The following is a 136863-nucleotide window of genomic DNA, read 5'->3' on the forward strand; positions in this document are numbered from 1 at the left end:
TGATTAGGAAGTCTGTAGACAACATAAGAATAGGTGAGCTGTTGATAGGAAGAAGTTTGTCTCAGGATACAGCGGGGGATTGACCAGCTGGGATAAGTACAGTGGGATAGAATTTGAGTTTGTTGATACCTGTTCTCAAGAGGGATGAAGGGAGAATCACCAGGGTGGAAGGAGTGCTTTTCAGCTCTTATAATGGATTGGGAAGCGTAGACAAATGAATTTCCCTACATTCTTTATTACTGCTCTTACATAGTGTAGTCTTCCCTATGAGAGAGTATATCTGCAAGGCAGCAGAGGTTTGAGATCAGAATTTCCCTTCTCCTAGATGAGCTGCCAACCACGGCTGACAAGCCCCATCTGCCCAAGGCAACTAATTTTAAGAAGCCATTAACCCGCCTTTGCCCCTCTCACTGTCAGTAGAAACGGTTGCGCCAGTTTAGTATCTGAGCCACAGGTGAAGGCCAGGAGCTGGACTTGGTTGCCAGAGGCTATTTGAGAAGCACGGTATTGGGAGCTTATCCCCATTACAAGTAACGCAGACCCCGCACCCTACCCCCGCACACTGTTCCCACAGCCTCTCAGCTTTGACAACCATAAGGATCCAAATCCAGAGCTGGAGCTCCTAAGGCTGAACGCAGACCAGCAACCCTGCAACACCGCTGGTGCCGAACTGCCGCTCCTTTGGATTCATCAGCTGCGTGGCCGGGGCGGGGGTGGAGCCGGCTGCACGGACAACAGCTTGCACTCCAAATTGTACAGTCCTGACCTGTGCACGTTTCCGTATGCACCGTAGGCAGCTAGGACGCAACATCCATGATCAATCCCGACCAATATAGTGTAAATCTGAGAGGGCAACATTCTGAATTCACATCAATGAACAACAGGGCACCAAGCCCTTATAACAGAGTTTCAAGCCATGGATGGGCAGTGTAAAACCATTATCCCCTGAGACTGACTGGGGTGGCCCTTGTAAACAGGTGGTCCATTGATACAGATCTGAGACTAATTGTTTGGTGTGTCATTAAACTGACAGCACGGCGAGTGATCTTTTAAACCAGTAAATCCTGTATGACCCAATAGGGTCTGGTAGGGAAGGTTCAACTCCCTTTTCGTTTTATATTCTCTTGCAAAACTTGGGATTCTCTCATTTGAGTGCGGGACCGGCGGAGAAGTGGCACCCTCCGATATCTAACCAAGGAAGCCATTAGTCATCGACGTCTGAGGCCGCACAAAGGACGCCGGCAGGCGGAGTGACTGTAGAGGACGTCGGGTCTGACCCTCAAACCTCTCCTCATCAAACATCTATTGACCCAGGCTTCCAACAGGGGTCAATATATAGAACGGGAAACTCAAGCTAATTTTTCTATTCTTTGAACTGAGAGCAACAAGACCAGTTGTGGGAGTCCCCGCTGTCCGAATTGAAATTTGCTAATTTAGCACAAACTGGGGGCCAAATCTGGAATCCCTTTCCCAAGCATGCACTCATATTTGTTCTAACCTCGCAGCTATCTGACCAGGAAGCTTTAAATCTTGCAGGGTTTTATTAAATTTTATGTACCTTCGTCTAACCAATTTTATTTCCCGCACCTTCTACGTTTCTCTGGTTAATATAATCCTGCAGGACAGTTTAAAGTCCTTGGGGAAATGTTGTTACCATATCAGACAACACATTAATAATTAATTGTGATTATTAATTATGTTTACAGCTCTCAAAATTCATGTGAGGTTATTTAATATGCAACTCTTAAAAATGATTTTTTAAGCACTGGTAATAAGAAGCGCAAATGTGTTTGCTGAAAGACTTAGCGAAAGTGCAAAAAGATACGTGGGTTCAAGACGTGTTGGATGTGAGGCAAATACGATGTAACACATTGCGTACAAGCAAGGGCTGGAGAAATCTCTAATTCGCAACGCTGCCGGAAATACAGTATTTTTAAGTACACATTTTGCAATTTTGGGAATCTCTCCCAGCAGCCTTTATGTGGTACACAAGGACTATTTTTCTCAGGCGTACTTGTATGGTTTGTGTGTGCGTGTGTGTGTATGTGCGCGCGCGTGTGTGTGTGTGTGTGTGTGTGTGTGTGTGTGTGTGTGTGTTTGTGTGTGTGTGTGTGTGTGTGTGTGTGTGTGTGTGTGTGTGTGTGTGCGCGCAACCCACAGACTGTTCAGTTGTAATTTGATGTGTGTCTCTGGAGACATTTGATGGATTAAAGTTAAGCAGCTCCATTTCCGCGTACCACCTGATTTCGGACGCTGCGCTCCATATAAATGCTCTTTGCTTGCTGATCTCAGCTTCTCTTGACAATCCCTCCTCCTCCTCCCTCCCTCCCTCCTCCCCCTCATACAGGCTGAGCAACATCACACAGGAGCTGTCCCGGTGCTGAATCTAGAACAAGGACTAACACTTGCGGAGGCTTCGAACATTATTTTGGATTTCTTTTTTTTAATTTTCTATTTTTTTAAAAAAATGCCTCGATCCTTCCTCGTTAAGAAGGTGAAATTGGATGATTTCCACTCTTCTTCTGCAGTCTCAGCTACAGAACATCACCTTGATAACGCGTATGCAATAACCAAGTCTATTACAGACTCTGTAGGGAGCTTAGGGCTCCGGGTCACGGAGAACGGTGAGTTCACAGATCAATTTGATTTATTTATACATTAAAATATTCTACACTAAATGCATGGATAGAGTGCTTCTCTTTAATTCTCTGGTTTAACCTTGTGTTTATGTAAAATTTAAAAATCTCTTTATCCTCTGCCGCTGTACTCTGCATCTTACATAACACGAATGTACACGCTTTCAGGACAGCGCTCATAACAGAGAATAATTCTTCCTTGTCCAAAAATAAAACTCCTGCCTGGGCACGGAAACTTGTGTAGCAAAGAGTTGCAATGGTGGAGAGAGGGACGAGGGTATGGGGTCGAGGGTTCAGCGGGCTGTTGTGCCTGTGCGTCTGTGTGTGTGAGAGAGAGATTTGTCAGGCACGGGACAAGGGTTGGGTTGCGGCCGGAGCACCGTCTACGGCCGATTGTTCAGATCAATCAACAAACTTGTGGATCCGTCAATGTGAGATTGTCAACAATGGCCCCACATGAGTCAGTTCTCCCGCTCCGGCGGCGGCTAGACAAAGGGGGAGCCGTTCCCTTTAAATTTAGGTGAGGCACCATCGTGTTTGCTGACTCGTAACATTTTTATACATGCTCTTAGAATTGAACATATCCTTGATAGAGACAATACTGCGCGAAATGACATTCCACAAATAGCAACTGCCTTTGCAGCCTTTTTAGAAAAGCATTTTTTAAAAATCTTTAGATAGCAACGATGGTGGATTTACAAGAGATCGTTTCTCTGCAATGTGAATAACGATTTGTATAAATATTACATTTGAGCCGCGCAATTCCCCCTCTTCCCATCTGATCTGCTTTAAACTCCCAATGCATTTGTCGCGTACAGGAGTCAGGATACTTTCAAAGGAATTTTAGCACCGTGGTTTTGTTAGATTGGAGCGTGTATTGGGTCTCTGAATCTGCTTTTGCGAACAAGTTCTTGGCTTAAGCAGCTTAAATAATCTTCAGTATTTACTTATTTTTTTCTTACTCTCTTCTATATTCTGCCGGGTCTTTAACCAGAGCTACAGCCAATTCCTATTATTGTCACTGAACCGGTACAAGATTCAATATTCAAGATTGTTTAATGTCATTTACAATACACAAGTGTAAAGGAGAACCAAATAATTGTTATTTCGGATGCAGCACAAAAAAATGCAATAAGATGAAGAACAAAATAATAAAAACACAATAAATATAAATACATAAGATAGCTTATATACATAGATAGATTGCATATCCAAAAGTGACGCTAGGCACTGGAGTGTCTAAGGTGACTCTGACAGGAAATGATAAAGTAGTGGTGTTTGGGGGTGCGGAGGGGTGGATTAGTGGGTGGAGATGTTGATTAGCCTTACTGCTTGGGGAAAGTAACTGTTTTCCAGTCTGGTGGTCCTGGGAGTGGGACAAACATTCCATGAGCAGGGTGGGTGGGACCATTCATGATGTTGCTTGCCTATTTCTGTACATATGTCTTTGATGGCGGACAGGCTGGATCTGGTTAGGGGTGGTGCTGGTGCTGATGCTTTTTGGGGTGGGTGACTTACATTTGTACGTTTTCCCCATCTTCCCATTCTTCTGACCCTCACTTCCAGAAGGAAGCAATGATTATTTCCTTAGACACTTCAGTAAAATTTCTTTGTTGCATGACAGTCTAAGCATTGAGTCCATGGAAATTCTCAGAGTTCTCCCAAAAACCCCATACTCCCAACTTGTCTCACCAGAGCTTGTTCACTTGTCAATGACATGCAGCCCAAGTTGCTCTTAAGTGTGTTAGAGAGTGGCGGAATCCAGGGGGATATTGATAGGAATGTTGACAGTTCAAGGTAGATTTATTATCAAAGCTGATATGTGTCACCATAGGGAGACTGTGCACAAGCAACATCCAAGGTCAGAATCAAACCCAGGTTGCTGGTGGTGCTTGTTCACAGCACCAGCTGCCCATCTAACACCCTAGTCACTCCTTAACAAAACAATATGCATCTTGTTAGCCCAGGAAATAGAGCAGTTGAGATGCGCTGGCATGGTAATTTGACAATGTACTACCCCGAACTCCACAGGTTTCTCTGCTCTGTCCATTTCACAATGATTCTTAGTTTTCACCCTCTTGACTGAGCCACTTGTCCTTGTATTCCATGGTGTGAATCAGCATTAAACATGGTTGAGCAAATCTCGGGGTGAAGCATTTGGGCCTCTTCACTAGATAGAAGGTGCTATATCAATAACACAAGAGATCCACAGCAACATAGGCAAAATGCTGGAGGATTTCAGCAGGCCAGGCAGTATCTATGGAGAGGAATAGACAGTCAACTTTTTCAGGCCAAGGCCCTTCACCAGTCCCGATGAAGAGTCTCAACTTGAAACAGCAACTGGTTTTTTTTCCCTTTCCATAGTTGCTGCCCCTTAGATCACCCAGCATTTTGAGTGTGGTGTTCTATCAATGCAAGATTGCATTGTTGGCTTTGTTACTGCTCCAGAAGGTCTCAGGGTTAAACCTCAATCAGTGTAGAAGCAGCTGCAACAGTTGGCTTCCACTTACCTAATGGATTCAGGATTCTGGCTGCTGACTCGCTGCCACGCGATGAGAAATGTGTCAATGTGTGAGTGTGTGAGTGTGTGTGTGTTTGTGTGTGGGTGTATGTGAGAGTGTCTGCGTGTGTGTGTGTGAGAGAGAGTGTGTGTGTGTGTGTGTGTGTGTATTGTGTGAGAGAGTGTGTGTGTGTGTTTGTGTGTGAGTGTGTGTGTGTGTGTTTGTGTGTGAGAGAGTGTGTGTGTGTATGTGAGTGTGTGTGTGTATGTGTGTGAGAGTGTGTGTGAGAGTGTGAGTGTGTGTATGTGTGTGTGAGAGTGTGTGTGAGAGTGTGAGTGTGTGTGTGTGTGAGAGTGTGTCTGTGAGAGTGTTAGTGTGTGTGTGTGTGAGTGTGAGTGTGTGTGTGTGTGAGAGTGTGTGTGTGTGAGTGTGTGTGTGTACGTGAGTGTGTGTGTATGTGTGTGAGTGTGTGTGTGTGTACATGAGTGTGTGTATGTGTGTGAGAGTGTGTGTGTGAGAGTGAGTGTGTGTGTGTGTATGTGTGTGTGTGTGTGTGTGTGTATGTGTGTGTGTGTGTTTGTGGATAAGTTAGGTGACAAAAATAGTGATTTTATTGCATTTGCACAGTTTGTCTTCTTGTGCACATTGACTGTTTGTCAGTCTTTGTGTGTAGTCTTTCATTGATGCTCTTGTATTTCTTTGTTCTACTGTGAATGCCTGCAAGAAAATGAATCTCAAATTAGGATATGGTGACATACATGTCCTTTGATCATGAATTTACTTTGAACTTTGACTCTGCCAGTGGCTGCTGATACAAAGGCTGTATAACTGGCCTTTGGGCATCATACAAAATGGCTCATCACCATCCCCTGTTCCTTTTCAACATTTATTCCCGTACACAGCTGAGCCTTGCCCATGCAGGGGCGGCACAATATTAAACCCTTGCTCTCAATACACACCTATTGCGGCTCCTTCCCTTAGAACATAGAACACTACAGCACAGTGCAGACACTTTGATGTTATGCTGATCTTATAACCTGCTCTAGGATCAATCTAACCTTACAGAGGCCACCGTTTTTCTATCATCCTTGTGCTTACTTTTCTCAAATGTCCCTAATGTATCTGCCTTTACCACCACCCCTTGCATGAGTTCCACGCACCCAGCAGTCTCCGTGTAAAGTAACTTACCTCTCACATCCTCCCTATACTTTCCTCCAATCACCTCAATGTTATATCCTATTGTTTAGCCATTTCCACCCTGGGAAACATCTCTGACTAGCAACTTGATTTATACCTCTTATCATTTTTACTTAAGATGTGCTCCCATGAACATAAGACCTTACTCACATCTGTTAAACAAAACCAACATAACCTTTTTATCATTTTCAAAGAAAGGTTTTGGCACATTGGCCTTCATAAATCAAAGTATTGAGTTCAGGAGATGGGGTGTTATGTTAAAGTTGTATAAGAAATTGGCAAAGCCTAATTTGGAGTATTGTGTACAGTTTTGGTCACCTACCTACAGGAAAGATGTAAATAAGGTTGAAAGAGTACAGAGGAAATTTACAAGGATGTTGTCAGGTCTGGAGGACCTGAGTTATATTGAATAGGTTCAGACTTTATTCCTAGCAATGTAGAAGATTGAGAGGAGATTTGATAGAGGTGTACAAAATTATGAGGGGTATAGATAGGGTAAGTGAAAACAGGCTTTTTTCACTGAAGTTGGGTGGGACTACAACTAAAAGTCATGGGTTAAGGGTGAAAGGTGAAAAGTTTAAGGGGAGCACGAGGGGAACTTCTTTACTCAGAGGGCCATGAGAGTGTGGAGCAAGCTGCCATTGCAAGTTGTGCATGAGAGCTCATTTTCAACGTCTAAGAGAAATTTGGATAGGTACATGGATGGTAGGGGTATGGAGGGCTAAGGTCAGGGTGCAGGTCGATGGGTCTAAGTTCAAAATTCAAAGTAAATTTTACTATCAGAGTACATATATGCCACCATACACAACCCTGAGATTCATTTTCTTGTGGGCATAGTCAAGAAATCTATAGAATAGTAACTACAACAGAATCAATTAAAAGCCATCAAAGATGGTCAACCAGAGTGCAGAAGACAACAAAACTGCGTAAATGAAAATATAAATAAATAACCAATAAATATTGAGAACACGTGATGAAGAGTCCTTTAAAGAGTCCTTAGGTTGTGGGAATATTTCAATAATGGGGCAAGTGAAGTTATCCCCTTTTGTTCAAGAGCCTGATGGTTGTTGGGAAATAACTGCTCCTGAGCCTGGTGGTGTGAGTCCTGAGGCTCCTGTACCTTCTTCCTGATGGTAGCAATGAGAAGAGAGCTTGTCCTAGGTGGTGGAGGTGGTAGTTTAAATGGTTCAGCATGGACAAGATGGGCCAAAGAGCCTCCTTCTGTGCTATAGTTTTCTGTGACTATGACCCCGTGCAATATGAGAATTAATGATTCTAAATGACGCTGTTGCAGACCCTTAGTGAATTTGGCAGCTCTCAGCACCCCACCAGTCTCTGAACAGGACACATAACAATCCTGGCTGTACCGATGCAATCCATATATCTGGGGGAGGGGTGGAGAGAGGATGGGGCTGGTGGTGGGGGGAGAGAGCAGAACAAAAGAGAGGAATAAAATAGCAGAGCTTTCAACTTTGATTTGTTCCCATTGATCTGGCAACAAAAAGGCAGAATGGTTCTATACAGACTGCTTGAGGTAACCTGTAGCCTAGTGGAAGCCGAGCATAGTGACAAAGCAGGATACTATAGATAGTTTCTTTATATGACGGTGTATAATTACTCTGATAGAGGGTGTGAGGATGTGGTTTCTGCTCTGCAATGTAAAGTTTATGAAGCAGCAGGGTGGGTGAGGTATTTTCCTGTTATAGCTGCTGTTTGTCATACCTTTTGTGATGATCTGATTCAGGTCCCAGCCTTCAGCTTTTATTTTTGTTCCATTGTTGTGCATGGCTGTACATCCATTCAGTAAGGTCCCCATTCCCACTGTAAGGATTATCAAAATACCCTTCCTCCCCCATCACTTCATTTTGAACGTTCAATGCTTTACAGAGCTGAGCTCAATGATAACAAAACCTACATAAGAACAGCATTAATCCCCTAATTCTCAGCTCACACACACCCATAACAGCCCCCTCCATTACTTGATCTTTTAAACAGCATGATGGGCATTGTAAATTTTCTGCGATAATTTGGTAGCTCATTATTCAATACATAACAGCCTAGGTGGAGCTCACCAACATCCACTCAGTGGCTACTTTATTAGGCACAAGAGGCATCTAAAAAAGTGGCCACTGAGTCTTCTGCCGCTCTAGTCCATCCACTTCAAGGTTCGTCGAGTTGTGTGTTCACAGATGCTCTACTGCACACCACCATTGTAACGCATGGTTATCTGAGTTATTGTCACCTTCCTGTCAGCTTGAACCGGTCTGGCCATTATCCTCTCACCCTCTCATTAGCAAAGCATTTTCGCCCACAGAACTGCCACTCGCCGGATGTTTTATTTTGTCTTTGCATCTTTCTGTGTAAATCTTGCATGAATATCTTAAGAGATCAGCAATTTCTGAGATACTCAAACCACCCCATCTGGCACTACAATCATTCCACGGTCGAAGTCATTTAGGTCACATTTTTCCCCCATTCTGATGATTGGTCTGAACAACAACTGAACTTCTTGACCATGTCTGTATGCTTTTATGCATTGAGTTGCTGCCACATGATTGGCTGATTAGATATTTGCATTAACGAGCAGGTGTTCAGGTGTACCTAATGAAGTGCCTACTGACTGAACTTTGCAACAGGACTCTCCTATTAATGTAAATATGTGCACAGCATTTTTGGAATTTGGTCTGCATTTGTGAAAATGTATTTATCGTACAGATGGGCTCAGGTACATGTGCAAGGGTTCGAGAGAGGCAAGGGGGGATGCGTTTTCCAATAATCAACAAAGTGGTTTTGATCTAAGTTCCTGCACACACCCCTTTCTGAGAATTATGCCAGGAATGAAAGGGTTAACATATGAGGAGCATTTGATGGCCCTGTACTCGATGGAGTTTACAAGAATGAAGGGGGATCTCATTGAATATTATTGAACCTATTGAATATTAAAAGGCCCAAACAGAGTGGATGTGGAGAGGATGTTTCCTATTGTGAGGGAGTCTAGGACCAGAGAGCACAGCCTCAGCTTAGAAGGATGCCCCTTTAAAACAGAAATGAGGAGCAATATCTTTAGCCAGAGGGTAGTGAATCTGTGGAATTCATTGGCACAGATGGCTGTGGAGACTAAGTCACTGGGTATTTTTAAAGCAGAGGTTAATATGATCTTGATGAGTAAGGGGGTCAAGGTTACGGGGAGAAAGCAGGAGAATGGGGTTAAGAGGGCCAATAAATCAGCCATGAATGGAACGGTGGAGCAGATTCGATGGGCCAAATGATCTAATTCTGCTCCTATGTCTTACGGTTTTATTGTCTTCCAAGATTTCATTGAAGGAATTCACTCCTCTGTGGTCTGTAAAAGCCATACATCCTTGGTCCTCCAATTAAAAAGAGGAGGATGTGTCTGCCCTCTCAGGTAGATGTCAAAGATGCCGTGTTGCTGTTGTCAAAAAGGAGGGAGCTGTGCATTATTATATGCAGCTTAATGTTATATGGGATAACACAAAGTAGAAGTGCCTTGAACATGTGTGCCAGCAACTGGGAAATCAAGCCAAAGTCAGCACAAATTGGGAGTGCGATGCCAGTGATTTTATAACACCTCAGCAGTCACTAACATGCAGACAGAGAAAATGAATCCATGGTGAAGAGTCCACCCCGTAATATGCTTTAAAACTCTTGTTAAATTCTCAGTAATTCTTGTGGTCTGCGGTTTAGCCAGGGGTGAATACAATTGGGTTCATTTAACAATGGATTCAGAATTAGAATCAGGTTTATTACCACCAACCTGTGTCATGAAATTTGTTTTGTGGCAGGAGTACAGTGCAATACATAAAAATATGTAAATGACATGAAGAAATATATATTAAAAATTAAATAAATAGTGTAAAAAGAGAGCTAAAATAGTGGTGTAGTGTTCATGGGTTCATTGTCCATTCAGAAATCTGATGGCAGAGGGGATGAAGCTGTTCCTAGAACGTTGAGTGGTGCCTCCTCCCTGATGGTAGCAATGAGAAGAGGACATGTCCTGGGTGATGGGGGTCCTCAGTGATGGATGCCGCCTTTTTGAAGCATTGCCTTTTGAAGATGTCCTCGATGCTGGGCTGGATCGTGCCCATGATGGAGCCGACTGAGTCTGCGACACGCTGAAGCTCTTTCCGATCCTGTGCTGTGGCCCCTGCGTACCAGACAGTGAGCAACCAGTTACAATGCTCTCTGCCGTACATCTGCAGAAATTTGCTAGAGTCTTTGGTGACATAGCAAATCTCCTCAAACTCCTAATGAAGTACAGCCATTGATGTGACCTCGTAATTGCATCAATATGTTGGGCCCAGGATTGATCTTCAGAGATGTTAACACGCAGGAACTTGGATTTGCTCACCCCTTCCACTGCTAATCCCTCAAAGAGGACTTCCTCTCCCTTCCAAATTCATTTGCTGTACAATGTATGAAAAGTCTATGGTACATTAACAAAGACTTATATCTATTTTATTATTATTTATGACTTGTGGACTTTCCAAGGTAGTTTATAGGTCATGAAGTAGTTTTGAAGTACAATCCTGTTAAAAATGGGCCAGTCATTTTGGGCACAGCAAGACTCAGTGATGATAAGCTGTTTTTTAGTGGTGTTGGTTGTGGGTAGGGATGTACACAGAGGACTGAATAGATAAAGGGCCCTCTAATCAAAGTCAAGTTTATTGTCATGTGCATGTTTTAACAGACAAAATTAACAACTTACTTGCAGCATTACAGGTACTATTCACAGAACAAATTAAGTTATAAATCATAGAAAGAGCACAATTAGAACAAAAAGACGTCCATTTTAGTCCAAAGTGGTCATAGTGTTTGCTAAACAGTAGTAATTAGGGTGATCTGATTGGCTCAAGAACCGAATGGTGGAAGGGTAGTAGTGTTTATTTATTTATTGAGATACAGCAGGGAACTGAGCTGTGCTGCCCAGCAAATTCCTAAGCTCGTCACAGGACAATTTATAATGACCAACTAACCTACTAACCGGTATGTCTTTGGACTGTGGGATGAAACTGGAGCACCTGGAGGAAACCCATGTGGTCACAGGGAGAACATACAAACTCCTTACAGGCAGTGGCGGGAATTGAACCCAGGTCACCTGTACTGTAAAGCGTTGTACTAACCACTATAACACCGTGTTCTTGAACCTCTAATCACACCAAAGACATAGGAGCAGAATTAGGCCAATCAGCCCATTGTTTGCTCTGCTATTCAATCCTGGCTGATTTAATATCCCATTCATCCATTCTAAAATTCACTAATCATTAAACATGCTAATACATGCAAATGTGTTTATGTGTATAGTAAGTTGGGTTTTAACTCCAAAAGAGATCAGATTTGAGTAGCTATGCCTTTTCCTCAGCAGGGTAAATATTATTTACTGCCCCGTGGAGACTTAAGAGACATAGAGTCATAGAAAAGTACTTAACAGAAGCAGGCCCTTCAGCTCATCTAATCCATGCCAAAACCATTTAAACTGCCTACTCCCTCAACCTTCACTGGGACCATAGCCTTCCATACCCCTACCATCCATATACCTACCAAAACTTTGCTTAAACTTCGAAATTGAGCTCGCATGCACCACCTGTCCTGGCAATTTGTTCCACACGACCCTCTGAGTGAATAAGTTTCCCTTAAACTTTTCACTATTCACCCTTAACCCATGACCTCCAGCTGTAGTCCCACTCAATGTCAGTTGTTGCACTTACCCTATCTATAGTCCTCATTTCTTGTGTTCCTATTTGCAATGGTGATAGAGGATACTTCTATATATTTTATTTTACTTTTACTTGAAATAATAGAGGGGGCCTCCATTAGATATCCGTACTAAAAGATATAGCTTTGACACTGCAGCACTCCAGCAGCATGTAGCAGACTGTGAGTCTCTGTGGCGGCAGCTCCTAAGGAGATGGTATTGGTGTATTACTGTCACATGTACTCAGGTATTGGTTTATGATTGTCACAAGTACCAGGATACAGTGGAAAGCTTGTCATGTACTAATTACACAGATCAAATCATTACACAGTGCATTGAGGTAGAATAAGATAAAACTCAATTCAACACTTCACGATTCAGGAACAGCTTCGTCCACTCTGCCATCAGATTTCTGAATGGACATTGAACCTGTGAACTCTACTTCACTACCTTCCCTTCTCTCTTTTTGTATTACTTCTTTAATTTATATTTTTTAAAAGTCTTTACTGTAATCTACAGTTTAATTATTTTGTACTGCAATGCACTGCTCCGGCATAACAACAAAATTTCATGGCTTATGCCAGTGATATTAAACCTGATTCTGATCCTGAAACAAGAACAATGCAGAACAGAGTGTAAAAGCTACCAGAAAAGTGCAGCGCAGGTAAATGATAAAGAGCAAGATCATAACGTGGTAGATTCTGTGGCCAAGAGTCCATCTTATCATATAGGAACTCCATTCAATCATTTGGTAACAGTGGGATAGAAGCTGCCCTTGAACCTGGAGGAACTTGCTTTCAGGCCCGGTGGGAGAGGGTAGAGAGAGAGAATGTCCGAGTTGGGTGGGGTCTTTGATAACGCTGGCTGCTTTACTGAGGCAGTGAGAAATGAAGGAAGAGTCCACAGAGGAGAGGCTGGTTCCTGTTCCTGTTCATCACCCTCCCCTCCCCACCCAGCCCAGTCATGTGCAGACACTATTGGTAACTCTTTTCTGCACTTGTTATAAAAAAAACATTTTGATTGGTTTACCATGAGTGATGTCAACTGATGTATGACTTTCTACCAACTGCTGATAAAGTCGTCAACACCTCAGGACATGCATCTTGAAATGTGAATTTGGTCAGCGCCTCCACACCTTCCCATGTTGTCCCATCAGTTTCTCTGAACAATTCCCGAGGAGTTGTGCATCATCGTAGAAGAACTACACCAGAATTGTTCTGAATTTATGTCTGTCCTTCATGGTGAAACTTTAGACCTAACCCTGTTTTGGCCATTTCTCCATTCTCCTGGCCAATATTTACCACTCAACTAACAGCTGATTATCATTAGTTTGTGTGTGTGTATGTGTGTGAGTGCGTGCATGTGTGTGTGTCTATGCATAAGTGTGATTGTGTCTGTGTGTGTGCATGAGCATATGTGATATATGTGCGTGTGTGTATGTACATGCATGAGAGTATGTGAGTGTGTGTGTGTATGTGTGTGAGTGTGTCTGTGTGGGAATGTGTATCTGTGTGTGTGTGTGGGTATGTGTGTGTATTTGAGTATATGTGTGTGTATGTGTGTGAGTGTCTGTGTGTATATATGTGCGTGTGTGTCGGTATGTGTGTATGTGTGTATGTGTGTGAGTGTGTGTATGTGTATGTGTGTATATGTGTGTGTATGTGTGTGAGTGTGTGTGTGTGTGTGTGTGTGTGTGTGTGTGTGTGGGCATGTGTGTATATGTGTGTGTATGTCATAGTCATAATCATAGTCATACTTTATCGATCCTGGGGGAAATTGGTTTTCGTTACAGTTGTGCCATATATAATAAATAGTAATAGAACCATAAATAGTTAAATAGTAATATGTAAATTATGAAATAAGTCCAGGACCAGCCTATTGGCTCAGGTGTCTGACCCTCCAAGGGAGGAGTTGTAAAGTTTGATGGCCACAGGCAGGAATGACTTCCTATGACGCTCTGTGCTGCATCTCGGTGGAATGAGTCTCTGGCTGAACGTACTCCTGTGCCCAACTAGTACATTATGTGGTGGATGGGAGACATTGTCCAAGACGGCATACAACTTAGACAGCATCCTCTTTTCAGACCCCACCGTGAGAGAGTCCAGTTCCATCCCCACGACATCACTGGCCTTACGAATGAGTTTGTTGATTCTGTTGGTGTCTGCTACCCTCAGCCTGCTGCCCCAGCACACAACAGCAAACATGATAGCACTGGCCCCCTCAGACTCGTAGAACATCCTCAGCATCGTCCGGCAGATGTTAAAGGACCTCAGTCTCCTCAGGAAATAGAGACGGCTCTGACCTTTCTTGTAGGCAGCCTCAGTGTTCTTTGACCAGTCCAGTTTATTGTCAATTTGTATCCCCAGGTATTTGTAATCCTCCACCATGTCCACACTGACCCCTTGGATGGAAACAGAGGTCACCAGTACCTTAGCTCTCCTCAGGTCTACCACCAGCTCCTTAGTCTTTTTCACATTAAGCTGCAGATAATTCTGCTCACACCATGTGACAAAGTTTCCTACCGTAGCCCTGTACTCAGCCTCACATGTGTGTGTGCATGTGTGTGTGAGTGTGTGTGTGTGTGTGTGTGTGTATATATGTGTGTATGTGTGTGTGCATGTGTGTGTGTGTTCTTCAATTGGATGTTATGATGCAAATGTTCCACCAGTGACTGCAGTTCACAACCAGCTGTCAGATTCACCACACTGTCTAAAGAAATTCCTCCTCACCTCTGTTCTAAAGGGACATCCTTGTATTCTGAGTCTGTGCCCTCTGCTCCTAGACTCCACCACTATAGGAAACACCCTCTCCATGTCCACTCTGTCTAGGCCTTTCAATATTTGATGGGCTTAAAAGAGAACCCCCTTTCATCCTGCTCAAGACTCAACACTGAATTTAACAAGTACAGATGCAGTAGCTATCCTTTTAAGCTGGCCTGTACTGGCAAACGGTCACTCATTTGAAATGTTCAATCTGTTTCTCTCTCTGCAGATGCTGAGAAATCTTGAGCAACACACACACACACACACACACTGCTGGACCAGTGAAAGGTCTCCACCTGGACCACACCATCGATTGTTTATTCCTCTCCGTAGATGCTTGCTGACTTGCTGAGTTCCTCCAGCAGTCTGTGTCTTAATAAACTGCATCCGAGTGAGAATGGAATTTAGGCAGCAGATATTGTGGTTCCACTCCAGATTAATTCTCCCTGAGCTCAGCAGCAGTAGAAGATGGAGCATTAATCAGAATCAGGTTTAATATCACTGGCATATGTCATGAAATATGTTGTTTTGCGGCAGCAGTACTTTGCAATACATAATAATAAAAAAACTATAAATTACAATAAGAAATATATATATTACAAATTTTTATATATATATATATATTTCAATCGGACAAAAAGGGTGCAAAGAAGAAAAATGGAGAAAATGATTGAGGTAGTGTATATGGGTTCGTTGTCCATTCAGAAATCTGATGGTGGAGGGGAAGAAGCTGTTCCTAAAGCGTTATTTTAGCTCTTGCTAAAATGCTAGCCCAATTACATCCATGTTGACACAGCAATTGTGAACATCCACTGGATTCAGTTACATTCTCTATATAACTTTGGCAAAGCGCCCATCTATACTTGGAAAGGCATGTGGCATTACAGTGGTTTATTGATCTCCCAACTACGAATTGCCATTACCAAATAATCAATGTTCAACCCGTTTCTTCACTGCAGTTGCCTGTCACTGGAAAACATTTCTTTTGGCCCCCTGACATGAAGCTGAAGGAAAGCTCTCCTCATTCCTCCCCTCATCTTGATAAACCTAATTGCACCCCCACACCAAAAATTGTAAAGGTTGAACACAATAGAACTTTACTCCCTGGAGAGGAGGAGAATGAGGGGAGATTTGATAGAGGTATACAGAATCATGAGGGGTATAGATAGGGTAAATGCAAGCAGACTTTCTCCTCTGAGGTTGGGTAAGACTGCAACTAGAGGACACGAGTTAAGGGTGGAAGGTGAAGTGCTTAAGAGGAACATGAGGAGGAACTTCTTCATTCCGAGGGTGGTGAAAGTGTGGAACAAGCGGCCAGCATAAGAGGTGGATGTGGGTTCAATTTCAACATTTAAGAGAAATTTGGATCAGTACCTTGAGGATGCTGTGGTGTGGGTGCAAGTCAATGGGACTAGGCAGATTAATGGTTCTGCACAGTCTAGATGGGCTGAATGGCTTATTTCTGTGCTGTAGTGCTCTATGACTCTATGATGCTTTCCAATCTGGGTGAATGCAGAGAATCTAAAAGCACAGAAAATGCTGGAGACACTCAGCAGGTCACACTGGAACGGAAAACAGAGTTAATGGTTCAGATGGATGAACTTGCACTGGGATTGAAGACAGCTCAACGGATTTCACTTACTATCTATAGGGATTTCCTTCACTGAAAACCATTAACCCCACTGTGTTTGTATTGAATCCTTGAATACAGCAGTGGGTTACTAGTGGATACTGCCCAGATCATCACAGGAAAAGCCCTCGCCACCATTGAACACATCTACAAGGAGCACTACCATAAGAAAGCAGCATCCATCATCACGGACGCCCACCATCCAGGCCTTGCTCTCTTCTCACCGCTGCCATTGGGTAGGAGGTACAGGAGCCTCAGGTTCCACACCAAAAGGTTCAGGAACAGTTATTACCCTTCAACCATCAGGCTTCTGAACCAACATCAATACCCACTCAACTCAACACTTAACTTATTCCACAACTAATACACTCACTTTCAAGGACTCTACAACTCATTTTCTCAATATTATTTATTACTTCTTTATTAATTATTATTAATATTAATATTATTTGTATTTGCACAGTTTGCACTCTAAGCTGAGCAGGTGCATGACCGTGCAGTAACTGGAATATGCCCACGCACATAGCCTTTGTTGCTGCACAGCTGGAATTTTTTAAGATTTAAACATTTAAAGTGCTGCACAGTTTTCAGACCACGTAAAAATTCCCTGCTCAGAGCAATGGCTGGTCTGTGCAGCTGGAAAAAAACATTAGAGGGAACGTTAACAGATTGTCTCATTTTGCACATTGGTTGTTGTCCATCTTTATTGTGTGTAGTTTTTTATTGATTCTGTTGTGTTTCTCTGTATCCACTGTGAATGCTTGCAAGGAAATGAATCTCAGGATAATATATAGTGGCATATACAGTACTGTGCTAAAGTCTTAGGTACATGTATATAGCCAGGGTGCCTACGACTCTTGCACAGAACTGTAGTAATTTTATGTATTATACTGTACTGCTGCCACAAAAAATGATAACATAGGTGAGTGATGATAAACCTGATTCTGATAGGGGTCTCTATTTTGGACTGAGAGTGGGAAGGGGGCAGGAAGAGGGGAATCCTGGTTAGGAAAAGGGGAAGGGAGAGGGAGGGAGCAGGAAGCAATAGAGAGACACCCAGTAATGATCAATAAACCAGTTGTTTGGAATCAAATGACCTTGCCTGGTGTCTCAGGGCTACATGCGTCTGCACTTACGCCACCCTCGTCTCTGGCACTTCTCCTCTGCCGCATGTTCCACACTCCTCCCACAGTGCGCCACCCTTACCATTCCCAACATCCTTTGCTCCCAACAGGATTACAACTCACTCTCCACTCCACATTGTCCAATACAGTACTGTGCAAAAGTCTTAGGCAACCTAACTGTATACGTGCAGAAGAATTTTGCACAGTATTGTATGTACTTTGATACTATATTTACTTTGAACTTTGAAACAGCATTCTTGCTTGGTGCCACATCCCAGCATTTTTCAGTAACCCAATAAGTTCCAGCTCAGTTTCCGTATAAGATTATTTATGTAATACCTTTCCACTAATTCCATATCCTGCATGAGTCAGAACATGTCTCCTCGTTTTCTTCTACATCTTTTATCAATATTTTTAAATCCCTGATCTCAAAATATCACAGGCACATTCAGCAGAGGCAGAGATTTCTTTTGCTGTTAAAATGTCTCATCTTTGCCAGTTCCTTGACTGGATCAACGAGCAATCCCTTCTTGCCCAGCCTCATGCTCTGTGAAGATCTCTCATCCTGAGTAGCATCCTGCCATACGTGTGTCCTATCCTTCTGTCAGTCATAGGGGTCTCCCTACCATCCACCAGGGAGCATTTATTAGGAACCATCCATCCAGTATCCTCTTTGACTTTCTACCAACAGGTAGGAGGCTCCAATGCATAAAAACAAGAACAGACAGGATGGAAAACAACTTCTTCCCTCAGGCCATTAGGCTTCTGAACTCCCTGCCACATCGCATTCGAGGTGTCACCGGAAAATTTGTACTGTACCCTACAATAGTTCATTTTTGCACATTACTTTGTTTATGGAAGTAACTGGGAAAATGTTTAGCTCGGATGACTGTGAAGCAGCATGACCAACTCTCCCTAGTCGCTACCCATGAAGACTGAGGAGAGTACAGATTCGACTGGGTGTCAGTGAAAGGAATGTCGCAAGCAAACAAGAGGGTTTCTAGAGGTGTGGTTTTCCGCAAGCAATTCTATAAGCAGACATATCGACCTCGATCCCATTTATAAGCCAATGCAGGCAAAATTCCAGACAGCACACAGAATTCGCCGTGCAACCAATCAGCGACAAGAACCCCTCCCTACATCACAAGGGAGTTTCCATAATGACGACCAATCAACTGATTGATAAGTTTATAAAAGCCGAGCATTCGGAGGACGCACCACAAGAGAATAATGCACTGATGATGTCTCCTCGTATGGTGACGAAACGTTTGCAAACGTTGCCAAGATCGGAGAACAACTCAACCCAACTTAGTTTATCTATGTACAATTCACTTGTAGATTTAATTCTTACTTTCCTAAATCATTGAATGTGTACTACCATGCTTTACACCCTGGTCCGGAGAAATATCCTCTTGTTTGGCAGTATACGTGTATATAGTTAAATGACAATAAATTTGATTTGACCTTCTCACAATCAACGAGTAACCTCTGCTTTTCCATCCTCAAGCCCTGTGAAGATTTCTCATCCTGAGTAACATCCTGGCACACGTGTTCCCTATCCTTCCGCCAATCCTTTCACCTTCTCGCAATCAACAAGCTTTCAAAACCCAATCTATGTAATAGGCTCCCCAGGGAGATGGTGGAAGCTAATAGCATTGCTTCATTCAAATGCAAATTAGTTGGATTTCTGTAATATTTTGAGACGCAATAGCTGAGTAATTTGAAGTGGAATATCTGATGAATTTTGTGTAGCTGGAAGTAATTTCCAAAGCTCCTCATCACCTGCAAATTCCTTATGTTAGTCTGAATGTTGAACATTGAGCAATACTGTATAGGAACAGGCAGTTTGGCCCAGAATGTCAAATGTGTCGTTTGCATCATGAATGTGCTGGGGCAGACCGCAAGTGTTCCCCACAACTTACTGTTTGGTAGTTATTAACCCTCACCATTCGTTCCCCCCAAAGCAAAAATATACAGTGAAGTGTGTTGCTTTTGTCAATGACCAACACAGTCCAAGATGTGCTGGAGCAGCCCACAAGTGTTCCACGCTTCGGGCACCAACAAATGACTCACCCTAACCCATACTTATCTTTTGGGAATGTGGGAGAAATTGGATTGCAGAGGGGAAGAACCTGCTCCTGAATTGTTGAGTGTGTGCCTTCAGGCTCCTGTACCTCCTCCCTGATGGTAGCAATGAGAACTAGGCATAACCTGGGTGATGGGAGTCCTTAATGATGATATACACCACCTTTTTGAGACATTGCTCCTTGACAGTGTCCTGGAGACTATGGAGGTGGGTGCCTATGATGTAGCTGACTAAGTTCCCCCATACCAGATGGGGATGCAGGCAGTTAGAACAGATTAGAGGAAACCCATACGGTCACAGGGAGAACGTACCAACTCCTCACAGATAATTGCCATGGTAACATGTGCCACTAGCTGCACCGCCCAATAGATTAGATTAGATTATGAGGACACACAGTCCTCTTTTATTGTCATTTAGTAATGCATGCATTAAGAAATGATACAATATTCCTCCGGTGTGATATCACAGAAACACAGGACAGACCAAGACTGAAAAAATAACAAAAACCACATAATTATAACATATAGTTACAACAGTGCAACAATACCATATCTTGATGAAGAACAGGCCATGGTCACAGTAAAAAAGTTCAAAGTCTCTCGAAAGCCCCACATCTCACGCAGGCGGGAGAAGGAAGGAAAACTCTCCCTGCCATGCCCGACCACAGTCCGACTCTGGGTCGTCCGAAAACTTCGAGCCTCCAACCAGCCCCCTGACACCGAGCACCGAGCACCATCTCTGTCGAACACTTTGACCCCAGCCTCGGTCGCCAGCAGCAGGCAAAGCCGGGGATTTTGGGGCCTTCCCTCCGGAGATTCTCGATCGCACAGTAGCAGTGGCAATGAACCGGGCATTTCAGAAGTTTTCTCCAGATGTTCCTCTGTGCTTCTTACGTCTGTCTCCATCAAATCAGAATTGTGCACGGCGTCCCACTTACAAATACGATATCATTTCACTGGAGAGCTGCACGCTCTGCGTCGTGCCGCCATCTTCTCCTTCCGCCTCTCCTTTCAATATTACTATTAGTTACAACAGCAAAAAAGTGAAAAATGGTGAATGTGTGGAAGGTCCTGCCAGGGTAGCAGTAAAGACAAATACATTAGGTGCATTTAAGAAACTCATAGATAGGCACATGGATGATAGTAAAATGGAGGGCAATGTAGGAGGAAAAGGTTAAAGTGATCTTGGAGTAGGTTGAAGTGTTAGTACATCATCATGGGCTGAATGGCCTGTACTGTGCTGCACTGTTGGATGTCCTATGCATAAATAGTAAGGTAGTCTTCATGGGTTTATGAATAATTCAGAAATAGGACGGCAGAGGGGCAGAAGCTGTTCCTAAAACACTAAGTGTGTGCCTTCAGGCTCCTGTACCTCCCCTCTGATGGTAGCAATGAGTAGAGGGCATGCCTCCTACCCCACAACCTTCCCACACTTCACTTTTTATGGATACTGTTGTGTATTTCAGTCATGTTTGAGTAATCTTGTGTGTATATATATTGGTTGATTAAGCACTCTTGTTTGTTTAAGTAATTCATTACGGGTTATATGATAAATATATGAATTGCATATGTCATTACGCTACCACGTGATTTGTGCGCACCTCACTTAAAGTAAATACGAAGCTAGATCCACATTTCTGGACTTCTGTATCTTCCTTTGAATGAATTTAATGTTTTGAAATTACAAAAGATAACAGATACAAATATTACAGCACCAACCTCATGCAAATTCTCAGCATTTACATTGTTGAATCTGTTCGTTGAGCCTGCGCAGATTCGGGTCTAGCGAAGTTTGTGGGATTGGTGTGTACAATTGTTACTTTTCTTGTAGTTTAGCGTTCATATGCTTGCTTGTATTTTTGGATAAATAATGTTCAAAAAGTTCAAAGTACATTTATTGTCAAACTCTGTATACTTTATACAACTTTGAGATCTGACTCCTTACAGGCAGGCTACAAAGAAACCCAATAGACCCCATCAAAAAAGACATCAAATACCCAATGTGTAGAAAAAAAACAAATCATGCAAACAATAAAAGTAAGCAAATAACATTCAGAGCTGAAGTTCATGGAAGATGGTGGGAGATGATCACCTATATTCATGTAGTTGTCCAGTGAATTTTCCAGTAATTATGCTACAGTCAGAACATTGAAGAGAACAGCACACGAACAGGCCATTCAGCCCACAATGTTGTTCCAAAACAGATAAAAAGCAAATCAAAAACACAAGCGCTAATCCCTCCTACGTGCACTATGTCCATATCCTTGCATCTTCTTCACATTCACGTGACTATCCAAACGTCTCTTAAAAGCCTCTAATGTATTTGCCTCTACCACCATTCCAGGCATCCACCACTCCCTGAGTAAAAAACTTACCCCTCACATCCCCCCTTGAGCCTAACCCCTCTCACCTTCAATGCAATGCCCTCTGGTATTAGACATTTCTAACCTGAGCTCCTCCAGCATTTTGTGTGTGTTGCTCTGGATTTCCAGCATCTGTAGACTTTCCCGTCTTTACTATTTTTAGTCTGCTCTTTTCTTTGCGACACTTTTTCTTCTTCTTTGCTTTTGTAACACTCAAAACAAGAACAGCCATAAGCAACAAGATTTATGTCTCATTCTTGACTTGCAAAGAACTTTTGGATCGCAGAAGCATTAGGATCCAGCAAGGGTCACTAACTTCATGCATCACTTCCGATCTCAATAACATAACTTCCCACTCCAATCTCTCTCCTGTGTTTACATAGCTTCCCCATAAATCATCCCATTTATTTTTGGGGAAGAGTCTGGCAGATCTAGACCATTTTGGTGCTGACACATTCGTAAAAGTAAACCTCCATCAGGAAAGGGTCAAGGATCACTGAGGCCAAATTGCACTTGCTCATCCCTGGGGCAATCTGCTATCTCAACCTTGGCTATTTGGAAAGCATTTATCAGTCCATCTGTCCTCCCTGATCGATTCAGCCTCAGCCTCTTCACTGCATCTGGTCCCCCGTGACCTGGTGAAACTCTTCACCTCGATACACCAGCCAGGTTAGCATTTAATCATGGGTTTATCTGAAGGTGAAGTATTGGTTCACTCTCTGCATTCACTGTCTCAGAGACAGATGCTTTCTGAGGCTTCTCTCTTAGTCACATTCTGTAATGATATGGAATGAAAGGGTTAACATACGAGGAGTGTTCCTCTGGGCCTGTACTTGCTGGAGTTTAGAAGAATGAGAGTGGACCTCATTGAAACCTATCGAGTATTGAAGGGCCTACATAGTGTTCATGTAAAGAGGAGAGGATGTACCTTACAGTGGGGGAGTCTAGGACCAGAGGGCAAAACCTCAGAATAAGACATCCTTTTAGAACACCTCTCACCTGCCAGCTTGTGTTCCTTTCCCTCTCCCCACCTTCTTATTTTGACTTCTTCCCCCTTCTTTCCCAGTCCTAAAGAAGGATCTTGGCCCAAAATGTCGACTTTGTTTATTCTCATCTGTAGATGCTGCCTGACCTGCTGAGTTCCTCCAGCATTTCGTGTGTCGCTCTATGGGGCACTGGTGAGACCTCATTTGGAATACTGTGTGCAGTTTTGGGCTCCCTATCTTAGAAGGGATGTTCTGATGTTGGAGAGAGTTCAGAGAAGATTTACGAGGATGATTCCTGGAATGCAGGGGCTAACATATGAGGAGCATTTGTCGGCTCTTGGACTATATTCAGAGTATAGAAGGATGAGAGGGGATCTCATAGAAACATTTCGAATGTTGAAAGGGTTGGACAGAGTAGATGTGGAAAGGCTGTTTCCCTTGGTGGGTGAGCCCAGGACAAGAAGCCACAGTCTTAGAATTAGAGGGTACCCATTTAAAACAGAGATGAGGAGAATTTTTTTAGCCAAAGGGTCGTGGATTTATGGAATTTGTTGCCACATACAGCTGTGGAGGCCTGATCATTGAGGGTGTTTAAGGAAGCGATTGATAGGTATCTAATTAGTCAGGGTATCAAAGGATATGGGGAAAAAGCTGGAAATTGGAACTAGATGGGAGAATAGTTTAGCTCATGGTGGAGTGGCAGAGCAGACTCGACGGGCGAATGGCCTACTTCTGCTCCTTTGTCTTGTGATCTTGTGATATCACTTCTATCTAGGCAATAATGTTGCAGAAGGAGGTGATACTTGCATGTTTCCCAATCCTTCTCATTTTTTAATCAAAAGAAAAGCTGCAGATGCTGGAAATCTGAGCAACACACACAAAATGCTGGAGGAACTCAGCAGGCCAGGCACCATCTTGGAAAAAAGTATAGCGACGTTTTGGGCCAAAACCCTTTGGCGGGACTAGAGAAAAAAAGCTGAGGAGCAGATTTAAAAGGTGGGGGGAGGGGAGAGAGAACCACCAGGTGATAGGTGAAACCTGGAGGGGGAGGGATGAAGTAAAGAGCTGGGAAGTTGATTGATGAAAGGAACAGAAGGCCGTGGAAGAAAGAAAAAGGGGGGGGGTGGAGCACCAGAGGGAAGCGATGGGTGGGCAAGGAGATAAGGTGAGAGAGGGAAAAGGGGATGGGAAATGGTGAAGGGGGGAGGTAGGGAATATTACTGGAAGTTTGAGAAATCGATGTTCATGCCATCAGGTTGGAGGCTACCCAAAAGGAAGATAATGTATTATTCCTCCAACCTAAGTGTGCCTCATCATGACAATGGAGGAGGCCATGGATGGACATATCCGAATGGGAATGGGAAGTGGAATTAAAATGGGTGGCCACTGGAAGATCCCACTTACTCTGGCAGACAGAGCATAGATGCTCGGCAAAGTGGTCTCCCAATCTATGTCAAGTCTCACCGAAATGCAGGAGGCCACGCTGGGTGCACTGAACACAGTAAATGACCCCAACAGGCTCACAGGTGAAGTGTCGCCTCAGGTGCAGGGGCAGGTGTAGCACTAGTTCCACTTGCAAGGATCAGTGCCAGGAGGGAGATCAGTGGGAAATGGACAAGGGAGTCACATAGGGAGTGATCCCTGCAGAAAGCAGAGTGGTGAGGGGAGAGAAAGATGTGTTTGGTGGGGGGATCCCGTCGGAGGTGGCGGAAATTTTGGAGAATTATGTGCTGGACATGGAGGCTGGATTTCTTGATCAGTGTGGGAACATGCATAATATGAAAAAGAGGTCAGGATCTTTTTCTCACTTTTCCATTTACCTCTCCCCTCTCTCTCTCCATTCCACAAATATCTGCTCCTGATTTGAATCTGTCAGCCGGGGAACATTGATGCATCCAGGACTCTGAGAAGGTGGGAAACAGACAGATTAAAACATTGATAGAGACACAAGAGACGGCAGATGCTGGAATAGGGAGCTACAGTTTGCTGGAGGAAACCAGCAGGTTGAGCTGCATCTGTGGCCAGAAAGGAAATGCTGACATTTCAGATTGAAACCCTGAGAGTAAAGCAGGGAAATACCCGGAATAAAGAAGAGTGGAGAGTAGAGGGGTGGGGGAGTTGAGACTAAGACAGAGGTCCTGAGGTGATTGGGGGACTGAAGAGGGTGAACGATGATGGACAGTTCAAGCCAGATAGGAAAGGAGGAGGAGTGTGGAACTGGAAAATGGAAGCAGATGGATGATAGATTCAAGATTCAAGGTAGCATAACTGTTACTACAGCTCGGGGCGGAGTTCAGAGTTCAAGTCCAGTGTCCTCTGTAAGCAGGTTTGAATGTTCTCCCTGTGTTCATGTGCATTTGCTGCGGGTGATTTGGTTTCCTATCACAGTCCAAAGACGTACCGGTTAGTAGGCTAACTGGTCATTGTAAATTGTCCTGTGATTAGGCTCGGGTTAAATTAGGGGATTGCTGGGCCACGCAGCTTGGTGGGCCAGACAGGGTTTTTTTTGCGCTGTATCACTGAAGAAATAAATAAAAGTATATTCAAGATTCAAGATTGTTTATTGTCACCCATCAGTACACAACTGTGAAGAACAACAAAATGTTTGTTAATCCAGATCTGATGCAGCATAAAAAAACACAATAACCATAAAGAACACAATAAAAACACAATAAATATTGTAATAAACACCAGATTAGCTTTTATACATTGACTGACTGTCTGTACATAAAGTGACACTAGATACAGGAGCACTTCGATGGAAGCTTTATAACTAAAAAAGACTTGGAATATTTTAAATTTATTTACGGGACACGGGCAATGCTGGAGAAACCATTTACAGTTTTTGAGATGGAGATGGCAATTATCCTGAACAGCTGCAATCCTTCTGCTGAAGGTTATTGGGTAGGGAGTTCCAAGAATTAGATCCAACACTTATGAAGAAAGGATGATATATTTCCAAGACAGGATACCCTTGGTAGAAAATTTGTGTGTGCCGGCTTCTCCATATGCCTGCTGCCCTTGTGCTTCTGTTAGAGGTCACGGGCTTGGGAGCTGTTGTCAAAGTGGCCTTGGCAAGTGGTAGCAGAGCATTTTGTAAATCGTATATGCTACAGCTGTCGTGCGCCGATGGTGAAGGCAGTGGATGTTTAGGACAGTAGATATGGTGCTAATGAAATGTACTGCTTTGTCTCGATGCAGCTGGGCTCCCTGTCTGAACTATGCTCATCCGGGCAAGCAGAGAGTATCTTAAAAGACTGCTGGTTATCCAGAGACAAAGAGCGCCACAGCACAGAAACAGGCCCTTCATCCCATCTAGTCTGTGCTGAACTATTATTCTGCCTAGTCCCATCGACCCGCACCTAAACTATAGCCCTCACTACCCCTCCCATCCATGTATCTATCCAAATTCCTCATAATTATTGAAATCAAACCCACATCCATCACTTCCGCTGGCAGCCCGTTCCACCCTCTCACCACCCTCTGAGTGAAAAGGTTCGCACTCTGTTTCCCCTTTGGGGTGGCACCATAACACATCACTTTACAGTACCAGTGACCCGGGTTCATTTCCCGCCACTGTCTGTATGGAGTTTGCACCAGCTTTCTCCCACAGTTCAAAGCCATGCTGGTTGGTAGGTTAACTGGTCATTATCAATTGCCCTGTGATTAGGCTGGGGTTACATCGGGAGTTGCTGGGTAGCACAGCTCCAAGGGCTGGAAGGGCCTATTCCGCAGTGTATCTCAGTAAGTTAAAAAAAATCACCTTAATATGGCCACAGTCTTCATGCTGTCATATTTCTGATCAGTGGTGTCCCACAGGGTACTCTGGATCTGTTATACTGCTGTTGATGACAGAAAACACATTTAGGATCTCTCTTGCTACTGATGTTCATATAAGATTATGAAAGGTCTGTGACAGAAATCAAGAAGAAGGTAAAAGAAGATTAACTTCATCTGTCACGTTGACATCGAAACATACAACAGAATATGTTGTTTGCGTCATCGTTTATGATGTGCTGGGGGCAGCCCACAAGTATCACCACCCTTTCAACACCAATGTCGCATACCCACAACTTACTAACCCTAACTGTACGTCTTTAGAATGTGGGGTGTCACATCGCGTCTGAATCACACCCTTGGTGTGTAGATCCTGCGAACCGTTTAGAACATAGAATAGTACAGCACCGTACAGGCCCTTCGGCCCACAATGTTGTGCTGACCCTCAAGCACTGCCTCCTATATAACCCCCCCCACCTTAAATTCCTCCATATACCTGTTGAGTAGTCTCTTAAACTTCACTAGTGTATCTGCCTCCACCACTGACTCAGGCAGTGCATTCCACGCACCAACCACTCTCTGAGTAAAAAACCTTCCTCTAATATCCCCCTTGAACTTCCCACCCCTTACCTTAAAGCCATGGCCTCTTGTATTGAGCAGTTTATCACTTCATAAGAATGAAGGCTACATTACTCTATACTAGGACGTGCCTCTCTTCTCATTACAGTCAATGGGGAGGAGGTACAGGAGCCTGAAGACCCACACACAATGTTTTAGAAACAGATTCTTCACATCCGTCATCAGATGTCGGAACAGTCCATGAACCCATGAGCACTACCTCACTGCTCCTCTTTTGTACGATTTATTCATTGTAACTTATAGTAATTTTTGTGTGTTCCGCTGCACCACTGCCACAAAACATTTCATGACAGATTTCTGTGATAATGAACTAGTTTCTTGATCCTGAATGTATTTTAAATGCATTTCATTGACTGTGAACCTCCTTACAGCACCTTTTCTTTGTTTGGGACGTGTACATGCCATAGAGGACAGTCCCGATTGTGTCTCCCTAACTAGCCCTCAGGTACTAATGGGAATATACCCCTGAACTGCTCTGGGCAGTTGTTCAGCTGCTGAGGTCAATGCTGCGAGATTAATTTCATTACGTTTGTGTTTTGACATGGTTTGATGCAACTGAGTGGCTTGCTAGGTCTCTTCAGAGGAATGTTTGAGGGCAGGCTTCACCTCCATGAAGGCCATTCATAAGCCAAGTGGGTTTTACTGACAATCTGGTAGTTTCATGATCACCTCTCTCCAGCTCAATATTCCAGATTTTGTTACTAATTGAATGACCCAGCTGCCATGGTGGGATTTCAACTCACGAGAACTTAAAAGATGATGCACAATTGTACATTTTCATCATCTCCTGTACCTAATAAAGTGGTCACTGAGTCTATGTTCCTGGTCGTCTGCTGCTGTAGCCCATCCACTTCAAGGCTCGACATGTTGTGCATTCAGAGATGATCAGCAGCACACCACTGTTGTAACATGACAACTGTGAGTTGAATTACTATTGCCTTCCTGTCAGCTTGAACCAGTCAGACCATTCCCCTCTAACTTCTCTCATTAACAAGATGTTTTTTGCCCTCAGAACTACTACTCACTGGATGCTTTTTTGCTTTTCGCACCATTCTCTGTTAGCTCTAGAGGCTGTTTTGCGTGAAAATCCAGGGAGATCAGCAGTTTCTGAGATACTCAAACCTCCCCATCTGGCACCAACAATCATTCCCTTAGATCATTTATATCACATTTCACAGTCAAAATCACTGAGATCACATTTCTCCCCCATTCTGATGTTTGGTCTGAACAACAACTGAACCTCTTGACCATGTCTGCATGCTTTTAAGCACTGAGTTGCTGCCACATGATTGGCTGATTAGATATTTGTATTAATAAGTGTAACTAGTAGAGTGGACACTGAGTGTAGGAGACACAGAACAACACAGCCCAGTAACAGACCTTCAGCCCATTACCTTGGGCAGACCTTTGATCCTTCTCTATGATCAATCTAACCCTTCCCTCCTCCATAGACATTAGCCTCCATTTTTCTTCCATCCATGTGCTTATCTAACAGTCTCTTAAATATCCCTAAAGTATCTGCCTCTAGTACCCCTGGCAGTGATTCCAGGAACCTGCCATTCTTGGTATAAAGAAGAAACTATCTTTGACATGAGTCTTAACCTGTTGTCCGTTCATCTTTAGAACAATGACCTCTGGTTTTGGCCATTGCCTTCCTCCTCCCAATCCCCCCTCCCCCCACAGGGAAAGAAGCATAGGCTTTCCACTCTATCCATTCCATTTATAATCTTATACACATCCATCAAGTCACTTCTCACCTTCCTTTGCACCAAAGAGAAAAGCCCTAGATCGCTAAGCGTTTCCTCATAAGACATGCTTTCTAATCCAGGCAGCAACCTAGAAAATATCCTTTGTACCTTCTCTAAAACTTCCACAACCTTCCTATAATTTCTAAAATAGATTCGTCATTAAACTACATATCTGTCGCCATATAGCACCTTGAGATTAATTTTCCTGCGAGCATTCACAGTAGAAGAAAGAAATGCAATAGAATCAATGAAAAACTACAAAGGCTGACAAACAATACGTAAAAGAAGACAAATGATCAAATATAAAACAAACAAATAAATAAATAATGTTGAGGACATGAGTTGTAGATTCCTTGACAGTGAGTCCATAGGTTGTGAATCAGTTTGGTGTTGAGGTGAGTGAAATTATATATGCTGGTTCAGGAGTCTGATGATTAAGGCTAATAATTTCCTGTACCTCATGTTGTGGGACCAAAGGCTCCTGTATCTCCTACCCAACAGCAGCAGCTAGTAGAAAGCATGGCCTGGATGTTGCTCTCTTGTGGCACTGTTCCTTGTAGAAGTCTCAATAGATGTACTCCAAGTGTGGTATAACCAGAGTTTTATTACCTCGCAGTTTTTGAACCCAGCCCCGCAACTAATGAAGGCCAACATACAGTACCACACACCAATTTAACCACCCTATCAACCTGGATTGTGAAAATCTATGTTCAATGAGAGCTTTGGTAGCTCTGCCTTTCTCTAATACTTGTAGCCATTTTTTATTAAGTAAACGTGCATCCTCCTGCAGCATACTGCAGTACATTAGTGTCCTGAATATACACTGCACATTTCTGACTGCAAAACAAGCAGTTTAGCACTTAGTACCTGTCAAGCAGTAAGGATTTGTTATTCTGTAAAGCAAAACAAAATCAAGAACCATACTGGGAAATAATCCATGGGAACAGTGGTCCCACTCCGCTCAGGAATATTTCTTCCCACATCTTGAACAGTGATTTATGTAAATTGTTTAATAAATCTTATAGCAAACATAACGTTCCATGTTGAAACACAGTATAGCTCGTGTTATGACAGTGTTGTATTTATGAAATACTGTCTGTATCATAATTTTCTCTAACGTGAACACTTGACAAAAATAGACAAAATTTGTTGTTCCTCATGCATTTTGAGTTTACTTAGTTTTTCCTTCACATTAATTCTGTAAGAGTAATTTTTTATGAACACAAGTCATTCTGCAGATGCTGGAAAGTCAGAGCAACACATGCTAAATGCTGGAGGAACTCAGCAGATCAGGCAGTATCTATGGAAATGAATAGATAGTCCATGTTTCAGGCTGAGACCCTTCTTCAGGACTGGAAGGGGGGAAGACACCAAAATGAAAAGGTGGGGGAGTGAAAGAGGATTCGCTAAAAGGCGATAGGTGAAGCCAGGTGAGTGGGAATGTTCTAGAAGGAGGGGCACTAGGGGCAGGTGATAAGCAGGAGAGGAGAAGAGGTCAGAAGTCAGAGTGGGGAATAAAAAAAGAGAGAAAGGGGAGGAAAAAAAATTACCAGAAGGAAAAATCGGTGCCACTCCATCCTGAGAGTGGCCTCATCATGGCAAAAGAGGAGGCCATGGACTGACGACAGTACGGGAATGGGGTTAGGAATTAAAATGGTTGGCCACCGGGAAATTCTGCTTTTGGTGGATGGAGCAAAGGTGCTCGATAAAACGGCCTCCCCAATTTACATCGGGTCTCAAATTGTAGAGGAGGCCACATTAGGAGCAGCTGATACAATAGACAACCCCAACAGATTTGCAGGTGAAGTATTGCCTCACCTAGAAGGACTGCTTCATGGTCCCAAGCAATTTTTCCAGATGAGACAACACCTCATGCATTACAAACATGTCAGGCATAAATTAACATAACATTGTACATAATTTACATGACAAAATAAACATAATGACATTAGTGCAAGTTGAGAGGAAGAGAAAAAGAGATATACTTCAAGTTAGTCATAAACACAAGCGATTCTGCAGATGCTGAAAATCCAGAGCAAATCACACAAAATGATGGAGGTAGTTAGGTCAGGCAGCACCTATAGAAATCAATAAACAGTCGGCGATTCAGGCAGAGACTCTTCATCAAATCCTGATGCTGCCTAACCTCCTGAGTTCCTCCAGCATTTTGTGTGTGTCAGTCCGAGGGAGTGTTGGGTTTTTCCAGGTTGGTTCAAGAACCCAGTGGAGGAGAGAAGAGGAGAAAACAAAGGTTAGAAAGAGAGAGTGAGAGAAATAGAATGAAGACACAGAGGAAGAGACAGACAGATAGAGTAATAAATGCACAGAGAAAAGGAACCATTTTACAGTACAATAACTTTAGCCAGTTTTACAGATACATGAATCTTTTCAAAGTTCAAAGTCCAGGTCATGCTCTCTTCTCACTGCTGCTATCAAGAAGAAGGTACAAGAACCTCAGGACTCGAACTACCAAGTTCAGGAACAGTTATTACCCCTCAGTCGTCAGGCTCTTGAACCAAAGGGTATAATTTCATTCAACTTCACTTGCCCCATCATCGAAATGTTCCCACAACCTATGGACTCACTTTCAAAGCCTTTTTGTCTCATGTTCTCGATATTTGTTGCTTATTTATTTATGAAAGAACATAAACATAGAAATCTACAGCACATTACAGGCCCTTCGGCCCACAATGTTGTGCCGACCATGTAACCTACTCTAGAGACTGCCTAGAATTTCCCTAGCGCATAGCCCTCTATTTTTCTAAGCTCCATGTACCTAAGAGGCTCTTAAAATACCCTATTGTATCTGCTTCCACCACCATCGCTGGCAGCCCATTCCATACACCCACCACTCTCTGTGTGAAAAACTTACCTCAGTACCTATTTCTAAGCACCTTAAAACTATGCCCCCTCGTGTTAGCCATTTCAGCCCTGGGAAAAAGTCTCTGGCTATCCACACGATCAATGCCCCTCATCATCTTATACACCTCAGTCAGGCAATTATTATCATTATTTCTTTAATTTTTGTACTTGCATAGATTGTTGTCTTCTGTGCTCTGGTTGAACACCCTAGTTGGGTTGGGTGGCCTTTCATTGATTCTGTTATAGTTATTACTCTAGATTAGTTGAATATACCCTCAAGAAAATGAAACTGGGAGTTGTTTATGGTGACCTATAGGTACTTTGATAATAAAATTTACTTTGAACTTTGAAGTTATATATATAATAAATAATAAATAACAGAAGAGAGGGAAGGAAAGCTGTGACAGTGACTACCCAGCCACAGCCATCAGCCTTCGTGTGCAGCAGCCGTGCCAAGGACTGCCGCTCAAGAATCGGCTTATTCAGCCACAGCCGACGCTGTTCCACACCCAATTGAGTCCTAAACCGGGTGCATCCATCGTCTACTTAGACAGACGGAGCCATTATTATTATTATATCATTATTATTAATAAATAAACAAACAATTCAATAAATAATACTGAGAACATTGTCCTTGAAAGTGAGTCCATTGGTTGTGGAACCAGTTCAGAGTTGAGGTGAGTGATGTTATCCATGCTGGTTCAGGAACCTGATGATTGAGGGGTAATAACTGTTTCTGAATCGGTGATGTGGGACCTAAGACTCCTGTACCTCCTTCTGATAGCAGCAGCAAGAAGAGAGCATGGCCTTGATGATGGATGCTGCTTTCTTGTGGCAGTGCTCCTTGTAGATGCACTCAATGGTGAAGAGGGCTTTGTCTGTGATGGTCTTTAAAATGATTTAACTTCTTTAACCACAGTGGTGGGATTAGAACTCTCAATTGCTGGACTGATTTGTAGCACAAGCACTAGATCACAGCATTCCCCATCAGATGCCTGATCAGCAGTGCTGCAGGAGAGGAATAGAGGGAGTGCACAGCTTGACATAGCATGTGAGCTAAAAATAAAAAGAATTAATCCTGATGCCAGAAGTATTGCAGGTTTTGCATTAATAGTTTGCTAAATCGAGTCTAAGGACTTGAAATCACACTGTGAGATATTAATAACAAGGTTGTGAGATGTGTTTGTCTGCTGCTTTCACAGATTACTCTACCTCATAGCATTCACTGAAGGCAATTCACTGCAGACCAAGTACTGTGATATATTATTTATTTATTTAGAGATACAGTGCCGAACAGACCCTTCCAGCCCAACGAGCCGCACCACACAGCAGCTCACCATTTTACCCCAGCCTAGTCACAAGATAATTTACAATGACCAGTTAACCTGCTAACCAGTATGCCTTTGGACTGTGGGAGGAAACCAGAGCTCCGGGAGAAAACACACATGCTTCACGGGGAGAGGGTACAACCTCCTTACAGATGGCGCCAGAACTGAACTCTGAACTCCAGAAAGCCCTGAACTGTAAAACATCGCCTTAACCGCTACACTACCATGGCACCCCCATATCGGGGAACACGATATTGTGCTGCATGAATCAAACCCTCTTGTTTATAAAACACATTAACACCTTGCAAAGATTTGGACAGTGCAGCGCAAATGCATTCTCATAGAAACATAGAAAACCTACAACATAATACAGGCCCTTCGGCCCACAATGCTATGCCGAACAGGTCCTTACCTTAGAAATTACCTAGGGTTACCCATAGCCCTCTATTTTTCTAAGCTCCATGTACTTGTCCAGGAGTCTCTTAAAGGACCCTATTGTATCTGCCTCCACCACCGTCGCCGGCAGCCCATTCCACACACTCACCACTCTCTGCATAAAAAACTTACCCCTGACATCCCCTCTGTACCTAGTTCCAAGCACCTTAAAACTGTGTCCTCTCATGTTAGCCATTTCAGTCCTGGGAAAAAGCCTCTGACTATCCACACGATCATTGCCTCTCATCATCTTATACACCTCTATCAGGTCACCTCTCATCCTTCATCCATTCTCTTCAGGCACTAAGCTAATAATTTGGACTTGATGTTTTTTTAGACTTTATTTTCAACTCACTTTGTGGACAGATGTTTATACGGCCGTTATTTAGTTATTTAAAAGAAAAGTGCTCCAAAATTTGATGAAGGGTCTTGACCCGAAACATCGACAGTTTATCCCTCTCCGTAGATACTGCCTGGCCCGCTGAGTATCACACATGTTGTGTGTGTTGTTCTGGATTTCCAGCATCTGAAGATTCTCGTGTTTATGATTTGCTGCTCCACCATTTTAGAGTGTAATCAAATAATTTGTGCACATTTAAAGACACATTACCTTTTTAAATATTATCACCAATTACCAGATCACCGACATCAAAATCAGAATCAGAATCAGTTTTATTATCACCGGCAGGCGCCAGGAAATTTGTTGTCTTCACAGCAGCAACAGTACAATGAAAACCATGAATTACAGTAAGTATATATATATAAATATATATATATATAAAATAGTTAAATAAGTAGTGCAAAAATAATAAGTATAAAAGTACTGAGGTAGTGTTTATGGGCTCAATACCCATGCAGAAGTTGAATGGCAGAGGGGAAGAAGCTGTTCCTGAATCACTGAGTGCATGTCTTGAGGCTTCTGTACCTCCTCCCTGATGGTAGCAATGAGAAGAGGGCATGTCCTGGGTGATGGGGGTCCTTAATGATAGATGAGGCTTTTTTGAGGCATTGCTCCTTGCAATATAGATAGATGAGCGTCATAGGAAGTCATTCCTGCCTGTGGCCATCAAACTTTACAACTCCTCCCTTGGAGGGTCAGACACCCTGAGCCAATAGGCTGGTCCTGGACTTATTTCCTGGCATAATTTACATATTACTATTTAATTATTTATGGTTTTATATTGCTATATTTATACTCTATTCTTGGTTGGGGCAACTGTAATGAAAATCAATTTCCCTCGGGATCAATAAAGTATGACTACGACTATAACTAAAATGCCCTGGATACTACAGAGGCTAGTACCCATGATGGAGATGACTAAGTTCACAATTGCCTGCAGTTTCTTTTGATCCTGTGCAGGAGCACCCCTAGGCCCACATACCAGTTGATGATTCAGCCAGTAAGAATGCTCTCCAAAGTACTTCTGTAGAAAATTGTGAGTGTCCTTGGTGACATACCAAATCTCCTCAAACTCCTAATGAAATATAGCCACTGTTGTGACGTCTTTGTAACTGCATTGATATCAAATGCCTCTCATCAGTATTTGCCACAAAGACATAATGTTTTGAAAGCAAGATAAATAAAAGAATAAATTCCAAATTGCTGGTATTTATTGCCAACATGACATTTTACTTGCACAGAGAAAAAAGATATTCTTTTAACTAAGCCTTTGGGAATTATTTTGTTGGGTTTCTAACAGCTAGAACCCAAAAAAAAATCAAACCTTGCATTTAATGGTGTGCAGGTGCAACAGGTTATCAAGAAGGCAAATGGAACGTTGGCCTTCATTGTTAGAGGGATTGAATTTAAGAGCAGGGAGGTTATGCTGCAACTGTACAGGGTACTGATGAGGAGTACCTGGAGTACTACATGCAGTTCTGGTCTCCATACTTGAGGAAATATATACTGTCCTTGGAGGTGGTGCAGAGGAGATTCACAGGTTGATTCCAGATAAGAGGAGGTGTCAGCATTTGAGGAAAACTGAGTCACTTGGGATTTTTTACTCACTGGAATTCAGAAAAATGGAATGGATTCCAATAGAAACATATAAAATTATGAAGAAAATATATTAGATAGAAACAGTAATGTTGTTTCTACTGCTAAATGAGATGAGGTCTGGGAGACATAGCCTCAAGATTCATGGAAATAGATTTAATGTGAAGGTGAGGAGAAACTGCTTTTCCCAGAGAGTAGTGAATCTGTAGAGAAGTAGTAGAGGCTGCCCGATTAAATGTTACAGTAAACTTGAGAAAGTCTGCAGATGCTCAAAATCCACACACAAGATGCTGGATGAATTCGGCAGGTCAGGCAGCATCTATGGAAATGAATAAACAGTTGATGTCTCAGCCTACGACATTACTTCAGGACTAAAAATGAAGGGGGAAGACTTCAGAATAAAAAGGTGGAGGAAGGGGAAGGAGGCTAGTTGGAAGGTGGAAGGGGAAAGAGGCTAGCTGGAAGATGAAAGGTGAAGCCAAGTGGGTGGGTAAGGTAAAGGGCTGGAGAAGAAAGAATCTGATAGGAAAGGAGAGTGGACCACAAGAGAAAGGGAAGGAGGGCAGGACACAGGGGGAAGTGATAGGCAGGTGAGAAGAGGTAAGAGGCCAGAGTGGGGAATAGAGGAAGAGGAGTGGGAAAGAAGTATTTTTACTGGAAGGAGAAATCGATGTTCATGCCATCAGGTTGGAGGCTAACCAGTCAGAAGTTAAACTGTTGCTCCTCCACCCAGAGGGTGGCCTTATCTTGACACAAGAGCAGGCAATGGACTGACATGTTGGAAGGGAATGGGAATAGGAATTTAAAAGTTTAGCCTTCAGAAAGCTCTGCTTTTGGCAGATGGAGCAGAGGTGCTGGACGAAGCGGTTCCCCCAATTTACCCTGGGTCTCACCAATGTAGAAGCGGCTACATCGAGAGCACCGGACACAATAGACAACCCCAGCAGATTCACAGGTGAATTATTGCCTCAGCTGGAAGGACTGTTGGGGCCCTGAATGGAGGTGAGGGAGGAAATGAATGGGCAGGTGTAACACTCGGGCCACTTGCATGGTTACGTGTGGGGAGGGACAAATGGACAAGGGAATCATGGAAGGAGTGGTCCCTGAGGAAAGTGGAGGAATGGGAGGGGTGAGTCCACAGGTTGTGGGAGGTGTTCAGTGATGGGCAAGTGAAGTTGCGTGAAGTTATCCCATTTGGTTCAAGAGCCTGATAGTTGAGGAATAATAACTGTTCCTGAACCTGGTGCTGTGTGGTCCTGAGGCTCCTGTACCTCTTTCCTGATTGTTGAGGTGTAATAACTGTTCCAATAAGACCTACAACCAGTGGCATAGGATTGGCTTGGGTGTGCTTTCTGACTGAAAGTTCCGTTTCTGGCCAGGCTACTTTAGTATTTTGTCCAGGTCTAGAGTTTTTGCTTGGATGTTACTGCACAAGTTCTTTGTGCTTCATGGACATTTCATGTTTCATTCTCAAACGATCCAAAGAATCTCAAAGAATATGTCTGAGATTTTTAATTTTATTCTGAAGATTTGGCTTAGATAAGTATAGAACACAGTACAGCATAGCAACAGGTGTTTACACAGTCCTTGATAGTTGTGTGGTATAATTTATGCCAATTTTACACTAAATGGCCACTTTATTAGGTACAGCTAGAACCCAGTGTAGCCCATCTACCTCAAGTTTCAATAAATTGTGTATTCAGAGATGCTTTTCTGCACAATACTGTTGTAACCCATGCTTATTTGAGTTACTGTCGCCTTCCTGTCCGCTTGAACCAGTCTGGACATTCTCCTCTGATCTCTCTCATTAACAAGGCATTTTCCGCCACAGAACTGCCACTCACTGGTAGGTTTTTGTTCCTTGCACCATTTGCTGTAAACTTTAGAGACTGTTGTGCATGAAAATCTCAGATCAGCAGTTTCTGAGATACTCAAACCACCCCGTCTGGCACCAACAATCATTCCACAGTCAAAGTCAGTTAGATCATATTCCTTCCTCATTCTGATGTTTAGTCTGCACAACAACTGAACCTCTTGACCATGTCTGCATGCTTTCATACTTTTGAGTTACTGCCACATGATTGGCTGATGAGATATTTGCATTAGTGAGCAGGTGTACAGGAGTACCTAATAAAGAGGCCACTGATTGTACATTCTTTGTGTTGTCTGTACCAAAGTGCCTGTGATGTAGCTGCAAGCAAGATTTTCATTGTACTAGTACCTCATCATGCATGTGCACATGACAATTAACTCAGTTTGATTTGATCATGATGCCAGAGGCAACACAGTAGCGTAGTGGTTAGCACAATGCTTTACAGTACCAGTAACCCGGGTTCAATTCCCGCTGTTGCCTGTAAGGAGTTTGTATGTTCTCTCTGTGACCACATGGGTGTCTTCCCACAGTCCAAAGACCTATCCATTGGTAGGTTAATTGTACACCGCAAATTGTCCTGAGTTTAGGCTAGGATCAAATCCAGGACTGCTGGGTAGTGTGCCTTAAAGGTTGGAAGGTCTATCTCTATAAATAAACAAATAAACTCATCCTATCTCCTTCACATGGTTTATATCCCTCCATTGCCTTTCTGCTTAAATGCCTCTTAAGCAACAAACAATCTGCTGGAGCAACTCAGCAGGTTGAGCAACATCTGAGGGAGGAAGGTATCTGTCGACATTCCGGGTCAAAACCCTGCATCAGTCCTGAAACATCGCCAGTTCTTTTCCCTCTACGAATGCTGCTCAGTCTACTGAGTTCTTCCAGGAGTTCTGTAGTCTCCTAAAGGACTCTTGGGTGCTGACATTTAGATGTCTGGATGCTGGCAACTGGCATTTCATCGTCATGTGTTGTGTCGTATGACGTGGGCGATCACAGTCCTTCCGTGACCATGATTGTTCTTGGCAAATTTTTCTACAGAAGTGGTTTGTCATTGCTTTCTTCTGGGCAGGGTCTTTACAAGACGGGTGGGCCCAGCCATTATCAATGCTCTTTCAGGATTGTCCACCTGGCGTCAGTGGTCTTGCGATATGCACCAGTTGCTGATATGACGATCCACCACCTGCTCCCATGGGTTTCACGTGACCCTGATTGGGTGGGGGGGGGGGGCTAAGCGGGTGCTACACCTTGACCAGGAGTGATCTGCAGGCTAGTGGAGGGAAGGAGCACCTTACACCCCACCACCCATTGACATTTAGCAGTGAAAAAAAATGATAAGCCCTTTGCTTCTGTGGTTGGATTGGGAGTGACCATGGACAAGTCAATCACAAAACAAGCACATTTAGTGCATTAATCTGCAGTAAACTTAGCCAGCTCCATCATGGGCACTAGCCTGCCCACCACTGAGGACACTTTTAAAAGGCAATGCCTCAAAAACTGGCACCAATCATTACAGGCCCCCACCACCCGGAACATGCCCTCTTCTCATTGCTACCATCAGAAAGGACGTACAGGAGCCTGAAGACACACACTCAACATTTCAGGAACAGCTTCTTCCCCTCTGCCATGATTTCTGAAATAACCCACGAACACTACCTCACTATTTTCTGCTCTCTTTTTCTACAACTTATTTTTATCTATATTTATTATTATAATTTATGGTAATAGTTTACATATTGCATAATAATTTCCCACGGGATCAATATAAGCACTTAATATTATTATTATTAGTAGTAGTAGTAGTAGTGCAATCACTCAAGTGGAGTAATATGTTTACTAAAGGGTTGTCTATAGTTGGATTCTCAGATGTCTGTAGAGACCGATTCAGGATCCAAATATTCCTGTGCAATGTGGGTACGAGTAAGTGGTGGCTGTGATCAGTGGTTGGGTCTTTTGGTTGTTCAGTCTCTCCTTTCACAGCCGCCACTTGTTCTCTGTGGCATAGCGGAGGTTGTTCTCGTGTAGTGCAGCTCCCTCTTGAACAGATTTCCTCCAGGTGTATCTATCCAGTGTGATGTCTTCCCAGGTTTCAGATGTAATGTTGAATTACTTCAAGCTTATTTTCATGCTACCCTTGAAGCACTGCTGTACTGTACTATACAGCACTGTACTGCTGAAACCAAACAACAAATTTCAGTGTAAGTCAGTGATATACCAGTCTGTCTCCGATTTAAATTCTCCTCCTAACTTTTTCTCTTCTATTCTTCCTTTACACTTTTTTTTCTATTTTAGTTTAAGGTAATGTTTTTGTCTTGCACTGTACTGCGGCCACAAAAAAACATATTTCACAAGTCAGTCATAATAAACCCGATTTTGAAGAGATGGTGGCCAAATAGGACCTGTGTGAGTTAGAGATGGTGTAAAGTCAAACTACACACCTTTTTCTATTTCGCCTTAACTCCCTATCCTGCTCTCACTTCGATTTCAAGGAACATCACCACATCGTCCTTCAGAGGACCACCCCATTGTCCTTCGGAGGACCACATCATTGACCTCCAGAACAGAGTGCAGCATTCCAGACCCTGTACTGATTTCTCCGACTTCATGTGACACACTCTTTCTATCGTTATTTCCACCTGTAGTCATTTTGGTTCAATTTTCTTAACACTTTTACTATAGTCCCGCCTAATGACATGTCCCACTGACTCACTCTTTGTGACCTATAACTGACAGATGAGTGACAAAGTGTTTGACGAATCTGGATCTTTATTCGAATTAGTTTAGGAGAATGAGGCGGGATCTCATTGAAATTTATAAAATATTGAAAGGCTTAGATAGAGTGGATGTGGAGAGAATGTTTCCTCTAGTGGGGGAGTCTAGGACCAGAGGGCACAGCTCATAACAGAGAGACGTCCCTTTAGAACAGAGATGAGGAGGAATTTCTTTAGCCAGAGAGTGAGCCCTATCATTACTACAGATGACTGTGGAGGTCAAGTCATTGGGTTTATTTAAAGCGGAGCTTGATAGCTTCTTAGTTAGTCAAGGCATCAAAGGGTTATGCAGAGAAGACAGAATGGGCTGAGATGGATAATAAATTAGCCACGAAAGAATGGTGGAGCAAACTCGATAGGCCAAATGCCTAATTCTGTTCCTGTGTCTTAGGTCTTGTTATGCAGATATAGAAGCAGAAAGCAATCTTAATGACCTCACTAATTGCTAAATTAGCTCATTTAGTCTCACCCTATCAGAGATATTTTCTATCCATTCCCCCCACCTCAGTGCCAAGTTAAACTGAGACTCCTCTGACCACACCCAATCCATATCCTCCAATCTGAGCACACTCATGTGTCCATCTAAACACCTCTTAAACTGCCCCAGTAGTACCTGCCTCCTCCACCACCCAAGGTCAAAATCAAATTTATTATAATATGCACAAATGCAGGTATGCACAGGTGCAATTAAGTTGGAATTGAAATTGGTTTAGTACTGTCACCTGTACCAAGATACATTGAAAAGCTTGTCTTGCTTATTGTTCATACAGATCAGATCATTACACAGTAGAAGGCAAACTATTACAGAGAAAGTGCAGTTCAGATAGACAATAAGGTGCAAGATCACAATAAGGTAGATTGTTCAAAGTTCAAAAGTAAATTTATTATCAGAGTACATATATGTCACCACATACAAGCCTGAGACTCTTTTTCCTGTGGTCATACTCAGCAAATAGAATTATAACTATAACAGGATCAATGAAAAATCAACCAGTGTGCAGAAGACAACAAACTGCAAATAGAAATAGAAATAAATAAGGAGGACATGAAACAACAAGATAAATGAATTGAATTGAATTTATTTCTTACATCCTTCACATATATCAGGAGTAAAAATCTTTGTGTTACATCTCTGTCTAAATGTGCAATCATAGTAATTTATAATAAATAAAACAGTCAATTTAATATAGAGTATACTCAAATCAGCATGAGTTCATCAGTCTGGTGGCCTGGTGGAAGAAGCTATCCTGGAGCCTGTTGGTCCTGGCTTTTACGCTGCACTACTGTTTCCCGGATGGTAACAGCTGGAGTAGATTGTGGCTAGGGTAATTCGGGTCCCCAATGATCCTTCAGGCCCTTTTTACACACCTGTCCATGTAAATGTCCTGAATAATGGGAAGTTCACAACTACAGATGTGCTGGGCTATCCACACCACTCTCTGCAGAGTCCTGTGATTGAGGGTGAACATAGAACATAGAAATCTACAGCACATTACAGGCCCTTCGGCCCACAATGTTGTGCCGACCATGTAACCTACTCTAGAAACCGCCTAGAATTTCCCTAGCGCATAGCCTTTTATTTTTCTAAACTCCATGTACCTATCTAAGAGGCTCTTAAAATACTCTATTAATACTGTAAAGCTTCAATTATCTTAACTCACTCACGTGTTCAGAGTAAACCTAGAAACCCTCTTCTGTGCAGTTCAGCTACGGTACAGTTCCCATACCAGGCAGTGATGCAGCCAGTCAGGATGCTCTCAATTGTGCCCCTGTAGAAAGTTCTTAGGATTTGGGGGCCCATATCAAACTTCCTCAACCGTCTGAGGTGAAAGAGGGGCTGTTGTGCCTTTTTCACCACACAGCTGGTGTGTACAGACCATGTGAGGTCCTCAGTGATGTGGATGCTGAAGAACTTAAAGCTGTTTACCCTCTCAACCCCAGATCCATTGATGTCAACAGGGGTTAGTCTCCATTCCTCCTGTAATCCACAATCAGCTCCTCTGTTTTTGCAACATTGAGGGAGAGTTTGTTTTCTTGACACCACTGTGTCAGAGTCCTTAAAATGAGATCATTGGTTGTGGGAACATCTCAGTGGATGGGCAAGTGAGTGTAGTTGTCCCCTTTGTTCAGGAGCCTGAACAAAGGTCAAGGACACACCTTATTGCACAAGGGGACTGTTCAATAGTCTGATAACAGCAGGATAGAAGCCGTCCTTGAGCCCGGTGGTAAGTGCTGTTAGGTTTTTGTATCTTCTGCTGGAGGGGAGGGGGAAAAGAGAGAATGTTGGAGGTGGGTGAGTCGTTGATTATATAAGCTACTTTACTGAGACTACAAGGATACATGTGTGTGCGCGTGTGTGTGTGGGGGGGGGGGAGTGGTTTCTGCGATGTGCTGAGCTGTGTCCACAACTCTGCAGCCGCGTCACAGGAACAGAACATTAGATACACAACACACACGAGAAAAAAAACACTAACTATATAAAAGCCGTACCAGAAAGAACACAATTTAAACAGAAATGAGGGGAAAGCTGGCCTATTCTAGGCATCCTGTGTAAAAAAAAAATTGCCTACACATCTCCTTTAAATTCTCTGCAACACCCCTCCCCCTAAGTACATGTCCTCTAGGACTTGACATTTCAACCGCGGGAGGGTGGGGGGTAGATTCTGTCTACGCGGTTCGTACTATTTCTGTCGTGATTTTGTAAACTTTTATCGGGCCTCGCCTCAGCTTTCAGAAGACAAAATAAAAAGTGTCTGTTCGGTGTGTTGTAACCGTGCCTCTTTCCCTCCTCTTGTCCCCAGGGTACATCCACAGTTACATCAGCCCATCTGTGTACGAGAACGGAGCAGAGAGGCAGAGTGGTCTCGGGACCCCCGACCCTGTCTATACCAAAGTCAACGAGGTGTATGGAGACCCCGAGGGGCTGGAGCCCGACAGCCCGCAGTCGGGGCTCACCACCGGCTACTTCAGCGGGGAGGCGGCGGCGGTCAGCGAGGGCTATAGCATGGACGCCTTCTTTATCACGGACGGCCGGTCGCGGAAGCGTCCCGAGAGCGCGCCGCGGGAGCGCGCCCAGCGCCACACGTGCAGCGAGTGCGGCAAGACGTACGCCACCTCGTCCAACCTGAGCCGCCACAAGCAGACCCACCGCAGCCTGGACAGCAAGCTGGCCCGCAAGTGCCCCACCTGCTCCAAGGTCTACGTCTCCATGCCTGCTCTGGCAATGCACGTCCTCACCCACGACCTCAAGCACAAGTGCGAGACGTGCGGCAAAGCCTTCAGCCGCCCCTGGCTGCTGCAGGGGCACGTCCGCTCCCACACGGGCGAGAAGCCCTTCGGCTGCGCCCACTGCGGCAAGGCGTTCGCCGACCGCTCCAATCTGCGGGCGCACATGCAGACCCACTCCGCCTTCAAGCATTTCCGCTGCAAGCGCTGCAACAAAACATTCGCCCTCAAGTCCTACCTGAACAAGCACTACGAGTCTGCCTGCTTCAAGGGATCGCAGGAGGGAGATTCCTGAGCCCGCGTGTCCGTGTCAAAAGACGGGGTGGGCGGGCGGGTCAGAATGCAAAAAAATCCCACAGAGAAACGAAAGAAAACAAATTTAAAACACCTTTCTCCACCTCAAAGCAATACTTCTTGAGATTACTATAGGGACAAATTTTAAAAACGATGCTGGATCTTTGATTATGATTAACAAAAACCTCGGACAGTTCAGCTTGCAAAGCTGAGGCATGAAGCGAATGCAAGCCAGTCTTCCGCCTTTCGTTGAACAAGGACGGGAAGCGATTAGAAAGCACTAGAACAGTTGTGACTGTGAAGCACATACATGTGCATAAAGACGTGGACACTTGCACATGTACAAACTGGCATGTGCGCACACATACATACACGAACACACACACACACACACACATCTGCACTCAGTGGCACGCATGCACGCACCTGTGAACTTGCCCTCCCAGTACATGCCAACTACACGTGTCGCCTGCATGCACACACACACACACACACACACACACACACACAAACACATGCACACACGCAAAGATGACCTCTTGTATTTTCGATGCTGCTTTTTGCTAATGAAGGGGGAAAATATTTATTGCATCTTCCAAGCTGAATGAATTGTACTCTACTTTTTAGGGGGAAAAATGTTGACTTTACGGGGTGCTTATATTTTCTGTTGACCTGAAGACAACACGGCGTTTCCGAGAGTGTTGCCTGGAGCGCGAGTGGAGGCAGATCTCTCTTTCCCACAGCAGTAGAACTGTGCTGTCCTACCACATTAATCTACAGTAGATTCCAGGAGGCTGGCTGCTGACTGAAGCCTTCTGAGGAGATGTGACGCCGGCCACTGTTGGAATTCTTGTGCTAACTGACAACCGAGGTAGCTGATTAGTCAGCAACTTGGTACAAAGGTGGGTAAGGAATATAATTCAAGAGGCATTCCTGCAAGATATATTCATCTGACCACAGAGAATACAGAATTTAAACAGATTCACCGTCACTACCTTTACCTTACTTGTGTTTGACACAAGCCTTTCCCACTGCTTCATCACAACCTAACACCTTAATTTCTCTCACCTCTTTATCTATAAAACCATAAAGCATAAGGGCAGAATTAGGCCATTTGTCCCATTGTGTCTGCTCCACCATTCTCTCTTTTCCTCTGGTTTGAAATTCATCAGGGTCCATATTTTAACTTCAGACACAAAATGCTGGAGGAACTCAGCAGGCCAGGCAACATCTATGGAGAAATCTTTATCAGGACTGATGAAGGGTCTTGGCCTGAAATAACAACTGGTTTATTTCTCTCCATAGATGCTGCTGGGTTCCTCCAGCACTTTGTGTTTTTTGCTCTGGATTTCCAGCATCTGCAGAATCACAGATTTAATTCCTTAGATGCTGCCTGGAACTGCAGAATCTCTTGTATTTTCCCGTGAGCTCCCCCTTGACCTTCAACCTTCGTCTTCAAACAGTACAAAGTCCATACAGGCATGGTGGCTTCGTTGGTAGACAAGGCCTGAGCCCCAATACAGAGACATGGGTTTGAATCCTGCTACAACAACGAGAGAATTTAAAATTAAATCAATCTGGGATAAAAAAAAAGAAAGCATCCCAATCATGAAATTGTGAAAATCCATCTTCAGTAATCTTTATGCAGTCTAGCCTCAGTGTGATTTAATCAAAGTGGATGATTCTGAAGTCTCCTCAGTCCATAAATGAGAAGAGATGCACAATAAATTGAAATATTGCCATTGAAAGCCACAATGCATGAAAAAAATGGTCCCTTCATTTCGATTTCCCCCATAACATCTCTACTCTTACCTTCTTATCAAGTAATCGTTCCACCTTCTCTTTTGTCACAAGTTATAACCCTCTAAACAAGGAGTTCCCAACCTTTTTTAGGCCATGGACCTGGACCATTAACTGAGGCATCCATGGACCCTCAGTTGGGGAACCCTGCTCTAAATCTTTCCTATCCATGTACCTGACCAATTTCCTTTCGAATGTTGTTAATGTCCCTGCCTCAACCACTTCCTCTAGCAGTTCATTCCATCTTCTTAAGTCCATCACCTTTACTGGGGCATAGGCCACCAACAGCAACTCACCAGGGTCCTTTGTCCTGGGACAGTCTTACAAGTTGTCCCCAGGTGCAGCCCATCTTCAAAGATACTTCCTCTGCCAGGGTTGAGGTCTGTCGGTGTTTCTGTAGCTCTGGGTTTTTACAGATGGGGTTTGTAGTCCCATGTCGAACCTCCTGTTCGGAACCGGGCTTGGGGTGGAGTTAGTTCAGTTCATATATGGACTGAAAAAGTTGCCCCTAGGATTCCCATTACATAAGTTCCTTCTCACCTTAAAACTCTGTCTTGTAGTTTGATCCCCCAACCTTGGGAGTAATACTGTGTGCATTGACTATGCCTATGCCTCTCATGAACTGCATGATGCATTTTAGGGAAATGCTTATTCAACATAGTTTCACTTCTTTAAACAACGGCTATTCTATATCGATTTGGCTGAAATACCTACTACTGTCAGGATGAATGTATCTTGTTGCAGGTATGCTCTGTGTTTTAAGTCCCTACAGCATATTTTTGCCTCAGTGCTGAACTTGCAATGCGTGCATGGAATAACAGTTTGCTTGGCCAGTTATAGTGATTCAGGGGCTGTCATTCTCCATGGTAAATAGGAAACTGGAAATTATCCCAGTAAATACTGACCATCACCTTGGCAATAACCTCACCAGGAAGCTTTTAAGATGTCCAGTGGTACCATCTACACACAGTGGCCACTTTATTAGATACCTCCTGTAGCTAATAAAATGGCCACTGAGTGTATGTCCAAGGTCGTCTTCTGCTGTAATCCATCCACTTCAAGTTTCGATGTATGTTGTATGTTCAGAGATGCTCTTTGGCACGCCACTGTTGAAACGTGTGGTTATTTGAGTTACTGTCACCTTCTTGTCAGCTTGAACCTGTCCGGCCATTCTCCTCTGACCTCTCTCATTAACAAGGAGTTTTCACTTCCAGAACTGCCACTCACTGGAATTATTTTTGTTTTTATTCGCACCATTCTCTGTAAACTCTTGCTGTGCATGAAAATCCCAGGAGATCAGCAGTTTCCGAGATACTCAAACAACTCTGTCTGGCACCAGCAATCATTCCACAGTAAAAAGTCACTTAGGTCCCACCTCTTCCCCCCCCCCATTCTAACGTTTGGTCTGAACAACAACTGAACCTCATGACCATGTCTGCATGCTTTTATGCTTTGAGTTGCTGCCACATGATTGGCTAATTAGATATTTGCATTAATGAGCAGGTGTACCTAATAAAGTGGCCACTGAGCGTAAATGCAAGTTCTGTCTTCACCATCCAACTCAATCACTATGACTGTACATATGCATCGACAAGAATTGTCACGGTTATTGTTGCCGGTGAAGAGGGTCCGTTTGTGTGGAACAGAGCAGAAAAAAATCTTTAATTTCCCCCCACATTAATATCACAAAGAAGCAATTAACTGAAGTATTTTAGAATGTGCCAACTAATTACTCTTTCTGTGGCGCAGTGTCCCTTTAAATCTATTGAGCTAATCACTATTGAGCCATGGATCAGTAACCCTTGAGTTGCCAAAGCGCTTGCCACTTTGAAGAAGAAAAAAAGATGTATTTCTTTTTATTTAAGTTTATGCAACTATTTATGTATTTATGTATTTAACTACTTATTTATGTCGTTTATTTATGAGGTGAACATTTCACCTAAAGGGCCAGGAGTTTGTGTCCAGCTCCTGACGGCTGTGAACAATTTTATTTTTTAAGTGCATTTTTCTTTTTCCTTGTTGAAATGCATGGGTCATATGAGAAAAGGCAATTTGGGGAATTTGAATGAATGTTGATATTGTAAATAAGGCACTGTGCTGTATTCCAGCAATAATTCAACGATGCATGACTTCCTTTTCTCTCTCTAGTTTATTGTATTGTTAAAAAAAGAATCCAGGTATTGACTGCAGTATCAATTAGCAATGGAAATCAGGGATCTTGCAGGGGTTGGAACATGCTTCTGCCGATGAAATGTTAACCAGGCTTCCTTTGGTCGCAGGATCTGTGTGGGGCTGCTGCTTGCTCTTTCTTTTGGGTGCTTGAAGGTCAGCAGGGTCTCGATGGTCTGAAGGGCCTATTTCCTTTCCGGTGACTCTGTGACTCAAAGTAGTCACTGACTCTGGTTTTCAAGAGTTAGACTCAAGAAACTGGGGAAATCGTTCTGTTTTTAATCCCTTCCTGCATCAGACCTCTTATGGTTTTCCCTTCCCCTGTGACCTTAAGACCATAAAAGTTCAAAGTTCTAGGTAAAATTTATTATCAGAGAACATACATGTCACCACATGCAAGCCTGAGATTCTTTTGACATAGGAGCTGAATTAGGCCATTTGGCACATCAAGTCTGCACTGGCATTCTATCAAGGCTGATGTTATTTTATTTAGAGGTACAAAGCAGAATAGGCCCTTCCAGCCAATCTAGCTGCAACCCTGGACAATCCTGACTTAACCCTATCCTAATCACGGGACAATTTACAATGGCCAAATAACCATCCCGGTACTTTGGACTGTGGGAGGAAACTAGAGCATCCGGAGAAAGCCCACACATTCCACAGGGAGGATGTACAAAGACTCCTTACAGAGGACGCCAGGATTGAACTCCAGATTCCAACGCCCTGAGCTGTAATAGCATTACGCTGACCGCTACACCACCGTGGTGCTCCAGCTAATTAATTTCCTTTTTTTCTACTCTCACAAGAAAGTTCTGCGGCCTGAAACTTTTAACTTTTTCTCACCCCATGGATGCTGCCTTATCTGATGAAGGGTCTCAGCCCAAAACATCGGCTGTTTATTCATTTCCGTAGACTCTGCCTGACCTGCTGAGTTCCTCCAGCATTTTGTGTGTGTTGCTCTGGATTTCCAGCATCTGCAGAATCTCTTGTGTTTCTGATCTGCTAAGTGTTTCCCAGTGCTTCCTCAGCAAATCTGCTGATGACTTCTAACATCATAGTGACTATTATCCCTCTCAACCCCATTCTCCTGCCTTCTCCCCGTAACCTTTGACATCCTTGCTAATCAAGAACCTATGAACGTCTGCTTTAAATACACCCAATGACTTGGCCTCCATGGCCATCTGTGGCAATGAATTCCACAGGTTCACCATCATCTGGCAAAAGAAATTACTTCTCATCTCTGTCCTTGTATTCTGAGGCCATGTCCTCTGGTCCTGGACTCCCCCACCATAGGAAACATCCTCGACATGACCGCTCTATCTTGGCCTTTCAATATGCGATCAGATTCAATGAGGCCCCTTCTCCTCCTCATTCTTTTAAACTCTAGTAAGGAGGCCTTGAAGTTCTTAACATAGAACAGAGAAAAGTCATGTGCAGGAACAGGCTCTTCAGCACATTCTATTGAACAAGGCGAGACTAAAGTGAGCTCTTATCCCTCCATTCCCAGGATATTCATGTGCCTATCCAGAAGTCCCTTGATGACCCCTATTGTATCTGCCAAAACTTTCCCCCCCTCTCACCTTAAATGTATGACCTCTAGTTCTCAGCATTTCTGGGAAGGAGATTCAGACAGTCTCCATCATCTATGCCTCTCAAATAATCTTTAACATTTACGGTACAGGTGACCCGGGTTCAATTCCAGCCACTGCCTATAAGGAGTTTGCATGTTCTCTCTGTGACTGTGCGGATTTCCTCCAAGTGCTCCGGTTTCCTCCCACAGTGCAAAGACGTACCGGATAGGTTAATTAGTCATTGTAAATTGTCCCTTGATTAGGCTATGGTTAAAAATAGAAACATAGAAAACCTACAACACAATACAGGCCATTTGGCCCACAATGCTGTGCTGAAAATTCCCTTACCTGAGAAATTACCTAGGGTTACCCATAGCCCTCTATTTTTCTAAGCTCCATATACCTTTTCAGGAGTCTCTTAAAAGACCCTATCATATCCGCCTCCACCACTGTTGCCGGCAGCCCATTCCACACAGTCACCACTCTCTGCATAAAAAACTTACCCCTGACATCTCCTCTGTACCTTCTTCCAAGCACCTTAAACCTGTGCCCTCACATGCTAGCCATTTCAACCCTGGGAAAAAGCCTCTGCCTATCCATACGATCAATGCCTGTCATTATCTTATACACCTCTATCAGGTCACGTCTCACCTCTCCAAGGAGTAAAGGCCAAATTCACTCAACCTATTCTCACAAGGCATGCTTCCCAATCCAGGCAATATCCTTGTAAATCTCCTCTGCACCCTTTCTATGGTTTCCACATCCTTCTTATAAGGAGGCGATCAGAACTGAGCACAGTACTCCAAGTGGTCCTATATAGCTGCAACATTATCTCTCAGCTCCTAAACTTAGACTCATGATTGATGAAGGCCAATGCACCATATGCTTTCTTAACCACAGAGTCAACCTGCGCAGCAGCTTTGAGTGTCCTATGGACTCGGACCCCGAGATCCCTCTGATCCTCCACACTGCCAAGAGTCTTACTATTAATACTATGTTCTGTCATCATATTTGACTTACCAAAATGAACCACTTCACACTTAACTGGGTTGAACTCCATCTGCCACTTCTCAGCCCAGTTTTGCATCCTATCAATGTCCCGCTGTAACCTCTGACAACCCTCCACACTATGCACAACACCTCCAACCTTTGTGTGATCAGCAAATTTATTAACCCATCCCTCCACTTCCTCATCCAGGTCATTTATAAAAATCACGAAGAGTAGGGGTCCCAGAACAGATCCCTGAGGCACACCACTGGTGACCGACCTCCATGCAGAATATGACCCGTCTACAACCACACTTTGCCTTCTGTGGGCAAGCCAGTTCTGGATCCACAAAGCAAGGTCCCCTTGGATCCAACCCCTCCTTACTTTCTTAATAAGCCTTGCATGGGGTACTTATCAAGTGTCTTGCTAAAATCCATACACACTACATCTATTGTTCTATCTTCATCAACGTGTTTAGTCACATCCTCAAAAAATTCAATCAGGCTTGTAAGGCACGACTTGCCTTTCACAAAGCCATGCTGATTATTCCTAATCATATTATGCCTCTCCAAATGTTCATAAATCCTGCCTCTCAGGATCTTCTCCATCAACTTACCAACCACTGAAGTAAGATTCACTGGTCTATAATTTCCTGGGCTATCTCTACTCTCTTTCTTGAATAAGGGAACAACATCTACAACCCTCTAATCCTCCGGAATCTCTCCCGTCCACATTGATGATGCAAAGATCATCGCCAGAGGCTCAGCAATCTCCCCCTTCACCTCCCACAGTAGCCTGGGGTACATCTCATCCGGTCCCGGTGACTTATCCAACTTTATGCTTTCCAAAAACCTTTGTACACCATGGTCCCTGTACCCTACCATCCTTTCCCTATCTTATTGTAACTTACCTGTGCAGAACTCCACGCAAATATCTCCTGAAAATTTGCCACATTTCTTCCGTACATTTCCCTGAGAACATCTGTTCCCAATTTATGCTTCCAAGCTCTTAACTGATAGCCTCATATTTCCCATTACTCCAATTAAATGCTTTCCTAACTTCTCTGTTCCTATCCCTCTCCAATGCTATGATAAAGGAGATAGAATTGTGATCACTATCTCCAAAATGCTCTCCCACTGAGAGACCTGACACCTGACCAGGTTCATTTCCCAATACCAGATCAAGTACAGCTTCTCCTCCTGTAGGCTTATCTACATATTGTGTCAAGGAGTTATTGACCCCTTCCTGTTCCTAACTTCCACCCACAGAGACTCTGTAGACAGTCCCTCCATGTCCTCCTCCTTTTCTGCAGTGGTGACACTATCTCTGATCAACAGTGCCACGCCCCCACCCTCCCTAAAGCCTGGCAGTTGAAGTAACCATTCTTGCCCCTGGGCTATCCAAGTCTCAGTAATGGCCACAACGTTATAGCTCCAAGTACTGATCCAAATTGGGAGATTGCTGGGCAACGCGGCTCAAAGGGTAGGAAGGGCCTACTCCACACTGTATCCCAGTAAGTAAATAAAAAACTTCTATCAGATCGCTCCTGAGTTCCAGTGCTCCAGAGAAAAGAACCCAAGCTTGTCCAATTTCTCCTTAAAGTTAATACCACTTTTCTACCTTCTGTGGTCTTATTATGGCTGAACTGTTTCTTAGGTCCAATTTTTAAAGATTTTTTAAAAGATTATCTTCATTTGTTACTCGTACATCATGTGGGTTTCTTCTGGGTGCACCATTTCCCTCCCACAGTGCAAAGTCATACTGGTTAGTAGGTTGGTTGGTCATTGTAAAGTGTCCTGTGATTAGGTTAGTGTTAAACAGGTGGGTTGTTGTTCAATGCAGCTCGTTGGGCCGGAGGGACCTGTTCCACACTGTACCTCTAAATAAATAAATACTGTAAATGAAGAAATACAGTGAAACGCGTGGTTTGCGTCAGCAACCAACACAGTCTGAGATGCGCTGGGAGCAGCCCACAAGTGTCGCCATGCTTCTGGTGCCAATATAGCATGCCCACAGCTTATTAACCCTAACCGTAGGTGTTTGGAATGTGAGAGCAAACCAGAGCACTTGGAGGAAGCTCACACTGACTCGAGGAAAATGTACAAACTCCTTACAGACAGTAGTGTGAATTGAACCCCCGACCTCCCAATTCATCTTACTGATTACAATACAGCGCAGCCCAATTGGCTCCACGTCCATTCCCACTAGATTTCATCCCATCAGTCCCTTATTTTCCTTCAAGCTACCCTCTCCCTCGTTCCCACTAGCTCCCCCTGGCCTCCCAGTGATCCCCCAACCAACACCATGACCCACCTGCCAGCACGTCTTTGGGGCGCGAGAGGAAACAGGAGGACCCGGGGGATTCCACACCATCACAGAGTGGACAGCACCGAAGGGCAGGATCGAACCTGAATCACTATCTCTGTGAGGAAGCAGCACTAACTGCTGCACTGCTGTTTCCCCCAACACCTTCTTGACTCTGCTGAGAACAATCTCATCTATCTGCCTTTTTCTGCTAGCCTCAACAGCCTTTATTTATTTATTGAGACTCGGTGTGGGATAAGCCCTTCTCTGGCGCTTTGAGCTGCGCCACCTAGCACCCCCAACAACACCTGATTTAACCCCAACCTAATCGCAGGACAGTTTACAATGACTGGTACATCTTTGGACTGTGAAAGGGAACCGCAGCACCCAGAGGAAACCCTCGCAGTCCACAGGGAGAACGCACAAACTCCTTACAGAAGATACAGGGATTGAACTCCAAACTCTGGCGCCCTGAGCTGCAATAACGTCACACTAACCGCTACGCAATAGACAATTTCCAGATTCCCACAGCCCTTTGAGTGAAGATGAGCCTCTTGGCCATGACACAATCTTTAATGCCCTTAAGGACGGTAGCGTAACGGTTAGAGTAACGCATTACTGCACCAATGACGTGGGTTCAGTTCCAGCCACTGCCCGTAAGGAGGTTGAGCATTCTTCCCGTGACCATGGTGCTTTCCTCTGGATGCTCTGGTTGCCTCCCACAATAGAAAGATGTACAAGTTGGTAGGTCACATGGGTGTACTTGGGCGGCGTGGCCTGTTACCATGCCATATCACTAACTAACTTGGTAACTAAACAAGTAAATAGATCATGTAGCCCCACTTTGGCTCACCAATTGGATTCCCACCCCAGAGGATCTTAGTTATGTGGTGGGATGAGCCTACAGTCAAAAGGCTTAGTTCCCATATATCCTTACTGTGTGGAAGGAGGACATTCCAGCCCATCAAATCCTTGCTGGCCCACAGAACAATCCAGGACCCCCACTAATTTTTCCTGTTACCTATTGTATCTACATTCCTCATTGGCTTTCCCCAATCCAGTGACCTTCAACAACCCACTGACCCAAATCCCAAATAAATCCCATTTGATTCACCCCTCATACCCAACAAGTCTTCCACATTCAAGTTAAGTTTAATCATCACTCAACCATACATAAACACAGCCCATCGAAACAGCATTCTTCAGGGCCAAGGTGCAAAACATACACAGCACATACCAGGTAGCAAACAAACATACAGTCGCACAAAACAGAACATATATATATAGCCCAATTGCTGCAAACTGAAGGTGCACGTGTGCCATTGGCAAGAAAAAGCGGTTCCCATGCAATTCAGCTTGTTGTTCCACTGCTCGAACACTGGAGGGCAGCACCAACAGGAGAGATTCTCACCACACAATGGAGGAATCATAGTGGCCAGTTCACCCACCTACCTGTACACCGTTGGGATGTGCGAGGAAACCAGAGCACCTGGGGGATCTCACATGGTCCACTGAGGAAAAAGTGCAAATACCACACAGACAGCAGCTGAGGTCGGGACAGAACCTGCGTCTCTGGAGCAGTAAGGCAGCAGCTCTACCAGCTGTCGTGAGATTTTACCCTATTGATAATATCTCTACCATCCTTCCCCCACACTGCCACAATAATGTCCAGCCTGGGAGTTGGACTCAACAATGTTCTTTGGAACAGTATCTCTGGGAGACTCCAGGGAAACCCTGAAGATTGGGTTAAAAGTTTGCATCTGTCTCACACTCTCCATGTCCTTAAAGTGTCCCGAAGCAGTCCACTGCTAATGAAGAACGTTTTTTTAAATCATAGTGGGAAACAGGTGAGTGAAATTGTGCTCACCCAGCACCTGTGTAAACTAAGATAAATATTCGGCTCAAAACACGGACTGGACAGAAGCCTGAGGATAACTTCCTGCCCTTGAAATAGTGCCCATTGGTCTTTTACACCCACTTGAGAGGGCAGATGGGGGCTCAATATAAACCGTAGCACTCCCTCAGTACTTAAATAGACTGCTGACCTAGATTTTTTTATGCTTTATGATCCGAAGCGGTGCTTAAAACCACAATCTAACTCAGAGTTGGGATCATTGCCAAATGAACCGCAGGAACAGCCTAATCCAACAAATCATCCTTTTTGCTAAAAGTTAATTTTTAAAAAAATCTTTAATTATGTTAATGGAGGGACAAACATTGTCCAGGATGCAAAGGAGATTTGCTCTTCCTAAGAACAGTGGGCCATTTTATACTCACCCAATACTGATAGGACCCGGGTTTGACATACTGTCTGAAGGTCAACAGAGGGAGAAAGATAAAATGGGCATCTTGGGTCTAGTTAAGGCCCTGGTTTAGAGACTTTACAGGTGGTAGGGACTCGAGATCGCCATCACCTCAGAAAGTTGAGATCCCAGTGTCCAAGGAGGCAAATACTGGAATCTCACAGCAAAATCTGGAGTGCTCTGGAAAAGATAGTTCTCTTTCCACACAGTCCTGTAACACAAGACCTTAGAAACCGGCCGATATCTGAAGGCAAGCCTGCTTTCAAAGGAAGTGAAAGAAATGGTAGTCGGGTTGAGGGAAATGAAACAACTTTACTTCCCCTTTTATACTCATGGAATTAAAACTGATAAATATTGAAACATCTTCCAGAAGTTAGTAACTGAAGTAAGTTGTTGAGTGAACCCTCTCGACCCAGGATCAGCACTGGTTAACAGATTAACCGCAGCCTATCGCAGACCCTGCATTAAAGGATATTTTCCTATCTCCTGTTGTATGTGACAACCGCCAATCATTTTATAGATTATAAACTCAAAAACTATTTAAAGTATATGATCGAAAATAATAGCGTTCAGTCTAGAGTTCTGAGTATGATCGGGTGTTGCCATTAACTTCCTCTCTCTCCCTCTCCCCCTCTGTCTCTCTCGCCCTCCAGCCAAATACCACCCTGCTTCCCACTCTCTCTCTCCTTCTCTTTCTTTCTTTTTCTCTCTCCCTCTTCTCCCTTCCTCCAGCCAAATCCCCTCTCCTTTTCCCACTCTCTAGTTCTCTTTTTCTTTCTCTTTCCCTTTCTCCCTTCCTCCGCCTCATTTCCCTTCCTCTCATTCCCTTCATCTCTCTTTTTCCCCTTCCTCTCTCCAAACACTTTTTGTCCATTCTCTTTCACAGATATCCCTCTATCTCAATCTTTCTTTTATCCTTCTCACTTATCCTTCCCCATTCTCTCTTTCTTTCCCCCTTTTCATTTGCCTCCTGTTATCCTCTTCTCCCCATCTTCTCCATTTCTCTCCCCTCTTTCTCTTCCCCTTGCCCTCTATCTCTCTATCCCTCTCTCTCTATATTTCTCTCTCACTATCTCTCTATCCCTATTTCTCTTTTCATTCTCTCTCCCTTTTCCCTTCTATATATCTTTAATTAACACACATAGCTAGCATTATACTTAGATTTAGAGAAAGTAATTTTGTATATAAAGCAAAAATGTATATTCTGCTGCATCAATTTATACTTGCACTGGGTTTTTAATTGTACACTCCACAGTGTACAAGATGTACACAGTTTCGGGAATTTTCCATACTATTTTATTCTTTATAAAGAAAACAAGATTTGAACACATAACTGTAGAAAGCACAATTGTACCAAACCTCTTTGCCAAACTTCAAGGAGAATAAATGATATAAATATCTCTGCTAAGTGTCTTTATTTTGTATTTTTATGGCAATTCAGATGAGTGAATCTGTGACCCGAATAACTTGAAGGTTCATGCCATTAGTTTGCTAGTTCATTCTGCGCTGCTGCCACTGAAAGGTGACCCTGAAATAATTAATTTTAACTACCTGGGTAAGGATTATTGGAAGAATGTATTGACTTCGCATCAATAATTAATGTGCAAGATATGAAGGACGGAGACCATTTTCTTCATTCTGGCTCTGAATGGATTCACAATCTTTAGTTCACTTGTGTGGAGAGTTTTTGTGATGTGGACCTGTTTGGTTTTTACTCCGTCACCCACATCTCAAGTTCAAGCTGAAGGTTATTGTCATTCAACCACACACATGTACACAGCTGGACGAAACATTGTTTCTCTGGGGCCAAGGTGCAAAACACAGTACATTTGTATAGTCATAGACAGTACATACAGTTACAATCCAGCACACTCAGTCTCAGCATGAGTCCCTGGGTGGCATGGGCTGAGGAGAGAGCTGCATCATCATGTGAGACAGTATAATGTCACTGGTGCTAGTATAATAAAACAAGCAGTGGTATAACTATGTGAAACAGCAGCAATAGAAGATGAAAAGTGGACAGTGTGGGATGAGAGTGTGTCTATGAGCTGTTGCTTTAGATTTTTCCAGATCTCTCTCAATTACATTTTACACAACAGCAGGCTGTTCAGCAGACATGAAGAGACTGCAGATACGGGAACCTTCAGAGCAACACGAAAGCTAGGGTACACAGCAGGCCAGGCAGCATTTGTGGAGGGGGATGCACAGTTGACATTTCCTGTAAGATAGAGGGGAGATAACCAGGTTAAAGAGTTGGAAGGAAGGGGTGGAGCAAGAGCTGGCAGGTGAGGGAGGAAGATCGTGGAAATGATGCCAGAGGCTGAGAGGTGATGGGCGGAAGTGACGAAGAGCTGAAGATGATGGAATCCGATCAGGGAGGAAGATGGAATAAAGGGAGGGGAACCAGTGTGTGGGTGCTGGGTAGATGGAGAGGGTAGGGAAGGAGAATGAGATAGGGAGATGGAGGTCAGTTGGATCAGGAGGAGAGAAAAGATAAAAAGGTAGTATAGGGAGAGTGGGGGATCAGATACCAGAAGTTTGAGCATTTGATGTACATGTCACAAGGCTCAGTACTACACCCCATTCATATCAGAATCCAGTTTATTATCACCGGCGTGTGACGTGAAATTTGTTAACTTAGTAGCAGCAGTTCAATGCAATACATAATCTAGCAGAGAGAGAAAAAATAATAAAAAATAAAAATAATAAATAAACAAGTGAATCAATTACGTATATTGAACAGATTTTAAAATCATGCAAAAACAGAAATAGTGTATATTTTTAAAAAAGTGGAGGTAATGTCCAAAGCTTCCATGCCCATTTAGGAATCGGATGGCAGAGGGGGAAGAAGCTGTTCCTGAATCGCTGAGTATGCACCTTAATGCTTCTGTATCTTCTACCTGATGGTAACAGTGAGAAAAGGGCATGCCCTGGGTGCTGGAGGTCCTTAATAACGGACACTTGCAGCAGCATCGCAGACACCAGCATCATATAAGTGGCATTCACAAGAAAAAAAACATAAATTATACAAAACACAATACAAGAAAAAAAATTCACAGTATTTCAATCTTCACGGATGCTGCCTGACCTGCTGACAACTTCTACCATTCTGATTTTATTTCAGCTTTCAGTATCTGCAGTATTTTGCTTTTCCATTCGGCCCATTGCCCTTGTTGATAGCGTTCTTCATTGTCTCATTCCCCTTTCTCTCGCATTCATCCTTCATTCTCAAATACATAATGTAAGCGATCATGTTTGAAATTTGCTGGTAATCTCCTGTCACCCTTTTGATAGCAAGGTCCATTAGTAGGACTGGAAAGGAAGGAGACCTTGCCTAAATATTGATTTAAATCCTGGTCTCATCTATCACCTTCTAGCTTGTACTCTTTCCCCTCCACCCCCACCTTCTTATTCTGGCTTCTTCCCCCTTTCTTTCCAATCTTGATGAAGGGTCTCAAACATAGAACATAGACATCTACAGCACATTACAAGCCCGTCATCCCGCAATGTTGTGCTGCACATGTAATCTACTCTAGAAAGTGACTAGAATTTCCCTACCGCATAGCTGTCTATTTTCTAAGCTCCGTATACCTACCTAAGCGTCTCTTAAAAGACCCTATTGTATCTGCCTCTACCACCATCACCAGCAGTGCATTCCATGCACCCACCACTCTGTGGGAAAAACTACCTCTGACATCCCCTCAGTACCTACTTCCAAGCACCTTAAAACTATGCCCCCTCGTGTTAGCCATTTCAGCCCTGGGGAAAAGCCTCTGACTTTCAACACGATCAATGTCTCTCATCATCTTATATACCTCCATCGGGTCACCCCTCATCTTCCATCACTTCAAGGAAAAAAGGCCAAATTCACTCAACCTATTCTCATAGGGCATGCTCTCCAATCCAGGCAACATCCTTGTCAATCTCCTCCGCACTCTCTCTATAGTATCCACATCCTTCCTGCAGTGAGGTGACCAGAACTGAACCCAGTACTCCAAGTGGGGTCTGACCAAGGTCTTATACAGTTGTAACATTACCTCACGGTTCTTGAACTCAGTGCCACCGTTGCTGAACGCTAGCACATCATATGCCATCTTAACAACACTGTCAACCTGCGCAGCAACTTTGAGCATCCTATGGACTCGGACCCCAAGATCTCTCTGATCCTCCACAGTGCCAAGAATCTTACCATATTCTGTGTTCAAATTTGACCTTCCAAAATAAATGCTTCACACTTATCTGGGTTGAACTCCATCTGCCCCTTCTCAACCCTGTTCTGCCTCCTATTGATGTCCTGCTGTAACCTTTGACAACCCTCCAGACTATCCACAACACTCCCAATCTTTGTGTCATCAGCAAATATACTAACCCACTCTTCTACTTCTTCATCTAGATCATTTATAAAAATCACAAAGAGGAGGGGTCCCAGAACAGATCCCTGTGGAACACCACTGGTCACCGGCCTCCATGAAGAATACGAACCATCTACAACCACCCTTTGCCTTCTGTGGGCAAGCCAGTTCTGGATCCACAAAGCAAGATCTCCTTGGGTCCCCTAGCTCCTTGCTTTCTGAATGAGCCTTACACAGGAAACCTTATCAAATGCCTTAATGAAATCCATATACACTACATCCACTGCTCTACCTTCATCAATGTGCTTTGTTACATCCTCAAAGAATTCAATCAGGCTCGTAAGGCACGACCTGCCCTTGGCAAAGGCCACACTGACAATCCCTAATTAAATCATGTCTCTCCAAATGGTCATAAATTCTGCCTCTCAGGATCTTCTCCAACAATTTTCCCACCACTGAAGTAAGATTCACTGGTCTATAATTTCCTGGGTTATCTCTACTACCTTTCTTGAACAAGGGAACATTTGCAACCCTCCAATCCTCTGGTACTTCTCCTGCCCCAACTGATGATGCAAAGATCATTGCCAAAGGCTCAGCAATCTCCTGCCTCACTTCCCACAGTAGCCTGGGGTATATCTCATCTGACCTATCCAACTTGATGCTTTGCAAAAGCTCGAGCACATCCTCTTTCTTAATGTCTGTATGCTCAAGCACTTCAGTCTGTTGTAAGTCATCCCCACAATTGCCAAGGTACTTTTCCCTGGTGAATACTGAAGCAAAGTATTCATTAAGTACCTCTGCTACCTCCTCCAACTCCATGCACATTTCCACTATCGCACCAGATTGGTCCTATTCTCACACGGCTCATCCTCTTGCTCTTCACATACTTATAGAATGCCTTGGGGTTTTCCTTAATCATGCTCACCAAAGCCTTCTCATGGCCCCTTCTGGCCCTCTTCATTTCATTCTTAAGCTCCTTCCTGGCAACCTTGTAATTCTCCAGAACTGTATCAGTACCTAGTTTCTTGAACCTTTCTTCTTTTTTTAATAACTAGATTTTCCACATCCTTTGTACACCATGATATTTTTTTTACCTTACCATCCTTTCCCTGCCTCCAAAGCATTGGCAGTTTATTCCTTTCCATAGATGCTACCTGACCTGCTGAGTTCCTTCAGTGTTCTTTGCCTGTTGCCCAGATTTAAATCTTCACTTTTAATGCAGCCCCGTTTTAGCCCACTAGGTGGAGCTGACACCCCGCATCAGGTAACCCAATCTGACAGACAGCAGGTCAGGCAGTAAGTGTGGAGAGAGACACAGACTTCACCTTTCAGCTGAAAGACCATCCACAGAAACACTAACCCTGCTTCACTCTCCACAGATGCTGCCTGACCTACTGAGTGCTAACAGCATTTGTTGGTTGTATTTCAGATTTCCACATCTTTGATTTCTACAGCCCAGAACTTCAGCTCATAATTATTCAGACTTCTTCCCCATTCCTTTCCAGTCCTGATGAAGAGTCTCAGCCCAAAATGTCGACTGCTTTCTCTCTCCGTAGATGCTGCCTGACCTGCTGAGTTCCTCCAGCATTTTGTGTGTGTTACCAGCAGCTGCAGAATCTCATGTTTATGATTAAACTCAAAGATACGCAGCACAGAAACAGGATGTTCAGTCTAACGAGACTGTGCCAACCAACCATTTACACTAACCCTGCATTAAGCCTATTCTTTGGTCTCCTGGATTCCCAGCAACTTGCCCCAAATTCTCCTCCAACCTCAAGGGCCTCAAGGCTTGATCTAATTAAGTGGCTGGACAAGTTTCAGGGGCCCTATATCCTAAAGGTCTCGTGGTTGACAGCCTGGTTACTCAATGTTTTCTTCTGCAATTAAGGCAGTGTTACTGGCCACCCTGCTCATGAGCGTTGCGAAATCCAGCGAGCAGAGTGTGGTTGCAGCATTCCCCACCCATGTGTTGCAAGATCCACTTGTAATGCCACACGGCGAGAGGGAAGTTCAAAGCAGATTCATTATCAAACTATGTATATGTCACCATATACAACCCTGAGATTCATTTTCTTGCGAACATTCACAATAGAACAAAGAAATACAATAGAATCGGTGAAAAGCTACACACAAAGACTGACAAACAACCAATGTGCAAAAGAAGTCAAACCGTGCAAATGCAAAATAATATAAACAAACACAAATACACACACAGACACAAACATACACACACACACACACACACACACACACACACACACAGATACACTCACACAAATACACTCACATAAATACACACAGACACAAACATACAGACACGCACACACAGATACACTCACACAAATACACACTCACATAAATACACACACAGACACAAACATACAGACACACTCACACAAATACACACACAGACACACACACACAGACACACACACACACACACACACACACACACACACAGACACAAACACACAGACACATTCACACACACACAAACCCATGCACAGAGACACAAACACAGAGGCAGGCACACACACAGACAGACACAAACACGCACACATAGACACACACACACACACACACATCACAGATACACACACACAGGCACATACATACACACAAACCGACACACACACGCCCGCGTGCGTGCACACACACACGGACACAAACACACACAAACGCGCACACACACTGACACACACATAAACACACACAAACGCACACGTACACCGACACACACACACACACACACACACACACATCAACACACACACACACACAAATCCACACACCCAAACATAATGCTGGAGGAATTCTGCAAGCCAGGCTGCACCCTGCTGAATTCCTTCAACGTTTTGTCTGTGTGTTGCTCTGGATTTCTAGTATCTGCAGAATCTCCTGCTCTCTTAAAGGGCCATGCCACACGTCACTTTGCCAGCCACATTTGAGTGAAGCCAAAGTCAAAGTCAAGTTTATTGTCAAATGCACTAGCACGTGTCTGTACAGGTGTGATGAAAAACTTACTTACATCACAGGCCAATAGTATCACATGAACAGAATGCACGTGAAAAACAAATTACACAAAATAATACAAGAAAGAAAACAATTAGAGTAAAATAAGCAAAGTGTATTGTAGTGGGAAGTGGTCATCCTGGCTCCTGTTCTGGGGTAGTGCCAGTTGGCTCAAGAACCAAATGGTTGAAGTGCAGTCGCTGTTCCTGAACCTGGTGGTGTGGAACTTCAGGTTTCTGTACCTTCTGCCCTGTAGAAGCTGTGAGAAGATAGTATGGTGGGTCTTTAATGACAGTATCTGCTTCTACCACTCTCTCGCGCAGTTCATTCCAAACCACAACCATCCTCTGGGAGAAACAAAATTCTTCCTTGTTTCCCCTTTAAACCTTATATGTATTACCTGTACTTCATTAGGAGTTTGAGGAGATTGGGTATGTCACCAAAAACACTCACAAATGTCTGCAGATGTACAGTGGAGAGCATTCTAAATGGCTGCTGTACTGTCTGGTTTTGGGGTGGAGGGTTACTGTAGAGGATTGAAAGAAGCTGCAGAGAGTTGTAAACTCAGTCAGCTCCATCATGGGCACCAGTCTCCCTAGTATCCAGGACATCTTCAAGGAGCGATGTCTCAGAAAGGCAGCATCCATCATTAAGGACCCCCATCACCCAGGTCATGCCTTGTTCTTGTTGCTACCATCAGGTAGGAAGTACAGAAGTCTGAAGGCACACACTCAGCGGTTCAGGAACAGCTTCTTCCCCTCTGCCATCAGATTTCTGAATGGACACTGAACCCGTGAACGCTATCTCACTACTTTTTTATTTTTATTTTTGCACTACCTATTTAATTCAACTATCTCATATATATTATATCCATTTACTCTAATTGAGTTTCTTTCTCTCTATTATTATGCATTACAATGTCCTGCTGCTGCATAACAACAAATTTCACGACACGTGCCAGTGAGATTAAACCTGAATCTGATAAAACCTGTGTCCGCAGATTACAGAGCCCTCTTTCACCACCGTTTACCTTATCTCTGGCCCTTATGATTATGTATTTCTCTGTCAGATCCAGATTCATTTGTTTACCACACGTACATTGAAACGTACAGTGAAATGCATCGTTTGCCTCAACAACCAACGTGTTAAGGGTGTGCTGGGGGCAGCCCGCAAGTGTTGTCACGCTTTTCAGCGACAATGCGGTACGCCCACCGGACTCGGCAGAACAGGACATACCAAGTGAGAATAACAAAGCAGGCCCCAGTCCTCCCACTCAAGTACACACACCATCCTCTAACCGCAGCACGGGATGTCTTACCTTTGATTATCTTCATCAGAGGCTCCCCAGAGCGTACTATGGATGCTGGAGCAATATTCTTCAAACAACGTCAACCTGTTGGTTGAAGGACACACAACAGCAGTTAACCTGACACCTTACAGCACCAAAGGGACAGGGATAAGGATAGGTTAGAGGCGGGGACTGGAGATGAAGACAACATGGGCAGGGTCACACATAAAAGTTGCTGGTGAACGCAGCAGGCCAGGCAGCATCTCTAAGAAGAGGTACAGTTGACGTTTCGGGCCGAGACCCTTCGTCAGGACTAACTGAAAGAAGAGATAGTAAAGGTGGGGATAGAGATAGGGACAGGTTTAGTGAGGAGGACAGATGAAAAGACAGGGGTAGACACAGCTGTGGGTGAGGGGCTAGGGTTTGGGGTAGGGATAAAGATAGGGAGTGACAGGGTAGGGGTAGGTAGAGGTAGGAGTTAGATATAGGGATGGGGACAGGGACTGGTTAGGTTGGAGATAGAGCAGATGTATGAGTGTAGGGGAAAGGTAAGGGGCATTATCCCCTCTAAGCTCCATGGGTGTGTGGCCGCGCGACTGGAATAAAGACAGATGAGCAAAACTTTACGAAACGTGAGTTTCTTTGCTGTACTGTATTTCATTATACCCTTCAATTAATAAATAAAATCAAAAATATTGACTTTTCAATTTTCATTCTAAGTATTCATCGTGTGCATATTACAGTCCATATCAAAATTTCCTGATTACAGCAGGTTGGTCCACACAGCTGCAAACGTTGGTAAGGGGTCAGAGTAGGGCGTAGGGAAAACAGGAGGGTCAAAAGGATGGATTCCTATTTTTAGGTTCCAGATCAGCACGTCCTTCCTATGAAGGAGAATGTCCTGACAGGAACCCTGAGGAGCTCTGCTCTATTTGTACACTCCCCTTGTTCTGCTTTCTCTCATTAAGCCTTCAAATCCTTCGATGGCCTTGAACACCTGAATGACATCACCCCAAATGTTTCTACTCACTGGGGAACATGAATAACACAACCTGTGCTTTTCCATTATCTTTAAACAATCTCCAGTTCAGCTTCGAGATGGATATGTGGGAAAAATGGAATTGTGTGGTTCCAGGACATCTGGGCAACATAAACATTCTATTTTCCCAAAAGGTTAATCCAGCTTTCACTTGAGTTCACAAAACTGCAGTCTCATTAAAAGTAACTTGTGCTGCTCTGGACCTTGGCCAACAGCAGCACTCTAAGAGCCTGGAGGAGTACTGAACACGGGAACGCATCCAAAACAAATCCTCTCTCGCAGTCAAAGAAGCAAATGATGCACCAGGCGAGACAAGTACGGGTTCACGAACGCTCAGGACCAGGAAGAAGCTGCAGAGGGTTGTAGACTGAGCCAGCTCCATCAGCCGCCCCATTATCGAGGACGTCTGCAATAGGCGCTGCCTCAGGAAGGCAGCATCCATCATTACGAGTCAAAGGTCACGGGGAGAAGGCAGGAGAATGGGGTTGACGGGGAAAATCAACCAGCAGTGATGGAATGATGGAGCAGATTCCAGGAGCCGAGCTAATTCCGCTGCTCTATCTTATGGTCCTAAGGACCCTCACCATCTCGAACATGCCCTCTTCTCATTGCTACCATCCAGTCAGAGGTACAGGAGCCTGAAGACACACACTGAATAATTTAGGAACAGTTTCTTCCCCTCTGTCACAAGATTTCTGAACAGACCATGGACCAATGAACACCACCTCACTTTCTGCATGACTTATTTATATTTCTTATTGTGACATCGTAATTTTAATGCACTGCACTGCTGCCAGAAAACAACAAAATTCACAACATATGTCAGTGAAACTAAACCTGATTCGAATTTGGATTCTGAAGCAAAGATCATTCCCTCCATTGAGGCTACCATTTCACTATTTGTTGTAACCTCAAGGTGCTCGTCACTGCTTGGACCACTGTCTATTACCCCTCCTAACTGCCCTTGAGAAGATCACGAAGAGTCCGTTTCTTGACCTGCTGTCATCTATGTGGTTGAGATACTCGCTCTTTATCCTTCTGAGACTTAGGCACCGAGACCCGTTTCCAAGACAGACTTTTATGAGGTCTTCTCTGTGAAGGTTCAAAAAGTTCAAAGGTCAATGTAAATTTATTATCCAAGAACGTAGGCAGTACATCACCACATAATATCTTGGGATTCATTTTCTTACAGCTATTCGGACTAGAACAGAGAAATACAACGGAATCAACAAAAAAAATCACGAAGACTGACAAACTAAGGTGCTAAAGAGGACAAATTGTGAAAATTATAAACTAAGTAAACAAACAAATAAATAAATAATGCTGAGAACATGAGCTATAAAGTCCTAGAAAATGAGTCCATAGGTTGTGGAATCAGTTCAGAGTTATCAGCATAGTGTCCTATGTTCTTGCCCTTCAGTAGACTGGAGGTCACTTTGTTAATGAGGCAGGAATACTGACAGAATTTCCTTGGCAGGAAAATTCCAGTCCAGTCCAAAAATACCATGTGACCCACTTATTCCTTTAACAATCAATTTGCTACGGTGGCTAAGGGAATAATGTTTGGAGGGGGTTTGGGATTTTGCGTTTGGATTTATGACTGGATTCATGAGCTTGGAGTTTCTGTAGCTGAAATTGCACACAAGTGGTGAGATCTCTATTATAGTCATAAGAGCCTCAGATATACAGTGAGAAGGGGATAGCCAGCAAAACCCTCATGACGCATCAGGAATTAGATTTACCATGGTCCCAACGACAAACATGCAGCTGTTCACCAACGCCCACCTCTGTCTGTCCATGTTAGGAACAGGAGACCATGTCTCTCCACTCATCTCCCGCTGGGATTGGATGTGAAACTGGCTAGTCTGTTTTAGCAGTTTAGTGTTGAGGATCTAATGGTGGAATATTTGGGGTGGGGCTGAAGAGCGTTAGGGTTGGGAGGGAATTGGGTAACCTCAGTGAAATGTATTTACCTCTATGATCACAGAGAGCTTGTTATCGAATGTGGTTCCAACACTACCACTGCGATTACTATTTTTAATATTTAAATGAACTTTATTAATAATAAAAATATTTACAAGAATAAGCCATGCAATGCCTTTTCATTCATGGACAATGTGTTAAGTAGTTTTCCATCACATTCCTTAAAACCAATAGCACTGTGGTCTCGCTCAACACAGCTGGAAGACGGTGCTGGAGTCCTGGGTTTAATCAACGTGGTTCACGTTATGATGTGTTTCTGGTTTCTGGTCGCTCCTTATTTTGTGCATTTTTGATCAGGGTGGACCAGCTCTGCAGCCTGAAGGTAACGAATGAGACAGAACCAGATCGGACTGAGCTCGGAACTGAATGCCTAGGCTGGTTCAATAATATGTGTTTTGGTGTTTTATACTCTGTGCTTTTCACTCTTTTTATTTTGCTTTTGCCGTCTGGACAATTTGTTCTTTTTTTCTGCATGTTGGGGGTTTGATGTTCTTCTTTGAATGGGTTCCATAGTTTCCTTTCTTTGTTTTGTGGCTGTCTGTGGGAAGACAAATCTCAGGGTTGAATACTACATACATACTTTGATAATAAATGGACTTTAAATCACTCATGTGGCCCCTCTAAGGTGGTACACTACCACAATGCTTGAGGGCTTTCCTCACTCAATGCGGCCCCTCCCTCTCCAGTAGCCAAAGAGCCCAATACTGCGGCCCTCCACCACCAAGCCATTGGGGCGGCTGCACCAGCCTTCAGTGTGTCTTTCAGCACCTACACCTGCAGCCTGGACTGAGCCAGTCAGCACCATTCCTCAACAGACATCTCAATGGCCTATAAGATTCGGGCTGACCAAAGGATGCCTTTCACAGAGTTGACGATCTCTGAGTAAATAAATGCATTACTGGACATGGGAACATTTACTCCCTTATTGATGCTGCCATCAGGCTTAAAGCACAGGAGCCTGAGGAACAACATCTCCAAGTTCAACAGCAGCCTCTTCCCCACAGTCATCGTGTTATTTATTTATCAAGATTACCGCATGAAACAGGCCATTCGAGCCACACCACCCACCCAACAATCCTGGTGTAATCCCAGGACAATTTACAATGACCAATTAACCTATCAACCAGTACACCTTTGGACAGTGGGAGGAAACTAGAGCACTCGGAGGAAACCCACAGAGTCACGGGGAGAACATATAAACTCCTTACAGGCAGCGGCGGGAATTGAACCTGGAGTCGCTGGTACTGTGAAGCATTGTGCTAACCACTGAGCTATTCGAACACTGGCTCGGTCTACACTTCTTTCATCTCTCCACCTGCATGAAAGTTATTGTGCTAGTTGATTTTGTTGTGTAAGTTATGTATAATTCTATGTCAACCTTTCTGTGTCATGCTTGTCACGTACTGCGTCGCTGCTACAAAAAAGCTGCTCTGTATTTGCTCACTTCGTCTTCTTTTGTATGTTGGTTGATGGTCAGTCTCTGTGTGTAGTTTTCCACTGATTTTATTCTATTGCATTATTCTACTATGAATGCCTGCAGGAAACTGAATCTATACGTGTACATTGATAATAAATTTACTTTGAACTTCTGCTCCACTGCCATCAGGTTCTTGAAGAGCCCTGAAAAACCCTCACACCACCTCGAACTACATTTCCTTTTTCTCTTTACTTACACTAATGTTAATTTATTTTGTCATGTAGGTTATGTATTGTTCCTTTCTGTGCCTTGTGGCACATTGGGTGGTAACCTTGCTGTTTCTATAGCGTTTGTTTTTTTTCATGAGGCTGAGCTGCTAGCTTGATGCTCAACCAGGCACGGATGGAACAGGTGCTAGGAGCCAGCTGGATTTGAACTCTGGCACCGTTCACCTCAAAGTCCACTACCAGTGAGGCCACTACACCACCGGCCAGCATGTATAATTAACGTTAATTTAAGTCTATGTCAACCTGCGTTTATCATGTTTGTAATCTACTATGTTGCTGCGCAAAAAGCTAATTTTCATGGCGCTTATACCCTGTGTACCTACGACAATAAACTTGAACTTGAAGTACGATCAATTGGGAACAAAAGTAAAATACGGCAGATGCAGAAATCCAAAGAAAAAGAAGAACTACTAGAGGAACTCAGTGGGTCAGCCAGCATCTGTGGAGGGAAACGGACAGCCAATGTTTAAGGTCAAGACCCTTCAGTTCTTTCCACTGTACAGAAATTCATGCATTGGCTTGGAAAAAGGTATCCAGACAGTAAATATTAGTGTTGAAAGCTACTAGATATAGTGGAGGTTTAAATTTCCAAGCAGCCAGTGAGTTATTTGAGAAAAAATGGGCATCGGACAAATGTTTTGATTCCCAGTTTGTTCAATGACCTCAGTTCAGTTCCAAATCACTGCCAGTAGAAAGTTTAAGAAAACAAATTGAAGCCTTGAGGCTGTCCAATTTTAATCAGTATTGGAACCATAATATAAACAACAGGGAAATGAGAGAGCTGGTTTATTTAATGGAGTGGGTCAAAGATTAATGGCACTTCCTAGAATAGACCTTACTTTTATATTGAACAGCAGGTTAATGGAAATCAGCAACAGACTGCAATCTCAGTACGGGGAATGTTTAAGACCATAAGACCCTTTTGGAAGTTATTGAGTACAAGGCTATAAAGACATAGGGACAAAGTTCAGTCATTTGGCCCATCGAGTCCACTCCACCATTCCATCATGGATATTGGGAATGGGTCCAGCGACTGGGATACAGGCAGGTCTAAGACCATAAGACCTAGAATCAGAGCTAGGCCATTCAGCCCATCAAGTCTGCTCCACCATGGCCGACTTACTATCCCTCTCAACCCCAATCTCCTGCCTTCTCCTCATACCCTTACTAATCAAGAACCTATCAACCTCCGCTTTAAAATTACCCAGGTTTGGGTGGAGAATCTTCAGACACTTTACAGTGGTGCTTTATTATTAATAGTGGTTGTGCAGTATCATCACCACTGGACAGACACTTGTCATTTGAAAACCACTCCAGCCACTTGGGCTTGCAACCCAGAGAGACACATCTACACTCAGTGACCAATTTATTAGATACAGGAGTTCCCAACAAAGTGGCCACTGAGTATATTTCTGTACATTTGTGATCTTCAGCCACTGTAGCTCATCCACTTCAAGGTTGGACATGTTGTGCATTCAGAAGTGCTCATCTGCATACCTCTATTGTAACGCCTGGTTATTTGAGTTACTCTCGCTTTCCTGTCAGCTTGAACCAGTCTGGCCGTTCACCTCTAACATCCCTCATTAACAAGGTGTTTTCACCCACAAAACTGCCGCTCACCGGATGTTTTTTTCTTTCTCGCACCATTCTCTGTAAACTCCAGAGACTGCTTTGCGTGAAAATCCCAGGAGATTAACAGTTTCTGAGATACTCAAACCACCAAGTCAAAGTCTCTTAGGTCACATTTCTTCTCCATTTGGTCTGAACAACAGCTGAATTTCTTGACCACGTCTGCATGTTTTGATGCATTGAGTTGCTGCCACATGATTGGCTGATTAGATAGTTGCATTAAAGAGCAGACATACAGATGTACCTAATAAAGTGGCTATTATCCAAACCCCAAATCCATTGATTGTCCGTACCTTCACCTATGATAATGTAAACCTACTCAGATCCTAGACTCTTGCTTTCTCCCCCAAGTTAAAATGAATCATTTATGCTGAAACAGTATTGTAATTTATTCTTGGGAATGGAGTCATTTACTATTGACCAGCAAATCATGTCTGCACGCTTTTATGCATGGAGTTGGTGCACTCGATTGGCTGATTAGATATTTGTATTAATGAGCAAGGGTACAAGTGTTCCTAATAAAGTGGCCACTGACTGTAGTGCTATTTTTTGGTGGTGATGTCTTTGGAGTTAACCCTCTGATGGGAGGGGTGGGGGGAGTGAGAATATCCGGATGGTTGAGGTCTTTATGTTGGCTGCTTTACCAAGGCAACTGGAAGTGTAGAGAAACCATTTTCCCATTAATTTCTGAAGGAGGTTGCTGTGCAAAAATTGGTTGCCTCACTTCCCACATCACCACAGTGATCACACCTTAAAATAATAGGCATCCGTTAGTCTCGTGAGACCATGGATTTGCACTTTGGAAGGTTTCCAGGGCGCAGGCCTGGGCAAGGTTGTATGGAAGACCAGCAGTTGCCCATGCTGCAAGTCTCCCCTCTCCATGACACCAATGTTGTCCAAGGGAAGGGCATTAGGACCCATACAGCTTGGCACCAGTGTCGTCGCAGAGCAATGTGTGGTTAAGTGCCTTGCTCAAGGACACACACGCTGCCTCAGCCAAGGCTCGAACTAGCGACCTTCAGATCACTAGACAAACGCCTTAACCACTTGGTCACGTGCCAACACACACCTTAAAAATACATAGCAAAAAAACAGCCTGCCGGAGTAACTCGGGGGGTCAGGCAGTATCTGTGGAGGGACATGGAAAGTCCGGGTTTCAGTCTGCATTTTCCCAAGAGTATTAACCTCATCAGTTCTTCCAAACTTGCTTTACACCCAGTAATGTGTTCCTGGATGCCAGGCGAAGAGTTGAGGCACAGTAACACATTATTCGGTGTAAAGCAATTTGGGAAGAATGATGAAAAAAATATTTTTGGAAAAGTGCAGTATTTTTCCTTCCTTGGTTGAAAGGGGAGTTATCGAGTTGTAGGAGTGGACAATCATCACAGATTCCTTGAAAGGATATGTAAATTAAAAAAACACTAAGTTGTAAGGCAAACACTTATGAGTGACTCTCCATTAGTAATATCTTCCGTACAGGAGCCTTAGATCCCACACCACCCGACAACCTGAACCATCGAGAATAACTTCACTCACCTCAACTCTGAACTGATTCAACAACCTACAGACTCACTTTCAACGTCTGTACAACTCATGATCTCAGTATTATTTTTTATATTTGCACAATGTCTTCTTTTGCACATCAGTTGTTTGTCAGTCTATCTTTATGTACAGTATTGTATTCTATTGTATTTCCTTATTTACCTGTAAATGCCTGAAAGAAAATGAAGCTCGAAGTTGAATATGGTGACATACATTCAGTGGCCATTTTATTAGGTGCACCTGTACACCTACTTGTTAATGCAAATATCCCTCACACCAGTGGTGTGTTGAAGGGCATCCCTGAACACAGAACACTTCAAACCTTGAAGTGAATGAGTTACAGCAGCTGAAGACCATGAACATATGAGTAATAAGGTACTCATCACTAACGAAATGTTCAATTTCAAGTTTATTGTCCTCTGACTGTACATATATACAAACAGGGGTGTATGGGGAGTCAGGGAGCGGTAGCACCTCTGGTGGGGGAACACGTCCTCTTCAAGGTGGTTAGTCCACCTTTAGTCCCCACCTGGCAGGTAAGGGTAGCTGACGGGTCTCAAGCCCTCAGTGAGATAGGGAGTTGTCTATCCCAGCATGTGAAGACAGACTCCGGTGGATTGAGCGAACGAGACCAATGGAAGGTCCAACAGTCAAGAAGGCGGTCTCTGCAAGCGTCGTGGAACGTGTAGAGCAGGACAAGACACAGAAGTTGTCCTGGTCATCCACTGTGCCTAGTCCCATCTCCAGCTGTCTTGTCACTGGATCCAGATGGGAATTGGGAAGAGACAGTGAGGCTGATGCTGCACAACTCTCCCTCAATTAAATCCAAATCATGCGCTAGTCTCGACACCATCAAAGCCTGCTGGTGGCGCAGTGACATCAGCAGCGCTGAGCTAGCAAGTCAACCTCGTAAAAAGTACTAATGGTGCCGAGGTCTTCATCGATGATGATGGACAAACCTTATATACAAATAACCGTTTCTCCGGACCACAGTGCACCCACAAAACATATATCGCACACAGAACACAAACCAAATATTGTACTGTCGTTCGTTCAGTATGTGCTGTATCGTATGATGTGGGTGATTATAGTCTCTCCATGACCGTGATTATTCTTGGCAAACTTTTCTACAGAAGTGGTTTGCCATTGCCTTCTTCTGGGCACTGTCTTTACCAAGATGGGTGACCCCAGCCATTATCAATACTCCTCAGAGATTGTCTGCCTGGTGTCAGTGGTCACATAACCAGGACTTGTGATCTGCACCGGCTGCTCATACGACCATCCACCACCTGCTCCCATGGCTTCATGTGACCCTGATTCGGGGGCTAAGCAGGTGCCACACCTTGCACAAGGGTGACCTGCGGGCTAGCGGAGAGAAGGAGCGCCTTACACCTCCTTTGCCAGAGATGTATCTCCACACTGGCACCCCAAATTATACTATAAATAAATTAATAAAATACAATTCAAGATGTATGTAGTAAAGCTTAGCACAGGTAAACAGCAAACAGATCACTGTCCTAGTGACGAGACCTCAGTGGTGACAGGTCATTAGTGTCACAACCCGAGGGAAAAAGCTGTTAACCAGTCTGGCAGTCCTGGTCCTGATGCTCCTGTATCTCCTTCCTGACCGTAGTGAGTCAGAGAGATTGGGGTAGGAATCCTCAACAATGCTTTGGGGCCCTCCTCTGCAATGGTCCCGGTATGTGTCACAAATAGGTGGAGGGAGACCTCAATGATCGGCAGTTTTTACTGACCATTGAGTATACGTACATTGGTAATAAATTTACTCTGGTTTACTTTGACAAAGGAGGACACTGCTCCCTCGAAGCTGCACAAGTGTCAGCTGCGCAGTCACTGAAATGCTCCCGCAAACTCAGCCTTTGTTATCACGAAGCTGGAATCGGACACAGCTAGAAAAAGTTTACGAAAGGTGAAAGATTTTCTTTGCTGTGCTGTATTTCATTATACCCTTCAATTAGTAAATCAAATCAAAAGTATGTAATTTTTCAATTTTCATTCTGAATATTCATATGGCAAAGTACCGCACTGCTTTCACGCCGTGTGAAAATTTTCTGATCAGAGCAATGGTTAGTCTGCACAGCTGTAAAAAAAATCAGAGGGAACCTTGAAGGGGGAACATCAGAGGAGAGGGAACCAAGGGGAGAAGTGTGGTAATGCGGTGCATACTGAGGACATTTTGATAAAAAATTAAAAAAGGAAGTTTATAAAATAGTCTTCCCCAGGGTGGAAATACTAAAGAGCACGCAATGTGTTTAAGGTGAGAGAGGACAGCTTAGAGATTTAAAGGCAAGTTTTTTTCACACAGAGAGCATGCTGCCGGGGAGAGTGGTGGAACGAGATACGACAGTGGCATTTAATCTGAATCAGGTTTAGTAACACTGGCATGTGTTGACTTTATGGCAGCAGTACAATGACATACATGATAAATATATAGAGGAAAAAACAGAATTACATTAAGTATATTTGTCTAGTAAATAGTTTCGTAAATAGGTAGTGCAAAAACAGAAATGAAAAAAAGCAGTGAGATAGTATTCATGGGTTCAATGTTCATTTAGAAATCGGGTGGCAGAGGGGAAGAAGCTGTTCCTGAATCGTTGAGTGTGTGCCTTCAGGTTCCGGTACCTCCTTCCTGACAGTAACAATGAGAAGAGGACACGTCCATAAGATATAGGAGCAGAATTAGGCCACTTGGCCCATCGACTCTGCTCCACCATTTCATCATGGCTGCTCGATTTCCCTCTCGGTCCCAATCCCCTGTCTTCTCCCCGTAACCCTTCTCGTCCTGACACACCAAGAATCTATCAACCTCTGGCTTAAATGCACCCAATGACTTGGCCTCCACAGCTGCCTGTGGTAACGAATTCCACAGAACCTCCACACTCTGCCTAAAGAAATTCCTCATCTCCGTTCTAAATGGAAGCCCCTCTCTTCTGAGGCTGTGTCCTCTGGTCTTAGTCTCCCCCACCACAGGAAACATCCTCTCCACAGCCACTCTATCTAGGCCTTTCAACATTCGATAGGGTTCAAGGAAATTCCACCCCCTCCCATTCTTCTGAATTGCAGTGAGTGGCATTTAGAGGCAGTTCGACAGATACATGAATAGATAGAGGATGGAGGATTAGTTTAATTGTGCACTATGACCGGCACAGATATCGTGGGCAGAAGGGCCCGTTCCTGTTCCTGTTCCTATTCTATGCTGTGTTCTGTGAGAGCTTACAACAGATTTTTATCTGCAAAGACGGACTCGCTACGTAATATAATTCTTAAGTGGTATCGCCCAGTGCGCCGCATTCTACAAGTGACAGTGTGGCGAACCTTTAAATAGAAGCACATCTGTTCAGCGACACCGGTGAATCACCCCGAACTAAAAAGTTGAAGTAACACTATTCATGATGACTTAGCAAAAAAAGGCAATAACTACCCCCTATTTGGAGAGGGCAATTATTCGTCGTGCAATTAGATTCACTAACTACAGAGACTTAATTAAAGGCTGAGCATTCAGAAAGAAAGGTATGATTACCCTCTGATTTGAATCCGGATGGAAACGCGTGTCCCTATTCGGTGCATGTAAGGTGTTTGCCATGATTTTCTTTCTGCGTTTCCCCTTCTCTGAGAATGGGACAGTCCTGAGTGTGTAGCAATTGTAAACGATACAATGTATCCACGTCTGCTGTTCGCCAGCAAACTTTCTGCCGCGCTCCGGTGCTCGGAAACTTTACCCGGACTTTGCAACATCCGCGGAGGAAGAGGCATGCAGAGTGCCGGCGATCCGCACCTCAGCAAACTCGGTGAGGAGGGAGCGAGAGCGATTCAGAGCATCCACTCCGAGAATGTCCCAGACACTCACGACATACCCATGAGGATCCTCATCAGACCTTTCCCGCCCGTGTTGGACGAAGATAAAGTCAAGAGTTTAATGGAAACCATAAAGGTATAAGCGTCTGTAACAGTCAGTGGGCCTGTTTCTGTGTTGTATGAATTATTCGCCGGGACAAGGCAAAATAACAATTCGGCACGGACTAGATGGGCCGAAGGGTCTGTATCTGTACTGTAATACTCTATTTATTCGTACCGAAAATTAAACTCACCAGGACTCCCTGAGTGAACAGGATCCGCTTCAGTAGCTATCAGCTAGAAATACCGGACTAATCCTCACTTTAACAAGTTTAATTGAGTTCGGGTGTGATTGAACGTAACCGCCAGTTAAAATCTGAATTCTCATCTTCTTCACATTAGCTTTTGTAAATGTTTATAGGAATACGATGATGTTTATACAGGTAGTCTGAGGTTTAGGGAATTAAACGTTATTGTTAATTGAGTTGTGATATTAACAAGCGTTGCGAACTTCCTGCTTCGATATCTTCCGGTTCAAGACAGTGGTGTAGCTAGCAAATGAATTAAGTCTCAGATTCCTAGGGGATTGCTTCAGCGGAGAACAAACATGCCCGATTTATATAAAGTGCGTAATGTGTACTGTATATGTAACACGCATAAAATGCTGGTCCCGACGCAGTGTCTCAGTTCGAAACGCCGACTTGTTATTCTTTTCCGTAGATGCTGCCTTATCTGATGAGTAACTCCGGTATTTTGTGGGTGTTATTCTGGATTTCCAGCATCTCTTATGCGTAGTATGTTTATAGTTCTTTGTTCAGTTCTAACGTGCTTCGGGTTCCGCAAATAGCCCCATCATGTGTTAGTAATGGGGCAAATGCTATCAACTGAACATAAACTACAATTTTTTTTAAAATCAGGAACAACAAATAACTAGGCGGATTGAGCAGCATCTGTGGGGAAATGAGAGGCTCTCCTTTGGTCGGGGTTGACCATAATATTGCGTCCTAGCAGCCTCCGCCGCGGCAGTACGATAGGGAGAGCAAGCTGCTGCCCATCCAGTGGGCTCCCCCTCTCCACGCAGCTGACGAAGCCAAAGGAAGGACAGAGACCACCAGCAGTGTCGCAGGAGTTGCCAGTCAGCGTTGAGCTTAACGTCGGACTGCCTCAGGGACTCCAGCTCTGGATTTTTCCTCGGGGTTTACACCCGAAGTCTTCCCCATGAGCGGGTACAACCGCAAAGCAGCGGAGATTTGAGATCGGTTTTCCTTCTCCCTAGATGAGCTGCCTACCACGACTGACGAGCCCCATCTGCCCGAAGTGACTGGTTTTAAGGCACCAGTAACCCCTTCTCCTGTCAGTAGAAATGGTTCCGCCGGGTTTAGTGACTAAAGGCTGATTTATACTTGTGCGTCAAATGTACGCCATAGGTACAGCGTAGCGGCCTACCCTACACCGTACCCTACGCTGTAGCCTGACGCGCACCTCTCCCAAAATGTAACACTGTCGCGGCAATGCAGACCGAACAACTGTGATTGGTCCACTTGGTAGAATCGCATTTCCTCCTACGCTGCAATAGCTTCCCATTGGGCGACTGAAGGGCAGGGAAGGAACTCTGGCTGCAATTAGAGTTTTACAGACCTCCGAAATTATGGAGGACCCTGTGCTTGACGCCAGTTTGTAGCTAGCTGCTACAGCCTGTTGACATCCACCTGAAGCTAAAACTCGAATGGTGATTGCCAGTCTCTGAGTATACTGTGCGTACACTGATGCGAAATAAATGGTTGGAGACGATGAACCAAATTGTCAAATCTACCTGCCGACATCTGAAAATACTTGAAATGCGTTTCCTCGTCCATGTCTCTCAGTGGCTGGACAAGCGCAGGAAATTCACCCTCCTTCAGTTTCAGTCGCCATTGGTTGAAGTTTGAGTTTCTTCGTGTTGAGTTTCAACACGAAGAAACTCAACACAGTGGCATAGAAACCCCACCGCCAACTAGCGTTTTGGCGGTCAATTGCTGAGCGACGCAGACAGACCAACGCACAAGTATAAATGCTCACAACAGCGTAGCCCAGTTGCGTAGTATGCACAAGTATAAATCAGCCTTCAGTCACACGTGAAGGCCAGGAGCTGAACTTGGTTCTCAGAGGCTATTTGAGATGCACACCATTGGGAGCATTTAATAGGTAGCGGAGCTTGTCCCCATTACCAACACTACCCACCCCCCCCCCCACCCCCACCCCCACCTCCACCCCCACCCCCACCCCCACCCCCACCCCCACCCCCAGCTATAACAACCTTAAAGAAATGGGGGGATGGGGATGAATTGTCGACATTTCGAATGGACACTCTGCATCTGGACCATTGTCTTTGCAGTCTCTCTTCTTTGTTGGCACGAGGCTGACTGCACCCTAAGAATAACGGTTACGAGCTCTCTGGGTGCTTCCTGCCACTCCCCTGGGTACAGTAATTGAATCAACAAGGCCCATATTTGGTTTGGTTCCCCACCCAAACACTAGAGCACAAACTCATCAGCTGAGCCTCCTGGTGGTTCTAAGAGAGAGCTGCACTGTCGGTTCAAAGTCAGTTTATTATTAAACTACATGTATGTCACCATACACAGCCCAGAGATTCTTTGTCTTGCAGACATACTCAGTAAGTCCAAGAACAGTAATAGAATCAATGAAAGACTGCATCCAACAGGGTGCACAAACAACCAATGTGCAAAATACAATAATCTGTGCAAATACAAAAAAGCAATAATTAATAAACAAATAAGCAATATTTATGAGACGAAAAGTCCCTGAAAATGAGTCCATAGCTTGTGGGAACAGTTCAGTGACTGGGACAAGTGAATTTATCCCCACTGGTTCAGGAGCCTGATGGCTGAGGGGTAATAACTGTGACCGGTTACCAAATTGCCACCCATGGTTCTCTCTCACATCCTGCTTCATACCTCTGAGGGTCATTCTCGTCCCACAGCTTCTCAGACACCCGGGTCTTGGTTGTGATAGGGGCCTCTGGCAGAGGAACTGAAAGCTTCACACTCCTGTGTAACACGCCCAAAACACTGAGGAACTCAGCAGGCCGGGCAGCATATATGGAGGAAAATAGGCCTGTAGAATCTGGTTGTGCTCAGACCCTCCAAAACTGCTTTGTTAGCTGGCAAAACCCTGTCCCAACTTTGCCAAAGGTCAAAGTTGCAAATTATTTTTAAATGTAAATGATTAAAAATTAAAAATATTAAAACGCACAAAACAATTATAAATAATTTTTAACCTGAAAATAATCCAAAATGTATTTTTTTAAATACATATACCTATCTTTTCTTGGTCGAGTAAAGTCTTTTCCCAATGATAGGGGTCAAGATCCTGCCTCAAGTCTGACCCCTGCAGGATCCAAGAGGCAATTCCTTAAGTGTAGCACTGGGAAATCCCAGGGTGAGGGGCTTCCAACGTGGACATCCTCCCAGTGAACAGAGGGATTCGGCGTTCCAAACCTGGGAATCCTCTGAGGGAACAGAGGGACTCGGCGTACCAAATCTGTCAGTAAATTCTGGATGTCCATGGTTGACTGGGCAGGCACGGATGTTCTGGACGTGCTGATATTTGAATGATCCGACCGCTGTAAACCCATTCAGGTATTTAGATATACAAATACTGCGATGATTTAAAAAAAACATTATAAACCATCCTCCCCAACTAATGTTGAGGCAAAAATACTTTAGAAACCCCTCCTTCAAAAAATCCTTTCCTGTAGTGATGAGACGTGATGGAGGTGCCACGGTAGCACAGTGCTATTACAACAGCAGTGACCCAGTTCAGTTCCTGCCGCTGTTTAAGAGTTCCTACATTCACCCTGTGACTGTGTGGGTTTCCTGCAGGTGCTCCTGGTTCCTCCCAATTCCAAAGACGTATGGGTTGGTATGTTGATTGCTCACATGTGTGTACCGGGTGGTGCAGGCTCGCTGGACTGGAAAGGCCTGTTATGCTTAAGTTACTTTGTTCCCTTAAGAATGGCAGGGGGGCTCATTAAACAGCTAAAGTTTTCATTTGTGTGGCACCTATCAAGATGATTCAGTGGTGAAAAAGGTGAATACAATGTGAGCATTCATTTCAAGAGGACTAGAATATAAAAGCAAGGATGTAATTCTGAGCCTTTATAAAGGACTGGTGAGTATTGTGATCAGTTTTGGGCCCCTTATTTAAAAAAGGATGTGCTGACATTGGAGAGGATTTAAAGGAGGCTTTCAAAAATGATTCCGGGAATGAAAGGGTTATCATATGAGCAGGAATTGATGGCTCTGGGCCTGTACTCACTGGAATTTAGAAGAATGAGGTGGGATCTCATTGAAACCTATCAAAAGTTGAAAGGCCAAATGGCCTAATTCTGCTCCTGTGTCTTGTGGTCTTATGTACCACACCCATTTACAACCGAAGAAGACTTTTCAAAGTGCAAACACTATTGCATTGAAAGCACAATCATTTTGTACGCAGAAATCTTCCACAAGTGGGACTGCAATAAACAGAGAACATTACAGAACAGTACAGGCCCTTCAGCCCATCGAGTTGTGGAAGACGTTAAGGCTGCATCTAGAGTATTGCCTACAGCTTTGTCACCATCATATAGGAAAATGTCAGCAGAAAGTACAGAGAAGATTTACAAAAATGTTGGCAGGACTCAAAGGACTGAGATTGAGGGAGAGCTTTGGCAGACTGGGACAAACCTCTGTGGAACACAGGATTACGGTTAAGATTATTTTATTTGTCACGTATACATCAAACATACAGTGAAATAAGTTCAAAATAAATTTATTATGAAAGTACACACATGCCACCATATACATCCCTGAGGTTCATTTTCTTTCGGGCATACTTGATAAATCCATAATAGAGTAATAAGCACAATAGAAACAATGAAAGACCACACCAACTTGGACAAGTGTGCAAAAGCCAAAAAACTGCAAATACAAAAAGAAAGAAATAATAACAGTGATAATAAATAAGCAATAAATATCAAGAACATGAGTTGAATACATTGTTTGATTCAATGACCAACACATTCTGAGGATGTTCTGGGTGGCAGCCTGCGGGTTTTGCCACGCTTCCAGCACCAACACAGCGTGCCCACAACTCAGTAGCCTTAGCCCTAACCAGAATGTTTTTTGGACTGTGGGAGGAAACCGGAGCAGCCAGAGGAAACCCACACAGTGACGGGGAGAACGTACAAACTCTTTGCAGACAGCGGTGGGAAGCGAACCCCAATCTTTCCGTCACTGGTGCTGCAAAGTGTTGTGCCACCAGTAAAACAATAACAATGCAGAATAAAGTGCAACAGCTACAGAGAAAGTGCAATGCAGTTAAGCAATAAAGTACAAGATAGATCAAGTACGATACAAGATACGAGGTAGATCTGGAGATCAAGAGTCCGATAACAGTGGGGTACAAGCTGTCTTCGAGCCTGCTGGTTCGTGCTATCAGGCTTTTGTATCTCCTGCCCGATGGGAGAAAGGAGGAGTGCGAATGTCTGGGGTGGGTGCGGTCTTTGATTATGTCAACTGCTTTACTGATTCGGTGAGAAGTGTAAACAAGATGGCAGTAGTGCTGACCTCAATCTAATCTTTCTAGGAATATTGAACTTGTAGAGGTGTATAAAATCATGAGGGGCCTAGATAGGGTGAGTGCACTTGGTCTTTTTCCCAGAGAAAGGGAGCCAAAAACTAGAGGACGGAGGTTTAAAGAGAGAGGGGAAAGATTTAAAGAGATCTGAAGGGCAATCTTCTGGCCAATGGTGATGGTATATGGAGGAAGTTGCTAAGGTAAGTAGATAAACAGTGTTCAATAACATTGTTGAAAAATTATTGATGCAATTACAAAGACCACACTTGGATTATTGTGTTCAGTTCTTGTTGCCTCATTACAGGAAGGATATGGAACCTTTAGAGACGGTGCAGTTGAGATTGACCCGGATTCTTTTTAGATTAGAGAGCATATCTTTTGAGGATAGGTTGAGTGAGTTAGGGCTTTTCAGTCCTCATTGAGGGGATCATCAGTGGAAAGGGTGACCACTTTCAAGCTCCTGCGTGTCAACATCTTTGAAAATCTATCAGGGCCCAATATATTGATGCAATCACAAAGAAGGCTCGACATTAGGAGTTTGAAGAGGATTGGTAAGTCACCAAAGACGCCTTCAAATTTCTACAGATGTACCTTGGAGAGCATCCTCACACAAAATGCTGGAGGAACTCAGTAGGCCAGGCAGCATCTATGGAAAAAAGTACAGTCGACATTTCAGGCCAAAGCTGCCTGGCCTGCTGAATTCCTCCAGCATTTTGTGGGTGTTGTTCGGATTTCCAGCATCTGCAGGTTGTCCCTTGTTTGTGGAGAGCATTCCAACTGGTTGCTTCCCCATCTGGTATGGGGGGGGGGCACTGCACAGGATCGGAAAAAGCTGTAGGAGGTTGTGAAGTCAGCCAGCTTCATCATGGGTTGAAAGGCGGCATCCATCACTAATGACCCCCACCACCCAGGACATATCCTCTTCTCATTGCCGCCATCAAGGAGCAGGTACAGGAGCCCGAAGACACCCACTCAACATTTTAGCAACAGCTTCTTCCCCTCTGCCATCAGGTTTCTGAATGGATAAAGAGCCCATGATCTCTATCTCAGTATTTTTTCCTTTTTTTTGCTTATTTATCTTATTTTGCTTATTTGCTCACTTATTTAATTTTCTTTTTTATAGAGACTTCTTACTGTAATTTATAGTTTCTGTTATTATGTATTGCAATGTACTGCAACTGCAAAACAACACATTTCACGACATAATGCCAGTGATATTAAACCTGATTCTGATTCTGAAAAGGCATTTGGACAGGGGTACCCAGCCTGGGGTCTACGGACAACCTTGGTTAACGGTAAGGCTCATTGGCATAAAAAACAAATGGGAACCCCTGGTTTGGAGGGATATGGGCCAAATGAGAGCAAAGAGGGCTAGCTTATGTGAGTATCGTGGTCAGCATCGATGACGTGGGCTGAAGGGCCTGTTTTTATGCTGAATGACTCTATGGACCACCTCTGCCATCCAATCAATGGAGAGTCAGCTCAGAAGTTGGCATTCTAGATAGTTGGACAAGGGAACCTATTCAACCACTAATCCACAGACTTGGTCGCTGGATAGGTAGAGAGTATCCTAACTGTTTGCATCACAACCTGGAAATACCAATGTTCAAAAGCAGAAATAGCTCCTGAAAGTGGTGCATCCAGCCCAGTCCACCATTGAGCACATGTACAAGGGGCATTGCCACACAGCATCAATCATTGAGGATCCTCACCATCCAGGCCATGCTCTCTTCTCACTGCTATCATTGGGAAGAAAGTACAGAAGCCTTAGGACCCACACCACCATGCTCAGGAACAATCATTACCCTTCAACCATCAGGCTCCTGAACCAGAGGAGATAACGTTACTCAATTCACTCACCCCAACACGGATTCCACAACCTATGAACACACTTTGAAGATCCCTTCATCTCATGTTTTCAATATTTATTTATTATTACCTTTGTATATGCAGAGTTTGTTGCCGTTTGAACTGATTGATTGTTTGTCTGTCTTTGTTGCGTACGTTTTTTTGTTGATTCTATTGTGTTTCCTTGCACTTACTGTGAATGTCCACAAGAAAATGAATCTCAGGATAGTATACATGTATTCTGATGATAAATTTACTTTGGATATTGAACTTTGAAGGAGGTGGGATTTGGGAATAGCAAAGGAGAAAAATGAAGGTTCAGGATGAGTGGACTTCAGCGATTTGGGGCCTCTGCAAATGGTGCCAGTGTTGGATGTGCAGAGAAGCTAGAGTTGGGCAATTGCCAAAATCTAGGCGTTCTATTGGGCAGGAGATGGCTACAGAGATAGGAAGGAGCGAGATTGTGAAAAGGTTTTGAAAACAAGGATGAGGATTTTGTAATCAAGGCATATTTAACCTTGAGCCAGTGTCGCCTTAGTCCAACGTAAACATCCCTTGTCTTTCTTCATAGCTCAGCTGTCTAATCCCATTTGACAACTTTACTTGCTCCCCTTTGTATTCATTCCAAGGTCAGGATATCCCCCCTCTGGTACAGTGCCCAGAACTGTAAACAATACTCAACATGGGATGGGTCAGTGCTTTGTATGAGTTAACTATCAACTTCCTGGATTTGTGCTATTCCCTCAAGAAACACATCTTAAGAATCTATTTGGCCATTTCAGTGCTACCACTCATTGTGCAGACTGAGTAGAGGTATTTTTCCCTGCAGACTCCCGCTCCCTCTCGCGTTTCCTGTAGTCTAAACCTACTTAATTTGGAGTTATTGTTTCTGCTCTTCAACGTCCACTGCCTGATTTTTTTATTTTCCGGATTAAATAGTGGGACACACTTCCTTGTCTTTCTATGTGCCCTTTATAAATGCCCTCACCCATATCAGGATTCACACCAGTGCTCCCCCAGAGGTCCCGTTTCTCAGGACTGGTCCGTTATTGCAGCTTTAGCCTTGTTGCCAATGGGTGCAGCTGCCTAACTGATAACCGAGAGTCGTATGTTAAGGATAAAGGATCAACTTTACTCACTATTCACAGTCAGTGGCCACTTTATTAGGTACACCTGCTTGCTCATTAATTCAAAATATCTCATCAGCCAATTATGAGGCAGCAACTCAATGCATAAAAGCAGGCAGACATGGTCAAGAGGTTCAGTTGTTGTTCAGACCGAACATCAGAATGGGGAAGGAATGTGATCTAAGTGACTTTGACCGTGGTGCCAGATGGAGCAGTCAGTATCTCAGAAATTGCTGATCTCCTGGGATTTTCACGCACAGCAGTCTCTGTAATTTACAGAGAATGGTTTGAAAAACAAAAACAAAAAAAAATCCAGTGAAGGGCACTCCTGTGGGTGAAAACGCCTTGTTCATGAGAGAGGTCAGAGGAGGTCAGTTAAACTGGTTCAAGCTGACAAGAAGGCAATAGTAAATCAAATTACAAGAGTGATGTACAGAAGAGCATCTCTGAATGCAAAACACATCGAAACTTGAAGTGGAGGGGTCACAGCAGCAGAAGACCATGAACATACACTCAGTAGCCACTTTATTAGGTACAGGAGGTTCTTAATAAAGTGGCCAGTGAGTGTATAAAAATGAAGTTAGAAGTACAGATATGGAATAAAATGTGCTTAAATACATAAATACCAGCACATATTCACAATGTAAACAGTGTTTTAAAGTGTTTACAGTGCTATGCAGTAACAGGGGTAATAAGAGGACCATGGAGGGATAACTAAAATGATTGATCAAACTGACCTGCTTGGGGAAAGAAGAGAACAGCACACAAACAGCCTCCTTGGCTCAATGGGTCCATGCAGATCAGGATTCCCATCAAGTCCAATGGGGACATCTCTTGCAATCAGACAGGATGGCACCAGTTTCACAGGTTGTACAGTCCTCTGGCCGGCTGGCCTGGCAACTGAGCCTGTCCGTTTTGCTAACGTGGAAATCCCATTCAAAGGAAAAGAGAGATAGCAGCTAACGTAAGATTCAGCGAACATTATTTTCATATACCCCAGGGAATCCTTGCTCGTGTGAAACTTGCTTACTTTTATTGTTTGTATGATTTGTTTATCTCCTGCACATTGGGTGTTCAACAATCTTTTTTTGCAGGTTTCATTTGGGTTTCTTTGCTTTGTGGCTGCCTGTAAGGAGATGGATCTCAAGGTCATATAAAGTATACAGACTTTGATAATAAATGTACTTTGAACTTTGAACTCCAAATAAACAGCACACAGGGAATGGAGAGATACTGCTGATACACAGAAAATAACAGAAAGATTATTTTATTGTTACATGTATATCAAAACATACAGTGAGGATGGCACGTTAGTGTAGTGGTTAGCACAACGCTTTACAGTTCATTTTCCACCGCTGCCTGTAAGGAGATTGTACGTTCTCCCCGTGACCGTGTGTGTTTCCTCCAGGTGCTCCGGTTTCTTCACACAGTCCAGAGATGTACCGGTTGGTAGGTTAATTGGTCATGTCAATTATCCCATGATTAGGCTAGGGTTACATCAGGGAACTGTTGGGCACCACAGCTTGAAAGGCCAGAATGGCCTATTCCACACTGTATCTCAATCAATCAGTAAATAAATATGTCACTTGGGTCAGCAGTCCACAAATTACTAACCATAATTATATATCTTTGCAATGACATACAACACAGTAACAGGCCCTGCTGGCTCAATGAGCCAGTGGCACCCAGTTACACCCATGTGACCAATTACCCTACTAATAAGTAAGAGTTCGGCACGGACTAGAAAGGCCGAGATGGCCTGTTTCCATGCTGTAATTGTTATATGGTTATATAATCTGTCCACCTTTGGAATGTGGGAGGAAACCAGAACGTTAGGAAGAAAGGCACAAGGTCATAGGGAGAACGTACAAATTCCTTACAGACAGCAGTGGGAATTGCACCCTGAAAACTGGCACGGCAGGTTGGCACACTAGCCGCTCTACCCTGCCGTTTAGTATTGGTACAACATCATGGATTTACCGGCCTATCCAGGGCCCCCTTCCTTTCTCATCCACACCCTGGCACCATGATTGTCCCCCACGAACCTGCCTCTCCCACTTGCTCTTGGTTATGCAGGGGAAAGGCCGGTTGATTTTCCACACTGTACGCTGCTAAAACAGAAAACCACTGCAACTCCTTTTTTGTTTCTTTCCTCAGAACCCAGAAGAGTTGCACAAAGTGCCTCCGATTGACGTCTTATGGATTAAGGGTCAACAAGGTGGAGATTATTACTACTCATTCGGAGGTTGTCACCGGTATGCAGCCTACCAGCGTCTGAACATGGAAACCGTTCCTGCCAAGATTATCAAATCCACCATCGCAGATCTGCGGATGTACTTGGGATCATCAACCCCAAACCTTCAGTGAAGGGATGAGGCACATCCTGACCGACACAGCTATCTGTCTCCTGGTGCTGACAAAATTTTATTTTCTAATTATATTCCTTAATTAGAGAGGTCAGTGACTCTACTTAAGATAATTTAGAGAGGCATTCAAAAGATTTTATTTGTCACACGTATATCGAAACATACAGTGAAATATGCTGTTTGCATCAGCGATTAACACTGTCTGAGGAAGTATTGGGCTGCCTGCAAGTGTCACCATATTTCTGGTGCCAACATAGCATGCCCACCCCACTACTCACTAACCCTAATCCTAACCAGTATGCCTTCGGAATGCGGGCGGGGGGAGAACCGAAGAATGTGGAGGAAACCCATGCAGTCACGGGGAGAACGTAAAAACTCCTTACTGGCAGAGGTGGGAATTGAACCCCGATCGGTGATTTCTGGGTCTGTAATGCACTGTACTCACTGCTAGACAAGATTAGTGGGAGTGTGAACCTACTACAGGAGGAGGGGGGTTTTATCTGTATCATGGTGAGCAAGAGCTCGATGGGCCAAATGGCCTAGTTCTACTCCTATGTCTTTTGGCCTAAAGGGCCATAATCTACAGGGCTGTGGATTGGGAACTGGGAAGTGGGACAGTCTCACTGATGTTTTCTTTGTCCTACCTATACATAAAGGGCTGAGTGGCCTCACTCTGCACTGGGTGAATCTACAATGAACGGGCAGGACTTCAAGCTACAGAGCTGGAAATAGAATCAAGCTGTGGTAGCGGAGGATGGTGCAACCGCGTGCTTAAACGCTCGGTGCTGAATAAGGATGCCCGCCGTATCCACTACCTCCTGCAGCTGGTGATCATGCTGACAAAAACTCCGAGCAGCTTCCATCAGTGTGACCGCATACTGAGCTCTCCTCCGATCATCCGGTTTACTTGCTCACTGGCCAGTGCTTACCATAAGGAATGTACACTGTGGGGTCTGTTAGTGTGGAGCAACACTTTCCTTCTAACTGCAATTAAATAAATAAAGCTTATTTGTTGAATACCTTTCCAAAGTCAACATCCATTTATTATCAGAGTACGTATGCGGTATCCAACTCTGAAATTCGTCTTCCCCACTGACAGCCACAAAACAAAACCTTATCGAACCCGCTTAAAGAAAAATATCAAACCCACAACACACATAAACAGAACAAATTGCACAAAAGGCAAAAAAAAATACAGAATATAGAACACCAAATCACAAAGACATCTAAAGAGTTCAGGAAGAGTTCTGTGCTGAATCTTTCCCTGACAATTTCTGGTTACTTTCCACACACTCTGTACAACCTAAATAGTTTGTGATATTTGATTGAGCCAGGTACAACAGTAGGTGACAGAGCATAGAATAACACAGCACATGCTCTGGGCCTGTACGCATCGGAGTTTAGAAGAATGGGGGGGATGGGGGAGATCTCATTGAAACTTACCCAATATTGAAAGGCCTAGAACCAGGGGTTCCCACCCTGCGGTCCTTAGGTTAATGGTAGGGGTCAATGTCATAAAAAGGGTTGGGAACTCCAGCACTAGATAGAGTGGGTGCAAAGAGGAGGTTTCCTATAGTGGGGGAGTCTAGGACCAAAGGACACAGCCTCAGAATAGAAGGATGTCGCTTAGAACAGAGATGAAGAGGAATTTCTTTAGCCAGAGGATGGTGAATATGGAATTCATTGCCACAGGTGGCTGTGGAGGCCAGGTCATTGGGTATATATAAAGCAGAGGATGGTAGATTCTTGATTAGCTAGGGCGTCAAAATTGATGGGGAGAAGGCAGGAGAATGGGGTTGAGAGGGATAATAAATTAGCCATGATGGAATGACGGAGCAGACTCAATGGGCCAAATGGCCTAATTCTGCCCCAACAGTATGTCATATGGTCTTATGAACAGACGCTTCGACTCACTATGTTGTGCCAGATTGATTAAATGCCTAAGTAAACGAATCCCTTCTGTCTACGCAATGTCCATATCCTGCATTCCCTGAGTATGCCTCTCTAAGAGCCTCTTAAATGTTTCTGCCATATCTGGCTCCACCACCACCCCTGGTAATGCATTCCAGGAATTTGCCCTGCACATCTGCTTTAACTTACCTCCTCTCAGTTTAAATGCCTTACTCCCAGCATTAGACATTTCAACCCTGAGAAAGGGATAGTGGCTGCCTATTCTATCTATGCCTCTTTTCAACATCTATCTGGTCTCCCCTCAACCTCCAGTGTCCGGGCATCTACCACTCTTTGTGTATAAAAATCACTTGCCCTGCACAACTCCTTTGAACTTAACCCCTCACACCTTAAATGCATGACCTTGTGTGAGTCAATAAAGCGGCCAGTATAATCAGACCCCACCTATTCTTCCTTCTCCCATCGGGCAGAAGATACACAGGTCTGAGAATATGTATCACCAGGTTCAAGGACAGCTTCTATCCCACTGTTATCAGACTTGAACAATAAGATGCATCTTGCAGGAAGTGAAACAAAATACGAGAGATTCAACCTTTAGCTACCCAGGGAATGTTGTGGAATTTTCTTGCTGAAATTCCCAGCTCCCATCCCTTCTGCATTGCACCAATCTGATTAAATGGGCGGCACTCTTTTCTCCTGAGATAGGAGGTTCTGTGGTTAAGACCTACTCCTGATAGCTGGTCACTAAAATCTACAGGAATGAAGCATAGCCCAGGTCACCATCTTTCCAGTGAGACTGAAGATTTGTTTGGATTGGAATCAGTATTTGCAGAGAACCCAGATACAATGGAAAGTTTGTCTTGCAGATCAGATTATCGCACAATAATAATTGTGCATCCATCGTCAACAACCCCACCATTCAAGCCGTGCTCTCTTCACATTACTACCATTGGGCAGGAGATAGAGGAGCCTCAGGTCCCACACCACCAGGTTCTGGAATAGTTATTACCCTTCAACAATCAGGCTCCCGAACTGGCAATGATAACTTCACTCACATCAACACTGAACTGATACCACAACCCATGGAATCACTTTCAAGGACTTTACAACTTGTCCTCAATATTTTTTCTCTCTTTTTTTGTATTTGCACAATCTGTTGTCTCTTGCACATTGGTTGTTTGTCCGTCTTTGTTTGTGGGCGGTTTTTCATTGATTCTATTGTGTTTCTTTGTATTTACTGTGAATGGCCACTAGAAAATGAATCTCAGGGTGGGATATGCTGACATATATTTACTTCAATAATAACATTTATTTTAAACTTTGAACAGTGCATTGAGATAGAACAAGGTAAACAGGACTATTGCAAAATGAAGTGTGAGAACTACAGAGAACGTGCCATGTATGTAAGCAAGAAAGTGAAAGTTCATATACTGTATGTCACCATATAGAACCCTGGGATTCATTTTCCTGCGGGCATACTCAGCAAATCTATAGAATAGTAACTAAGATCAACCAGAGTGCAGAAGACAGCAAACTGTGCAAATGCAAATATAAATAAACAGGAATAAATAATGAGAACATGATAAAGAGTCCTTAAAGTGAGATCATTGGTTGTGGGAACATCTCAATGGATGGGCAAGTGAGTGTAGTTGACCCCTTTTGTTCAAGAGCCTGATGGTTGAGAGATAGTAACTGTTCTTGAACCTGGGGGTGCAAGTACTGAGGCATCTGTATTTTCTGCCTGATGGTATCAGCAAGAAAAGAGCCTGGCTTGGGTGGTGAGGATCTCTGACGATGGACGCTGCTTTCCTGCAACAGTGTTTCATATAGATGTGCTCAATGGTTGGGAGGGCTTCACCTGTAATGTACTGGGCCAAATCCACTACCTTTTTTGGAGGATGAGAGGTGACCTGCTAGAGGTGCCTACGGAGAATGAGAGCTGGCCTGACAGAAGTGTATAAGATGATGAGAGGCATTGATCATGTGGATAGTCAGAGATTTTTTCCCAGGGCTGAAATGGCTAACACGAGAGGGCACAGTTTTAAGGTGCTTGGAAGTAGGTACAGAGGAGATGTCAGGGGTAAGTTTTTTATGCAGAGAGTGGTGAGTGCGTGGAATGGGCTGCCAGCGACAGTGGTGGAGGTGGATACGATAGGGTCTTTTAAGAGACTCCTGGATAGGTACTGGAGCTTAGAAAAATAGAGGGCTAAGGGTAACCCTAGGTAGTTTCTAGGTAATTTCTAAAGTAAATACATGTTCGTCACAGCATTGTGGGCCGAAGGCCCTGTATTGTGCTGTAGGTTTTCTATGTTTCTATGTTTTTGTAGGATTTTTCATTCAGACGCATTGGTGTTCCCATACCAGGCTGTGATGCAGCCAGTCAACACATTCTCCACTACACATCTATAGAAGTATGTCAAAATTTTAGATTTCATGCCAAATCTCTACAAACTCCTAAGGAAGTAGAGGTGCTGCCATGCTTTCTTCACAATTGCAATTAATGTGCTGGATCCAGGATACATCCTCTGAAATAGTAATACCCAGAAATTAAAAGTTACTAGCCCTCTCCACCTCTGATCCTCCAGTGAGGACTGGCACATGGATCTCTGGTTTCCCTCTCCTGAAGTCTACAATCAGCTCCTCGGTCTTGCTGACATTGAGTGAGAGGTTGTTGTCATGACACCCCTCAGCCAAATTATCAATCTCACTCCTGTTTACTGATTCATCACCACCTCATGTTCTGGCCAATACTTATCTCAGTCGAGAACTTGGAAACAGTTAATGTGGTTGCTTCATGTTTGTGGCAGAATGTTGTGTGTTATTGGTTCTTCTGTTTCCTTCATTACAAAAATGACTGCAATAAATGCCTCCATTTGACTGCTGTGTAAGATGCTACTAAAAAGCTCACCTGTCTCAGTATTTTCCCTCTGTGAGTTAATGTCACGATTTGTCGGATAAATCTCCTGTGAAGTTGCTTGGGACAAATCTCTGTATTAAAAACATTCAGAATGCTGGAAGAACTCAGCAAATCAGGCAGCACCTATGGGAGGGAATAAACAGTCGACGTTTCGAGAGTGAGACTCTTCACGAGGACTGGAAAGGAAGGGGGCAGAAGGTGGGGGTGAAGAGGTGTAGTCCAACCTGCCAGGTGATAGGCGAGACCAGCTCAGATGGGAAGGTGGGTGGGTGGGGGAAAAGTGGATGAAGTAAGAAGCTGGGTGGTGATAGGTGGAAGAGATAAAAGCCTGAAGAAGAAGGAATCTGATAGGAGAGAACAGTGGACCATGGAAAATAAGGGAAGAAGGAGGGGGACGAGAGGGAGGTGATGGGCTGGTCCATCGCCTGGTCTCACCTATCACTTGCCATTTTGAATTCCTTCCTGCCCACCACCTTATTCTGGCTTTTCTGTCCTGTTCCTTTCCAAGCCTTATAAAGGGTCTCAGCCCAAAATGTCACCTGTTTATTCCACTCTGTAGGTGCTGCCTAACTACCTGAGTTCCACTGGCATTTTGTTAATTTCCAGCATCTACAGAATCTCTTGTGTTAATCATTAAAGACATTGTGCAAGTGCTATTTCTATTCAGAGATCAGTTGCTCGGCTGCTTGATGTTCGCCAGCAGCAACACTAGAGGGCAGTGTGTGACACCTTTCGGTTGGAAAATATTTAAGGATTCAAGATTGTTTATTGTCACATTTCAGTACACTAGTGTAAAGGAGAACAAAATGATTGTTGCTCCAGATCCAATGTAACATTAACAAATCCTACAATAAATTTAAAAACCACAATTAAAAACACATTAAATATAAATATAAAAGCAATCCTAAGAAATAATGCTGAAGGATCTCAAAGTTCAAGGTAAAATTTATAATCAGAGTACGTACATGTCACCACATACAACCCCAAGATTCTTTTTCCTGTGGGCATACTCAGCAAATCTATAGAATAGTAACTGTAATAGGATCAATAAAAGAGCCAAGAGCATAGAAGACAACAAATTGTTGAAATACAACTATAAATAAAATAGCAATAACTAATGAGAGCATGAGATGATAAGATAAAGAATCCTTAAGGTGAGATCATTGGTTATGGGTACACCTCAATAGATGATTGTAATTACACTATTTTGTTCAAGAGCCTGAAGGTTGAGGGGTAGTAACTGTTCTCGAACCTGGTGCTGTCTCTGCAGGTCCGGTAATATCTATGTAAGTAAACGAAAATTGTCAACATTTCAGGCCGAGACCCTTCATCAGGGCTATGCTGAAAGTGAGAGCAGCGTTTCAGTCCGAAACGTCAATTGTTTATTCATTTCCATAGATGCTGCCCGACCTGCTGAGTTCCTCCAGCATTTTGTGTGTGTTACTAAATGCAATATTAGCTTTTTACGTAGACTGATTGTATGTATGTCAAGTGACAGGACAGTGAATGTGTCAGTGTAGATATGAGGTGCAGAGTGTAAGTATGAAATGCTAGTGCTTGGTGGGGGGTGAAGGGAGCTGAGGTGTTGTGGACAGGAGCGACTGATGTGTATGTAGTGGTGGTGAGGAGGGGAAATGGCTGAAGGTGTTGATCAGCCTGATGGAGAGATGGCACCTGAAACAGGAGGAACCCAGCAGGTCAGAGAGCATCATGTTGTAGAGTCTCAGCAATCTGCCTCCACAGGGGCTGCCTGACCCATTGGGTTCCTCTGATAATTTGTTTTTCTTTTGCCCCAGAGTATAGATCCTGTGATTGGGACTTTTTGCTGTCATTTCCAACATAGTTTGTTCGTTATATGTCGTGTCATATGACGTGGGCGATCATGGACTTTCCATGACCATGATTATTCTTGGCAAGTTTCTCCACAGAACTGGTTTGCCATTGCCTTCTTCTGGGCAGTGTCTTTACAAGTCGGGTGACTTCAGCCATTACCAATACTCTTCAGAGTTTGTCTGCCTAGCATCAGTGGTCACATAACCAGGACTTGTGATGTGCACCACCTGCTCATCCGACCGTCCACCACCTGCTCCCATGGCTTCACGTGACCCTGATCAGGGAGGTTAGCAGAGAGAAGGAGCACCTTACACCTTGTTTTGTGGAGACATATCTCCACCCCACCACCCTTTCCAACAAAGAGATTAGAATAAAAAGAAAAAGATACTTGCACTTTTGTGGAAACTGTTACTTTATAACAACGTCCCAAAAGCATTTATGTAATAGAGCTTTGTAGAGATTATTTGCTGTGGGAGTGGAGTCTGGAATGTGTCGTCTGAATGTTTAGAGGAGTTACTGAGCCACAAGGATATTTGTGGGCTGCCCCTAGCAAAACCTCGGGTGTGTAGGTTGTTAATGCAAATGACGCATTTCACTATATGTCTCGAAGTACAGGTGTTAAATAAACTTGAATCTGGTATCTTGGGCAGTATTCACTTTCTCACCCAGGCCAATCACTATGGCACCATAAACAGCTCCAGGACCTTCACCAATAAATTTCAGCCAAAGTTGATCAGTCTAGCTCTGCAACTTGCTGGATAAACTCTTAGTTTTCCTCCCATCTGCAGCAATTTCCTTGTGATGGCCTTGGCTCAGTGGTTGCATTTTTGCATCCTGAGTCAGAAGGCTGCGGGTTCAAACCCTGCTCCAGAGACTTGTCATCGTTGTTGACATCCTGGTGGGACAGTAAGAGAATATTCTTACAGGGATGGGATGTTAAAAAAAGCGAGGAAAAGAAATCCCATAGTACAAGTTGATGAGTAGAAAGTGAATTCTCCCAGTGACCCAGCATTTATTTTCTCAGTCATTAACATTTAATTTGGTAAATTGCAAACAAAAGAAGTTATACAGATGCTGGAAATCCAGAGCAACATACACAAAATCCTGGAGGAACTCAGCAAGTCAGGCAGCATCAGTGGAGAGGAATAAACAGTCAACGTTTTCAGACGAGGCCTTTCCTCAAATTGGCAAATCGGCTTATTAGTGTCATACATGCCGAGATGCAGTGAGAGACTTTGTTCTGTAGACCAACCATACAGATCCTTTCATCACGTCAATGCACTGAGGTTGTGTAAGGGAAAGGGGGTGGTAGTGTAGTGGTTAGTGTGCTGTAATATCAGGGTTCAATCCCATTGCTGGATGTATGGAGTTTGTATATTCTCCCTGTGGATTTCCTCGGGATGCTCCATTTTCCGGAGGTGCAAACAGTGCATTTCGCCAAATGTTTTGATGTACATGTGGCAAGTAAAGCTAATCTTAAAATCATCTCATCTGTCACTAGGGAACCATCCAGGCCATACCATTTTCTCAATGCTGCCATTGAGCAGGAGCTGCAGGAGACAAATCAGAATCAGAATTGCGTTTAATATCACTGGCATATGTCGTGAAACTTGTTATGCGGCAGCAGTACAATGCAATACATAATAATAGAAACTGTAATTTACAGTAAGATGTATATATATACACATGTATACATATATATGTATATGTATATAATGATAGAAACTGTAAATTACAGCAAGAAGTATATATACCTTCTATCTTGTTCTGTATTACTTCCACAAAACAACAAATTTCATGACTCCCGGCGATAATAAACCCAGTTCTGATTCAAAGTTCTTCCCTACTGCCATCAGGTTCCTGAACCGTCCTGAAAAACCCCATCTCTACTTCAGAGTATATTTCTTTTCTCTCTCTCAACTTGCGCTATTACTTACAATGTTTATTTTGTCACCAATTTACACCTGTGAAGTATAAATATATAAGTCCTGAAGAAGGGGCTTGGCCTGAAACATTGACTCTTTGTTCACTTCCTTAGATCAGCGGTTCCCAACCTGGGGTTCACTGACCCCTTGGTCCATAACATATAATCACTGGCCTAGGTGTCACCAAACCTGCTGAGTTCCTCCAGCATTTTGTGTGTGTTGCAAAGTATGAATGCGATGAAATTTGCCCCTTTATGTTTGTTTATTTATTTATTTATTGAGATACAACATGGAATAGGCCCTTCTGGCCCTACGAATCGCACCACCCAGCAATCCTTCATTTAACCCTGCCTAGTCACAGGTCAATTTACAATCAACAATTCACCTACTAACCTGTACATCTTTGGATTGTGGGAGAAAACCAGAGCACCTGGAGGAAACCCATGCAGTCACAAGGAGAACGTACAAACTCCTTACGGATAGCAGTGGGATGTGTGTCTTATGGAAGACATACATCCCACATATAAGTCAGTACTTACTGTATGTACATCTGTAAGCATATGTACATAAGTACTGTTTTATATATGTATAGGCATCCATTAGTCTCATGAGACGGTGAATTTGTGCCTCGGAAGGTTTCCAGGGCGCAGGCCTGGGCAAAGTTGTATGGAAGACCAGCAGTTGCCCATGCTGCTAGTCTCCCCTCTCCACGCCACCGATGTTGTCCAAGGGAAGGGCATTCAAGTCAAGTCAAGTCAAGTCACTTTTTATTGTCATTTCGACCATAACTGCTGGTACAGTACACAGTAAAAACAAGAGAACGTTTTTCAGGACCATGGTGCTACATGAAACAATACAAGCACTACACAGAACTACGTAAAACAATACAAAAGCTACACTAGACTACAGATCTGCCCAGGACTGCATAAAGTACACAGAACAGTGCAGGCAGTACAATAAATAATAAACAAGACAATAGGCACAGCGGAGGGCAGTAGGTTGGTAGTCTGATGGCTTGGGGGAAAAACTGTTACATAATAAACAGCTGAATGGCGGCGTCCGGGATTCCAGACCGTTTCTCATTAGGACCCATACAGCTTACAGTGTCATCGCAGAGCAATGTGTGGTTAAGTGCCTTGTTCAAGGACATGCACTCTGCTTCAGCCAAGGCTCGAACTAGCGACCTTCAAATCACTAGACAAACGCCATAACCACTTAGCCATGCGCCAACACATAAGTACTGTATGTATATATTATACACATACATAAGTAGTGGGTAATTTACGTTAAGTTTACATGAACTTATAATTGTTCAGTCTGTAATACTATGCTGCTACTGCTCATTTTCATGGCATTTATACTTCACATATGAATAGTTTAGTTATTTATTTAGAGATCCAGCATGATAGCGCACTCTTCTGGCTCAACCAGCCCCACAACGTCCATGTGACCAATTATCCACGTGGTCATGGGGAGAATATGCAAACTCTTTACAGACGGCAGTGGGAAATGAACCCAGGTTGCTCTACTTCGGAAAGTACGGCTAGGGTTAGTGAATTGAGGGCATGCTATGTTGACGTTAGAAGTGTGGCGACTCTTGCAAGTTGTCCAGCTCAATTCTCGCTGATTTGATTCAAGGTCCAAAGTTCAAAGTAACTTATTATCAAAGTACATATATGGCACCATATACATCCTGAAATTTGTTTCCTCACAGGCATTCACCATAACTAAAAGAGACTCAGTAGAAACAATGAAAAACCACACACACAAAGATAGACAACAACCCGTGTGCAAAAAACAACAAACTGTGCAAATACAAAATGAGAGAAAATTAATAATAAGTAACAATGACTATCGAGAACATGAGCTTAGAGTCCATCGGTTGTGGAATCTGTTCAGTGACGGGGAAAGTGAAGTTGAGTGAAGTTATGTCCTTTAGTTCAAGACCCTAATGGTTGAGGAGTAATAACTGTTCCTGAACCTGGGGGTGTGGGTCTCGAGTATCCTGTTCCTTCTTATTTTATTTTATTTTATTGATTGATTGATTGATTGAGATACAGTGTGGAGTGGGCCCTTCCGGACCGTTGTCCAGCAATCCCCGATTTAATCCTTGCCTAATCACAGGACAATTTATAATGACCAATTAACCTACCAACCGGAGCACCCGGAGGAAACCCTTGCAGTCACGGGGAGAATGTACAAACTCCTTACAGACAGCAGTAGGAAGTGAACCTGTGTCACTAGTACTGTAAAGCATGCTAACTACTATGCTATAGCAGTAAGAAGAGAGCATGACCTGGGTGGTGGGGGTCATTGGTGATGAATGCTGCTTTCCTGCAATAGCGCTCAGTGTAGATGTTCTCAATGGTGGGGAGGGGTTTTACCCTTGATGGACTGGGCCGTATCCACAACTTTTTATAGGACTTTCCACTCAAGGGCATTGGTGTTTCCATACCAGGCTGCAAATCAGCCAGTCAATATGTTCACCACCACACATCTATAGGAGTTTGTCAAAGTTTTAGATGACATTCCGAATCTTTGCAAACTTCTGAGAAGGTAGAGACGCTGTCAAGCTTTCTTTGTAATGGCACCTACATGCAGGGCCCAGGACAAGTCCTCGAAATGGTAGCAGCCAGGAATTTAAATTTGCTGACCCTCTCCACCTCCGATCCCCTAATGAGGACTGGCTCATGGACCTCTAGTTTCCTCCTCCTGAAGTCAATCATTTAAAATTTTTTTTCTTTCTTTTTGTATTTGCGCAGTTCGCTGTCCTTTGTCTGTTGGTGCAGCCATGCATTCCTTCTATTATGGTCACTGCATTTATCGAGAATGCATGCAAGAAAATGAATCTCAGGGTTGTATGTGCTGACGTATATGTATTTTGGTAATAATTTACTTTTGAACGTTGAACTTTTACTGTGCTCATGGACTGTTCTTCAGCAAGTTATTGTATTGTTGCACTGTTGTAACTATATGTTATAATTATGTGGTTTTGTTAGTTTTTCAGTCTTGGTCGGTCCTGTATTTTGTGATATCACACCGGAGGAAATACTGTATCATTTCTTAGTGCATGCATTACTAAATGACAATAAAAGAGGACTGCGTGTCTTCATAATCTAAACGTTGGCTCATGGACCTTCAGTTTCCTCCTCTTGCAGCCAAAAACCTGCTTTGATTTGATGGAAACAGCACATTTCGTACATTTCAGTGAAACATACATTCACTATATGTTTCAAAGTACATATGACAAATAGTAAGTTAACCTTTCTTCAATCTTTAACAGTTACAAAACGCAGAATAAAGTACTTCAGAGAAAGTGCAGTGGACAGTGACAAATCAAACGAGGTAGATTGGAAGGTATTTATTTCTGCAAACTCAACATTTGCCGTCAAATGACTTGACACTTCTTGAACACATGACATGTGCCAGATAATAGGAGTTTTTATTTCATTTTATTCAAGTTTGTTTTGGAAATGGCATCAGCGATCTCAATTGTGGATCTGATTCCTGGAATTAGCTATTCAATGCATTCTGTCATGGGCCAAAGGGCTGGTTTCTGTGTTGTACTGTTCTATATTCTGTAGATAACCAGGCAGCAGATTGGTGCAGATGGTTTGGCTGCTGATCCCAGCACCAGAGACTCGGGTTCAATACTGAGCTGAGTTGCTGCTTGTGTGGAGTTTGCATGTTCGCCCTGAGGCCATATTGGTCTCCCCTGTGTCCTCTGGTTTCTTCTGACATCCCAAAGATGTGCAGGTTAGTAATTATTAATTACTAACCTGCACACATTAATTACTAATTCCTGATAAGTAGCAATTACTAATAATTAATTGTCTACGGTAAATGTGAGGGGGCACAGTAGTGTAGTGGTTAGCAAATACAATTACAGCACCTGCGACCCGGGTTCAATTCCCGTCGCTGTCCGTAAGGAGTTTGAGAGCTCTCCTCGCAACCACATGGCTTTCCTTCGGGTGCTCCGGTGTCTTCCCACTTTCCAAAGGTGTACAGGCAGGGATAGGGAGTTGGGGCCATGCTGCATTGGCGCTAGAAGTGTGGAAACACTCGCAGGCTGCCCCCAGCGCATCCTCGGAAGGTACCAGGGATTGGTAGGGAGTGGGAGAGTGAATTTAGAGAAATGCCAGAAGCATAGGGGAAGCGTGGTAGTGTCGAATTTAGCGTAACAGTATTACAGTGCCAGAAGCCTGGCTTCAATTCCACAGCCGTCTGTAAGGAGTTTGACATTCTGCTCGTGATTGTGTGGTTTTCCTTGCACATTCCAAAGGCACGCAGGTTCATATTGGTCACATGGGTATAATTGGGCAGTGTGGGTTTGACGGCGCAGAAGGGCCTGTGACCGTACTGTATCTCTAAACAAATCAAAATGGAATGACTATCGGTATATCAAGTCAGTCTCTTAGGTGCTGAGGGCTTGAGGTCTGTTTAGGATCCGCGCAGGATTGAAATAAGCTGCAGACTTGTAAGCTCAGTCAGCTCTACCATGCGCACTAGCCTCTGTAGTATCCAGGACATCTTCAAGGATCAATGTCTCAAATAGGTGGCATTCATCATTAAGGACCCCACCACCAGGACATGCCTACTTCCCACTGCTACCGTCAGGAAGGAGGTACAGGAGCCTGAAGGCACACACTCAATGATTCAGGAAAAGCTTCTTCCCCTCTGCCATCCGATTCCTGAATGGACATTGAACCCATGAATACTACCTCACTACTTTTTTTAATTTCTTATTTTGCACTATTTATTTAAGTTAATTATTTTATATAGATACAGTTACTGTAATTCACAGTTTTTTTCTCTATTATTATGTACCACATTGTACTGCGGCCGCAAGGACAACAACATTCACGGCATTATGCCGGTGATATTAAACCTGATTCTGATACTCAAGCCTTGAGGTTACCCGCTGCAATGTTCCATGGTACTCAGACGGTTAACCGCAGTAGCTGGAACTGACAGCCTGTGCTCTGGAAAAAAATATTAGCTTAAAAAAGAGGCAGAAAATTATATAGCTGAAAATTGTACATGTCCTGAATTCCAGAGAAATGAGTGGAATTTTCTGAAAAAAAAACAGTTTACTGGCAGCACAGGAAGCGAGTGTGTTACAGTTATACGGAAAATCACATTCACAGATGTTATAAGAAAGAAAAGGGGCGTTTTCTTTCACTGCTGCTAAGGTAAATGACAGCGTCACTCTGCGAAATGTAGATCAACAGAATGAGCAGGTTATTTTCGAACGATCCTATTATTGAAAGGAAGAGCTCTAAGCCTCCCAGCACGGACAATGGGGCCCCAGTGTTTAATTAGCTCTGCAGAGAAGAGAATGGGGAGCAACTTGTCACCAGGGGATAACTGGAACTTGCAGCAGGGCGTGTCACCCTGTTTACTGAGTATTTTAGTGCTGGAAGGCTATTAAACACAGCAGAAAACAAGAAGCTATGGGGTGACCTCAAGAGGAGGTTAATCTGACGACTGAACTGTAAAGTATCTGAGAGGTCTTCAGGATTGAGGCCAAGCCAATCCCCTCTGCGATAGACTGGCACGAAGCGTGAAGATGTGCTGCCCACCAGTCATCAGCCTCCCTCACTTCTCCTGTTCTGTCACCCTTCCCTCTTTCTACTCTTCTCCACTTTCCTCAGCTCTCTTTCACCTTCTTCACTTCCTGTCACCTTCCCTTTCTCTCCTCCCCTTCCCTCCACCATCACTTTTCCCCATCACTTAATCTCCTCTCTTCTTTCTCTTTCTTCTCTGTCTATTCCAATCACTCTCTTTCTCCTGTCACTTCTCCTCTCTCTCTTCGCTTCACCCCACCACCATCCCTCCACCTCTGATCTCTCTCTCTCTCCTTCCTCCTTGCAAATCCCCTGCCCCCATTCTCCGCTTCTTGCCCCTTCCCTCCTTCTACTCCTCTCACCTCTCTCTCTAATCTCTTTGATCAGCTTCCCTCTCTTTTCTCCTCTTTGCCATTCTTTTCTCCCCTCCCTCTTTCCAGCACCCTTCCATTCATCTTCCCCTTCCCCATCACCTTCCCTCTCTCTCCTCCTCTTCCCGCTCCATGTCCCCTCTTTCCTCCTCTTCACCTCCAAACTTCTCTCTTTCCCTCTCCTATCTATGATCCACACACATACATGGATTGCACCGACCAGCCAGGCTAATCTGTTCCTGCTCCTGTAAATAAAATATACATTTTTTAATGCAACACACACACACACAAAGTGCTGGAGAAACTCAGCAGGTCAGGCAGCATCTATGGAAATTAATAAACTGTTGACATTTTGGGCTGAGATCCTTCTTCAGGACTGGAAAAGGAGGAAGATGCCAGCATTAAACGATGGGGAGGGAAGGAGGATAGCTGGAAGGTGATAGGTGAAGCCAGGTGGGCGGGAAAGGTAAAGAGGCAGGAGAGGAAGGAATCTGATAGGAGAGGAGGGTAGACTGTAGGAGAATGGGAAGGAGGAGGGGACCCAGGTAGAGGTGATAGGCAGGTGAGTAGTGGTAAGAGGCCAAAGTGGTTATTAGAAGAAGGGAGGAAGGGGGAGGAAATCTTTTAACTGGGAGGAGAAATCAATATTCATATCATCAGGTTGGAGGCTACCAGGTGGAATATATGATGTTGCACCTGCACCTAGAAGTGGGCTTATCTTGGCTCAAGATGAGGCCATGGACCGACATGTTGGAACGGGAATTGGAATCGCAATTAAAATGTTTGGCCATCGGGAAGTTCTACTTTTGGTGGATGGAGCGGAGGTGCTCGATGAAGCACTCCCCCAATTTACTATGGGTCTAATGTTTTTAATGGTTTCTGTGAGCGTGACACATGAGTGAACTTTTCCCTGCCCCCAATTGTGGTGCTAAGGTTTGCCCCAGATGAAACAGAAGTACACCTTCTCCACGGGTCAGCAGTGGAGAGCATCAGCAACTTTAAATTCCTCGGTGTTATTATTTCAGAGGATGTGAGGGCCAGCACATAAGTACATCTATGAAGAAAGTATGGAACACATCTGCTTCCCTAGGAATTTGCAAAAATTTGGCATTGACATTTAAACCTTTGACAAACTTTCATAGATATATAGTGGAGAGTATGTTGACGGGCTGCCTCACAGCCTGATATGGAAACACTAATGCCCTTGAATGGAAAATCCTACAAAAAGTAGTGGATATGGTCCTGTCCATCACAGGTAAAGCCTTCCCCATCATTAACTCATCTACATGAGGAAAGCAGCAAAAATCATTAGAGATCCCTACACCCGGGTCATGCTCTCTTCTTGCTGCTGCCATCAGGAAGGAGGTACAGCAGCCTCAGGACTCACACTAGCAGGTTTATGAACAGTTACTACCCCTCACCCATCAGGGTCTTGAACCAAAGGGGATAACTTCACTCAACTTCACTTGCACCATCATTGAAATGTTCCCACAACCAATGGACTCACTTACAAGGACTCTTCCTCTCATGTCCTTGATATTTATTGCTTATTTATTTATTATTATTATTTCTTTCTTTTTGTGCTTGCCCAGTTTGCCATCTTTTGCATTCAGGTTGAATGCGCAAGCTGGTGTAGTATTTAATTTATTCTGTTTCGGTTATTGTTCTATTATGAATTATTGAGTATGCCTGCAAGAAAATGGATCTCAGGGTTGTATATGGTGTCGTATATGTACAGTACTTTGATAATAAATGTACTTTCAACTTTGAACTTAATCTCAATAAACAGCTGACCGAGTTCTGCCTCTCAGCCAAACTTAGACACATCCTGAAATAGAATAGGTTTCAGTGAATACACGGTAGGTCACGCAGCATCTGTGGAGAGACAATGTCTCAGGTTAACGAAACGAGATGGGATAAACATGACAACTACTTGTAGAGAAATTAGTCTGGAATATTAACTCTGTTTGTCTCTCCACAGATGCTGCCTGACGTGCCGGCTATTGCCAGCATTTCTGGTTTATTTCAGATTTCCATCATCTGCATTATTTTTTATGCTTCCATGGACTTTAATTCCACCCACTTTAACTCCATGGACTTTAATTTCCTGATTTAGTTCTGGAATTTTGTCAAAGTTACACAATACACACATTAATTAGTCACCTTTGATTGTGATCTCCATCATGTATGATTTACCTTCAATGAATTAAGCATATAAGATGATAAGGCATGGATAGAATGGATAGCCAGCGCCTTTTACCCAGGGCCGATATGGTTAATATGTGGAGGCATAATTTTAAGACATATAGGGAGAATGTCAGAGACAGGATTTTTACAGAGAGTGGTAACTGTGTAGAACACACTGCCATGGGTGGTGGTAGGGGCAGGTACATTAGGGACATTTAACAGAATCTTAGATGGGCCCATGGATGAAAGACAAGTGGAGGGCTATGTGGGAGGGAAGGGTTAGATTGATGTTGGAGAAAGCTGGAAAGTTGGCACAACTTTGTGGGCTGAATGGCCCGTACTATGCTCTACTGTTCCACGCTCTATTTAATCCCGCTAGACTTTTGTTCTTTAGTTGTTATGTTAATACATTTCTTGTTTTTGCCCAGTTACCACCTTCCTTTAAAAAGCTCCTCAAGTTCTAATTCTCAAAGTGCTTCTTTGTCCATTCAAGTATCTTATGTGGTTGGGTAACCATTCCTTTTGTCTAATGATGCTCTTGAAACACTTCAATGTGTTCCACAAGGAGGTCATTGTATCACCATTTTCCCCCTTGCAAGTAACTAAAAAATAATAGAAAATTCAAATGAAAGTGGACTCGAGAGAGCCTGCGCACATATGGTGGAAGTTCTGCAGTGGTTTCACAGACCCCTGGGGGATTGTCCAATAGTTTCTAGCAACATACATTTGTTGAGTAAGGATAAATTGCTTTCTGAAGAAGTAAGGTGTAATGTTACCAGGGTAGATTACCAGGATTTATATTAACAAGAGAGATTACACAGAATAGGATTATATACCCTAAACTTTGGTTCCATGAGGTTGTCATAGTCTGGGTGGGGGTGGGGAGGTGGTGGTGGTTAGTGAGGATAAGCTCCCATTACCTGTTAAATGCTAACAATGGTGTATGTCTCGAATAGCCTCTGACAACCAAGTCCAGCTCCAGGCCGTCACGCATGGCTTAGCTACTAAACCCGGCAGAACAGTTTCTATGGACAGGAGAAGGGCGAAGGCCGGTTACTGGCTCTTTAAAAGCAGATGCTTTGGGCAGATGGGGCTTATCAACTGTGGTTGGTAGTACAGCTTGGAGAAGGAAAACTCTGATCTCAAACCTCACTTCCTTGTGGCCATACTCACTCATGGGGGAGGCTTTGGGAGTAAACCCTGAGGGGAGATCCAGAGCTGGAGTCCCTAAGGCAGTCCGACGTTGAGTTCAATGCTGACTGGTGTCCTATGACTCTGCTGGTGCTACGCTGTATTGGCTTCTGCTGTTCCTTTGGGTTCATCAGCTGCATGGGGAGGGGGAGCCTGCTATATGAGCAACAGCTTGCTCTCCGTGTCATACTGCCCTGGCTTGAGTATCATGGAGACAGCTGGGACGCAAAATCCATGGTCAACCCCGACCAACGGAGGGCCTCAGAGAGACCCTGAACTTTAGGGTGGAGAATCAGAATCAAGTTTATAATCACTGACACATGTCATGAATTTTACTGTTTTGGTTGCAGCAGTGCAGCGCAAGCTCTGGTTTTCTCCCTCATTCCAAAGACATACGGATCAGTGGGCGTCCTGTGTTGGTGCCAGGAGCGTAGTGACACTTACGGGCTGCCTCCGGCGCATCCTCAGGCAGAGCTGGTCACTGATGTAAATTGACACATCTCACTGTACATTTCAATGTTTTGATGATCATGTGACAAGTAAAACAGTAAAAATAAATACATAAATGCATATAAAACTAAATAAACACAGTAGCGGGTGTCACGGTAGCATAGTGGTTAGCAAAGCGCTCCACAGTACCAGTGACCTGGGTTCAATTCCCGCCTCTGCCTGTAAGAAGTTTGTATGTTCTCTTGTGACCGCATGGGTTTCCTCCGGGTGCTCTGGTTTCCTCTCACAGTCTAAAGACCTACCGGTTGGTAGGTTAATTAATCTTTGTAAATTGTCCCAAGAATAGGTTAGGATTAAGTTGGGGGTTGCTGGGTGGTGTAGCTTGAAGTGCCAGAAGGGTCTATTCTGCGCTGTATCTTGATAAATGAATAAACAAAAAGTACTGTAGCTTTATTTCTTTACTGTAAGTTACAGTAAAAATGTTTGAAATGTGCAACAGAGGAATAGTGATGTAGTGTTCATGGGTTCAATGCCCATTCAGAAATCTGATGGTCGAGCGGAAGAAGCTGTTCCTGAATCATTGAGTGTGTGCCTTCAGGCTCCTGTACCTCCTTCCCGATGGTAGCAATGAGATGAGGGCATGTCCTGGGTGATTGGGGTCCTCACTGATGGGTGCCGCCTTCTTGAGGCGTAGAATGTTACTGGAATGGAATTGAATAGAACCACGGACGAGGGAATTTAAAAACAAATTGGTTGCTTTCCATGGAGCAGAGGAGGTTTAGGGGAGATCTGATAGACCACACATAATCATGAAAATCTTTGGTCAGCCTCATGACAGCAGTCTGGGTCCAATGGACCAAGTCAGTAATGTGACAGAAAGTTCAGCTAAATTAACAGGGAAACAAAATCAAGCAGTGAGGTGTAATCATCTGCTGTACATGTCCTGAATGAATGGTACAAGCATATCCCTAGATGGAGTGAATGTGGAGAAGATGTTTCCTATAGTGGGAGAGCTCAGGACCAGAAGGTACAGTACTAGAATAGAGACATCCATTTAGAACAGAGATGAGGAGGGATTGCTTTTGCCAGAGGGTAGTGAATCTGTGGAATTCATTAAGTTCCTGACTAGTATGTGCCCCAAATGTTATGGTGAGAAAGCAGGAGAATGGGATTGAGGGGAAAAATTAATTATCCATGATAGACTCATTGGGTTGAATGGCCTAATTCTGTCTTCTGGTCTTATGTTCTAATATTCAATAGCTTCCAAATGGGAATGAGATCAATATTAGAGGATAAAATGAAGAAAGAAATAATGAACTTCCTTGCACACCACTCAGAGAGGCTCGTTGTCCTCTGTGTTGTTTCTAGGACTCCATGATTAATATACCTCTCGTCTCCTGGTATTACTGACTTATTGAATCAGTAGGGGACTGGCTCCCTCAGCATGTGTCTAATGGGCCACTCAGATGGCAAATGGCAGATTCCCAAAGTTCACAAGTATAACAATCAGATTCCCCTCTTCCCTCCTCTCCCACCCAGTCCGTTACCTCCACCCACCCAGGTCAGTGGCATGTCAAAGTAAATACAGTTGTCGACTCCAAAAGAACAAGGTGGAAAATAATCTATCAACAGGGGAAATCAGTGTGAAGGAGAAACCAGTCATGAACTCTGGTGTGGGTGTCTTGCCAAATCCCCTTGGCTGCATGAACGCACTGTAGGAATGCACACCGGTGCTGCAGAGGACATCCTCAGGAACTGGTGACCTCACCTTCCTGAGAATATCTACAGGGAATGATGTCACTGAGGAGTAACAATGTGGTCGTCTCCTGATCTCTCTGCTCACACTGAACTCCCTGCCCAGCACAGTTATCAGGGCAGGATCAGCGCTCCAACTTCATCCGGGGCGAGTTGATTCTCTTACGCCATCCTAATGGAAGCAGTGAGTTGTCCAGAGTTGTTGAAAATGGGCCAGTTAATTTCTTTATTACCCTACAACCATCAGGCTCCTGAATCAGTGTGGATAACTTCACCCACCTCGACACTGAACTGAATCCACAACCTATAGACTGACATTCAAGGACTCTACAGCTCAGTATAATTTAATTACTTTTTAAAAATATATCAATTGCATGATTTTATCCTCATTTGCACATTGGTTGTTTATCAGTCTTTGTTAGGTATATTTTTTACGTAAATTCTACTGTATGTCTTTATTTTCCTGACAATGCCTGCAAGAAAATGAATCTCAAGGTAGTATATGGTGACGTATACTTACCTCTATAACAAATTTACTTTCAACTTTGAACTTTGAGGTCAATGTCCAGAGTTCAGCGAGTCTGGAGGTAGAAAGCCCGAAAGGTCAAAGACCAAAGTTGGCGAGTCTGATGGTAGAGCTCTGATGGTCAAGTCTACATGTCCAGGCCAGACCCTGTCTCATTTAGTATTGGTCCTATATCTACCCTCAACTCTCTTTTACCCCTTATATACTTAAAAAAGCTTTTAGTATCTTCTGATATTAGTTGCCAGCTTCCTCTCATAATTCGTCTTTTCCTTCCAAATGACCTTCTTAGTTTCATTCTGCAAGTCTTTAAAAAACCCCCAATCCTCTATCTTCCCACTACTTCTGGCTTCTTATATGCCCTCTCTTTTGCTTTTACTTTGGCTCTGACTTCACTTGTCAGCCATGGTAGTGTCCTTCTTCCCTTTGAAAATTTCTTCTTATTTGGAATATAGCTGTGTTGTACTTGTCTCATTTTTCGCAGAAACTCCAGCTATTACTGCTCTGCTGTCCTTCCTGAAAATGTCCCTTTCCAGTCAGCCTTGGCCAGTTCCCCTTTCATGCCATTGTAATTTCCTTTATTCCACTGAAATACCGACACGTTAGATTTTACTTTTTCCCTCTCAAATCTCAAAGTGAACTCGATCATATTGTGATCGCTGTTCCCTAAGGGTTCCTTAACCTTAAGCTCTCTTATCACCTCCAGATCATTGCACAACACCCAATCCAGCACGGCCAATCCCCTAATGGTCTCAACAATAAACTGTTCTAAAAAGCCATCAGAGATGGCCACAACGTTATACTGTACTTGCCAATCTGTAGCTGAATTTCAAGATCGTTCATTTTATTTCTTATGCTACGTGCATTCAAATTATACACTTTCAGCCCAGTATTTGTTGCTCTCTGTTTTAACTGCACCACATCTCTATTGCCCTGTAACTCATGCCACTGGCTTTGATTAAACCTCATCTCCTGCCTGTTCTTTCTATAATCCCTGTTGCACACTATCTTTGATTTATTTCTGTTTTCCCCTTCCTCAGCCCTTTCATTCTGGTTCCCATCCCCCTGCCAAATCAGTTTAAACCCTCCCAATCAGATCTAATAAATGTGCCCGCTAGGATACTGGACCCCTTTGGGTTCAGGTGTAGTTCTAAGCTAAGGACATGTTCGGCACAGCTTTGTGGGCCGAAGGGCCTGTATTCTGCTGTAAGTTTTCTCTGTTCTATGTTCTTCTATATGTCATGAAATCTGCTTTTTGTGGCAACAGTGCAGTGCAATACATAAAATTATTACAGTATTGTGCAAAAGTCTTAGGCACCCTAGCTAGATATATGATCCTAAGTCTTTTGTACAGAACTTTACATGTGATAAATAAATATGAATCTGAATCTTGAAGTAGAAGAGGGTAAAGCAATAGCAATGCAGAATAAAGTGTAAAAACTCCAGAGAAAGTGCAGTGCAGGTAAACAATAAAGTGTAAGATGATAATGAGATAGATGGTGATCTTTAAGAGAGAACATGATGAATATGTGGCTTGGATCAGGAGCAGAAATTATGACAAAAGATAAACCAATACTTAAGACCTTGCAAAAAATGGACATTGAGAGAGAGAACCTGCTTCTAAAGAGGAGGTAGGTAATCTTTTTTTTTGCAAGATGATGAAATTGAGGGCTTTGGGGAACTGATATAGAAGAGGTGAAGCCTGGGGCAGATTAGCTGTGATCATCGAGGGTGAGGAAGATCGAGGGATAGACTGGCTGGGTTCTCATGTTTAATATTTTGATAGGGTAGAATAATTTCCATCCACAAGGTTTCAATAGCAAGCAGTACCATAAGGAATTCAGGAATTGCTGTATACCCCAGGTTGCCCTCCAGTAAACACTCAGTGTCCACTCTATCCCACCATTGATGCAATAACAACCTCGCATTCAAGGACAATAAGACCGTGCAATTGATTGTGGACTTGAAGAAGGGGACGTTGATAGAACACACACCAGTCCTCATCAAGGTACTAAAAGTGAAAAGAGTGAGCAGTTTCAAGTTCCTGGGTGTCAACATCTCTGAGGGCCTGTCGGCGGCCCAACATATTGATGCAGTTATGAAGGAGGCACATCAGTGGCTATATTTCAATAGGAGTTTGGGGAGATTTGGGATATCACCAAAGACTCTAGCAAGTTTCTACAGATATACTATGGAGAACATCCTCACTGGTTGCATCGCCATCTGGTACGGAGGGGCCACTGCACAGGATCGGAAAAAGCTGCGGAGAGTTGTAAACTCGGCCAGCTCCATCATGGGCACTAGCATTGAGGACATCTTCAAAAGGCAATGCCTCCAAAAGGTGGCATCTATCATCAAGGACCCCCATCACCTCCATCATACTCTCTTCTTATTACCAGCACCATAGAGGAGGATCAGGAGCCTGAAGACATACACTCAACGTTTTAGGAACAACTCGTTCCCCCTTGCCATCAAGTGGGCAATGGACCAACATATTGACCTCCACCATCAAATTTCTGAATGGGCAATGAGCCAACATATTAAACACTATCGCTATCTTTGATTTCTTTTTGCACTACTTATTTAATTTATTTTTAGATATTTCTTATTGTAATGTATAGTAATTTATGATCGCACAGTACTGCTGCTGCAAAGCAACAAATTTCACAACAAAGAACTTGCTGATGATACGAAGATAGGTGGAGGGGCTGGTAGTGCTGAGGAAACAGAGAGTCTGCAGAGAGACTTGGATAGATTGGAAGAATGGGCAAAGAATTGGCAAATGAAGTACAATGTTGGAAAGTGTATGGTTATGCACTTTGGCAGAAGAAATAAACGGGCAGACTATTATTTAAATGGGGAGAGAATTCAAAGTTCTGAGATGCAACGGGACTTGGGAGTCCTCGTACAGGGTTCCCTTTAGGTTAACCTCCAGGTTGAGTCGGTGGTGAAGAAGGCGAATGCAATGTTGGCATTCATTTCTAGAGGAATAGTGTATAGGAGCAGGGATGTGATGTTGAGGCTCTATAAGGCGCTGGTGAGACCTCACTTGGAGTACTGTGGGCAGTATTGGTCTCCTTATTTAAGAAAGGATGTGCTGACATTGGAGAGGGTACAGAGAAGATTCACTAGAATGATTCCAGGAATGAGAGGGTTAACATATGAGGAACGTTTGTCTGCTCTTGGACTGTATTCCTTGGAGTTTAGAAGAAAGGGGGGAGACCTCATAGAAACATTTCGAATGTTAAAAGGCATGGACAGAGTGGATGTGGCAAAGTTGTTTCCCATGATGGGGGAGTCTAGTACGAGAGGGCATGACTTCAGGATTGAAGGGCGCCCATTCAGAACAGAAATGCGAAGAAATTTTTTTAGCCAGAGGGTGGTAAACAATGGAATTTGTTGCCACGGGCGGCAGTGGAGGCCAAGTCATTGGGTGTATTTAAGGCAGAGATTGATAGGTATCTGAGTAGCCAGGGCATCAAAAGTTATGGTGAGAAGGCGGGGGAGTGGGACTAAATGGGAGAATGGATCAGCTCATGATAAAATGGCAGAGCAGATTCGATGGGCTGAATGGCCGACTTCTGCTCCTTTGTCTTATGGTCTTATGGTCTAAGGTACTGCAGTTCTACCCCATCAGTGAGTTGCACGTTGGCAGAGAAACTGAATTTGCAGTGGATCGTGCTGCTACCTTATATAGTGAGGCATTGGAATTGGTGCATGAAGATTGTGCGCAGTCTAATAGTGAGTGATTATCTTAGTTGCTTTTCCTGTGATCACAAGATCCTGTTGAACATTGCAATGTGGAATGCTGCAAGTCCAGTTCACTGGTTTACGGTGAAACGGCAGGCGCAGATGGAGGGGAAGCTTCGTGGCCTCAGTGGCAGAAAGGGCTAGTCCTCAAGCCGTGGTGTCACCTCTTTGCAGCTGTCCAGGAGGGAGGTGTATGGTTGAACGAAAATGAAACACAAACTTGAACATGAATTTGCTATTCCCTTTGTTCTATTACCCCTTTGCCAACTTCTCTGCAAAGTAAAGCTAACGTTTTTTTTCATTGTCCAACTCTGATGAGGGCCTTCAGCTTGAAGCATTCACTTGGTTTCTCCCTCTGGAGATGCTACCTGACTTGCTGAGTATTCCCAGCAATCTGCCATCCACACCTAGTGTGTGACTCCAGACCAAACTATTGTCTTCTAAATGTTCCTTGGCTCATCAGTCATTAAGGATGAACAATAAATGCTGGCATTGCCAAGGACAAATATTTATTGTGAATGAATAACTATAATCCATTTTATACAAATTTATAATTCTACTATCGAATTCCTGACCCATGAACAATTACCTCATATTCTCTTTTATTTATTTATTTTAGTAATAATTTTTATGTCTCTGCACTGCACTGCTCCCAGAAAACAACAAATTTTACGTCATCAACACACAGAATGCTGGAGGAACTCATTGGGTCAGGAAGCATCTATGGAGGGAAATGACCAGCCAACAGTTTGGGCCGAGACCCTTCGACAGGACTGTTTGTCCCCTCCACAGATGCTGCCTGACTTGCTGAGTTCCTCCAGAACTTTGTATGTGCTGCTCAAACTTTCCCTGCATCAGCAGTCCCTCCTGCATCTAAATTACACGTCATGAAGTCCATGATAGTAAACCTGATTCTGATAAAAAAATAACGGGACCTGAACTGAAAATTGTAAATGGTGAATGGAGTGCAAGCAAGAGGTCTAGCTTAAGAAGACAACGGCGAGTCAGCCATTTCTAGGATCGTGGAGGATTCAGGATCAGAATCAGGTTTAATATTATTGGCCTATGTCGTAAAATTTGTTGTTTTATGGCAGTGGTACAATGCAATACAATAACAAAAAACTATAAATTGCAATAAGCACTATATATATATAAATAATTTAAATAAGTAGTGCAAAATTTGTGTGAAAAAAATAGTGTGGTAGTGCACTGGGACTTGAAACTGCTCTCTCTTTCCACCGCTGATCCCACGATGAGGACTCAACCTCCCCTTCCTGAAGTCCACGATCAATTCCCTGGTCTTACTGACACTGAGTGCAAAGTTGCTGCTGCGATACCACTCAACCAGCAACACACATGAAAGTTGCTGGTGAAGGCAGCAGGCCAGGCAGCATCTCTAGGAAGAGGTACAGTCGACGTTTCGGGCCGAGACTCTTCTGATCTGTCTCGCTCTTCGTCACCCATCTGAAGTTCTGCCAACTATAGTTGTGTCAGAGGCAAATTTACAGATGCCATTTGAGCTGCACTTTGCCTCACAGTTGTGGGTGGAAAGAGAGAAGATTGTGAATGTCTGTACATGACTCCCTTGCCCACTTGCCCTCCCTCCTGGTACTTACCCCTGCAGCTGGAACAAGTGCCACACCTGCCCCTATACCTCGTCTCTCACCACCATCAGCACCCCAAACAATGAGGCTACCGTCAGGTTGAAGGAGCTGGAGATTGTCTGCATAGCCTGCGACTTGATGGCATGAACATCGATGTGTCTAACTTCCCCTGTTACCCTCCCCTTCTCCTCACCTGGTTACCCATCGCCTCCCTAAGACAATGAAAACATTAATCATAAGACAGAGGAGTAAAATTAGGCCATTTGACCTATCGAGTCTGCTCTGCCACTCTATCAAGGCTGATTCATTTTCCTTTTCAACCTTGTTCTCCTGTCTTCTCCCCGTAACCTTTGATGCCCTTAATAATCAACAACCTATCAACCTCTGTTTCAAATATACTCAATGATCTCATTTCCATGGCTGTCTGTGGTAATGATTTCCACAGATTCACCAACCTCTGCATAAATCTCTGGTGCCCCTTCTCCTTCCCTTTCTCCCATGGTTCACTGTCCTCTTCTATCAGATTGCTTCTTTCAGCCCTTGACCTCTGCGACCTATTCCCCTCCCAGCTTCTTACTTCATCCCGTCCTCCCACACTCACGCACCTTCCCCTTCACCTGGTCTTACCCAGCACCTGCCAGCTTGTACTCCTTCCCTGATAAAGGAATAAAATGTTGACGTTTCAGGCCGAAACCTCAAATTCTGGCTTCTTTCCAGGCCTGGTAAAGGGTTTCAGCCCAAAACATCAAACTGTTTATCTCTCTCCATTGGTGCTGGCTGACTTGCTGAGTTCCTCCAGCATTGTGCGTGTGTGTGTGCATGCGTGCGTGTGCATGCGTGCATATGTGTGTGTGTGTTGCTTGTGGCTGAGGTGCCTTTGTTGGGCAGAGTGAAGGGAGCTTCATTCTGTGAAACTATGCAGGAGCTTCCTCAGAACCAATCAGGCTGACAAGCAGAAACTTTACCCAGCAAACTGAAATATGATGAAAATTCCAGTTGTGGCTGGAAAACGGTTTACTGGCTCTCTCTCTCTCGTGGGCTTCCCAAGCAGAGGTAGAGCAATGAAGTGACACGGGAAGTTGATTACTGCTCTGCGCAGAGTGACTGTTAGCAGCCGGCCCCTGTTCTTTTGGCCTCAGTACCCCTATGTCCTGAGGTATAAAGTGCTGAAGCTGCCAACGGGAAGGTTCAGTGTGGGTTCACAGTGAATGGAAATATTTGTTGGCAAGCCCCGTGTTTCGGTGGAGATCACAGGGGGGAAATCTAGAACGTGCTCCAAGGAACGGGAAGCCTGCCAGCGACTTACTGACGCTGTGTTAAATTTCCAGCTTCGGAATTGTGTTCCTACATAAACACCTCACTGTAGAAGGCCAAGCACTGAGAGGGCCTGTGCCATCTCTGAGCAAGATCCGCCGGTCAGCTGAGAACCACTCCCGGAAGAAAACACAGCGGACTCTGGCTGACACACACGGCCTTCAGCCAGGGTGTAGTGAATCTGAGGAATCCATTGCCACAGACAGCTGTGGGGGCCAAATCACTGGGTATATTTAAAGCAGAGGTTGATAGATTCTTGATTAGTCAGGGCATCAAAGGTAGGAGAGTGGATAGTGAGGGGGATAATAAATTGGCTAAGATGGAATTCAGAGAAGACTCTATTAGGCAAAAAAGGCCTAATTCTGCTCTTATGTCTTATGGTCTTATTACTGCTTCCAAAGACTTATGCCTTTAAAGCCAGGCAGAGATTCCCTGTGTGGTAAAGGAGAAATGTGCCCTCTTGACACCAGTGCTCAAGCAAGACTTTAAAATGGATTCCATTCTTTCTCTCTCAGATGTCATGGTATTGTTTTGACTTCCTCAGCCCAGCATCATTCCCTAAACAAGACCAAAACTGAAGATGTTACCATTTAGTGAGGTAGAGACTCTAGTCAGGTGGAAGAAGGCAGCATACATGAGGTTTAGGAAGCAAGGATCAGATGGGTCTATTGAGGAATATAGGGTAGCAAGAAAGGAGCTTAAGAAAGGGCTGAGGAGAGCAAGAAGGGGGCATGAGAAGGCCTTGGCGAGCAGGATAAAGGAAAACACCAAGGCATTCTTCAATTATGTGAAGACAAAAGGATGACAGGAGTGAAAATAGGACTGATTAGAGATAAAGATGGGAAGATGTGCCTGGAGGCTGTAGAAGTGAGCGAGGTCGTCAATGAATACTTCTCTTCGGTATTCACCAATGAGAGGGAGCTTGTTGACGGTGAGGACAATATGAGTGAGGTTGATGTTCTGGAGCATGTCAATATTAAGGGAGAGGAGGTGTTGGAGTTGTTAAGATACATTAGGATGGATAAGCCCCCAGGGTCTGACGGAATATTCCCCAGGCTGCTCCACGAGGTGAGGGAAGAGATTGCTGAGCCTCTGGCTAGGATCTTTTTGTCCTTGTTATCCACGGGAATGGTACTGTAGGATTGGAGGGAGGCGAATGTTGTCCCCTTGTTCAAAAAAGGTAGTAGGGATAGTCCGGGTAATTATAGACCAGTGAGTCTTACGTCTGTGGTGGGAAAGCCGTTGGAAAAGATTCTTAGAGATAGGATCTATGGGTGTTTAGAGAATCATCGTCTGATCAGGGACAGTCAGCATGGTTTTGTGAAGGGCAGATCGTGTCTAACAAGCCTGATAGAGTTCTTTGAGGAGGTGACCAGGCATATAGATGAGGGTAGTGCAGTGGATGTGGTATACCTGGATTTTAGTAAGGCATTTGACAAGGTTTCACATGGTAGGCTTATTCAGAAAGTCAGAAGGCATGGGATCCAGGGAAGTTTGGCCAGGTGGATTCAGAATTGGCTTGCCTGCAGAAAGCAGAGGGTCATGGTGGAGGGAGTATATTCGGATTGGAGGGTTCTGACCTGTGGTGTCCCACAAGGATCGGTTCTGGGACCTCTACTTTTCGTGATTTTTATTAACAACCTGGATGTGGGGGTAGAAGGGTGGGTTGGCAAGTTTGCAGACGACACAAAGGTTGGTGGTGTTGTGGATAGTGTAGAGGATTGTCGAAGATTGCAGAGAGACATTGATAGGATGCAGAAGTGGGCTGAGAAGTGGCAGATGGAGTTCAACCTGGAGAAGTGTGAGTTGGTACACTTTAGAAGGACAAACTCCAAGGCAGAGTACAAAGTAAATGGCAGGATACTTGGAAGTGTGGAGGAGCAGAGGGATCTGGGGGTACATGTCCACAGATCCCTGAAAATTGCCTCACAGGCAGATAGGGTATTTAAGAAAGCTTATGGGGTGTTAGCTTTCATAAGTTGAGGGATAGAGTTTAAGAGTCGCGGGGTAATGATGCAGCTCTATAAAACTCTGGTTAGGCCACACTTGGAGTACTGTGTCCAGTTCTGGTCGCCTCACTATAGGAAGGATGTGGAAGCGTTGGAAAGGGTACAGAGGAGATTTACCAGGATGCTGCCTGGTTTAGAGAGTATGCATTATGATCAGAGATTAAGGGAGATAGGGCTTCACTCTTTGGAGAGGAGGAGGATGAGAGGAGACATGATCGTGGTGTACAAGATAATAAGAGGAATAGATAGAGTGGACAGCCAGCGCCTCTTCCCCAGGGCACCACTGCTCAATACAAGAGGACATGGCTTTAAGGTAAGGGGTAGGAAGTTCAAGGGAGATATTCAAAGAAGGTTTTTTACTCAGAGAGTGGTTGGTGCATGGAATGCACTGCCTGAGTCAGTGGCAGAGGCAGATACACTAGTGAAATTTAAGAGACTACTAGACAGGTATGTGGAGGAATTTAAGGTGGGGGGGGGTTATATGGGAGGCAGGGTTTAAGGGTTAGCACAACATTGTGGGCCAAAGGGCCTGTACTGTGCAGTACTGTTCTATGTCCTATGTTCTATATTTCAGTTTGTGGGAGTTTGCTGTGCACATATTTGTCTTTCCTGCACCAGTATAGCCACTGCGCTTCAGAATGTAGTTCATTGTCTGTAAAACTCTTTGGAACATCTTAAAAGGGACAAGAAGGGTGCTATAGAACTGCATGCCTTTCTCAATTATTTTTGCAATTTAGATTCACTCTTCCCTTACACTGAAAAAGATCACTTTTGTATCAGTTCCAAAATCTTTAAAAGGGAAGGGTGTTCACTTTAAAGGCCAGGAGCCCCCAGAAATTCAGAGTGACGTCCCCGTGAATGTATCAGAGCATGTATACATGTGCATATTGTATAGACAGCCACGAACATCAACTCCTCATGTGTGTACATGAAAAATATATCAACATTAAACTGCATGCTCATATATGTGTAAGCTCATGACATTCGTGCATCTGAGCAAACACATGCACCTAAATGTATTTGCACACTTGTGCACACCCCTAATAACACTCATACATATGTACTTGCATACCCACACACATCACATTCACGCACTCACCCACACACACTCTCGTATACACCCACTCTTACACACCACATCACACCTACTCACACATGCTCACACATACGCCACACACTCACATATGTACACTCTGTCATACGCACATGCACACATTCACATACACATCCACTCACACACCCCAAATACACACCACCAATATTCACATGCACACACACGTGCACCCTCTCGCACACACACTCACATACACACCAAACCACACATACTCTCACGCACACAATTGCACAAATATGTACCCACTTACCTACCATGGTCATACCGTACACACACAGACACACAAGCACACATACGGTAAAGCATACGCATTCACACAAAAGCAGGGTGTCTGTTTATTTCTGGACTTGGTGACCCTAACTGACAGTTCTCCACACTTCAGGATAATGGAATCTCACGTTCAATCCCCTCCGCCCTGTTGGAAGCCCTGAATGCAGCCTACTGAATTGTTCTGTAATGGAGTCTCACCTTTTGATACCTCCCAAAGGGACTATAAATTAATTTTATAGATTGCTACCACTTACGGCAATTTCCTGTTTATGCATAGAAATAACAATCTGATTGAGGATTTTTCAGGTTGGAATTTGCCATCTATTAATAAAGGTGTTGTGTATTCAACCTTCACCCTTGACAATATTAACCTGCTATTTATTTTAAACTGATGTTAATATTACAGGTATTATGTTGGTCAGTACTTTCTTTGAAGCTGCTGGAATATTTTCCTGAAATTTCATTCTTCTCTCCTTGGGCGTGGGATTGACACATCGTCAGAGAAAGAGGATAGGAGAGGTTTGTTTTGGGGATTCCAGAACTTAAAGACTTAGCAGTCCTGTGGAGGAATGATTATGTTTGGGAGTGGATTGGATAATGAGGAGATAGATAAGCAGAAGATTAGCTAACACAAGAATGAGTCAAACAGTGTTATGGAGATGGAACTAGACAGTCATACTGGCGAAGACCTTAAGGCTGATTTATACTTCTGCATACGGGCTACGCTGTAGCCTAAGGCTTTAGGCCTGATTTATACTTTTACGTAGCCCTACGCCATAGCGAGCATGCATAGTTGTGTCTGCGTCGCTCTGCAATTCATCGCCAAAACACTAGTTGGCAGTGGGGTTTCTATGCCACTGTGTTGAGTTTCTTCGTGAGAGACATGAACGAGGAAATGCATTACAAATATTTTCGGATGTTGGCAGGTAGATTTGACGATTTGTTCATCGTCTCCAACCATTTATTTCGCCTCAGTGTGCAGACATGGCGAAGAAAAGCAACTGGAAATGTGTAGGAGGAAATGCGATGCTACCAAGCGGACCAATCACAGTTGTTGCGGTCTACATCGCCGCGACGCATGAGTTACATTTTTGGGGAGGTGCATGTCACCCTACGGCATAGGGTATGCGGTACCTACAGCGTACATTTGACGTACAAGTATAAGTCAGCCTTTAGAGTCGCAGAGGCAAACAACACATAAATTGGCCCCTACCAACTAAGATTCCCATTGAGCTGCATCTATAAACACAAGTTTAAGTTCAGGTTTAATTGTCATTTAACCATATACAGGAATACAGCCAAACAAAAGAGCATCCCTCTGGGATCAAGGTGCAAAACACAGAACCAACAGTCACACATAGCACATATAGAACATATCATTATAATAGCAAAAAAACATATAGTTACAAAAATATATAAAATAATAATAATTGTATAGCCTAAATCCCTGAGTGTCATGGCCTGGAGATAGATGGTGCATGGATATTGTTTTGGAGCCATGTTTCTGCAAGAACAAACCCCCAGCAGTTCCTCATATCACTCAGTTCAGCTACAGCCAAAAGCAATCCAGCTTGTCTTCCCAGTAGTGAACACTGGAGAGCAGCACTGACGGTGGGGTGGGGGAGGGGTCCCCAGCCCAGTGCAGAATCCAGCGATACACCGCCAGCTCCAGCATCCCCTTCACCAGCAACCGCAACAGGTGATTCCGAGGCACGCAGACCTTGACTGCACAACAGCCGAGGCATCATGGCTCCCCCGCTGTTGGTCTCACTGATGAATTAGTGAGTTGGTCATTCAGTATTCTACATTATCAGTGTCCAACAGTGTCATGTGAACACAATAAAAAACATCCAAGCCAATCATTTCCACTGTCTGTTGGATTGTGCACCGAGATTAATTGCATTAATTAATAACTACTAATTGTACCCAGGGGTGGCTGAAGCAGGCTGCTACATTGTGCGCAACAAGCCTAGCTCCAACGCTTTCCAGCAATGGGCAGCACGGTAACATAGTAGTTAGAACAACGCATTACAGTACAGGCAACTCTGGTTCAATTCCTGCCGCAGCCTGTAAGGAGTTTGTACATTCTCCTCCTGACCACGTGAGTTTCCAGCAGGTGCTCAGTTTCCTCCCAATATCCAAAGACGTACCAGTAGATAGATTAGCTAGCTGGTCATTGTAAATTGTCCAGTGATTTGGGCTAGGATTAAATCAAATTGGTGGCTTTCTGGGTGGCGTGGCTCAAAGGGCCAGAAGGGTCTATTCTGCGCTGTATCTCAATAAATAATGGGGTACACCTGCTACACCCACCCTTAAGGTGGCATGCAGTATAACTGTGGGAGATCGTCTCAGACATTTCACATGTAATTGCAAGACTCTCTGTTGGACAGTGATAATGTAAGCTGCCGCAGCTCTGTTACCCTGCCACCCTTGACTGGTGGTGAGGCAGAAGACATGGAAGCTGAGTGGCCTCGGTTGTAGTGTGGACTAGGCCTCACGCTGCAGGCTTGCCTACCGCTGTAGACCCAGTGAGGAGATGCTGGAGGGGGGCTGGCCACTCCCATTGGTGCTGCCCTCCCGTGTTCGAGCAGTGGAATGACAGGTTGGATTGTGTGCATCTGCACACAGTGGGAGACTGTACCATCAATTGCAGGACATGTCACTGGGGGCCTTGGGCTATATATATGTGTGTGTTTTATTCGCAAGAATATGCTTCTTTTCTCACTATTTTGTGTGTGCTATTTCATTTGCTTTGCACCTTGGCCCAGAGGAATGCTGCCTTGTTTGCTTTATCTATAATGGTTGAATGATAATTAAATTTGATTTTCATTAACGATCTGCTAGTGATCCGAAGCTCATCTAAGGTAGAGAATGACACTAATGTTATGAAGGTGACTCTGATTCAGGGACCTGTCGGAGAAATGGGTGGAGCTGGTAGCTGAGGAATGGGATCTAAGACAAAGCTTTGTCCTTTCTGTCCTTTCTGTCCTTTCTAGTGTTTCAGTCAGACTCAGAGTCCCATTCAGAGTCTGAATTCTTTATGACATGTACGTTGAAACGTAATGTGAAGTGCATCATTTGCATTTACAGCTAAGGATCTGAGGACGTGCTGAAGGCAGCCCACCAGCGAGTCAGAGGACACTTCTGATCAGTTTGGGTGTCAGACAGACAGCTGAACAATTTAGAAAAGGTCCGAAATCTTCATCTTCCAAAGGCAATGCCTCAAGAAGATGACATCCATCACTGAGGACCTTCACCATCCAGGACATACCCTCTACTCATTGCCACCATCAGGAAGCAAGTGTGGTAGCCTGAAGACATACACTCAATGTTTTAGGAACAGCTTCTTCCCCTCTGGCATCAGATTTCTAGATAGACAATGAAGACATGAACATTACCTCAATTTTTATTCTCTTTTTGCATTGCTTATTAACTTTTTCATATTTCTTATTGTAGCTGATAGCTATTTTTTTTATCTGCAGTACTGTACTACTGCTGCAAAACAACAATATGCCAGTGATTATAAACCTGATTCTGATTCTGACTTTGAGCTGTGGTGAGACCTGGTTATTCTGGAAACGTGGTGGGGGATAAAGTTGGGTATCATCAGAAACTGCTGCTATTTTTTGGGTAATAGTGAAAAGCAGGAGGTAGATGAGAAATACACTCAATGGAGTGTATATATTAATTCCACCTGTACACCTGTTCCTTATTGCAAATATCTAATCAGCCAATCCTGTGGCAGCAACTCAATGTTTAAAAACATGCAGATATGGTCAAGAGGTTCAGCTGCTGTTCAGACCAAATATCAGAATGGGGAGGGAATATGATCTAATCGACTTTCACCACAGAATGATTTCTGGTGCCAGACGAGGTGGTTTGAGAATCTCTAAAACTGCTGATCTCCTAGGATTTCCATGCACAACAGTTTCTAGAGTTTACAGAGAATATTCATGGGGTCACGGGTTCATTTTATTGTCAAAGTATGCATGTACAATATGACTGTGATACTCGTCTTCTCCAGATAGCCATGAAATACAGAAAAAGCACAGGAGTTGTTGAAAGAAAAGACATCAAACCGCCTCCCCACATGAAAAGGAACAAGAAACAAAGCTCGCAAACCTCAAACAAAAAAAAAGTCCAGTGAGCTGCAGTTCAGTGGGCAAAAAGCCTTGTTAATGAGACAGGTTCCAGCTGACAGGAAGGCGACAGTAACTCAAATTAGCACACGTTACGACAGTGATGTGCAGAAGAGCATCTCTGGACACACAGCACATCGAACTCTGAAGTGGACGGGCTACAGAAGCAGAAGATCATGAGTATACACTCAGCGGTCACTTTATTAGGTGCAGGAGGTTTCTAATAAAGAGGCCAACATGTGTGTAAGTGTGACGGAGGGGAGGTCCAGAACACTTAACTAACCCCATTCATCTCCTTCGGATACACCTGCCTGACTGCCCTGTGTCAACCTATCTACTGCTGATCTCTCTCCTAGAGAATGGATAATTTCAACCACTCCCTCATGGGATCCCCCGTTCCTTCCATGAACCTGAGGTCATGCAAAGTGGTTCCTGGCCAATTTTAAAATCTAATCATTAATAACTGTCTCCAAACCATGGTGAAATAATTAACCCAAGCAAGCTACTTTGCATGTTATGATGTAAAAGAAAAATGTTGGATTTTATACAAGTAGTGTGATACTGCTTCAGAAAAGCACCCGGCTCTGTATATTGCCTGCAGACCAGTGCATCTTACCGTGCACCAATTCCTCAAGAGGCAAATTAAGAAGTTACAGATGGTCCTAGAGCGGGGAGGGGGGTATGATTCTCATAATTGGTTCAAATCTGAGCAGCCTGAATGCAAAATCGCCAAAGTAATCCTTATAGCTGTTGGATCAAATTGCAGCAGAAGTTGCAGATGCGAGTTCAAGTCACAATTGTTCTTGGCGGTGTGGAGGATCAGCGGGACCTTGGGGTCTTGGTCCATTGCACACTCAAAGCCGCTGCGCAGGTAGGCAGTGTTGTTAAGAACGTGTAAGGTGTGTCAACCTTCATCAACCGTGGGACTGAGTTCAAGAGCTGTGAAATAATGTTACAGCTACGTATATATAAGACCTTAGATAGACCCCACTTGGAGTACTGTGTTCAGTTCTGGTCACCTCACTACAGGAAGGATGTGGATACTATAGAGAGAGTGCAGAGGAGGTTTACAAGGATGTTGCCTGGATTGGAGGGCGTATCTTATGAGAGTAGGTTGAGTGAACTTGGCCTTTTGTCCTTGGAGCAACGGAGGATGAGAGGTGACCTGATAGAGGTGTATAAGATGATGAGAGGCATTGATCATGTGGATAGCCAGAGGCTTTTTCTCAGGTCTGAAATGGCTAACATGAGGGAGCATAGTTTTAAGGTGCATGGAAGTAGGTACAAGAGGAATGTCAGGGGTAAGTTTTTCACACAGAGAGTGGTGAGTGCGTGGAATGCACTGCCAGCGACGCTGGTAGAGGCGGATACAACAGGGTCTTTTAAGAGACTCTTAGATAGGTACAATTTACTGAAGTTATAAAATCCATAAATGAAATCGTTCTTCATTATAATGCAAAGAATTTAGTCTGAAGTAAGAAAAATGCCTTCAGTTAAAGATTCCCAGACCAGCAGCTTGTCTTAAATAACCCTCAAGAGGGGCATCAGCCCAAAACATCAACTGTTTTTTCATTTCCATAGAAGCTGCCTGACTTAATGAGTTCCTCCAGGATTTTGTGTGTGTTGCTTTGTCTTAAGTGGTTATGTTGCCCAATGCATCATAACATCAACTTTCTCCCTACTCACTGATATGAAGGTAGGAAGGAAAACAGGCCAGCATTTATGCAGAATCCTTAACATGAGTAGGAGTTCTCTCGAACTCTGCAGGGTACCAAGGGATTGAACTCCAACATTGTTTTTTGACTTTGCTGAAAGGTTATATATCTTGAAAGACTAAAACCCTCCAATATTGTACTGGCTGCACTTAAAACCTCACATCTGCTGCTTCTTAGTCAAATAACACTGCAAGTACAAGACACTTGTTCAAATTCTTCTGTGTCGCCCTCCCCCCACCTCAACTTTTGGATTAGATTAGCTTTGTTTGTCACATGTGCATCAAAACATAGAGTGAAATGTGTTGTTTTCATTAATGACCAATACAGTCAGAAATATGCTGGGCGCAGCCCGCAAGTGTAGCATGCCCACAATTTACTAACCCTAACCCACACGCTCTTGGAATGTGGGAGGAAACCGGAGCATCCAGAGGAAACCCCACACCTTCAAGGGGAGAATGTACAAACCCCTTGCAGACAGCAGTGAGAATTGAATCCTGACCTTACAGTTAGCACACTGCTAACCGCTTCACTACCATGCCAACCTCTGTCAATTGGCCTTTACTCAGTCCAACCATTTCAACAGTTGTGTTATAGACCCTACCAAGCTAATTCTGTCCTAGTAACCTCCTCCAGCCTTACAACCTTTCATATGCCTTGACCTTTTCTAAATTTTAAACTGGTGTCCATGTGGACAAAATTCTGATGGGGCTTGATAGCTTCTTCTACGCAAAAAAAAGAGTGAAAATAGTGAGGTAGTGTTCATGGGTTGTGGACCCTTCAGAAATCTGGTGCCAGAAGGGAAGGAACTGTTCATAAAACATCCAGTGCTTGTCTTCAGGCTCCTTTACTCTCTTCTTGATGGTAGCAATGAGAAGAGGGTATGTCCTAGATGGAGAGGATCCTTAAAATTGTGCACACTTATATTAGCCATTTCCAGCCTGGGAAAAGATCTCTGGCTATCATCTCGATAGTCAGTCCATGGCCTCCTCTTCTGCTGCGATGAGGCCACACTCTGGTTGGAGGAGCAACACCTTATATTCCATTTGGGTAGCCTCCAACCTGATGCTGGGAACATCGATTTTTCAAATTTCCAGTAATGGCATTCCTCCCCACTTCACCATTCCCCATTCCCATTTCCATCTCTCACCTTATCTCCTTACCTGCCCATCACCTCCCTCTGGTGCTCCTCCCCCCCCTTTCCCTTTCTACCCATGGCCTTCTGTCCTCTCCTGTCAGATTACCCCTTCCTCAGCCCTTCATCTCTTTCACCAATCAACTTCCCAGCTCTTTACTTCACCCCTGCCCCGCTCTCGGTTTCACCTATCACCTATTGTACTTCTTCCTCCCCTCCCCCCACCTCCTTACTCTGACTCCTCTTTTCCTTCCAGTCCTTGGCCCAAAACATCGACTGTTCACTCTTTTCCTTACATGCTGTCTGGCCTGCTGAGTTCCTCCAGCATTTTGATTTCCAGCATCTGCAGATTTTCTCTTGTTTGTGATCTTGATCTATGCCTCTTAACATCTTGTAAACCTCTGCCGAGTCACCTCAACCTATCCTCATAAGACATGGTCTGTAACCCAGTCAATATCCTGCTAAACCTCCTCTGTGCTCTCTCTAAAGCTTGCACATCCTTCCTATAATGAGGTGACCAAAACTGAGCACAATACTCCAAGTGTAGTCTAACCAGAGTTCTCTAGGGTTGTAATGTTACCTCTTGAACTCAACCCTATGACCAATGAAGGCCAACACTCCATATACCTTCATAACAACCCTATGTACTTGCATGGCAACTTTGAGGGACCTTTGGATGTGGTCTCCGAGATCCTTCTGTTCCTCTGCACTTACCATTAACCCTGCACTGTGCCTTCAAGCTCAACATTCCAAAGTGTATCACTTCAGTTTTCCGGGTTGAACTCCATCTGCCACTTCTCAGTCCAGCTCTGCACCCTATCAATGTCCCTTTGTCATCTATGACAACCTTCCCAATCTTCATGTCATCTGCGGATTGCTGTTGTCCCATACGCCTCAATTCCTTGAGCTTCCAAAAAGTTACCAGCACTTAGTGGCCACCTTATCAGGTACCTCCTGTTCCCAGTAAAGTGGCTACTGAGCCGATGCTTGTGGTCTTCTGTTGCCCATCTACTTCAACATTTGACATGCTGTGCATTCAGAAATGCTCTTCTGCAAACCACTGTTGTAATGTGTGGTTATTTGAGTTACTTTTGCCTTCCTATCAGCTTGAAGCAGTCTGGCCATTCTTCACTCGGCCCAAGATGTTGACAGTTTATTCCTGAAAACATACACTTAATGTTTTCGGAACACTTCTTTCTCTCTGCCATCAGAATTCTGAACAGACAGTGAACCTGCCCATGAACACTCCCTCACTATTTTTGCTCTCTCTTGGCACTATTTGTTTAATTTATGTATATATACGTTTATTGTAATTTATAATATTGCACTGTACTGTTGCCACAAAACAACAAATTTCACAACATATCAAGTTCAAGCTTATCGTCATATAACTGTACAGATACACACCGAAATGAAATTCATTCCTCTGGACCACGGTGTACCCACAAAACATACATCACACATAGCACATAAAACCAAATATTATCATAAATAGGTTAATAAAGTATAATTCAAAATGCATGTAGCACGCAACACAGGTAAAATATATGCTGGATATACTTAACCTGATTCTAATTCTCAAAGTTGGAATCAGAATCAGGTTTAATATCATCAGCATATGTCTTTTTAATTTATTGGCTTTGCAGCAGCTGTACATTGCGATACATAATAATAGGAAAAAACCTGTGAATTACAGTAAGTGTGTGTGTATATATAAAATAGTTAAATTAAATTAAAGCGAAATTAGAAATAAAAAAGTAGTGAGGTAGTATTCATGGGTTCAATGTCCATTCACAAATCAGATGGCAGAGGGGAAGAAGCTCCATAGATGCTGACTGACTTGTTGAGCATTTTGTGTATATTGTTCAAGAACTGTTTGCTTTCAAATCCTTCCCTAGCCTTGTTCTTCCTCTTCCCTATCTCAATAAATTCAATTTTGACTTTGATACAAAGGAATGCAGATGCTGGTATCAACAGTTGTAGTTCTTAAAGCAATCGGGATAACATCAGAAATGTGTTGGAGGACATCTTCAAAAGGCAATGCCTCAAAAAGGTAGCATCCGTCGTTGGGACCCCCATCACCCAAGATATTCTCTTTTCTCATTGCTACTATCAAGGTGGTGATACAGGAGTCTGAAGATACACTCAATGTTTTAGGAAAACTTCCGCCATTAGATTTCTGAATGGACAATGAAGCCGTGTACACCACCTCACTATTTTTGCTCTTATTTTGTACTTCTTATGTAATAGAAATATTTATTTATTTATTGAAAAGTTATAGATTTTTATTATGTATTGCATTGTACTGCTACCACAAAACAACAAATGTTACAACATATTCCAGTGATATTAAACCTGATTCTGATTCAGAGCATATGTGGATATTATCTGCCTGTTGCCATGGCTGCTGATATTGTATTCACCCACGCCTAGCTCTATAGTGTAAAGACAAAAAGGAGAAGTCACCAAGGCAGCAGCGAGATACAATGGATAATCAAGGAAATCAAAATCATAATTGCTCTCGGCACCAAACTGTCTTGACCGCTCCCAGAACAGGCTGTCATTACAATAGTGACAACAGTGGCAGGATATTTCTAAATGGAGCTGGAGAAAGACTTCCAGGGGATCAACAACGACTTGCATGACCTTTCAGGTCAACCCTCTCTGCGTAGCCCCGACCTCTACAAACCTCCACCTCCCACCTCTGCACCCTGAATGACCTCACCCACACTAATTATGGACCGTTTGTCCCACTCCCGACAGGGAAGAGGCTGCGCAGTATCCTTGCCAGGGCCTCTAGACTCAAAAACAGATTCACTACCCTCTGGCTAAAGAAACTCCTCCTCACCTCTGTTCTAAAGGGACGGTCCTCTATTCTGGGGCAGTGCCCTCTAGTCCTAGACTCACCCACCATAGGAAACATCCTCTCAATGCCCGTTCTATCTAGGCCTTTCAGTATTCGATGGGTATCAATGAGGATCCCCCTCATTATTTTAAACTCTGTCAAGTACAGGCCCAGAGCCATCAAACACTTCTCATACATTGAGCCTTTCATTCTCTGGAACCTCCTCTGGACTGTCTCCAGTGCCAGCATATCCTTTCTTAAGGGGCCCAAAACTGCTCACAATACTTTAAGTGTGGTCTGACCAATGCCTTTTAAAGCTTCAGCATTGCATCCTTGCTTTTATATTCTAGTTGTCTTTAAATGAATGCTAGCATTGCATTTGCCTTCCACACCACAGACTCAACCTGCAAATTAACCTTTAGCAAATCCTACACAAGGACTCCCAAGTCCCTTTGCATCTCTATTCTTTTAATTTTCTCCCCATTTTGAAAATAATATCTACTGTTATTTCTTCTACCAAAGTGCCTGCCCATGCACTTCCCGACACTGTATTCCATCTGCCTCTTTTTTGTCCAGTCTCCCAGTCTGTCTAAATCCTTCCTCAGACTCTCTGCATCATCAAGACTACCTGCCCCTCCACCTACCTTCATATTGTCTGCAAACTTTGCAACAAAGCCATCAATTCCGTCCTCCATATCATTGACATATAATGTGAGCAGAATCAGTCCCAACACAGACTACTGTGGAACACCATTAGTTATTGACAGCCAACCAGAATAGGCCCCCTTCATTTCCACCCTTTGCCTCTTGCCAGCCAGCCAATCTTCCATCATGTTAGTACCTTTCCTGTAATACCATGGGCTGTTACCTTGTTAAGCAGCCCCATGTGCAGCACCTTGTCAAAGGCCTTCTGAGCATCTAAGTAAACAACATCCACTGACTCTCCTTTGTCTATCCTGCCTGTTATTCCAACAGATTTGTCGGACAAGATTTCCCCTTCAGGAAACCATGCTGACTTTGGCCTATTTTATCATGTGCTTCCAAGTACTCTGATACTTCATCCTTAATAATGGACTTCAACATCTTCCCAATCACTTAAGTCAATCTAACCAGCCAATAATTTCCTTTCTTCTACCTCCCTTCTGACACAGTCACTATCCTACTGCCCTGCTGCTACTTAGAAGAGACCGTCACTTTATTATTTCCTGTCAGTCACCTTATATACAAATACTCCTGCACCGAGTATCTCTTTATGTACATACAATCAATCTATGTATACAAGCTAAAATTATGCATATATGGCCACACTCAAAACATTGTGCTTTATAGCATTTCTTTTATATTTATTGTGTTTTTGTGCTTTTTTTTTAATGCTGCATCTGATCTAGAGTAACAACCTTTCCATTCTCTTTCACACTTGTGTACTGAAAATATACAATAAACAACTTTGTGTGGAGTTTGTGTTTGCGTGTAGTTTTTCATTGATTCTGTTGTATTTCTTAGTTCTACCATGAATGCCTGAAAGAAAATTAATCTCAGGGACTTATACATACTTCGAAATTTTGAGCTTTGAACCTTGAATCTTGAATTAGTACTTTCTGCAATTCCATCAGATGAATAAGTCACTGCCCCTCCTGTTCCCTCCCTGAGCAATCTCACTTCGTACAGTAAAGACAATAGATGCTGCAGATGCTGGAAATCTTAAGCCATGCACATGGAGGGGTAACTTTAAGGTGTTATGAGGAAAGTATAGGACAGATGTCAGAGGTAAGTTTTTATGCATAGGTGTGTGGAACGCACTGCCAGGGTGGTGCTACAGGCAGATACAGTATACTGGGAACATTTAAGAAACTCCTAGGTAGACACACGGATGAATGAAAAATGGAAGGAAGGTTAGAGCGATCTTAAAGTAGGTTAAAGGGCCTCATTGTGTTGCACTGATCTATGTTTTAAAATGTCAGCAAGTCAGGCAGCATCTATGGAGGGAATAAACAGCCATCGTTTCATTCCAGGAGTCAAGATCCTTGATCGGGACATGATGAAAGGTCTTGGACTGTCTATTCCTCTCTATATATGCTACTTGTCTTGCTGAGCTCCTCCAGCATTTTGAGTGTGTTGCTCACTTCATGGAGTGCTCCTTCAATTAGAGTTGAGCTTATTGTCATACACACGAGCATGGGGAGATACAGTTGGAAAGAAAAGCTCACTGCAGCACCATGAGCACCAGATGTAATCAGTGCCTCCCATCCACAAGTCATTGATGTTGCCCGGGCATGTCAGATCTGTGCTGTCTTTATGAGACCTGTGTGATGTATGGATTCAACGTCAATGAAGTGTTTAACGAAGCTGTCCAGAGGGTCTTGCCACAGCACCTTTCTGTCACTTGTGCAAGTCTCTCCAAGCCACTTTTCTGGCTCTATCCCAGTCACTGCCATTCACAGCAGCCAGGCAAGCAATGGCGGTAACAAGGGTGAATATTCCTCATCCCTTCCATCTACGTCAAACATCAGTCACCGGAAAATGGCAGCTGGCACCTCTCAAGTGTGCGGGGCTCCTGGTTCTGTCCACAAGCACTTGAAACGATGCCTCAACCTTTCCACAGGAAGGAAATCTGCCAGCCTTATCCTGACGAAGGGTCTCGGCCTGAAACGTCGACTGCACCTGTTCCTACAGATGCTGCCTGGCCTGCTGCGTTCACCAGCAACTTTGATGTGTGTTGCAGCCTTACCCAGTCTGGCTTAGGCAGGACTCAGCAATGGTCTCTGAAACAGTCAGCTGCACAAGAATGCTGTCCTCATTGCAAAGCTTGGAGCAACTTCAGGCTCGGTGGGGACATGGTACAGAGAGGAGGAGTCTGAACGGGAAGGTGGATAACATCAGAAGAGGCAGTACCATCCCAATGAAGCAGGGAGTGTTGTTGAAGAGAAGTGGAAACACGCTAACCAAAGAGTGGAAGTAGTATGTGATGCTCTGCAACATTGCCCCACCATCTCAGTTTGCACAGTTATATGCAGAACATCCATGAAAAGAGACTGATCTACTGGGGACTACAGTTAAAGCTCCTGCCAAGTACCCACAGCGTGCGGTTTTAGCCAGTGGTGCCTCCACCAGCCTGAACGGACCAGTGGGCAAGGAAGTGTTGAAGGAACTGGTGCAAGGGAGGCCGTGTGCCATCCCTCAAACAGCAAGCTGGACTTGCCTCTCTCGCCCCAGATAAACCGGGGGAAGAGCATGAAGAAGGCTGAAGGCATGGTGGGTCTGGTCGAAGGGCAAGAGGAGACCATTGAGTTCACCATCATCTCCAGCATGGGCCCGACATGGTACTTTGAAGCTGCAGATTTCAACCAGAGGGATCCCTGGGTCCAAGGCACTGAGAGTCAAATCCTGACCATCCTGTAGTCCTGCGAAAGTAGCAAAAAAAACAAGCTTAGATGGACAGCCAGAGTGAAGCTGTCGCCTTTCAGGGAATAAGAAATGCAAGAGGCACCTCATTCTGTGTTGTCTGCGGTGCTGCAAATCCCACCAGGGCATGTGTAAACTTAGGGGCACTCATGTCACTGAGTGCTCTGGAATTCACCGCGAGCTTGAGATCCTCCTTTCACAAGTCCAGTCCCTGGACCGCGACGGCTGGCCTTTGGAGCTAATTCTGGCGCAAAATTGGGAACGAAATGGCAAACTGTGTGGGAGATGAGTACTCGGGGGCGCAGCAAGCCCACCCCCGAATCTACACGGAAGAAAGGGAAAATTAGATCAGAGCAAATCATGACAGAAGCTCTTTGTTGTATCCTTGAAATACCATGCTGTTCCCATCAGAAAGCAGCAGCTCCAAGCCGACATGGAGAAGGACCTTCAAAACGTCCCACTGCTGCTTGCACATGGAATATTGTGATGACAAGGACAAGCGGACAGCTCTGCACCTATCCCGTGAGCTCACGTGGTGATGACACAGCTCCTGGTCTGGTATGGTATTGACATGAAGGCCAGGGGAGCAAATGGCGGGCAGGCAGCCAGGAATGCATGAATGTCCTGTTACAACATGGCTGGCCCAGTGATGGCTGCAGCACAATGCCCAGCATCAGCAGAAAAGGTCATGGCTTTGTAGTTGTGTAACCTAGAGAGAATTATATGTTGGTTTAAATGTTTTATGGTTTTTTCTGTAAATAAATGAAATGTACCAGTGATGTAAAGTGGCCATCCTGATGGCAAAAGCTAATTGCTTAACAACACAACAATGAGCTGTGAGCCCACAAGGAAGCAGTGAGATCTAGTAACTAGAAATAAAATAACAAACCAAATCAGGAAAGACACAACACTCCCCACCTGGTATCTGTAAGAGATGCCACTAACTGAATTCATGGCTTTCACAAAAAAAAACATTAAAATATTAGAGTCGGTGCTCTTGATCAATTGAATAACACAGTCAAGTCCTAAAGAGTAATAAGACCATCAACTGGATTCAAAATACAGGAGTAAAATTCTGTGCTTCAAGGGGGATCACTGCCCAATCTTTGAAATAAGCCAATTAGATTGTATCAAATATACAACAGAAAGTCCAAAACAAACCTAAAATCTGAACAAACTCAAAATATTGTCTTTGTTTTTACAGATTTGTAACCAGAGTTCACATTTCAATCATTTTCCGACAGTCTATTTTTCTATTTATACTGTTTGTTTTCTTCTTAAGTAGTTTCAGGTCGTTTCTTTGAGCATGCGTGTAAGTAAAGGAAAGCAACTGCTTGCTTACACTCAGTTGTTCAAGGGGTGTTGTCAGGGGCTACAGCTGTATGAGCTGGGTGTATGGGGTGTCAGGGAGGTGTAGCACCTCTGGTGGGGGAACATGTCACGTCCTTTTCAAGGCAGTTAAACCACCTTTGGTTCCCACCTGGCACTCAGCTCTCACCTGTGGCTCCCCGTAATTGTTTGCATGCGACAGCAGCCACACCCCGGGCAATGGCTTCGACAAGCTGACTAAACCAGGTGAGGGTAGCCAACGGGTCTCAAACCCTTGGTGAGATAGGGAGTTGTCTATCCCAGAATGCGAAGACAGACTCCGGTGGATTGAGCGGACGAGACCATTGGAAGGTCCAACGGTCAAGAAGGCGGTCTCTGCAAGCATTGTGGAACGTGTAGAGCAGGACAAGACACAGAAGACGTCCTAGTCATCCACTGCGCCTAGTCCCGTCTCCAGCCATCTCAACTCTGTCTTGCCACTGGATCCAGATGAGAATTGGGAAGAGGAAGTGAGGCTGACGCTGCACAACTCTCCCTCACTTAAATCCAAATCACGCGCTAGTCTTGACACCATCAATGGTGTCGAGGTCTTCATCAATGTCGACGATGGACGAACACATGAGCTGTTGGGATGGAACTCGTAATCCATTGCCTTCAGGAAAGTAAGGTCCTGCTTTGAAGGAGCTGGTTTGTAGCCATCCTTTGTATGGACAAAGGCAGATTCACCCATGCTTGCTGTGTTGCTTGTCAAACTTCTATTGCGATGTCAAGGCGGGGAAGACAGCAGCTTGGCAAGACTGGGTAAAGCTCTCCTTGACATGAATGCTGCTAAGGCAGGAGTGTGGTGTCCATTTTCTAGAATGCTAGTTCCGAAGATGTTCACAGGTGAAGGTTTGTGTGCATTCCCTAGGCAGACATCTCCTGCTGTGACAAGTCCCAGTGCTGACCTCTGTCCAAATGGAGCATTTGGAGGCCCATTACGTTGTTCGAGGACCTTGTGTACCTGTATGATGTCTCTATCTAGCAAGAGCAGCATCTCAGCCTTTGGGTTGAGTTACAGTATTTTGCTGGCTAAGGACTTGAGGTCAGGGTGGTGAGTTGCTGCTTTTGGAGTGGGGATTTCCTTCCTGTTGACTGGATGTTCACACTCAATGAGTGTGAGGAGAGCTAAACGAGTCTTTTCATCAACAGATTTGACAATAAAGCCTCTTGCTCTTCACCCAACCATCTGTGACCCACCTGCGCATGTCTTAAGTGTCGAAGGTGAGGTGCCATCTGTTATGTTGAAGAAAGATGATTTAGCGAGAGATTTGTTGCTCCCATCATCCAAGACAACATACATCCCCTTCTCACAATGGCATTCTGGATAAATATTGACAAGACAGATCCTTGAACATGACTTACTGGCCGAATTTTCCCCACAGATCTTAATACAGAACGAGGTGGCAACAAAGGAAGGGGATGCATCTCCCTCTCTGCCATGCCGTAGGGAGATACATGTGTGGTTCTTCACAGACCAGGGAGGTAGGCCAACATGAAGAGCTGTGATGTGTTTGTCAAGCACTGGATGACAGCGTTCCAGCCCCTCACCTAGCGGCTGGTTGAAGAACAGCAGTAGAAACATATGGAGTGCTCTTTGAGGAAGGCCCTTCACTCCTCCAGAGCTCTCGCCCTGAAGCCTCTACACTTCCAGAGGGTGTGGTTTCTGATATAAAGGGCACTGTTTGAGCTCTACATGGGAACAGGAAGCAGCACCAATTATGAATGTGCAAGGAGCCGGTGTAAAAAGACAGCACTTCTTAGTGTCCTAACAAAAGGCACATTCAATTGTAGATAGAAAATCCTTCGACTTCTAACAACAACATGAAATGTACAAAACGATGTAAAATGGCCGCCCTGATAACAAAACCTAATTGCTTAACAATGCAATAATCTGGGAGCCCACAAGTTAGCAGTGAGATTTGGGATCCAGGAGTAAAATAACAACCCAAATCAGGAAATACAAATTATAGAAACATAGAAAACATACAGCGCAATACAGGTCCTTCGGCCTACAAAGCTGTGCTGAACATGTCCCTACCTTAGAAATTACTAGACTTCCCCATAGCGCTCAATTTTTCTAAGCTCCATGTACCTATCCAAAAGTCTCTTAAAAGACCCTATTGTATCTGCTTCCACCACCGTTGCCAGCAGCCCATTCCACGCTCTCACCACCCTGAGTAAAAAACTTGTCTCCTAACATCTCCTCTGTACCTACTCCCCAACACCTTAAACCTGTGTCCTCTTGTGGCAACCATTTCGGCCCTGGGAAAAAGCCTCTGACTATCCACACGATCAATGCCTCTCATCATCTTCTACACCTCTATCAGGTCACCTCTCATCCTCTGTAGTTCCAAGGAGAAAAGGCCAAATTCACTCAACCTGTTTTCATAAGACATGCTCCCCAATCCAGGCAACACCCTTGTAGATCTCCTTTGCACCCTTTCTATGGCTTCCACATCCTTCCTGTAGTGAGGCGACCAGAACTGAGCACAGTACTCCAAGTGGGGTCTGACCAGGGCCCTATATAGCTGCAACATTACCTCTCAGCTCCTAAATTCAATTCCACGATTAATGAAGGCCAATACACTGTATGTCTTCTTAACCACAGCGTCAACCTGCACAGCTGCTTTGAGTGTCCTATGGACTCGGACCCCAAGATCCCTCTGATCCTCCACACTGCCAAGAGTCTTTCTATTAATACTATATTCTGCCATCATATTTGACCTACCAAAATGAACCACTTCACACCAATGTGGGTTGAACTCCATCTGCCACTTCTCAGCCCTGTTTTGCATCTTATCAATGTCCCGCTGTAACCTCTGACAGCCCTCCACACTATCCACAACACCTCCAATCTTTGTGTCATCAGCAAACTTACTAACCCATCCCTCCACTTCCCCATCCAGGTCACTTATAAAAATCACGAAGAGTAAGAGTCCCAGAACAGATTCCTGAGGCACTGCACTGGTCACCAACCTCCATGCAGAATATGACCCGTCTACAACCACTCTTTGCCTTCTGTGGGCAAGCCAGTTCTGGATCCACAAAGCAATGTCCCCTTGGATCCCATGTCTCCTTACTTTCTCAATAAGCCTTGCATGGGTACCTTATCAAATGCCTTGCTGAAATCCATATACACTACATCTACTGCTCTTCCTTCATCAATGCGTTTAGTCACATCCTCAAAAAATTCAATCAGGCTCATAAGGCATGACCTGCCCTTGACAAAGCCATGCTGACTATTCCTAATCATATTATACCTCTCCAAATGTTCATAAATCCTGCCTCTCAGGATCTTCTCCATCAACATACCAACCACTGAAGTAAGACTCACTGGTTTATAATTTCCTGGGCTATCTCTACTCCCTTTCTTGAATAAAGGAACAACATCCGCAACCCTCCAATCCTCCAGAACCTCTCCCATCCCCATTGATGATACAAAGATCATCACCAGTGGCTCAGCAATCTCCTCCCTCGCCTCCCACAGTAGCCTGGGGTACATCTCATCCGGTCCCGGTGACTTATCCAACTTGATGCTTTCCAAAAGCTCCAGCACATCCTCTTTCTTAAAATCTACATGCTCAAGCTTTTCAGTCTGCTGCAAGTCATCCCTACAATCATCAAGATCCGTTTCCATAGTGAATACTGAAGTAAAGTATTCATTAAGTACCCCTGCTATTTCCTCCAGTTCCATACAGACTTTCCCACTGTCACACTTGATAGGTCCTATTCTTTCACATCTTATCCTCTTGCTCTTCACATACTTGTAGAATGCCTCGGGGTTTTCCTTAATCCTGCCCGCCAAGGCCTTCTCACGGACCCTTCTGGCTCTCCTAATTTCCTTTTCAAGCTCCTTCCTGTTAGCCTTATAATCTTCTAGATCCCTAACATTACCTAACTCTCTGAACCTTTTGTAAGCTTTTCTTTTCTTCTTGACTAGATTTATTACAGCGTTTGTACACCACGGCTCCTATATCCTACCATAACTTCCCTATCTCATTGGAACGTACCTATGCAGAACTCCACACAAATATCCCCTGAACATTTGCCACATTTCTTCCATACTTTTCCCTGAGAACATCTGTTCCCAATTTAAGCTTCAATTTCCTGCCTGATAGTCTCATAATTCCCCTTTCTCCAATTAAACGCTTTTCTAACTTGTCTGTTCCTATCTCTCTCCAATACTATTGTAAAGGAGATAGAATTATGATCACTATCTCCAAAATGCTCTCCCACTGTGAGATCTGACACCTGATCAGGTTCATTTCCCAATACCAGATCAAGTACAGCCTCTCCTCTTGTAGGCTTATCGACATATCGTGTCAAGAAACCTTCCTGAACACAACTAACAAACTCCACCCCATCTAAACCCCTTGCTCTAGGGAGATGCCAGTCAATATTTGGGAATTTAAAATCTCCCATCATGACAACTCTGTTATTATTACACCTTTCCAGGATCTGTTTCCCTATTTGCTCCTCGATATCCCTGTTACTGTTGGGCAGCCTATAAATAACACCCAGTAGAGTTATTGACCCCTTCCTGTTCCTAACCTCCACCCACAGAGACTCCGTACACATTCCCTCCATGACGTCCACCTTTTCTGCAGCCATGATACTATCTCTGATCAAGAGCGCCACGCCCCCACCTCTTTTGCCTCCCTCCCTGTCCTTTCTGAAACATCTAAAATCCGGCACTCAAAGTAACCATTCCTGCCCCTGAGCCACCCAAGTCTCCATAATGGCCACAACATTATAGTTCCAAGTACTGATCCACGCTCTAAGCTCATCTGCTTTGTTCACAATACTCCTTGCATTTAGATAGACACATCTCAAACCATCCATCTGAGCGTGTCCCCTCTCTATCACCTGCCTATCCTCCCTCTCTCACTGTCTCCAAGCTTTCTCTATTTGTGAGCCAACCGCCTCTTTCCCAGTCTCTTCAGTTCAGTTCCCACCCCGCAACAATTCTAGTTTAAACTCTCCCCAGGACACTATATAAGATCACATATTTCTGGTTTTGAGATGGCAAAACCTGACAAATTAAATAATCATTTAAGATCATGTTTAGGGACAGAACATATCATCGCTTATCTGTACGATGCCAAACAAAACAAGCGTCATACAACAATG

The 136863-nt window shown here is 43.9% G+C and overlaps 2 protein-coding genes, 1 long non-coding RNA gene and 1 pseudogene across 5 annotated transcripts; 3 read left to right on the plus strand and 1 right to left on the minus strand.

The window, feature by feature from the left end:
- Window positions 1-2467: 2467 nt before the first annotated feature.
- Window positions 2468-43943, plus strand: LOC140210673 (transcriptional repressor scratch 1-like). The gene is made up of 2 exons (XM_072279851.1): window positions 2468-2624; window positions 43225-43943. Exons 1-2 carry the CDS (start codon window positions 2468-2470, stop codon window positions 43941-43943), a joined length of 876 nt encoding a protein of 291 aa, XP_072135952.1.
- An 18556-nt stretch (window positions 43944-62499) lies between these two features.
- LOC140187970 (uncharacterized) lies at window positions 62500-75957 on the minus strand. 2 transcript variants are annotated; one of them, XR_011883192.1, is made up of 3 exons: window positions 75736-75957; window positions 63760-63834; window positions 62500-62700 (listed from the first exon to the last, which is right to left on the minus strand). It is a non-coding gene; the product is annotated as an uncharacterized lncRNA (long non-coding RNA). The 2 variants fall into 2 exon arrangements; XR_011883193.1 differs by lacking the exon at window positions 75736-75957 and adding an exon at window positions 75168-75572.
- On the plus strand, window positions 74992-87457 carry srxn1 (sulfiredoxin 1 homolog (S. cerevisiae)). Of its 2 annotated transcripts, none has more exons than XR_011883190.1 (3): window positions 74992-75578; window positions 86230-86528; window positions 87095-87457. XR_011883190.1 is itself a non-coding variant. In XM_072243824.1 (3 exons), exons 1-2 carry the CDS (start codon window positions 75303-75305, stop codon window positions 86437-86439), a joined length of 486 nt encoding a protein of 161 aa, XP_072099925.1. In that variant the 5' UTR covers window positions 74994-75302; the 3' UTR covers window positions 86440-86482; window positions 87095-87457. The 2 variants fall into 2 exon arrangements, 1 of the variants encoding a protein (XP_072099925.1); XM_072243824.1 differs by having other exon boundaries at window positions 74994-75578; window positions 86230-86482.
- A 38174-nt stretch (window positions 87458-125631) lies between these two features.
- Window positions 125632-131070, plus strand: LOC140210679 (arf-GAP with GTPase, ANK repeat and PH domain-containing protein 1-like; annotated as a pseudogene).
- Window positions 131071-136863: the final 5793 nt, after the last annotated feature.

The sequence above is a fragment of the Mobula birostris genome, chromosome 2, assembly GCF_030028105.1.
Source record: "Mobula birostris isolate sMobBir1 chromosome 2, sMobBir1.hap1, whole genome shotgun sequence".
Lineage (NCBI taxonomy): Eukaryota > Metazoa > Chordata > Chondrichthyes > Myliobatiformes > Myliobatidae > Mobula > Mobula birostris.

Coding starts and splice junctions, on each gene's coding strand:
- LOC140210673 (XM_072279851.1), top strand. CDS start 2,468: ATGCCTCGATCCTTCCTCGTTAAGAAGGTGAAATTGGATGATTTCCAC. Junction 2,625..43,224: donor GCTCCGGGTCACGGAGAACG/GTGAGTTCACAG, acceptor TCTTGTCCCCAG/GGTACATCCACAGTTACATC.
- srxn1 (XM_072243824.1), top strand. CDS start 75,303: ATGTATCCACGTCTGCTGTTCGCCAGCAAACTTTCTGCCGCGCTCCGG. Junction 75,579..86,229: donor GTTTAATGGAAACCATAAAG/GTATAAGCGTCT, acceptor TTCTTTCCTCAG/AACCCAGAAGAGTTGCACAA.